At 41.1% G+C, this 117,669-nt stretch overlaps 1 protein-coding gene across 2 annotated transcripts; it reads right to left on the bottom strand.

The window, feature by feature from the left end:
- Positions 1-45,646: 45,646 nt before the first annotated feature.
- On the bottom strand, positions 45,647-106,730 carry Tgfbr1 (transforming growth factor beta receptor 1). 2 transcript variants are annotated; one of them, XM_051187768.1, is made up of 9 exons: positions 106,463-106,730; positions 75,499-75,744; positions 72,372-72,614; positions 62,727-62,957; positions 57,606-57,773; positions 57,056-57,212; positions 54,754-54,878; positions 53,594-53,724; positions 45,647-49,858 (listed from the first exon to the last, which is right to left on the bottom strand). In XM_051187768.1, the coding sequence occupies exons 1-9, from the start codon at positions 106,692-106,694 to the stop codon at positions 49,733-49,735; spliced, it is 1,659 nt and encodes a 552-aa protein (XP_051043725.1). In that variant the 5' UTR covers positions 106,695-106,730; the 3' UTR covers positions 45,647-49,732. The 2 variants fall into 2 exon arrangements, with proteins under 2 accessions (XP_051043725.1, XP_051043726.1); XM_051187769.1 differs by having other exon boundaries at positions 72,372-72,602.
- Positions 106,731-117,669: the final 10,939 nt, after the last annotated feature.

Here is a 117,669-nt window from a genome sequence, read left to right as displayed (position 1 = left end):
CAGAGGCAGTCCTTTGTCCCTCCTGGACAAATATTCATTCCCCCTTCCCCTTATCCCCTTCTGTTTCTGCCTTTTGTCTCCTGTCTCCTTTACCACCACATCCTAGTCCAGTCTAATACAGAGCTTCCCTTCTCCTCTTAAAAATTATGCCTGCAAGGTCATTTGTTGTTCCATCCACCCTCTAGTCCCTTCCTCTATACCTAACTTCTCTGGATCTACAGATTGTAATGTTGGTTGTCATCCATTTAATGGCTAATATTCACATATAGGTGAATACATACCATATTTACCTTTCTGCATCTGGGTTACCTCACTCAGTATGATTTTTTTTTTCTAGTTCCACCCATTTGCCTGCAAATTTCATTATGTCATTGTTTTTTTTTTAAACAGGTGAGTGATAATCCATTGTGTAAACATACCACATTTTCTTTATCTGTTCTCCACCTGTGGGACATCTAATTTGTTTCCAGTTTCTGTTATGAGCAGAGCAGCAATGAACATGGTTGAACAAGTGTCCTTATGGTAGAATGAAGCATCCTTTGGATATATGTTCAAGCTAGATCTTGAGGTAGATTGCTTCCCAACTTTCTGAGAAACAGCTGTTGATTTCCATAGTGACTGTACAAGTCTGCATCCCCACCAGCAATGGAGTGGTGTTCCCCTTATTTCACATCCTTGCCAACATGAGCTGTCACTTGTGTTATTGATCTTAGCCATTCTGACAGGTATAAGATGGAATTTCAAAGTAGTTTTGATTTGCATTTTCTGATGGCTAAGGAGGATGAGCATTTCTTTAAGTGTTTCTCAGCCATTTGAGTTTCCTTGGAGAATTCTCTGTTTAGATCTGTACCACATTTTTAAATTGTGTTATTTGGTCTTTTAATATCTAGTTTCTTGAGTTCTTTATATATTTTGCATATTAGACCTCTATCTGATGTGGCACTGATAAACACTTTTCCCATTCTTTAGGCTGCTGTTTTGTCCTATTGACAGTGTGCTTTGCCTTAGAGAAGCTTCTTGGTGTCATGAGGTCCCATTTACTAATTGTAGATCTCAGTGCCTGCACTAACTGTATTCTGTATTCTGTTCAGAAAGTCATCTCCTGTGCCAATGAATTCAGGGCTATTCCCTACTGCCTCTTCTATCAAGTTCAATGTATCTGGTTTTATGATAAGGTCATTGATCAATTTGGACTTATTTTATACAGGGTCATAAGTATGTATAAGTATACATACTTATACATACAGACATCCAGCTTGACCAGCATAAGGACATATCGCTGTGACTGTTTGGACTCATTTCAATGTAGACAGTTGATTTCATTCATGATCTGTAGGAGTTCTCATCAGACACTGAGTCCCAACCTTAGCTCTGTTACTCCCTCTCTATGGAATATTTAAGTGAGGTTTTTATCACAAGAGAATGTATAATATGAATATGCATAGTTCCCATTGCTTTAACACTGAACATAAAATTCTTAAATCACACTCTTTCAAAGCTCAAAATGCTGTAGTGTCTTCCAAGTCAGGTTTTTCTATAAAATATTGGGGAACTACCCCGTGTTTTCAGAGCAAACAATAGAATATGAGAAAATTCTCTCAAGCCTAAAGAGTACTTCCTATGGTCTACAGAGAGTTGTGGGGTCACTGGCTCCACAATCTTCCAGATTAACAAGTCTGATGCCACAGTTAAGTACAAGCAGAACAATAAGGATCACTGACTAATTTTAAAGGTTGTCTTGCAGTTTCTTTTGCATTAAATCTGGCATATGCTGCAGCTATCCAGTTCCTGCTCTATTACTGTAACCAGACATACACCCCTGATTGATGCAGAGGGACAGTTTTGAGCATGTTCTCAATCATTTTGGAAAGACTCAGAAATGGGAAAACCCTTCCAGAAGATGATTGGTCTATCCAGTATAAGATCAGAGGAGAACCATTTAGCGCAGAGTTCTTCATCATAGAGACCCATTCTAAAGGACCAGCATGCCAGATGTGGCCTGTCTTGGCTCACCTCTGGCCATCTGCTGGAAATTGAGATCTGTAGGCTATCCCCTCCGCTTCTTGTAAGCCTTGCTTTGGTCTTGACGTTTTGCCTTGTATGGCATGTCCTGTCTCAAGTGCTCCTTTCCTACTGCTTGAGTTGCAGTTTTTAATGGCAGCACTTTGGAGAAAATGCAATATTAAATTTAGGATTATCTTAAACCACAGAAGAGTTTGAGACTCTTTTCTGCCGACAGAGGACAGATTGCAAATGAAGTATTTTTCTCAGACACTAGGATTGGTGATCTCTTTTACCTTAAATTTTTTTTCTAAAGTAAATCTCCCTTTGTGGTTTGTTGATAACTTTAATAAAGGCCACTTAAAGAGTGGACATTTTTAAGCTCCCTACCCAAGAGAGAGTTAAAAACAGCCCTGGGGAGAAGAGAAACCTGACTGTATATGTCATTTATATTGTGTGCTAAATTACTATGCCATGGGCTATTTTAGTATTTTGGGGAAAATAATAAAATCTGTTCTTTAGCATAATAAAAAATATTGGGAAACTAAGCTGCAAAAAGTGTAGGAAAGAGTCCATTCTATTGAAAATAGAGAAAGTAGCTTAGGAGAGGCTGGGAGATGTCTTGACTTTATTTCTAGTGTATCCATGACTATTTGGCTGTTAAGGGACAGCTGACTCCATTTTCGTTTTAGTTAAATAATGTGAGACTTTGATCATGTCCTCAGCTAGAAGTCAACTTTTTTTGAGTGGTTCTTCCTCAGTAATCTTGTGAATTAGACACTGTAAATTGTTTCTATTGTTCTGAGGCTTGGCTGACCATAAGATATTTCAAAACCTGGACCTTTCCCATGACCATAAAAAAAAAAACTGCAAAATTCCACTTTTAATCACTCGCTCACTTAGTATAAAGAGACTACTCTTCCTTTAATCTGGGCTGTTTCCATTCTCCTACTATAGGAGATTGAAAATATGACCTGAACATTATTAAATTTTTACTTTGCAACATCTCAATGTTAGCTCCTGGTTTTCAAAAACCATAACATGACTCTTGAAACACCAAAAGAAAACAAGCTGGGTGTGGTGGCATATGCCTTTAATCCCAGCACTCAGGAGCCACAAGCCTGTGGATCTCTGTGAGTTTTGAGGCCAGTCTGGTCTACAGAGTGAGTCCCATGACATCCTGACTGAGCTATCTCAAAAAACAAACAACAAAAAGAAAAAGAAAGAAGGAAAAGGAGGAGGAGGAAAAGAAAAAAGAAAACAAATGGCCAATAACATAAGGATAGTAACATGTGTTGAACTCCTATTATATAACATGCCTATGCAGTCAAATGCTCTACCACTGAGCTATACCCCCAGGACTTATCTTGTGTACAGCAACTGGCTCAGCCCTCACATCAGCCCTACGGAATTGGTAAATCAATCTGTTTTAACAGAAGAGGAAGTTGAAGGAGCCTTAAAGATAAGCCAAGAAATCATGGAGCCAAGTTCAAACCCAAGCAATTGACTCCCACATCATTTTGATGTGTGTGTGTGTGTGTGTGTGTGTGTGTGTGTGTGTGTGTGTGTGTGAAGAATGTCACATAAGGGAAAACCAGGCAATCTCTGTCCCTTTCCCCAAGTCAGAAAAACTTGTAATTGCACCAGAATAGAAAGAATTTTCACCACAAGAAGTGTCTCTTCTTAGGCAGTCACAGACCGGCTGCTGCTTTGTGGCACTGGTACTTTTAGAGTGACCTGATTATTATCCATGTGGGTGCTCAGACTCTGTATGTTGGCCAGCGTCCAGGACTCATCTCAGAATACTCATCACCTCATCAATTCATCCTCCTCAAGTGACGGGCATAACAACATCCAAATATTCATTGCACATCTGTGTGGGCAGATTATACATTAGCAATTCAAATTTGGCTGATGCACCGGCCATTCCTGAAAATGCGTCTGTTTGGGTGAGATGCCTTGTTGTCTAGGATGGATAATAAGGCAACTCGTGCTAATCTTGAAGAACAATCAGCCCATCTTGCGAAGGTGACTAGCTGTGTGTGTTCTTGCCCTGGCAGCGTTGGAACAATGGCCCCATAATGCACTCGACTCAGCTGGCAATGAAGTCCCATCCTGATTAGTAGCCATGGCTGATGTCAATCACCACAGGATGCACCATTGTCCTCTGGTCCTCAACACAGTTTATTTACAGGAAAACAAAGGCTTTGGAGGGCTATGGTGGCTTCCCAGAGATTGCAAAATAGATTGAGCTGTCAAGCGCACAAAGTAGATGAAGATTAATGAGTTGTGTGGACAATAAATATGAAGAGATGACTATGAATATGCTAATGGGCATTATCTATATACACTGTAATTGCTACCAAAATTAAAAGGTGGCATGAAGAAGATGGGTCACCGGGTGACAGGGACATAATCTCGGATGCTTGAGACCTCACCCCAGATAAGCCTCTCTACAGGTTTCCCTTACCGATTAAGCCATCCCTAAGCACCATTGTCCACCAGCTGCCTGTCTCTGTGAGCTCTTTCAAATGGAGCCAAGGGTGGGGTGTAGAGGGAAGCCAGGCACAAAGTTAAGTTAGGGAAAGGTGTCATTATAATAAGAAAGGTGCTTATCAAAGGCAAGGAGCTGTCAGGCTAGCTCTCAATCCCCAGGGACTGGGTTGACGAGGCAGGTCCCGTCAGAGCTTTCAGGCCTCTCACCCCAGCCACTAGTGTAATTACGTGTCCAGGAGTGTTATTTAAATCACCTTTGGTGGGAGGCAGTGGGTGATTCCTCAAAGCATTTTAATGTCCTATGTTGAGTTATTTTTTAATAAATGTAATTTAAAGAATGCATTTCAAAGCAACAATTTTGCTACCATGGAGAACTTGGTTTGGGGGCATGTAAATTCTTCACATCTATAGTGTGGCTGAGCCCAGGATTGCAGTATGCCCTCGTGGTTTTCTCTGTTCTTTTAACCACAGCTGCCTTCCCTATCCTCATCCAGGACGCAGATTCTCTGTTAGAAATAAGGTCTCCCCTGCTGACTTCAAATTCGTGGTAATCCTCCTGTCTCAGTTTGCCCAGTACTAGAATTTCAAGCATGCACTGTTACACCTGGCTGACCTTTTATCATTCTTCAACAGGTACCACTCCTTAGAGAAAGGGCTGATCCTAGGCTGATACAAGAGCTGCAAGAGAGGAACCTGGAGCATCATAATGCTAGAGAGTAAAGAAGTGCTCTGAAAAAGCAAGCCCTTATTGGTGGAGAGTGTCAAAGAGTCACCGGGGGGGCAACAAAGACAAAAGCAAGGGTATATGTACCACAAAGAACAAAATAAATATCTGGGAGCCCACATGGATACACAGTAAGTGATGGAATACATATGTAAATAAATTGTGCAGAATAGAATAATCTCCCTTAAGAAGAATTCCAATTAGTTTAGGTAGATAAAAGAAGTAGAAAGTAGTTCTCTGATTTGTTGCTGGCATAGTTACTGCTTTGTAAAACATATAGGAAATGAGGAGAAAAATAATTAGTAATAGAGAAGCAAGAGAAAGTCGCCTCTGCCAGGTGACCAAGGTCAAAGTCAACGATGAGAAGTTATGTCAACAGGATATACCCTTCAGGACATGATATGATGTAGCATGACTTGACATGAGAAAAGCACTCTACCTGAGGGGGCTCCTTCCCCACACAGCAAAACCCCGTGATAAAAACTTCAGATAGATTCCAGCACAACAAAACAATCTCCAACCAGCCAAGATCAAAACCAAGGAAAGTCTAAGAACTGTCACACACACAAGGTGCCTCAGGAGGCACCGTGACCATGTGCAATATTCAATCCCATGACAGATGCTGGCACATGAAAAGGACAGTGGGGAAAATGATAAACACTGAAGCATAGTTGGGCATTAATTAATAATAATGGCCATTAATGTCTCCTCAACAGTGACAGCTGTGGTATAGCAGTGTGTGATGTTAGCAACAAGAAAGCAGTGTGGTGTTCTCAAGAACCCACCATGCTATCTGTCCAATAGGGTTACTATTGTTATGATGAAACAACACATTACCAAAACAACTTGGGTAGGGAAGGGTTTAGTCGGCTTACTAAGATATCACTGCTTATCTTCAAAAGAAGTAACAACAGGAGCTCAAGTAGGGTGGAAATCAAGAGGCAGTGGCTGATGCAGGGGCCATGGAGGAGTGCTACTTACTGGCTGGCTCTCCATGACTTGCTTAGTCCAGAGATTATGTGGTGGTTTGAATAGGAATGGCCCCATAGACTCAAGTGTTTGAATGCTTGGCCCACAGGAATTGCATTCTTAAGAGGCGTGGCCTTGTTGGAGGAAGTGTGGCAATGTGGAGGTGGGCTTTAAGGTCTCTTATATGTTGAACCCATGCCCAGTATAGCAGTTCACTTCCTGCTGTCTGAGGATCAAGATGTAGGACTCTCAGCTCTTCCTCCAGCACCATGTCTGCCTACATGCCACCATGCTACCCACCATGATGATAATGGACTCAACCCCTGAAACTATAAACTAGCCCCAGTTAAATGTGTTGTCATGGTCATGGTGTTTCTTCACAGCAACAGAAACTCTAACAGCACCATCCACCCACAAGGGGTTGGGCCCTCCACATTGATCATTAAGAAAATGTTCTATAGACTTGCCTGTATCCCAGTCTTAGGGAGACGCTTTCTCAAGAGGGGTTTCCTTCTTTCAGATGACTCTAGCCTGCGTCAAGTTGACAAATAATTAGCCAGCACACTATCTTTGTAAGTCTTTATATATAAAAATGGTTTATAAAATTATTGGTTTATTTAGAAAATAGAATCAGCCATCTTTCCTGTTCAGCAGAAGCTAGTAGTTTCCTACTTATTTTAAAGAATAAATTTGCTTCCATGACTCTCTGAAGGTTAGCAGGTTTTAACCAAAATTCCCATTTGTAAGCAGTAGACATCTATTCCTTACTTGTTTGTGCAGAATATTGGATCTTGGATATTCATATACAATGTTGACTTATTGCAGGATATTGGGCCACACTCAATCTATGAGTAAACTTAAACCAGTAATGGTAGCTATGCAGTTAGGACAATGCTTGTGCCCTGGATGCCCCATGACTGGCACTGGTAGCCCTCTGATGTCAGATTCAGATGCAGGCACTAGACTTGTCACCTAAGGGGATGCCTGGGGCTCTTATCACTGCCCAGCATCCCTGCCAGGATTCTTTGGTGGGCTTCTGATCAAGGCAATGAGTCTGCTGGCCACAGCCCAGCTTATCACTCTACTGCACCCAAGAGAGGGAGATGTGAGCAGCTGCCATTCACAGCTTTCATGGTGGAATATGGGAGAAAGCCAGGGCTGAGCTGGCTAGATGTTCCTCCAAGCTGTGAGAAGCCAGGCTTCCCTTCACTTGCAGCTTGTGGACACAGCAAAGACAGGTGGGGAGCAGTGGCAACTTGAATAAGAGGGAAAATGGTACAACTAGAGAAAAACTAGTGTCTTTAAAGAGGAGTGTTTTTTTGTAAATAAGGTTTTTCATTTTTGACAGTAACATCATACTTATACACAATGTACCGTGTTCATTTGCATTACTTTCTCACCCCCTTCCTGCTAACTCCCTTCTTCCCAAGTATTTCTTCTAGCTCAAGTGTCTTCTTCTCTTTCATCTCCCTGAACCTCTCTCTCAGCCCTAGGCAGGCAGTCATGGATACTGTATATATTCATGTCTGCAATGGCTATGTCATATGCGGAAGGCAGTGTCCTACCACACTTCTCTCCATACTTTGGCTCCCACAGTCCTTCCATCTCCAGCCCTTACATGATGTTTGCTCCCTGGGCCTCAAAGGGGTGACACATATGATGCAGGATGTCCTTCTATACGCTGTGACTATGTGTTTCTCTTAATAGTTGATGAATAAAGCTATTTTGGCCAATGGACAGTCAGAATAGAGCTAGGCAGTAAATCTGAACAAAGGGATAGAGAGAAGGAATACAAAGTCAGGGAGATGCCATGTAGCCACTGGGGAAGCAAGATGCAGTGGCATCACCGGTTAAGCTATGACCAAGTGGAAATACACAGGTTAACAGAGGTGGGTTAATATTTAAGACACCTAAGCCATTGGCCAAACAAGTATAAATGTATATTAAGTCTCTGAGTGCTGTCTTATAAGCATCTGTGGGGACCAGACTAGACAGAGAAAAGTCTCCTTCTACATATATACGTCCCACGTGAGGCTGAACAGCCAGCAAACACTTATCCCTAGCACTTTGACCAGTTGTGAGACCCTGCTCTGACTGATGGCCAAAGCAGAGAGGGGCTTCTCTGGCCAAAGCTAAGAGCTGCAGTGATTGAATGGGTATAAACACACATATTGAGAAGGCATTTTAACTACACATCCACTGGGCAAAATATTCATCATGGATTCTCCCATAAGACCTGTGACATCCACAGTCAAACAGTTTTGACAGGTATATAGTGACAGCATATGTTCTTCCCACGATAGGCCTCAGATCCAATCAGGGAGCAATTGGTTACCCCTAGAGGATTCATGTCCCTATTCAAATGGCTGCCCATACCCTGGTGAGCCCAGCTTAGTGATCAAGTGCTTAGGGCAGTTACTATGGAGACCACAGTACTTGTGTTTTCCTTAGCAAGTAGTGCTTCATCTATGGTGTTATAAAAAGAAAGCCATTGATCAGCTCATGGTGGTGAGCTGGGACCACTCCCTGCTTAGATGTCAGAGGTGCTTGCTCCATTCTACTTGACTATCGTGTGGCTTTTTCTGGGGAAACATTAAAAAAAATGTATTCACTCCAGATTGAGAGGGTACTGGCAGAACAAAAACAGGATTCCATCAGAGATGGTTAATATTAATTGTTAATCTGATGGGACCTAGAATCACCTAAATACAGGTCACTGGGCACGTCTGTGAGGGATTTTCTATGTTAGTTTAACTGACATGAGAAGATTCCACTCTATCTGTGAGCTTCTGCTGGTCAGGTCCCCAGACCAAACAAAAAAAGAGGAAAACTCTGACAGTGGAACCAGGATGTATCCCTGGGGCATGAAAGGACTTTGGGAGCATGTTCCCCATGGGGGGATATTCCCTTAGCCTAGAGGCAGGAGGGAAGGCCTAGTCCCTACTCCAATTGATTTGACAGATTTTGATGATCCCTCCTGGAAGGCATCATCCTCCCTGTGGAGTGGAGGGGGGAATGGGATGGGAGGGGGGCTCAGGGGGCATGGGAGGGAGGAAGAGGAAACTTGGATCGATATGTAAAATAAGAAAAATATTATATATATATATATATATACATATATATATATATATATCGAGGGTGGCTAAGTTTTCAAATCATTAAAATCTGAAAGGGTATAGAGATTTTTTTTTAATTTTTGAAAAATTTATTCATTTTCATCTTATGAGTTTTGCCTTTAATGATGGTTATTAGCTGCCATGTGAGTGCTTTGAATCAAACCCAGGTCCTTTTGAAGACAGCCAGTGCTCTTAACTGCTCAGCTATCTTTTTTCTAGCTCCATGTTTAGTGTTTTTTTTTTTTTTTTAATGTCTACTCCAATGTTAAACTGGGGACTAGAGGTCCTGGTTATGTTTTCCTTACTCCGGGTTTTACACATTAAATGCAAATAAGTGTTTTATAAGGTCAGCTCTCTTACATAGCTCTTCGAGCTTAGAACACATGTCTCCCATCAAATTGCACTTATCCATGAGGTCTGTTCCAAGGCAGAGGTTCACAGGGTGAACAGCAGGTAGCTGGACTGGGAAGGCTATGGAAGGTGCATGGATCCAGGCCTTCCACAGGATGAAAGACAGATCAGAGCATCTCAAGACAGGGAGGGAGCAGCTAGCTCTTATCAGGTGCCTGACTCTGGGAAGAAAAGTCAAGATTAAACTGCAATGATAAGCAAAATGTGTTTCCTTAGAGCAGTTACTTGTGGCGCTTCTTTGCAGGTGACTGAAAGTTGTGTCTTTACTTCCTTATGCAGATATTAGCAGGTGGAGAGAATTGATTTTTATCTTTCTTTTAGTTCAGTGGTCCTACTATATCTCTAGCAGATTCGAGAAAGTATGCGGAGGGGAGTAATGGGTGAATGAAAAGAATCAGGAGAATGAGCCACACTCACCAGATTTAATGTGCTTATTCTCCACCCTATTTCTCCACCCTCTTATTGCTCCCCATTGGGTTTTGTTTGTTAGTTTTTGTTTGCTTTTTTTTTTTTTTTTTTTTTTTTTTTTTGAGGCAGGGTCTTATTGTATCATTGTAGGCCAAGCTGACCTTGAACTCGGTCCTCCATCCCCAGCCTCACAAGTGCTGAGATTACAGGCAGGTACCCTCACATCCAGCTCAGGCTGCAATCTTCATCATTCCAGAAGTTCTGAATATTCTGTGATGGGCTCCAGCCCCAGGAAGAAACTGGCCAGTTTGGTTAGATAAGAACTGGAAGACTGACAAGCAGGAGACAGAAAGGATGTTTCCACAGGCTCACTCGTTCCATGAAAAGCATCCTCACAGGCTCAGTAAGGCTCAGAGTGCCAGTGCATCCTCCCCATTCCCAAGGCCACTAGGAGAGTGAGAGGGCCTCCTCCTCGAAAAGAATATCCCATCTCACTCAATCTAGTCACAACGCTTGCCTGACTATAGACCACCAGTGTAAATTCCCACCATCTATCATCTTTATTTCAGTGGGTGACTACAGGTGTGTGCACAGAATTCAAATGGATAATCAGAAAAGATGAGCTTCTAAATACCGCCACCCAGCCCCCCAGATCACTTCTTTAAATTCATATTGTTTCCCATTCCATCATTTGCCATCAGAATTTTCGTCATAGGCAGATTTTTACAGGTCAGCCCTAGACCTGGGATTTATTTGTGTCCATAAACAAAATCCCAATATTAGTCGCCAACTATTTCTGATTCTCAGTTAACGTCCTCAAACATCTTGAGTCCCCGGGGACTCTTTGCCCTGTCATATGAAGATGATGTTTTGAGATTTATATTGCCCAAAGAAGCGAAGAGATCATAAAACCTAATGTATTCCGTGGTTTGGAATGATAATTCCACCAAGAGGTGAGGGATATTTCACTGTGGATCATTACACCATCGAGTACGTTGTTACTACACTTCTTCCCTTTGAATATGCATCTGCCTCTGCTTGCACAACAGCTCCTATACCTCCTTTGGGGCTATAGGTGTGTCATGCATTGGGGGCAGGTGAGGACAAAGCAAGGACAGCTCCCCACCTGGGGTAAGAAGATTGAGGATGGAGGCACAAGGCCAGAGGCTGTCATAAGCAAAATGACTAGCAAGGACAGCACACTGAGAGAGTTTCAGCCTAGAGAAGGAGGCCACAGTAGTGTCCAGCAGGGACATTGGGTGTATCTACAAAGATGCCTGTCCTTGGAGATTTGGAGGTAGTGGCACATGCCAGAGGCTGTCAACTCTCTAGCACCATAGCAAACTACCTGACATAATCAACAGGATTTTGGCTCGCAGCTTGGAGGGTCTAGTCTATCCCGTCATTCCGTTGGGCCTATGACAAGGCAGTACATCACAGCAGGAGCACATGGTGGTACAAAACCATCTCCTCACAGCCAGGAAGCAAAGAGAAAGGTGACCGTGCCCAATGACCTGCAGACCCCTCATCAGAGTTCACCTCCTGAAGGTACCCCCAATCTCCCACAAGCTTTCAACAAACACATGGGCCTTCTAGGTACATTCAAAATCCAAACCTTAGTAACCCAGCTGTAGAGGCTAATGGGGAGGTATGGGGGGAGGGGAAGGGCATGGAATGATGGGCATGGGGGGAGGGGAAGGTGATGGAATGGTGGGCATTGGGGAGGAGGCATGGAATGAGCAAAGGGGGAGGGCATGGTACAGTAAAACTAGAATAGAGAAAGATTTGATTTAGTCAATTTTTTTCCTGAGTGTCCCTGCCCCTGTTCTGTGCTTGAACCCTTCCCATTCTCATGACAGAGGCAGAAAGACATCTGGGAAATCTTACATATAACCAGGGCATCTGTAAGCATGGGAGGAAGAACCTTGAACTCTGCTGCTGGGAGTAGGCTCAGGATGTCCAACAGCATAACACTAGTCATGTCATTACATTGTACTGTGAATGGGGACAGTCTCTGAAAGCAGGACTCCGTTTGCTGTCCCTTCTGTCCCTCACTAGGTTACCGAGGGTCTAGGTCACTTCTCAGTGCCCGGTTCTATCTTTAAAGTGAGGATGATAATATGACCAGGTGTCTCTACATGGCTACGAAGGTGATTACAGCCTATGAGTGCACAGCACTTAGCCAGGAGCCTGGCACAGGCTTTGAAGCCAGTACATGCTGCCCTACGAGCCCTGATGCCTGCCAAGCTTTGTTCACAGGCACAGTGTAGCTGGATCCCTCTATGGGAGAGTGTGGTGGGAACCTGCTTCACTTTAGAAAGGCACCTGGGGCAGGGTGCTAATATCAGACTGCGGGGCTGGAGGGACAACTGCAGCCTGATGTCAGCGCAGCAGCACAGGAGTGAGTGGGCTTCTGTAGGAGAGTCCTGGGCACAGCAGGGAGGGATCACAGGTCCCCGTGGGAGAGAAGGGCATGAGCCACAGACACAAGAGAATTAGTTTCAGTCTCCAGTCTCATTACTGCTTCTTGGCCCCCACAATGAACAATGGAAACCATAGGCAGAACTGTTGATTTATAGGTGTGTGTGTGTGTGTGTGTGTGTGTGTGTGTGTGTGTGTGTCCATGTTGTCTGCTTGCTGGCTTGGTTTGTTTTAGGAAAGAAAGACTAGGCTGGGAATATAGCTCAGTGGCAGAGTACTCACCCAGTGTGGGCAAGGCCCTGGGCTCAGAGACAGAGGTTTGTGTGGGGGGTGGGGGGTGGGGGGGAGGAGAGTGGAGGTGGAGAGCGGATTTTAAACAGGATTCTGTCCATCTATATTTTAATAAAAAAAGGTTTAAATATGTGGCTAGGGAATTATCTCACAGACACAGAGAAAATAAAGACATGAGAGTATGTGTGCATTCTATGTCCTTAGACTACTCCTGCCAGAACATATAATACATCAGGACATGGTCGGACAGAGGTAAGAGATGCACGGTGTTCCTACATCCCTTTCCATCCTCCTCTGTCTAAACTTACACTGAGAAGCCAAGTAGGGGTCAGGAGATATGGCTCAGCCCTTGAGAGTGCTTGCAGCTCTTCAAAGGAGCCAAATTTGCTTCTCTGCACTTACACTGGGTGGTTCACAAGTGGCCTGTAACTAGGCTCCAGGGGATTTGATAGCCCCTTCAGAGAAGCAGAGGTGATCAGTGTAAGGATTCAGGCATTGTCCTGGCCTTCCCCTGTCACCTAGCACAATGCTCTCAAGCAGTATCCTGGTCAGCCCAGGGTTCCATGATTTCATAGTTTGCACAAAGGTGCAAAGGACCCCTTTAAAAGAAAGACTCCTGCCCACTTATGCTGTCATTCCAGCTCCTCTCTCTCCCTACTCCCCACCCCACCCCCCTTCCCCTGGGGCAGACAGGACTTTTCCAGTCTCCCTCTTCTCTTCTGTACTCTCTCTCTCTCTCTCTCTCTCTCTCTCTCTCTCTCTCTCTCTCTCTCTCTGCCTCTGTGTGTGTGTGTGCACACGCACGCGCGCGTGTGTGTCTCTGTCTCTTTACCTCTTTTCTCTTTCTTTCCCCTTCCCTCCTCTTTCTAGTAATTCTTCTCACTTAAGCTCTGTCTGCCTGGCATGCTTGTCCCCTGCCTCAGTGAACCTGACCTGCCATGGAATCGGCCAAGCTCCCCCCATGCGCTTTATCATGACAATCAGAATCCCCTGTCCTGGTTTGTAATGAAGCTTAGGGGCTCCTCTGTCTCACTTTAGCCTCGGGATCACGGGGCAAGCAACATCATTCCACTTCCTATGTGAAGGCCCTAAGGCTGAGAGCAGTTCATCCTAAACTCCTGTCCTCCTGTTCGCCTGTCCTCCTAAACAAACATCTTTGCACCAAACCTGCTATTCCTACATGCCACATTAAAGGCTTGAAAAACTCCGGAGGTAGAAGAAGGTTTTGCTGTCCTCCTTAAGGGTTATCTTCCCAGTTTGCAAGCTCTCTAGCCCTAGGCTTGCTTACAGTCTGGAAACCAGCGATGTGTGTGCAGCTTTCGCCCTCTTGTGGTTGATATGCAAAGTGCTCTATAGCAGAAGAACAAAGGCCCGCTAGCCTCCATCGCTCCTCCCTGGCCCAGGAATGGGGGCTGGGAACCTGGACTTGGCTCTAGCGGCCTGACTGACTAACGAGCCGCACATCTGTTGTGGAGGCAGCTGTTGAGTGTCTGATGGAAGAACAGAGCCTGAAGGAATGGAATGAAAATTTAGTCGATGCCACTTGCTTTGGCAAGCTTTTGGGAAATGACCAGCCAGTAGTAGTACCCCAGCATTCGTGAGGGCAAAGGGTGAGAATTTGTCACCCTGTTGCCCCACCTCACCCTTTCAGCTGTCAATGAAGTCATCAGTGGAGAACTGACTCTTATGCTTCCCCCTCCAGGCAGCTGGCTTGTCCCACCCCTGCTGGAGATTGGGGCCTCTGGTCCACCTCTGCCATGTCGTAATGAGTCTGCAGCTTCCATTTACTTGTTTAAATATCCAAGGAGTTGTCCTTCTCAGCTCTGCGCACCAGCCAGCTCCATGCAGTTCAAGCCATAAGCAAAAGAGTCAAGGGTGTGTCAAATGACAAAGATGGCCACGCCCATTGTATTTCCTGAGCAGCAGCATCATGTCTCCAGGAAAGTCAGGCAGGCTCTTTCGAGAAAAGTGGCTTTGTAAGCACGTGGTCTCCTGGCGCTGTGTGAGCACAGACTCCAGAGCTTGCTTCTCCACCTGACTGTCCAATCTCCGCCTCTCCCAGGAGTACAATGAGTGAAACCAGTTCAGGGTGTCTTCTTCCTGGAGAATCGACCCTGGAAGAGCTCCCAGGTAAAGGGCTCATCCAGACACTAGCACAACAATACAAAACAGCAGTCTTCAGCCTGTGACAGAGCCAGGCTGCCTGAGTGTGACCGGTCACTGCCATCCTTACCAGTGCTGGCCCCTTAGGCACCACACATACTGTCTCTGCACTTCACACCGTCCTACAGAAAAGGGGAAGCAGTGATTTCCCCACCCATCTTGTAGGATGAGGTGAGTGGCACAGCTTGACTCTGACCTTGGAGGAAAACCTGGGGAAGTGCATCTCAAAAGCCAAGCTATAGCATAGGTAAAACATCAAGAGGGCGGGAGATGCTTGAGCCAGAGTCTTACACTGTAGGCTAGATTGACTCGGAACTCATAACAGTCCTCCTGCATTGGTCTCCCTAGTGCTGGAATTACAGGTATGAGTCATCACACCTGGCCAAAAAGTGATTTTCTGCATACATTTTTCCATAAACCTCCCTGGGGTCAACAAGCCATTTATGGAAGGAAAAATGACATGTCCTCGAGCTATTTTTTTTTTTTTTTTTTGGCTTGAGTGTGTATTGAATGAATGAACTAATTAACAAAGAGGATTTCTGCATAGATTTGTGTTACTGAAGCAACAACCCACTACTAAAATGTGAACCGTGTGTGATCTCCATTGTCCAGGCAGAGCCAGTGACAGGCGAGGGAGATACATCCCCTGAGACCCTGGAGACTTCCATGCCAAACCAGGGCCATTTAATATTTCCATTAATGGCTTGAAGGATGGAATGGAGACCCAGCTAATCACATTTCTGCAAACACCAAAGCTGGAAGGGATCTTTGCCACTTCGGAGGCCCAGATTAAAATGGGATCTAAGCTTGACGAATTGCAGAGATGGCCCTAAATCAATAAACAGAGCCGCAATAAAGATAAATGCCAGCTGTGTGAACAGAGCTGGGGAAAAGATCAGGGAGAAAGTGGTGGGGAGAGAGGCCTGGAGGAAGAGCCTGGGTAGAAATTGATAGAGTCATCATGGTATTGGTATGGTGGGGAAGCTAGGCTCTGCCACCCAAAGGACCCCAAACTTTAGAGAGATGGAGAGTGGCTCAGAGAGCTTGGCAAAATGTGAAAGTCAGAACTTTGTCTAAAATGGTGACTCAGCCATTCTGGATTCAGGAAGAGTCTGGTGTAGGTGGTCCCATGGACGACTGTTGTGGAAGATTGGTTTGTGTTGTTGCTCTGAGACCACCAATGGATTCAGACCTTGGATAGGAGGGCAGAATCCACATTCACCTGGCTGGAGTGTACCATAGAGTTTTCTGGCTGACTCAGGAAGACCGAGGGACACACAGAAGAAATAAGGAGCGGCCTAAACAGATTTGAGGGCTTTTTGATTGGGGAAAGTAGAGAAAGGGGCCAGGTGATTGTTTCTCTGTTACCCTGTGGATCTCTTAGGTTTATCCCCTAATAGTTAACTCCTGGGTTTTATATTTGTTTGTTTGTTTTATTTTTTATGTGTTTTTTTTTTTTGTTTGTTTTCTTTTATTTTATTTTCTTTCAAGACGGGGTTTCTTTGTGTAGCTTTGGAGCCTGTCCTGGAACTCGCTTTGTAGGCCAGGCTGGCCTCAAACTCACAGATATCTGCCTGCCTCTACCTCCCAAGTGCTGGGATTAAAGGCGTGTGCCACCACTACCCGACCTGAATTTTTTTTTTCAATAAAACAATAAAAGAAGTCTCAATATCTAGTACCTAATGTGTGGCCTTAGAGCATGGTGTGAAGCTGTTACTACCATAGCTACAAACAATGGCGCTTTCTTTGCATTCCCTAGGCTACCACACTCTGTTGCTCAGAGAGGCAGATTGGTCCCCTCCCATGCTACATCCCAGCTATGCAGGCTTCTTCTACCCTTTCCTGACATTAGCCCTTTAGGCAGCTCACACCCACCTCCCATCCCTTCATGCCAGTGAACAGCCACAATGGCCCCCTGCCAGGCATGCAGTTAACATGGTTTGGGCACCCAGCCCTGCCTGTGCTCCCTGCTGGCACAACTGAACCTCATTATTGCAACTGATTCCCCCCACAGCTGTGTCCATGCTGTCATCATCAGCAGATATGGTGAGACACCTGGTAATTCTTAAAGAGGAAATTAGATTTGAGAGAGAGAGAAAGAGAGGGGGGTCCTTTCTAGGGAGAGAGAGAGAGAGAGAGAGAGAGAGAGAGAGAGAGAGAGGTTTTCTTCAAGTTATTATGGTATAGGAAGTTGGGTCTCTGTATTGTTCCACAACTGATCCTTTGAAAATGGAAAAATTAAATGAAGGGATAACCAGTTTAGCTGGGATTGACATAATGTCAATCATAATTAATATCAATTTGGTAGTTCATATTGTATCCTTAAAAAATGTGGTTTGAAGCTAAACAGAGGTGGCATACACCTTTAATCCCAGCAATCAGGAGGCAGAAACAGGCAACTTTCTGGGAGTTCGAGGCCAGCCCGGTCTACAGAATAAGTTCCAGGACAGGCTCCAAAGCTACAGAGAAACCCTGTCTTGAAAAACAAACAAAACAAAAACAAGTGATTTGATAACTCTGCCAAATATGAAAATTGATAGATCCAAAAAAAAAAAAAAAAAAAAAAAAAAAAAACTATACTGCTCTGGATGACAGAAAAGCATCAGTAAACAAAACAAAAATTTCAGGGGAGATTTAGGAAGACTTATTATTGATAAGACAAGAGCTTTAGAAAGACCTACTAATGAAAACAATAAAAGTTTGACCAATAAGATACAAGCCTTAGAAAAACCTACTAATAATGAAAAACATATTCAGACACAGAGTAATTTAGAGCAGAACCCACTGTCCCACTACATTATGAAATTGAAGAGGAGCAGCCAAAGTTATTAGAAAACCAACCTTAGTTTATTCAGTTACCATACAAGAACATCCACCAGAAGATAGGCATCCCCAAAGCTATGCAGAAGTTGACTGGAATCTGGTAGAGGTTTTAGATTTGAAGAGATTTAAAGAAGCAGTCATTTCACAAAGTACAAATTCCCTCTATGTGAAGCAGACATTAAATTCATGAGCAACTGAACAGAATTATCCCACAGGACTGAAAAGATTTAGTTATAATATTGGAAGCTGGTCCTCAATTACAGTGGAAAAATATGGTGGAGAAAGGCAGCTAGGGTCGTGGAACAATGAAGTAGGGTTAGAGGTACGGAAATTTCCCAAGTCCAGCTTCTCAGTAAAGACCAGTGTGCTGATTTGCAAAGACTGTTTATATTTGACGATCACACTCTGTGGTACAGCAGCTTTGAATTCTTGGGACAGAGTTGAAGAATCAGGAAAGAAATTATACGAGCCCCAAAGAAGCCTTCACTGATTTTTTTTTTTTTAACAAAGATTGACTTCAACTGTAAACAGAATATCAGATCCATAAGTTAAACAAATATTAACTGAACCTTGGCTTTCCAAAATGCTAATTCAGAATACAAAAAAGTAATTAGGCCTTTAAATACAAGATCAGCAGTAATAGATGAATGGATTAGAAATATGGCTGATATTGGATCTTATGTTTATGTTGCTGCTTTGATAGAAGTAATTTCTAGAAATTTTAAGAAAAACAAAAACTCATGCTGGAGAGATAGCTCAGTGGTTAAGAGGGCTGGCTGGCTGCTATCCCAGAGGACCCAGGTTCCATTCCAGTACCCACAAGACCTCTCACTACCATCTAACTCCAGTTCCAGGGGTTCTGACACCTTCTGGTTTCTGCAGGCAAAACACCCACATACATAAAAATGAAAATAGATTTAAAATAAAAAAAAAACTCACCTTGTTTTAATTGTGGTAAACAAGATCATTTGAAAAGGGATTGTAGGCAAGATATTCCTAGAAACAATGTTTTTTTTTTCCCTAGAGATAATCCAAACAGAAGGCCCCAGTCTTCTGGAGTATGAAGGAGGTATGGCAAAGGCATCATTGAACTAATGAATGCAAACCAACAAGGGATAGGCAAGGGATAGGCCATGGGGGTGGGGGTGGGGGAACCACCTTAGGGAACTTCTCACAGGCCCCAATGTCAAATTTGGTTTCATCATTCCCTGTCAGCATTGGGGAAAATCCTACACAGAGCAATTAAAAGACTTAATGCCTGATGAAAAAAAAAAAAAAAAAACTATACTGCTCTGGATGACAGAAAAGCATCAGTAAACAAAACAAAAATTTCAGGGGAGATCATAAAACAAGTATTTTGGAAAACTTCTGATCAAAGACCAAAGCTAAAGACATGAATAAATGGCATTGTAATTAAAGGTTTGCTAGATACAGGTGCAGATAACAATAATTTCACCAAAATCATGGCATTCAGATTGGCCTCTTCACAAGGAAATTTCCAGCTCCTTGGTTTTGGAACTTTGTCTCATGTAAAACAAAGTAAAAGGTGAGACAAATGTATAGGGCCAGAAGTACAGATAGGGTAATTAAAACCATATGTGGCTAACATAGCAATAAATTTATGGGAACATGATTTGTTGCAATGGAAAACACAGATTAACATTCCACCAATCTCAGAAACAAACCATAAAATAATGAATGCTTCTGAGAGAAATATTAAAAGTTGTCATCAAAGACAGTCACATATTGTTCAGGTTGTACAGAAGCAGGACACAACTTAATGGTGATCTTTCAAGGGTACCAACAGCCTTACCTTAACTGGTTAACTGACAAAATTGTAATTTGTGGGTGGAAAAATGGCCTTTGACATTGGAAAAATTACAGGCACTAGTACAGCAACTAGATGTTCAACATATTGAAGAATCAACCAGTCCTTGGAATTCTCCTATATTTGCCATTAAAAGAGAATTTGGAAAATGGAGACTATTAACAGATGTAAGAGCTATAAATAAGGTGATTCACCCAGTGGGTCCTTTGTAAAGGCCTGGAAATCCCTTGCCTTCTCTGTTATCTATCTAAATGATGGTCTATTACAGTGGTTGATTTAAAAGACTTCTTTTTCCCCCTATACCTTTATAAGAAGAGGATAGAGGGGGGAAAAAAAGACTTCACACTTTCTACTTATAATTCTTAGTCTGTTAAATGGTATCAATGAAAAGTTCTTTCACAGGGGATGTTAAACAGCCCCACCTGGTATCAATATTTTACATAACAGTCATTAGAAATAATTTGTAAACAGTTCCCTCAATATATAACTTACCATTATATAGATGATATCTCACTAGCTGATTCAGATGGAAATACCTCAGAAAAATGTTTGAAGAAGAAAATTTTGCATACTGGGGACTACTAATTACTCCTGAAAAAATACAAAGAAGAGATTTTTATTACTTACCTAGGATGTAAGATAGATTTACAAAATTTCAACCAGAGAAAGTACAAATCAGGAAAAATCAATTACAAACTCTTAATGATTTTTTTTAAACTGGTGGGAGATATTAACTGGCTACAACCTACAATTGTACTAACAACTCAAGAACTAAGAAATTTGTTTCAAACCTTACAAGGTGATAAGGACTTAATTAGTCCAAAAAGACTATCAGCTGAGGTTGAGAGACAGTTGGTTTTGGTAGCAGAGAAATTACAGGATGCACAAATGGACGGCTTGGATCCAGAGCTTGATTTTTCTGCTATTTTACCTTCTACACATTCCACCACAGGAATTCTAATGCAGAGGGAATATAATCTCTTAAAATGGATATTATTACCAAGTGAACAGCATAAAAAATGAAATATGTCTGTAAAAAATGTTTCTGAGTTGATTCTTAAAGGAAAATTAAGACTTTATCAATTAGCAGGAACAGACCCAGCAGAAATTGTGGTACCTTTTACTAAGGCTGAATTTTCCTCATTATGGACAGAAAATGAACACTTGGCAAAGACCTTGAAGCAATGTTTTTGGAGAGATTAGCAACAAATATTCCAAAAGCAAGAGGATTCAATTTATGAAAAGAACTAAGTAGAGCCTTCCTCACATTGTATGGGAAATACCAATTTATGGAGCTCCTATATTTTGTACTGATGTAAACAAATCAGGAAATGCAGGTTATAAATCAGGAAATTTAAGCAAAGTGGCTCAAAGACTTTAGGATTCTGTTCAAAAGGCAGAATTATATGCTATTCTCATTGTATTATTAGATTTTCCAGAACCTCTTAATATACTTACTGGCTTTCAATATGCAGAAAGGGTTGTTGAATTTATTCCAGATGATTCAGAACTGACTTTTTTATTTATTTAATTATAAGAAGTAATAAGAAATAGAAATCATTCCTTGTATATATCACATATCAGCTCCCATATGGGCCTACCAGGCTCTCTAGCACGTTAATGATAAAATTGATCAGCTATTGGTAGGAAATTTGCTAAAACCTCAGAATTTCATAAGAAGTACCATGTTAATAACAAAGGTTTGAAGAAAGACTTTTTTTCCTACCACTTGGCAACAAGCCAAGAAAATGTTCTATTTGTTTTTCATATAACCAAATTCCACAACCTGTAGGAAGTCAAAGGATACTTAAAGAAATGAAATTTGACAAATGAATGTGTTTCATTTTGTATAGTTTGGAAAATTAAAGTATTGCACCATATCATAGATATTTATTCAGAATTTCAATGGACATCTGCTTTGAGTTCTGAAAAGGTTGATTCTGTAATTACACGTTTATTAGAAGTTATGGCCATCATGGGAATACCTGTACAAATTAAGACTGATAATGTTCCAGCATATGTCTCTAGTAAAATGAAATGTTTTTTTTTTTTGCATATTACAATATAAAGCATATTACAGGTATATCATATAATCTAACAGGACAAGCAGTTATAGAAAGATCTAATTATACTTTAAAAGACATACTTAATACACAGGAAGGGCTAATAAAGACTCCAAGAAATAAATTGTTCAATGATTTATTAACTTTAAAATTTTTAAATGAAAATGAGAAAGGAACTACATATATGAAGAGACATTGAATAATAGAAAAAAAACTGCTGAATTAAATCAGCCTGTACACTTTAAAGATGTGTTGACCTCAGAATGGAAACCATGATATGTATTACACTGGGGAAGAAGTTTTGCTTTTGTTTCCACAGGAGAAGAAAAGCTATGGATACCACCAAGACTGATAAAGATCAGATTTGAACAAGAGAGACCTTTTTATTAGGAGAGGCAATTGTTCATCAAACCACATGGTCATTCCATCTAAATTAACTTATAAGACTAACAAATGTGTTTCATTTGATCAGACATAACCTGCCAAAAAGGGAAACTCCCTGAAGTTAGGGTTGGAGCACAATTTTGTTTCTTTTCAGGAGAATAAAAGCATCCAACTAAAAGAATTTGAAGACCACTGAACAAATAAGATATCTGAAGAAGAATGACAAATCATCCAGGGAAAATGTTCCAAGAAAAAGAGTAAATTGGCTTAATGGCATAACACATTTCCAATGGGAAAAAATCATTAATTTTCCCAAATGTTTGTTCTCTATGGACATATAAGGCAAATGGTCCTTTTGTGTGAAGCAGGGAATTAGGAATTAAGTTTGTGTATCATGGGTGTATTTAACAGATGTGGTTCTTTAGACTCTCCAAAATCTGCTGATTATTATATTTAAAATGTTTAAGTTTTCTGTAGTGAACCATGACCATTCCAACAGTGACCTTTGAAATCTCTAAAAGGATGATGAGACCGCACAATGACGATTTTACCTGGATTATGGTAATGCCACTAAGCTGACAAACACCACCCAAAGATCAGCTTTGAAACTACAAACTGCTCAGTACAATTCCAAGGTGGTTAGTTCAGATGCTCCAGAATCATAGACTACTGCAGGCAGAACTTCAGATAAGCCTTGCACTTTCTCATCACACCTGAGACTGGACAATAGCTAGCTCTCCTAGGACTTGATCTTTTCTCAATTTTCCAGGGTTCCCTAAAGAAACATTGCTCCTAGACAGCAGGAAGTAGTTTCAAAAACACAACACCCACATTCCCAAAGGGTGGGGTGGGTGGTTTTTGGTCATTTAATGGATGTTTCTCATGGTTACAAGTTGTTATAGGTCATGGCCAAGGAGGAAACTAAGCAAAGGATTTGATTCAGGAATCTCATTCTGAAAAGAAAAAGGGAGGATATAGAAATGTTAGGATAATTGAGTAGATTATTAAATCTACTTTCAAACTTAATACTAGTCTGAAATAGTTTACATTGGTACAGATTTCTGTATATTGATACAAAATGTTATGTAAAGTTCTAGTCCTTGAAAAGTATTAATGACAATAAAGAAAAACAGATTTATAGTTAGTAATCTATAACAATCAAACTTAGAGTCATGTTAGGTATGTATTCAAGGTCAAGCAGAGATATATTTTAAATAGGTGGTCTTCAAACTCTTCAGAGACCTATAGCAAATGGCATTTAAAATGTTTCAATGCCATAAGACTTTTCATGATAATGAGACACATCTGCTCCTGGCAGCACCAATTTACTTCAAACACACACACACACACACAAGGGATGATGGGCATTAAAGAAACTCCATATGGAGTTTGCTTTCGTTCATGGCAAAGTTAGCCAGACTTCCCTTTCCTTGACTGCTGGCAGTATGCTATCCAAACTGAACAAGCAGGACACAAAAGAAGACAACTCCCAAACTTTGCCAAGACAAGGTAGGCCAAGGATGGATGCTCCAACATTGCAGGGGAAACTTTGGTGAGTGTCCAGGCAGCCAGCTGTCTCTGTTGTTTCTATGGTTTTGGAAGTTGCTTGCTCCACACTTCCTGTTTACTCAGGTAATATTATAACCCTCTCGCCTCTCTGATGGGGCTGAAGCGAGAGGTTTTTTTTTTTTCTTATTTTACATATCGATCCCAGTTCCCCCTCCCTCCCTCCCTGCTCCTCCCATCCCCCCTTATAACCCTCCCATCCCATCCCCCCACACACACTCCACAGGGAGGGTGGTACCTTCCAGGAAGGATCAATAAAACCTGTCAAGTTTTTTGGAGAAGGGCCTAGGCCCTCTCTCCTGCCTCTAGGGTAAGGGAGTATCCCTCCATGAGGAATGTGCTCACAAAGTCCTTTCATGCACCAGGGATATGTCCTGTTTCTGCTGTCAGAGGTCCCTTGGACTGCCCAGGCCTTCTGAGACCCATGTTCAGGGGATCTGACTAGGTCCAATGCTGGTTTCCAAGCTATCAGTCTGGGGGCCCATTGGCTCCTCCTTGTTCAAGTCAGCTGTCTCTATGTGTTTCTGTAGCCTGGTCTTGTCCTCCTTCTATACATCTGGATTCCAGTTCAGCTCAGTGTTTAGCTGTGGGTGTCTGCTTCTGTTTCCATCAGCTACTCAATGAGGGCTCTATGATGGTGGATAAGTTAGTCATCAATCTCATTATCAGGGAAGGGCCTTTCCACTGTTTCTCAAATTGTTAGTTGGGGTTACTCTTATAGTTCCCTGGGCATTTCTCTAAAGACAGTTTTCTCTTCAAACCTATAATGGCTCCCTCTTTTATGCTCTCTCTCTCTCTCTCTCTCTCTCTCTCTCTCTCTCTCTCACATCTATTTCTCCCCTGACTCAATCTTCCTATTCCCATGAGCTTTCCTCTCCTCCCCTTCTCTTTCTCCTAGCTCCCTCTCCAATCACTGCTCCCTCCACTCCCAATATGCTCAGGAGATCTTGTTCCTTTCCCCTTGTATGTCTCTCTTAGATTCCTCCTTGTATCCTAGTTTTTCTTGTGGTATAAATTATAGGCTGGTGATCCTTTGCTCTATATCTAAAATCCATATATGAGTAAGTACATACCATGTCCCTCTTTTTGTGACTGGGTTACCTCATTCAGGATGGTTTCTTCTAGTTCCATCCATATGCCTTCAAATTTCAAGATTCCATTGTTTTTTTCCGCAGAGGGGTATTCCATTGTGTAAATGTGTCATTCTTCAGTTGAGGGGCATCTAGGTTGTTTCTAGGTTCTTGCTATTACAAATAATGCTGCTATAAACATAGTTGAACAGATGTCTTTGTTACATGGATGTGGGTCATTTAGATATATGCCTAAGAGTGGGACTGCCGGGTCCTGTGGTTGACTGATTCCCATTTTCCTAAGGAACTGCCATATTGACCTCCAAAATGGCTGTACAAGTTTGCACTCCCACCAGCAGTGGAGGAGTGTTCCCCTTTCTCCACATCCTCTCCAGCATAGGCTGTCATAGATACTGCTCTATTTCTCACACTCTGCTTGAACTGAGCTGTCCTCTAACATTCTCAAGAGCTGAGAGAAACATGTTAACCACATTGTTGGGTCTTAGCTTCAAGTATCTATTAATATGGGCTCATGACCTTGGCCTGGAGGGAAGAAGGCCTTTATTTTATCCATTGTCTTCCTAGAGCTGTGTCAAAGGCTGCTGGCTGCCCCTCATTGCCTGTTCAAACAGAACCCCCATGCTGTTTAGCATGACCACATGTCCTGCTAGAAACCATGTTCCCAAATCTCCTTTGCAGAGGAACTGATTACCCATTTCCCTTTTAAGCATTGATGCTTAAGCTGGTGATAGCCCTCAGCCCAGACTTTACTGTTTCTCTCTCCCCTCAGTTCCACTCCTTCCCTTTATTTGGTTTCTAATGTAGGAAGTTCTCTTGCAGTCTTCTTTACAGGTGGGACTATTAAGTAGAATGTCCCAGTTCTCAGCAGATGTCTAGGCACATCCATCTTTACATGCTATGAACCCAGTGTGCTGAAATGTTTTGTTTTGTCAAAGAGATACTCTATAAAATCTGAGCTAAGATGTTTAAGACAGAGATGTATCTCCAATCAATCTGGATTTCTGACATTTCTTGGATGTTGGTAAATGGGGTCTGGAGCTGTCCCTTGGAAAGGGATGGGTTCTTCATTCTGCAGTTCCTATCACTCCCTGTTCTTCCTCCCTAACCCACAGGCTCACTAACTCAGCCTCTTTTACTCCTAGAGGCCCTGATTTGCATAATGCTGGGGCATTCACAGCAGGGTTTCCACTCAGTCATGGGGCATGTTAGAACCCCAGCCTTCACCTTACTTTCTGCATGGAGTGGGGATTGGCTTCCGGATGATTGAATGAATAATTGATGGATGAATGAATGAACATAAAAACAGATGAATGTGTACTAAACAACTATGGAACAAATTAAATATCTATAATCATGTGCAAATTGTGCCACTCTTATAGGAAGTTCAAGTTGAAGGTGAGGTTGAGGGTCTCCTCAAAGCTGAGGACTCTGACTCCCTGATACCCAGACTATTCTTTCCTCTTCCCTTGATAACAGAACCACTCCCCTAAAAGCAGAGGCAGCTACTTTTCAATAAGCTCACCTGAGGCCTTGGACCTTATCTTCCCATCCTGTGACCAAATAAACCAGCTGGTGCTCAATTCTGCAACTGACCCCACGGCTCAGGGACCAGGCCCTTAAATCTGATTATAGCAAAATTCATTACATTAAGACCTCCCTAGAGGGGCAGGCTCATAAAGGAAAGCTCCAGAGGTCCCAGCTTAGGGGAAGTGGCTCCTGAGCTACACATCTACCGATTGGTAATAATTAACCTGAACTAATTATCAGCAGGCCCCAGGTCGGGATTCCCTCCCACAACTGTCCTCTGGGCTAGGACATTTGCCTCAAGCCAGCACAAAACTCTAGCAACATCCACAGGCTCTAATGTAAAAGAGTGTGAGGAGCCAGGAGCCTGAAGGAGGCCAAGAGGAACCAGTGAGGGCTCCCAGGGGAGGCAGCTGTGCCTGGATGATTCTCTCTCAGCCTGGAACACTCAGGATTTGAAAACTGACAAGGCCACAGGACTCAAAGAAGAAAGGCAGATACATGTTAAATACCATTGAAATGGACCATGAGTCCAGCCAGCCAGGGCTACATAGTGAGACTCTGTCTCCAAAACAAAATCTGACATGAAAAACCGAGAAAAACAATTAAAATTTTCAGTGGAAAAAAAAAAAGTACTGTGCGCACACCATGTCAGAAACACAAACAAGCAGGTTTGTGTTTGCTTAATGTCAGAAATGATTGACTAACAATACATTTACAGGTTACAGCGCTCTCAATGGCAGTGGTTTGCCAGATATTTCCACTTTCCTGGAGAGCCATGGCTAAGCACAGAGTCCTTTATGCTGATTGTAGTTACTAATCTTAACTCTCAGATCACACTTCACAGTGTGTAAGCACACCTGTGTGTGTGTGTGTGTGTGTGTGTGTGTGTGTGTGTGTAGGGTATAGCATGGCAGGAAAGGTTTAAGAGGCCACAGCAGAGGTCAAGAGGCTTCAGCAGCCTGAGCCTGAGAAGCCAACAGAGATACATACAGTCTCTAGTGATGACAAAGGGCCACAGAAGCTCCTGATGGCCATAGTCTGCTGCAACCGAGGGGAGCTGCAAGGGAGAGGGGAGGGGAAATACAGATGAAGGCTGGATGGAGAGATGGACAGATGGATGGACAGTCAGTGCTGGGTGTCTGCTGGTCCTCCACATACTAAACACGCATGTGCACACGCACGCATGCACGCGCACGCGCATACACACACACACACACACACACACACACACACACACACACACACACATACACACTGGGTGACCAGATGGCAGATGCTGCTGCCATCACAGTGCTAGGTGTCCACCTCATAATGTGGTTCAGGTGGGTAGTTACGCCTGTTTCTTGCTCTGGTGTGGCTGAAAAGTTTTGGGCCTGGTTTTCCTGATATGATTTTAATAACCATGGTCCTTACTCCCAATTCATGCCAGTAAACTCATATGGTGGCACCCTTCCTACTCCCAGGAATAAGCCATCTATCGGTCTGTGCTGGCCCTAGACAGATGGTGCCAGCCATGTGTTCAGGTTCAGAGTCATTCTCCGGCCTCAAAATGGTGACAAACACTACTTGTACAGAGGAGCCTCTCAGGGCAAGGCTCAGTCTGAAAAACCAGTGCTGTACACAGCAGGGCACAGCCTGATCTCAATCAAGAAAAACAACTCATCAAATAAGCAACAGCCGATAAACACAACTAGTGCTTTTGGCTTTGTTATCAACCCCTCAGACATGGTGGTGCACACTTTAATCCCAGGACTCAGGAAACATAAGCAGCCTGATCCGCATAGCAAATTTCAGACCAGTCAGGCCTACTCAGTGAAATCCCATCTCACTCATATTTACAAGTGTCAGCCTCACTCTAGCAATTTAAAAAATACAAGAGTGAGACAACTTACTGTCCAGCAGATTATCAGAATGTCTTTTCGTTGTTGCTTTTAGTTTGACATTTATGCTGTTATTTTTTTGGCTTTTTTGTCTCTACAAGTAGTCTGTCAAATAAACACCCAAACTTAAAATTTGCATATTCATTAATTTTGCACTTTTAGCTACTTACCCTCAAGACGGAGGTTCTAGGTACAGGATAATTTTGTCACCTAGAGGAAGACTGGACATTAATGGCCACTGCATTAGAGGAAGGTGTGCTACTGGTATCTAGTGGGTAGAGGTCCCAGATACCACTAAAGAGCATACCATGCACTGGACAGTCCTGGAGAATAAGAGTCACTGCTCTTCCTGCTGAGACAGCCTACCTTCCAGGAAAACCTCCACTAAGCTCACAGGAATATGCGTGCTTCCCTGGGTCACCAGGCAGCATTGTCTGGAAGGAGTATGTTAATCCCACCAGGCAAAAACAAAACCACTACCACAATTTTTTAGCCACATTTGAAGTCAGCTTTATTAAATACTGGCCAGGAATATGGACGTTGGCCCGGTCCACACCAGGAATTCCCAGAGTTTGGCAGTGAATCACATTAGTCGGGAGCTTACAAAGACAAAACATGCACGGCTGTGTACTTCCTTTCTTCATCCAATCAGGGGCAAGCATGTATCATGGTGTATTTCCTGCCTGCATACCTCCCACCCATGTGTGATCAAGCACATCCTGTGCTGTTGGGGCAACCAAGCTTGTTTACAGAAGTGAAAACCTATGATTTGTTATCTTATATGAACCACAGTCCCCAGCATTCCAGGAAGTTATCTGTGCTTGGGCAATTGGGGCTTACAGCTTAGAGGAATTTTTGTTTTATAGCACAGTAACCTAAGCTTAAAACACACCTTAACATCACAAGTACTCACCAGTCAGGGCTACAGTGTGCATCTGTTCACCCCAGAGCCACTAATACTCCTATGAGCATTGGATATCAATGACTTGAGTATAGTTGTGTAAAAATAACTGATTGCAGAATCTTATACCTTATTCACCATCTTTCTTTGAGTCCATGCACTGTATGTGGTTAGAAGAAACTCCAAAAGCTTCCAACACCACACCTTTTGGTAATTAGATAACTTGGCTTTTGTATTTCTGGGGTTTGTTACTTGACTTCCATCTGCTTGGCTGATGGAGCATTAGGGTTTGACCTTGAGAGGTCCAGTGGGTCACTTCTCAGAAATATGGGGCAAGGGTGCCTGCACACGTGTGTGGCAGCCATCAGCTGCAGCTGCTCTGCCTTTTGGTTTACCCCAATTCCTGAGAAGACATCTCACAGCAGAATGTCATATTCCCCCTTTAATTCTGCCTGGACCGCATCCAAAGTCAACCATGTCCATGGAAATAAGGTGGCCACCTCCCCGAGGGTGGTCTAGGAAGCAGCAGAGTTCTTTTGCACCACAGAGACAAATGCCACTCCTTCAACCACAAACAAACCTAGGCTTCTTGTGTCCACTGGCTTGGGAGTAATGAAAGATAAACCCATATTCATAGCGCACAGCATCAGAAAACAGCAAGCCCTCACTGAAGAACATCGTTTCATTTCCAAGGCTCACAGAAGAGCCAGCACATGAAAAAATTAATTTTCAGAGGAAAGCTTTAGGTTGGCTCAGCGTTTCAAAGACTTGCAGTCCATCGAGGAGGGATGGCATGGCAAAGCCCGTGGCTGTGGCAGCAGGTGGCAGGAAGCAGACAGGGAAGCGATGAGAGCAGCTGGAACAGGCCACTCAGCTGCTGCCTCTAGAAGACTTCAAAAGAGGATCCAAAGCATGGGGTCAGGAATTAAAACGTGGGCTGCGGTTGGGGGCCAGGGGCAGTTCAGATTCAAACCATGACATGGGGACACACCGGATGTTAGTTAATCATTTCACGAACTGCACACGTGATTGCTAATCTTGGATCTCAAACAGTCCCAAAGGCCCATGAGATAGACTTGGTCCTCAGCCAGCTATGGTAGCACAGGCAGTCCCAGCACTGTGAGACCAAGGCATGTTTATCATGAATCCAAAGCCAGCTGGGCTCAAGACACAGAAAGGGAGGAGAGGGGAAGGAAGCTCCCCAGAGGGCTCAGCAGGTAAAGGTGCTTGATGCCAAGCTTGGCAACCTAAGGTTATTCCCAGGAACACACAAGGCAGGAGGAAGGAACTGACTCCTGCAAGCTGTCCTCTGACTGTCCCATATGTGTCCATATTTACACACTTAAATAAATTTTTAGTGACTTGGCCCCAGCTTGGTATTATTGTAAAGTGGAGAGGTAAGGTCTAGTGAGGGAGTGGGCTGACTGGGGACATGCTCAGGAAAGGGCTCTTTGCCTCCTCCCCAATCTGTTTCCCAGCCACTATGAGGAGAGGAACATTGCCCCCCCCACACACACACACCATGGTGTTTTGACTAGGCACAGATTAAATGACGGTGGGCAGAAATCACTCAAACTGTGAGGAGCTTAGTCCCTGGCTACCTCGGGTAGTTTGTCATCGTGTGAAAAAGTCAGCTAGCAAAGTGGCTAAGAAGTTGGGCTCTGGATGAGATAAACTCAGCCTCTGCCCCTCCACTCTGCTCATCTGCAAAATGGGAAGCCTGAGGTCACCCACCCTGCTGAAGGATTTGCAGAGTAATGCACAGGCTATTTATCCCAGTGCGGTTAGTGCAGGACATGTGAGTGCTCAGGAGGCAGTACTATCATGATTATTCATAGCAGGTGTTGTCAGGTCCCAGGTGTAGCAGTAGGAAGAGAACAAAGCAAAGTTATAAGAACTAACCACCAGTGTGCATGAAAGCTTGGGCCATGAACACAGCTAGAGCAAGCAAGAACACGTTTCCAGAAGCTACCAAAATCTGGGGGACAATTTATCTGAGCTTAGCTGGTCCCCAGGGGCCCCAAAGACCCCTGTCTACAAGGAGCTATTCCTTAAAGCGGAGGACCCCTCCCCCACCCCACTCACTCTCCCATCAGCAGGTGCAGCAGCTAGCAGGAGATAATGAAATGTTTACCACAAAGATTAGCTTGTCAAGGGGAAGCCCAGGCAGATGGCTATTGATCCCATGCCTGGCTGTCATCCCTGTCCCTTACATCTGAGGTAAGGTGTAGGAGAGGGCTGTCTCTGACCCCGAATGCAGGTGGGGGCTCAGGCCCCAGATACACAGTACATAGAAGACTTTGGAAATGTAGGACTTTTGAGTCTGTAACCTGCTCATCAGAGTGGCCTCCACATCTGCTTCCTCCTGGAGGCATGAACAAGACACAGGAAGTGTGAAACTTGAGTTCATATCCTGCTTTAATCACACCATCTATTGCTTAAGGATGAGGATTCATGCGGAGAGATGCTTCCTAAGGTGATGTCATCATTGCACAAACGTTACAGATTGCACATCCACAAATCAAGATAACCAAGTGTCACTGGGCCCTATAGTCTAAGGGAACACTGTCCGTGTGGTCTGTCATTGACGGAAATGCCATTCTGTGGTCCTTGACTATTTGTGAGTTGGATCCTGTAACACTCAGTTTTCTTACAGATTTTATGAGGACTTAAATTAGAAAACAGATTAGTGGTGGCCCATGTCTTTAATCCCAGCACTCAAAAGGCAGAGGCAGGCAGATCTCTGAGTTTGAGGCCAGACTAGTCTATAACTGGAGTTCTAGTAAAGCCAAGGCTACAACTTTGTCTCAAAAAACCAAAAACCAAACAAACAAATAAACAAAAAAAAAAAAGGAAAAAAAAAAAAAAAAAAAAACAGACGCCAAAGTTCTGAGAACCAACATTGCTGGCTGAATATTCTCTTTATTTTATTTTTTTATTTTTAAAATTATGCATATGTAGTGTCCATGTGGGAATATTGAAATGCCCAGAAGAGGCTGCCAGAGCCCCTGGAGCTAGAGTTACAGAAGATTGCAAGTCACCCAAGGTGGGCTCTGAGAATCTAATTCGGAGTCTCTGCAAGAGCAGCATGCTCTCTTCAATGAGAAAATCGAGATGGAGATTAGAACCCTCATATTATGCAGTAATTTCTCCATTGCATCATGCTGGCTGCTGATATCAGGAGCTTGAAGAACTGGGCTAAACTGTGGCTGGTATGTGAAGGTCTGGGGCCTGTCCTTGTCCTAGTGGGCATGCTATGCCTCCCCCCACCCAGTGGTGAGTGTTCATAAAATGTAGGTGTTTCAGGATGACTGACTGGATGGAAATCAGCCTGGAACTACTCACAATTGGTCAGAGTTTGTGCATGAAGTTTGAAGTTAGCTGATTGATTGGACTGAGAGATGATAGACATGAGAGATGGAGGCAGAGTTGAGTCTCCTTCATTCACATCCCAGATACTCTTAATAAGATAATTCGCCCGGAGGGGAGGTGTTCCCCAGGGAAGGGAAAGAGCTGTGGAAGCAGGGGGGATGCTCATAAGGCTCCACAGGAGAGGTGCACCCAGGTGGCCGGATAGGCAGCCAACACCAGGGATTGGGTCCAGACTCACTGCAGACTGGGGCCTTAACAGTCGGGGTCCTCCAGACGGTGACTGACTTCACAGAGTAGGAGAGACTCCTAAGGGGACTGTGATGAGAGGAGCTCAGCACGGTGGTGGGGGGGCGGGGCTGTGGTAGGCAGAGGGAGATGTAGAATGATTCCGGAAGCTGAGGGGAGAGGTGGAAGGGGGAAAAAGGGAGGGAGTGGCTAGTTTCGGGAAATACCTATGCACTATTATTTAAAACCCCAAAGTAAACCTTAGAATGACTGTCTTTGGATTCTGTGACAAGGATTCTATTTTGAGCTTGAGCAGGGCTGCATCTGAAAGATGGTTCAGGCAAAAGGTCAGCAAATGGGGTTTGTGGATGTGTGAGGTAGGCTCCGGTGAACAGGCCCAGGAGCTCAATGCCTGCTTGGAGAAGCTCAGCGCAAAGGGAGGAAGAGGGCAGTAGGCGCCGTGGGGCCGCAGGGAAAGCGGCATGTTTCGTCTTTGGGAAGCTTGTTTTGTTTTGATTAAGCAGAGTTCTTATATTGTTCAGGCTGGCCTCAAACTTCTGAACTCAAGAAAGCCTCCCAGATGAGCCCTGCAAATAACTGAGGACAGGTGCTCTGCCACACCTGGCTACCTGGATTGACCAGGATGAGTCACACCAGAATTGCTGGAAACAAAGAGGGAGCAGGACCCCCAGGAGGCTTGGTCCATAGGGGGGAACTCTGGCTTCTCTGTCACTGGCCTTGCAGGGGAGGAGCGCAGAGAGCAGCCCAGTGTTAGGGCACACAGGGCTCCTGTGTTAGGGCACACAGGGCTGGAATCTGAAGAAGGGAAAATTAAGTCCCGATGCTGTGCAACAAACTGCAGTAAATGTTCCAGAGAAGTGACTAGAAGCAGCCTGGGGAAACATTGTCTTTTTAAAAATTCAAATTCAGGGCAGGCACAGGCTGTGGACCAGAGAGAGTCCTTCTGTGCCTAAGGGTACAAATATGCAAAGAAAAGAAAGTGATTCAAAGGATGCCAGTATGAAGTGGGCAGAGACTGGGGCTGATATAAGGGTAAAGGATGAAGGTGCTAACCAGCCCACTTGCACAAGTTAGGGGGGTGCAGGGCAGGAGTCAGACTAAAGACCTTCTAGAACGTTTTCTTTAGTGAAAGGGCATCCCCATTTCTTCTTGTCCTCTCTAAAAAGGCCTTCTGTACTTTACTTCTGATGACACAAAAGCTGGCAAACCTAACTGGTTTGTCAGAGATGAGAGGGGATGCAGCCTGTCAAGCAAAGATGGATTTGTGACCCTTGACTCTGGGCCTTTCTTGTCCTTTTCCTTGGCTTTGGTGCCCCCTCCTAGGCAATAAGATTGTCTTGGGGCAATGCCCTTCAAAGGAAAGTTTTATTAATGAGTGGTGGTGGTTGTTGTTTTCATCATGGGAGTTGCTAGCATGGAGGTCGGAGAGGAGGGTGGGACGCAGAGCCCAGCGAGCTCGAAAGCTCAAAGTTAACTGCAAGCCCTCTAAGCAAGATCCAAACAGAAACATTTCCCTCTTAATTAATGGCTGCCTTTGAGGTTATTAAGTTAGACTGGGTAGGTGTGTGGCCTTTCTTTCTACTGCCCTTCCAATTAACAGGCACTTTGCTTGGTAAATGTTAATTTAGAGTAATTGGGTGTGCAGATGAGGGGCGGGAGTGAACACTGCCTGTACTGCAGGTTAATTGCTGGTAAGTGTCGTTCCTGCAGCCTTGGGCCTGGATGATTAATGGCCTCAGAGTACTGGAGAAACCCCTGAGGCCAGCAGAGGCTGCCTAGTTTTAACCCTTTGGTTACCAGAACGACAAAAATAACAGAGACATTTACTGGGGGATGAGGTCACTTCCTGCCATATAGCTCCAAAGTTGGGCATTGCCAGAGATAAGCTCTGCCCTAACCACATTACTCTGTAGATAGAAGGACTAAGCAACTGAATCAGAGATTACCCTATTATCTGGAGAAATAAAATCAGTTTCTATCCTTCCCTCCAGTACCTGACCCTGAGTCTCTGCTGTCACTCAACAACCCTTCCAATTTCATCAGCCTGGGACAGTCAGGGTGATGCTCATATGATGGTTTAGAGAGTGATGTAAGAGTTTTGCAGATGGCATTGAAGTTAACAGCCCTGGTAAGGGACAGTGTCCCTGATAAGCAAAGTGATTCTGGAACAACTGTTGGAAGACTTCAAGGCCAGAGCTGAGACTGCCCTGGAGATTTCCTTATGGGGAAAGATTTCCCTGTGGACATTGTAAGACTCAGGCATTGTGATGGCCTGCCCCTGACACCTGGCAGAATGCACTCAGGCAGTACCCTGGTCATCTCAGGGTTCCATGACTACTAGTCTGCAGGCAGGTATAAAGGACCCCTTTAACAAAAGACCACTGCCCACTTATGCTCTCTTTCCTGCTATTCCCTTGGAGTGGACAGGACTTTTCCTGTCTCCCTCTTCTCTTATGTCCTCTATCTCTGTGTCTCTTTACCTCTTTTCTCTTTCCTCCCCTTCTCCCTTCCCTTTCTAATAAACCTTCTCACTAAGCTGTGTCTGCCTGGCATTTTTGTCCCTGCCTCGTTCAACCTCGCCCACCATGGAATCCTCCAAGCTTTCCCACAAGCTTTATTCCAGGGACCCAGCCTTCTTCCGAGATTTCAAATTTTGGGCTCTCCTAGCCAGCCCCATAATTACATAAACTAATTCCTTACAGCAGATCTCTTAGTATATACCTCCTACAGGTTCTGGTGTTTAAAACCTGTCCATTAGCCTGGATGATGTCTAGTACACAATCCCAAAGTCACTCAGGCCTGGAGGCACCCCCCATTAGGCTCAGTTCTCCTGACAGCTGGCCTCACTAATGTAATCTAGGCCCACTAGTAAGACAGTTTCTCTATCTCCTTCAGCCACCAAGCCCCGTTCCTGGTTTATGCATTCTGCCTTCACTCAGGCAGTTTCTCCCTTGGAGACTCCCTCTCCGGGAGAGGTCACAGAGTGATGCGTCTCTCTCTCTCTCTCAAAGACATAAATGACTGTGACAAGCAGGGACTATAGTTATCCTTGTTTTATTGTAAAAGAGAAAAATGGATCTTTTGTCAATTCAAACCCTCCAGGTAGTGGTAGGAAATGCTAGAAGCAGAGTACTAGACACCGGTGTATAAGAGGAGGAAACTATACAAATGTGTTCATATTGACATAAAGGAGGAGTGAGGACACACAGCTAGTGGGTGTAGTTGGCAGTGGGGATGGGGTACAGAGAGGGTGAGAGCAAGACAGCTCAGCCAAAGACGTTTGGATTTTTGTATGACTGGTACACTGTCTATTCAAAAAATAAAAATGATTTTCTTCAAGAAGGTCCTAAGTGCCCCTGTGGTGGACTGTGGAGAGAAATGGTTCACACACACTCACACACTCACACACTCACACTCACAAGTGGATAGCAAAGAAAGAGAAACAGACGGGTGAGGTGATGGGGACACAGGACAGAACAGACAGACTGATAGACAGAAGCATTGCCAGCCTGAAGCAGGAGGCTGGCTGGAGTAAAGGATATTGGCTTTGAGTGAGATAAGACTGGAGAAAATAAGGGAAATGCAAGCTTAACCACACAAGAACCAGCCTGTACATCGGTCCTCATCTCTTGGGCTACCCAGTCCTTCTCTATAAAAACCTCAGTGGACTTCTGGCTTCTCTGTCCTTTTTGAAAGGGTCACTGTTCACAAGAGATACTGTCCAGTGTCCAAGGCTCAGGATCCCATGTGGGAATGTGGTCTTCAGGGAGGAAAAAGAGGCAAGGGCTTGGCATTGGTGAGACACCCACTTTTAAGACCCCATGGGCAATGCCCAAGCTGAGCCCATGGCTGGTTCCACCTCGAGTACCACCTGCCATCACCCAGAGATTCAAGATGGGAAGGGTGAGTTTACTGGAATTCACTGCAAGGGGAGAGTACCTCTTTTCTCAGGGAGGTAAGGCTGATGAACAGGCCCAGAAAGTGGTTGACTAACACAGGGCCCAGCAGGAAGGGGTGGGCGCTTTATCGGGAGTGGTATACACTTGGAGGCAGAATTCATTTTGCCAGCAAAACACAAGAAGCTGAGGGTTGTGACCAGCCAAACCCCATCCAGAGTTCAACCAATCACCGATGTGGAAATAGAGAAGTCGTGGGAAGTTTGTGTATTAGTTACTTTTTTGTGTGTTGTGACAAAATACCAGATAAGTATCAATTTTTCTAAAGGGTTTAAGGCCCGCAAGATGGCTCAGTAGGCAAAGCACGAGTCTGCAGGCCTAATGACCGGAGTCTGATGCCCAGAGCTCATGGAAAGGTAGGAGAGAACTGAGTCCACACAGCCGTCTTCTGACCTCCACACATGTGCTGTGGCACATGCCACGCCCCTCCACACACTAAAAGATAAAAACATTTTTAGAAAGGATTACATGGGATTGCAGTTCGAGCAGATATAGCTCCTCATGGTGAGAAAAGCCTGGCAGCAGGAGTCAGGCAACAGGTCACATTCCACCTGTGGTTTGGAAGCAGAGTGTGGGTGGTAAGCGGGGCCAGGCTGCAGAATCTCAAAGCCCACTAAGCGTGACCCCCTTCTCAAGTGAGACTCAGCCACCTGAAGGTTCCATAACCTTCCCAAACAGCACCCCAAGCTGGGGCAGGGTTCAAACATAGGCACTCATGTGGGACATTTCAATTTCAAACCAGAAAAGTGTGTACATGTGTGTTTACATGTTTGCATGCCTTCATTAATGGCACTTATTACTATTCACATTAACCATCTCTGGGAGCATCTAGCAATGTTGTTAGCTTCCAGGGAAGAGACATTACTCCAAGACTAATCCTAAACCACATAGTCTTCTCCTAAGAAAGGACCCCAGTGTATACAACGGTAAGCAAGTGCCAGGGAGCCAGTTCTCGCCCATGCTGTTGCTCATTATCCTCAGTGTTATACTCCTATGCCTGGACAAGCAAGGTGTGGAGGCCCATAGAAGTGGCTCCATTCCATCTTGACATAAGGCCAGAGAGTTAGAGCCTGTTATTGCTCCTTCAAGGTTGAGCCACAGGATATTTGGCCTAAGATGTAGCTATTGTATGTTTTACCTAGGGATACTTGGTTTAGGGTATGGCTACTTGATGTTTGGGTTTTAAGGAGGTAATTACTTTTGTTTGTTCATTGATTGGGGTATAAAAGAACTTGGGACAATAAACTTGGGACTGATCCCAGCATCACTGGATGCTCTACCAATTCTATTTCTTGTCTCTTGCCTATTTCTTTCCTCAATCCAGACTCCTCCTTTCAAGCATGAACCGGATAAGTCTGCTGGACAGGACAAGGTCTATGCCATTCCACACAGACAAGCAGGGAGGATAAAGAAAATGAAAGGCTCAAACATGTGGCTTCTGCTCACCCACACCCCACACTGAAACACCATAGCAAAGCTTTCCTTAATGGAGCAGCTGTGAGGCCAGTTCAGAGGAAAAGGTGGTATTGCTTTAAGAGGGCAAGGAGCAACCTTAACCCGGGATAGGATGAAAAAGGTGTTCCATCTTGTAAAATATAATTTCTATACCTTTAAAAAAATAAAAACTTCAAAACGGGGCCAAGCTGGCCTCTAATTTTTATGTGGCACTGGGAAGGCAAGTACTCTACCAACAGCTTTACCCCAATCTTCTATGTACTCTACCTGCTGGGCTCTATGCCAGTCTCCTTTGTATAATTTTAGAATTACATGTGATGGTTTGAATGAGGAATGGCCCTCATAAGTTCATGGATCTAAATATTTGGTCCCAAGATGGTGGAAATGTTTGAGAAGGATTAGGAGGTATGTCACTGGGGACTGGCTTTAAGGTTTCAAAAGCCCACACCGTTCCCAGCTAACTCTTTCTTTCTGCCTTGTGCTTGTGGATCAAGATGTAAACTCTCAGCTAGTGCTCCAGCATCATGTGTGCCATGCACCCTGACATGATGGTTATGGGCTCTAACCCTCTGGAACTGTGGGCCCCAAATTAAATTCTTTCTTCTATACGTTGTCTTGGTCATGGTGCTTATCACAGCAATAAAATAACTAAGGCATTTCTTGAATTTAAAAAAAAAAATCCCAAACAATGCTCAACTTGCAACTGACACACAAATCTGACTCCACTACACCATGGGGCCACTAGTGTAAAATAAAATGAATTATTAGAGCAGTGAAATCTCTTTGGTGCTAGAGAATAAGACAGGAAGCAGCATACCAGAGTCTGAGAACACACTGGAAACTAAAGAGCCAAGGAGGACTACCAGAGGTGAGCCCTGAGCATAAGGACAGAGGACCTTTCTTCTCAACAGAGCCCCAGACAAATGCTGAATTCAGACCCAAAATAGGGGAAGCAAGGCAAACTGTAGGAATTGTAGAGTCAAGACCTGCTTTTTCAGACAGACAATTAGACAACCTCCCTGCACGTATCTGCAACAAGCAGTGGGTGGCTTTATGGAAAATAACAGGCTTATGCAGGAAAGGGTATTAACTATGGATGTTGGAACTCAAGAGAAGCAGAGCAAGGCTTGAGGTGTATGGCACTAGGTAGGAACGATGGGGTTAGAAACTACTCTACCCAAGGAGAAAACACAGCAGGAACTCTTCAGTCTATTGCTCAAGCCCTTGCCTACACTAGCAAGCAGTAGAAGCCTATTTGTGACATGGGCCCACCACTATGGAACTGGAAGCCAGTCCTGTCCTTAGGGGGACAGACCACACCAGCCATCCATAAGGATGCCTTCATTCATGAAAGTGCATGCACAGCCATGAGTTGCTGCACACTGAAAAAGGAACAAGGAGAAAGAAGAGAGATCAGCAAAGAGCAGGATGCAAAACGTTAAGTTCCAAATAATTAGTCTCTTTGGAGAGACTTGAGAGAATAGGCAACCGCTGAAGGCACAGCTAGTTGCCATCAGAACAAGAAGTAGTTTCTAGAAAGTGTAAATTATAGTCATTTTTTTTTCTTTTCAGATGTAGCAAACACAATGGATAAGAAAATGATACTGGAAATGGCTGAAAAGCAGGCCAGGTATCAGGAAGTCTGAGAACAGAGGTAATGGGGAAGATATAAAAAGCTATGAAGAGATGAGCCCGGCAGTGGTGACCCATGCCCTTTATCCCAGCACTCAGGAGGCAGAGGCAGGCAGATCTCTGAGTTCGAGGCCAGCCCAGTCTACAAAGCTACACAGAGAAATCCTGTCTCGAAAATAAAAAAAAAAAAATTAAAAATTAAAAAAAAAAAAACCCTAAGACATAAGGCACTTGTAATATCAACTTCAGGCACCCAAGCAAAAGAGTCTTCCAGGCTTCTAGAAAGAAAAAAATAATAGGCCATCCACAAAGGAATCCACCAGACTTCCCATCAGAAATTATTTAAAACCATGCCCCTGAAGATCCATTGGAAAGTGATCTGGGGTCTAATCTCTAACCCAGATTCGGCCAGCCATCAATGTAGAACATTTGTTCCATGTGCAATCAGACTCAGAAATTGAAGAACAAGAGGAAAATCTTAGCTGAGAATGCAATTTCACAATGTAAGCTCAGGGGCAGGGGGCATGGCTCAGGGGGGTAAGAAAAGCTCAGGGTTTCATCCCAGCTAGAAAGCAAAGAGATTAAGGCAAACCAATGAAAAAGAGGGATGACTGAGGCAGAATGAGTAAAATGTACACACAAACAATTAAACTTTTGAGTCCTGGCAGAGGAGAGGCAGGCCTTGGATAGGTGAAGTTTCCCTTCTTCTGTAGGTCAGATCACATGCTATGGAGATGAACATGCAGGCACAACCACCCGTGGTGAATGCTATTTCTCTTGGGCTTAAGTATTCAGGAGTTTGATTCTGAAATGACCTAACCATGGTTCTGGAGCAGAATGGACAGGCTATAACCCTAAGAGTGAGAATCAATGTCTTACATACTGGCGTGGAACACATGCTGTACAGAAGCAACTGGAAAGAGCAAAGAAAGAGGGATAGTGTGAGCCTGCGTGTGCAACTGAGGATGCACTTGTGAATGCTACATATCTCTAGTTTTACGTGTATAGATTTTGTGCATGGCAACATACTTGGGAATCTTGCATTTTTCTTCTTATACGTAGATGAAATTTTTAGAAGCATGCACAATGTTTATAACCTAGAACTAAAGTATTAAAGATCTACTTAATTTGCAGTCAGCCTTGGAGATGTACTGCTCTTGAAATAAGTCAAACTGAGTAAAAATGAACTCATCTGAAGCCTGAGCTATTCTAATCAACAAAATAAACAAAAAGTCAGAATGGAAGAGCAGCACTGCCCCCTTGTGGAGATGTTCTAGAGAGCTTGCAAATGAGGTTGTTAAGGTCGAGGTTTTTCGAAACATCCTTTGAGTCTTATAAACAGTTGAAAACTGGGCTATCTACCACCATAAGCATGCAGAGTGATCGATGTAAGCAATGAAGGTCTTGAGAGAAGCTTGGGAAGGCACGGGACAATGTTTAGGGAAGATTTTGGGGTTTTTTTGTTTTGTTTTGGAACTAGGGTCTCACTATGTAGCCCTGGTTGGCCTGAACATCTCTAAGCAGACCAGACTGACCTCAAACCAGCAAATATATGCCTGACTCTGCTTCCCTAGTGATGAGATGAAAACTGTTCTATATCCTGGCCAGCAATGGTATTTGTTCACTGTATTCAATAGTTCAATGGAACATAATGTTAAATCTAACTTGGCTTTGCCAGAGTAGAGGCCGATGTGGACCTAGAGGGAGATACACAGGCAGAATTGTAAGATTTTTTTTTTTTTAATCTAGAAATGTTTTTGAATAAGTCTTACTTCGAATAAATAATGCTTAATGAAAACAGTGAATTCACCCAGATGACTAAAAGTGCGCCTTTCTATCCAGTATGTCCGTATGTCACAGCAAAGATTTTGCATGTTAGAGGTGCATTCTGCAGGACCTCTACATATACACACATATCAATTTTACAAGTATTTCTGGTGCCTACTCTGCTAGGTCAGTGGAATGACTCAAACACAGCCACAAATACAGAGTCCAGAGGAATTAAAGTACTTATCCTGGAAAGGCTCCCTAAAGCCCATGGCAACTCACAGGCTCATAATGCCCATTTGGGGTCTGTTCTCAGCCCAACCCTGGGGGAGGTGAGAGGGTTGAGGAACTAGATTAGACATGATCCAAACTTGTTTAGGGAATGTTCACATGTTGTTGCTGCAACAATAGTGGTTTAGAGGGATGCCTGGAACCCTGGAATAGCAGAAACAAAGTGGATTGTGGAGTCATTCCAAGGAGATGCTTTAGAAGCAGTATTGTACTACTGAAAGAGCATCCCAAACATGCCAAGCTCCCTGAGACCCAAGGACAGCAAAGTTAGCATGCAAGTCATCACACTATTTTGTTAATCCTTACATGTTTGGTAAATGTGAAAAACAGCCACTTCTTTCAGGAGGGTGGGAGTTAAAATGGAGAGAAGTGCAGCATGGGCCCATGGAGGATAGATGATCTATTATAGGCAGGATGGGAAGAAGTGCTGAAAGAATGTCCTTGGAGCTGAGCCTTGGGGTGACTAAGGTGAGTAGGGCAGAGGGCAGGGACAAGGTGGCTCCAGCATCAAAATGAGCAGAAACAGAGTGGCAAGGAGCAACATAGATGAGGGTCATTCAATATGGTGGCCACACAGAGTACTGAGTAAGAACAATGGCAGTCAGTGAGCTTTGTTTCCAACACATTTATCAAAGAGCATGTTAAACATCATAAAATTTATCCACTTCATGTGCACAGTGAATGAGGTTGATTATATTTACATTAGTGTGAACCCACCCACCAAAATAGTTTTAGAAATCCTTGTCCCAAAGTTCCCTCGTGCCTATTGATCGTCCCTTTGTTCTGCTTTTCCCCCTTATGATTATTGAGAAGGAATCTGGGCTATCATCCTATGAAAGTAAAGTGTTGCCAACTTAAGTCTCTACAGCATTGGGGTCTCTAACCCTAACCTTCCTAAAGTTGCAACCTTTTAATACAGTTCCTCATGTTGTTGTGACCAACCATAAAATGATTTTCATTGTTACTTAACTAATTTTGCCATTGTTATGTTTCTTGATGTTCATATGTTTCCTGATGGTTTTAGGAGATCCCCAAAGACGTGTGACCCACAGGTTGAGAACCATTGCTCTAGAATCACCTGGAAGATGTGTCTCTGGGCATGCCTGTGAGGAATTACCTCATCTTAATTTAGGTGAGAAGATTTTCTCACTGTAGGCAGTACCATTCCTGGCTGGAACCCTGGGCTGTGTAAGTGGAGAGAAACTAACAGTGCCATGCCTTCACCAATTTCCTCTTCCTGTGATGTGAATAGTAGCTGCTTTAAGTGCTTCCTGCCTTCATGTTATCATGATGGACTGCACCTTGAACTGTGGCCAAAATCAACCCTTGCTCCATTAGGTTGAATTTATTGTGGTATTTTATCACTGCAATAAGACACTAAGATCCACCCCAAAATGTTACTGGGATATGCTAATTATTTTAATGAAATTAACTTAATGGAGAATGTGTACTAAAAGGAAGCTTTCCTCTGTTTGCCCTTGTCTGCTTAAAGCCCAAAACCACAAAGGAAGATGATTATCCCTATCCCTTTCCTGAGCTTTCATGAACCAAACTCATATTGAAGGGAGACTGAAATCTGTCAACACCAGTTAGACGCTGTTCCACCCCCACTAAATCCTATTTCAGTAGAAGTGAATAAACCATCTCTTCTGTTCCTTTGAGGTGACAACTGTTTCTTTCATCAGTGAGTGCGATAACACAGATAACATTTCACCTGTTCTGAATAATGCTGTTGTAGACAGTCATATGAAAGTTGTTGTGTGGGTGTGTTTTCATTTGCTAGATTTGGCAAGTGAAAATACAGGATGACCAGTTACATTTCAGTGTCAGATAAACAACACAGACAGTATACTCTGTTCAATGCTTAGGATATTTTTACAATAAATACTTTTTGTTTAATATTCAGTTTTCACTGGAAATATTCTATCTTATCAACAAGTCTATTGCACATAAATACATGGAAATGGAATGGCTGAGTCATGAAACAGGGTTGTTTAGCTTTCTAAGAAATCCAATTTGTTTTTGAAACAGTGAAGGACTTTGCCAAGGAAAGTGTTAACAGTTACTTAGTATATATTGTCTTTTCTCCTCCTCCCTCCCCCCCCCCACACACACACATTAAAGACAGGGTCTTGCTATGTAACCCAGACAGGCCTTAAACTTTGAATCCTCCTGCCTCAGTCTCCCATGTGCTGGGATTACAAGCATGTCACCACACCTGTCATCAGTAGCATCTATGAAGCTTTAATAGGCATTCATGTGTTTTCTTAGGAAAATGCCTAGCAAACTTTCACCTATTTTTAAATTGGATTGTCTTGATTTTTATGAGGTTTTCATGTATTTACACCAGTGAGATGGCTCAAAGGGTGTTTGCCACCAACCTAACCAACTCTTCCTCTCTCTCTCTCTCTCTCTCTCTCTCTCTCTCTCTCTCTCTCTCTCTCTCTCTCTCTCTCGCTTCCCTCCCCTCTCTCCTGCTTTCAGTTGGCCACCAGCTACTCCCCCTTTCTCTCCTCCACATGGGCACTGAGTCTCATGTTTGTGTTTCATAGGTGATAGCTGCAACAAAAGAACAACACTGTGCAAACGTGGTATGCCCTCCTAACTGTGGATTAAGATGTATTAACTCTCAGCTCCTTCTCCAGCACCATTGAGTCTGCCTGCATGCCACAGTGTCACACCATGATGATAACAGACTAAACTTCTGAAAATGTAAGCCACCCCAATTAAATGTTTTTCTTTGTAAGAGCTGCCATGGTCATGGTGTCTCTTCAAAGCAATAGAAACCCCAAGCAAGACAAATATTATGTATTTTCCCCATAAATTTCACCTTTCAACTATTTACATCTGAATCTAAAGAGTGCTCCTGGGGGCATTTTAGCTGATATTCTTCTAACAGTTCTACCACTGATGGCTTTGAGATTTTGTTTTGAGATAGGTTGTGCTATATAGCCCAAGCTCCCTTGAGGCATGTAGGCCCAGGCTATCCCCAAACTTGAAATTATTGGCCTTCTAGCTCCTGCATGTTGAAATTATAGGCAGGCACCACCATAACCAGCTCATTTAATGAAATTATTGGTTAAATCGTGCCTGCCATTTTGCAAATGCCTCTAAAGATGTAGGATGGAGAGAGAATAATGCTGGGCCCTCTCTCCGGTAAGCCAAGACCACGTGGAAATACTTAGATTAATAGAAATGGGTTAATGTTTAAGGCAGAGTTAGCCAATAAGAAATGCTAGTAACAGGCCAACAGCATTATATCTAATACAGTGTCTCTGTGTGTTATTTGGGGCTGGCACGGCTGTGGCACCAGGCTGGTGGGAAAACCTATTCATAACATTGTTCCATTTCCTAATCTTCCATGTGCTGCTATCATGCCCTGATCTATGCTGCAGACCCAAATAGGATAGTGTTGTATGTAGTTACTGCTTTATACAACTTAATGAAAAAAAAAAAAAAAAAAAAAAAGAAACATATTTGTTGTGGTAGCCAATATCCCCCCCACAGTTGCCATTTGATTATTAAATCCAGCACAAATGCTGGTGCTCAAAATGAATGAAATGAAGATTACTAACCAGGAAGAGCATCCTAGTTTGCCTGAGGAGGCCCAAGAGCAAAGCAGAAAAAACAAAAACAAACAAACAAAAAACAGATGCAATATAACAGAGCAGAGGTGATCGAGGCAGAGAAGGAAATGGGTGAAGAAGGATCTGCAGTTATGGCTGGCTGGAGGGGACCACCAGCCATGGAGAATGGGTAGCTTCTAGACAATCAGTTCTACAAACTCATGAAATAGTTCTACACCTTGCCTGACTGAGCTTGGGAGCTTATTCCATTTTGTCTTCCAGGAAAGAATGCAGCCACTGGTGGGAAAAAGTAGTTTATTTGCATTGCTTCCATTTTCTACTGTAGTGTTAGGACGTAACTTAAGCATCTCCCTAGTTTCTATTTACAGTTCATCTGGAATATTACTACACATACCATGTACAATTTTAAAAACTTATGGGGAAATGCAGTTTATGGTTTTCTCTCTTCACAGGCTTCTTAAAATCGTTCAACTTAAATGAAAAATTCTATGGACATCTGTACATATCTGAAAGCGCAGAGATCACACCAACAGTCAAAAGGTTTTTGCACAAATACAATAAAATACAGAAAACAAAGTATAGATGATGTTATCTGGGGTACAAATATAAACAATACAGTACCATCTGAGTAACTTAGCAACATAATACTCACACTTTATAGAAATAAAACTGCAAACCTGGAGGATGCTGACAAATATTAAACATTATATACACAATGAGGTAAATGTACCTTGGTCTCTTGAGAGGTAATTTAAGTTTAAAGCAAATGACATTTTGAAGCATCTCCTTGACATATAAAGAAATATCAAATACTCCATTTCATTGGCACAATGTGAAAAAGGGATTATCAAAACACAGTTCATGATATTCAACTCACAAATCTCATTGAAAAATAAAATTCAAATTCACCTTAAGTTTCAAGAAAAAGGTTGAATGTTACTGACCACATTGTTAAAATGTTTACAAGTGAGAGTGCATAACAGGATTGAAAATAATGTACTGACAGCCCTCAGCTTTCCTATAGAGAGCCCACAGAAATTTCAACATCCAACACATGAAGTTGCACTGCCATCTGAGCTATTCTTCAGAATCTCAACACATTGACATGTTCGGCAGAACTGTAACAGAACAGCATCTGAAATCTCCACATGTGGAGCCAGAATGCTCCCATGACCAAGGAACAAGGAATGATTACAATCATTCTTTCAGTGCACGGAGTCTCCTGCTATGTCTACTGGGCAGATTTTGGTGTGCATGTTGTTAGTGCTTTGTTACTGGTTTTATGTTTCTGACAATGGGGAAATTGTCAAATGTGTATGGACTGCAAAGTCGTCAAGTGACCACTTAAATCTGCAGTGAGAACCAAAGTCTGGAATTCTTGATGGCCACGGCACCACACCAGGCCTCAAGGCACTTCTTGAGTACTACTGTAGTAGAATGATTACAGGCTCAATCCTCAGGTGGCCACTGTTTCTGAGGCAACTCCTGCTGCCACCTAGCTGTCACCCTACTCTCTACCCAGAGCTAACATCAAAGCAGACCTACCAGCAAGGGTATCCCAGGCCCCATATTTGCAGACCATGCCCTGTGATATCCAATGACTCAAGGAAGTGGAAAAATGTCACACAGCCTCCACCAACCACTTCATTTTAGGTCTCAAAAGCAGCTCTTCAGTCCAAGGCTGAAGGCTGGGTGGAGGACAAAAGTCTCTGGGCCAGGGGTCAGCAGAAGGGCAGACTAGGAGAACTATAGTTGAAAATATAAGGGGCCCAAGTTATCTATGCCTCAGTAATACATACTTACCTCATGCTCTCTCATTGACAAGATGATGTGTCATTTGTCAGAAGATGTTTTATCCAAACTACATCTTGGAAAGGGGAAGGGGTATTTTTGATAGGCAATATAAACAATAAACTATATTACAAAATAACATAAAAGTATTTTTCTAATCAGATGTATCTGTAGTCATAGCCATAGTAACCCTGACCTTTCTCAGCTTTTAAGTTATTTTCATATTCATATTGGCCACTTGGGGATTATCAAAGTATCCCTGAACCAAAAAAAAAAAAAAAAAAATCAGCTATAAACATGTAAACTCAATTGAGAACAAAATTCCAACTTTACAAAAGTTCCCTGATTCATCAATAGCACATTTTATCCACTTAGGCAAGAACAACATGATTCTTCAGCCTCTGATGTGATGAGAAGAGTCTTCAGAAAAACCCATTTCCTTGTATGAAAGTGAGAAACTGTATTACAACTTTTACTCAGACAACTTTTGGTATGTTCTTAAAATTATATAAAAATAGTTTTAGTGATAAAATGCATTGGTCCCCTGGATTTCCATAAAGCAGATCTCAAAAGGTTAGAAATGGAAAGAACAAAAACCAAACAAAGGCCCCAGAAGTACCTGATCATAACACTAGAGCTTATTACGCAGGAGACACAAGTGTAACAACAAATCCTCATGGTTACTTACATGAGAATTACAGAAAAAACTCAAATCTGTATTCAAAAATACTAAACTCTAAGCACTTTTCCCCATGATGTTTTTAAATGCATGAAACTGACACTAATGCCTATGTAATATGTCATTCATCCTACAGTTACTTTGGTTTAAGACCAAAAAGTCTTCAAATTCATTCTAGGTTTGAGATAAGACATTAACAGAAAGCAGCTGCTTCAGCATCAACAGTCACAATCTCTCCTTGACTAAACACTAAAGGTTATTTTGACCTTTTTATCTCAGAATTGGTATCGCTATGTTCAACATCCTGCCTCAAGCAAAGATAACATTTTCCCCTCAGAATATGATCACAGTGATAAAAAGGACTTTGAAAGCCATATGAACCTGGCAAAGACTTGACAGCATTGAAGTAAAATCAGGCTTAACTAGCTAACTCCAGCACCGGTGAGAAGACCCAACAGGCGACTTTCATTTATTTCATATGGCCAAGATTATACAAAAAGAGAGCTGCTACTCAGAATGGCTGTTGGCTGCCACTTCTCTCAGCATCAAGGGTGCACTGTATTTAGTGCCACGGTGTCACCATGCAGTTGCAACAGCTACACATAAAAGACTAAATTAAAAGCTGCTTTCCTCAAAGTGTAGTGACCTCAGAACTCCACTAACTCTACCCTTCCCAAGATAGAATCCACAAATACTTCACCTTCATAACATGAAAGCCCAGTACACCTGTTGCATATTCAAATTAACTATCTCCGCCTTCCTAGAAAAGGCCTCTTATTTAACTAACCACATTTGAATCTTAAATGCAATTCATTTAAAAAAAAAAACAGTCTTTGATCAGATAAAGAAAAAGAATGGCTTACAGAAAAGCACACAACTTTGCAGAAGGCAGTAGACAAACCTCTCTTTTCAGAAAAATGAGTCTGTCTGCCACAATGGTTAAAACCATAAAGCACTGTACACATCTGGAGTGCCACTTCATTTTAAAATAAACTCAGAAAACACATCTCAACTGCAAAGCTCCCAAGCTCCATGTGGGGATGTTCCCACATGACCAGTAACTGCTTATTGATGCTACAGCACTGCCTCAGTGGTTCAAGCACATTTGGGTAGGAGAAAGGCATAAAGACTGAATGACATCTACCACAAAACTTAAAAAAACAAAAGCAAACCCAGAAAAGATTTAGGTTACTCAGAAAAATAAATTTTTTGAATGAAAATGATACAGGACTTAACACAGACTTTAAGCAGTTCTATTCATTCCCATTTAGAAGGACGCAAAAGTGGCACTTACTGGTGTAGCACAACCCCACTTGGAAGGCATGTTGTGTGAAGGAGCAGGAGCCATACATAAATACAACTGCATCAACTGTGCTCCTCACGCCTACATGAGGTCATTTTTTTAGACTATAGAGTTTTAGGTGTTAGGTTAAGATCCTGAAAAACTATAAAAACAGTACATTCAAAGTGAATCAAGGAAACTAGTGGTTCAGAGTCCTCTGAGAATGTACTAACCAGGAGTTAAAATCACAAGTGCTTCTTCATCTAAGCTGACAGATGCTCCAGCCCCTTCACCTCACGGATGGCCATCAGCACAGTAGCTCCCTAAGGGCCAGCAGTCATCTTCTAAAACCAAGCTTTGTTAATAAAAACAAAAGGAGACTACACAACATTCTCTAACAGTCCTGGGAAGAAGTATCCATAGTGCACAGAAAGGATCCCCGTGGCTGCCTCTGGGCCTAGAGGAACCCTGGGAAGCTTTCAATTGACCATATTCCACTGCAGCACGAGGAAGCAGCGCCCTCTGCTCGTTCTCAGTGAGGTAGAACAACCAGCCTCCCAAACACACCCAGGAGCAGATATGAAGAGAGCAGAGTTCCCTCGAAGCTTCAGTTACATTTTGATGCCTTCCTGCTGGCTGAGCTGTGACAATGTTTTTTTAATTCGCAATGCTGTCAGCCTAGCTGCTCCATTGGCATACCAACATTCTCTCATAATTTTAGCCATCACTCTCAAGGCCTACAAGAAAATAGGAGAAAAATAATTAATGCATGTATACCACCATTTGCCATTAACCTAGGAAGAATATCCCTCTGTGACTTTTAAAAATATGAATAAGGTTCCTAGTCTAGCTTTGTTTGTCGTAGCAAATGAGGACTTTAGGTTCCATCAAGATCCAAATGCCAGCTGCTGGAAAGGCAGGGGAGCTTTCTCAGATCTCAAAAGGCTGAATCCTTAATCAGCACTGAGCCAAAGAAAGGACCCACAATGACACCTTAGACATTGGGTGAGACCTTAACTACATTTTCAGGTACTTTTGAGGAAGCTGAGGGTAGAAAGTAGGAAGAAGAGCTCAAAGTACTGGAACCCCAGCACTTGTCCACTCTAACATTTCACAGCTAGGAACCCAGCCACCTCTCAATTCTAGCAGAAGGCTTGAGGGTTTTCATCTGAGACTCCTGGTTCCAGAGCAGAAGGGAAGGCATCTGACACTGGAAGCATACTGGGTCCTCATACTTAAGCTTTCTCCCACAACAGGGCAGTGATAGTTGTACACACTCTTCTGAAAGTATCTCCTCTGGAGATTTGGGCAGTCCAAGAGAACAGGCCTAAACAGATTACCAACAGTGACTTTCTAAGAAAACAACCCAGAGAGATCACCTAAAGAGGACATAGGTAAGCTCCAGTCATAGGGCACAGGGGCTCTACCAACCAGCACCTAGACCCTCATTAAAAGTGAAAAGGGTCTGATCATACATTTGAGAAAAGTAACATGAAATGGAGAAACTGAAACCAAAAGAAGATGTAGACAGAGAACACCATATGGAAGTTCTCCTGTTAGTGGGCAGGGCAGAGCTCCTTGGAACAGTGTTTGCACAGGATGTGCAAGGCCCTATGCTCAGGCCCCAGTACCACCACCAACAAACACTGATATACATCACTGGTTCGTGTGTTTTGTTTGTGTCTATTCTCTCTGTGTAGTCTTTGTACTTAGTTACTTCCAGTCCCTGTATTTTATACTACAGCACTACTCAAATGTCTAGTGATGGAGAACTAATACACTTCTGTGAGTAGTGTATAGGAGGAACATTCAGAGAACAAGTAAGTACTTCTAGAAATTAGAAATGTGAGAGAGAGGTAAAGTTGGGGGTTATGGGGAGGAGGAAAAGGGGAGGGAGAATGAGAATACACATGGAGAAATAGAATTAGAATATGAAGTTGATAACTCTTCCAATAAGTGAAGAAGAAAACAAACAAAAAACGGGAGGGGAGATAGTCTTGTATTCAGGTAACTAGAGGTGAAGAAATGGGAGGCTACCTAAGACTTCTTCAGAAGTATTTCTGAGAAAACACAAACTTCTAGATTTAAAGGACCATGTAGCAATACATACATATACATTCCTTAAACACATATTTAACAAAATGTTTCTGTGGGTGTTAGATACAGCAATGAACAAATTTATGAAATCCCTGTCCTCAAAAGCCTGCACTCCAGCGATAAGCCAATTAATAAATTGGTGCAAAATACAGACTTCCAGGGTGGTAAATGCCAAAAAGGAAAACAATTTAGAGAAGATGAACTATGCCAGGGAGGAAAGCACTATTCTCAGTAGGAAGGGAAATGTCTAATTTAAATAGTAAACAAAGAAACAGGAAGACAGAGGCCCAGATAGGACAGAAAAAGTGAAAGGAATTCCAGGACAAAAGTCGTACAGTGACCCCGGACCAACCAGTTCAGACTGGAAACAGGGTCTATGTACACACCCATGCATGTGCTGGACACTCAACCAGGGCTTCACACACATTGGGTAGTCACTCTGGCACGAAGCTGAATGCTGAATTTTGTGTATTTTTAAGTTTCATTCTGACAGGTCTCAATCACTACATTACTGAGGCTGGCCTTACACTAAAGCTCTGTAGCCCAGGCAGGACTTGAGCTTGTGACCTTCCTGCAGGCCTCCTAAGCAGCTAGGATTAGAGGCCTATGCCAGCAAGCATAGCCAGTTCCATAATCTTATGCGTTTCAACTAAGACTTTTATAATTTCTTTTTATTTTATATACATTTATGTTTTCCCTACAAATATGTGTGTATGTGGGAATCAGATTCCCTGGAAGAGGAATTACAGATGCTGCCATGTGGGTGCTGGGAACTGAACCCAAGTCCTCTGTAAGAGCCACCAGTGAGGACTCTTAACCGATGAGCCATCATCTCTCCAGACTCTCGACTAAGACTTTTAAACCCTAGAAAAGTACAAACTTGAAATAGCAATAAGTACACAGAAAACTAGTAACCAAATTGAGAAAATAACATGGCAAAGATGGCATTAGTCAGCATACTGTAACAGTAATTGTGCACTGTATATGTTCTTAATGTTAACCAATTTCTTCCTGCTTAAAAGCCATCTGTTTAAACTGCTTCAGTTATTAAACATGTGTGAGTACTTCAATCTGTGTTCTCAAGTAACCAGAGACAATTTTACCCTGAGCACAACCTCATCTGTCAAGTTCTATCACATGAAGACTCTGAACACACTCAGCTTTCTCCTCTCTGGGTCTACACATTACATTTTGCTTGATATGTTATATCAAAAAAAAAAAAAAAAACAAAAAAAACTTTTTTATTCTAAAAAAAAATTCTTAAGGAAAAGAAAAATGTCCTTTCTCTTTAGCTTTGCTTTCCCCATGTAATCTGTTATTAACATTTGGGTAGTCTACCTGGACTGTTTTTCTAGGAATGCTTATGTTTGTTACTTTTCCAACAATAAACAGTAGAGCTTTGCAGAAATTACCAAAGTACAAGAGGCACTTTCCTAAAATCACAAAATACCACTATGGTATAATTCCTCGGGCCCCATGATGAGCTCTAACATCGTTGTTATTTTAAGATAGGCTAGTCTCATGAAGCCCGGGTTGGCCAGAAACTGGCTGAAGTTAAGCTCAAACTCCTGTTCTTCCTGCTTTTAACTCTGGAATACTGGACTAACACCTATGTACCACCACCCTGCCTTAAAGTGGTATTGGGGAGCAATACCTGGATCTCTGGGTATGCCAATCTTGCACTCTACCAACTCAGCCACCCCAGACAGAGCACACTGATGTCATGGAGAACTACTGAGGTGTCCAACTCTTTTTTCTTTTTCTGAAAGACCACCTAAACTACAAAACTTCAAGTCTGGAAGGCACATCCTGATGCACTAGCATCCTAGTAACAGCTGTCAATGAAAGCTATATCCAGACTGTTGGAAAGCACCCCTTCTCTCCCTCCACCCCTTCTCTCCCTCCTGAAGAGTAGTCCTACAGAGTCCTAGGAATACAGGTCACACACCTGAAGTTCTGCAAGACGGTACCCAAGCTCCTCACCTTACAAAGGATGCTAAGCCCCAGAGAACTGATGCAGCCTGCCCACATCTGAGTCTGAGAGGAGCCAAGCTAGCACTAACAGTCCTCTGCATTCTTGCCCAGTGTCTGTCAAAGAGCTCGGGCTACGCTGGCTAAAGGGAGGCATTCATTTCAACAGAAGGCACCTGACTTCATATGGCAGATCTAACAATGTTCAGATGTGTCACTGACCACTGCAAATGTTTCATGGCCCTTTTAATACTCTCAAGAAAGCAAATTATTCTATTTTTACTTACTAGTTTATGAAAAAGAAAAAGAATTCAAGGCTTTTTTCTTACAGAAGAGTGACACATTTCTGCCTCCTAAGTATAAACAGTTTAGCGAACAGCCTAGTATCAAAAGGAAACACTCACTTCACAGCTCTGCCATCTGTTTGGAATATTTGGCCTTAACTTTTGTTCACACACCACTTTTCTCATTTCTTCAACTGATGGATCAGAAGGTACAAGATCATAATAAGGCAGCTGATAGTCTTCATGAATTCCTGTATTGGTTTAAAAAAAAAAATCCACATTAATCAGCTCCTGCAACATCACTGGAAGGATTACTTGAGAGGTTCATTACTATGGCCCATCTCTACATTGGGTAAGTGAAGTGAGATTCAGTTTTATGTATCTCACCCACATCTGCATCAATAACCCACCTATGTGAGTCATCACTGAGCTTGCACTTTTTGTGAAGGATAGTGTTGTTAACTTGACAAAATCTAGAATCACCTGGAAGACAGACACTGTGACTTCCTCCATGGTAGCTGTAACTTGGAACCACAGGCCCTTCCTCTCTTAGACTGCCTTTGCCGGAAAATTGTATCACAGCAATAGAAAAGAAACCAAGGCCACTTTGAATCTAGTATGCTGTGATAACCAGGCTGACGCTATGAATATAACTCTACCAGGCAGAAGATGATACATGGACATATTCTTATAAGGAGATGTGAATTCCACAAGTCCTTTCCTCTGTTTGTGGCTGTTAATCAGATGTCCTTTGCTATAACACCAATCATACTCTATCCCTCACTGTCTCAAACCTTCAAGTTCTTAGTCTCACGCAGATTCCTAAGTCTAAGAGACAATGTCTGAGCAAACACTGACAACTTGTCAGTCTAATATAAAAGCAAAAGTTGAACCAAAATCTAAAAAGTACACAATGTTAATGAATTGTCATCATATGTATATAGATCCTCAACATTCAAGCTGGAAAAAACAACTAGTGTTTTTATTTTTTAAATGTTGTAGCTGAGTCCATACTAAAAACAATTTCTCAGGTGGCCGCCTTTCAAATAACTAAATCCAAGGTAACAAGGGGCTAGGTTATGACACTGAGACTAAACAGCAAAACAGTAACAGAACATGACTCTGGATAAGGCTGTGTGTTGGTGGGGTTTCTCTTTTGTTCCTGTGGCATTCTCAGTGGTCATCTGTCAGACTGTTGACTGTAAAATTTTAGTCAAGAGAAAAGAAAACTCTTGACTAACTTCTCATGACAGACTATTGGGGAAAGGAGAGCAATTTACCACCAATGGAACATCGCCGAGCAATTTCCCAGAACACTAAGCCCATTGCATAGATGTCAGCACGTTTGAAGGACTCAAAGTGTTTCATGTTTATGGAATCATCTAGGACTTCAGGGGCCATGTACCTAAAAAAGAAGCCAGCATTTCAGTCCACTACAAAGCACATTAGTTACTATCTCATACACTGTCTTTTACTTCTGGTAACACAGACACACAGGGTCTCACTATGAAGACTGAGCTGGCCTGAAAAGTTACTATCTATACTAGGCTGCTATAAAAACCACCTGCCTTTGCTTCCCAAGGGTCTGAATATCAAACCAAGCAAATTTCTTCTCTTTTTATTGTGGTTCTGTTGTTTTTAAAAATGATTTACACTTCCTATTAAAAAAAAATAATCCCCAAGTATAAAGTACAAGGTGAGAAAAAAAATCACCCCCTTACCCCAAGTGTTAACATGGGTCAGTCCTTTCAGACCTCCTTATACATGCACAAAAAACTCACATAACTGAAATTATATCAGACTCAAACAAATATTAAGTATCTAAACTGGTTTGCAAATTAATGATGTTGACTAAATCTCATGAAATGCTGAAATGGCAGTTCCATGTCACCTGCCTTCTGATGATGGTTATGAAAGACACACACTGAACAGCTGTGGTTATTACAAAATCCCTAATGTACACCACCCTCATCTACTATTTAGGAATCACATATTTTAATCTGGAAGCCCTCTCACCAAAACAGCAAAAAAACAAACCAGGAAAGAAGGAACAAATGAAATGATACAAGGAATGTCAGTCATGCTGATGCTACATTACTAAATACTGAGTTCTGAAGTTTCCTTTCTTTTCCTTTTGTTTTTGTTTTTATTTGTTTATTTTGGTTTTTTGTTTGTTTGTTTGTTTGTTTGTTTTTGGAGACATGGTTTCTCTTTGTATCCCTGGCTGCCCTGTTTCTCTGTAAACCAGGCTGGCTTCAAACTCAAAAGTCTGCCTCCCAAGTACAGGAAATCAAGTGAACCACCACTACTGCCCAGCTCTGAAGTTTCTAAAATCCTGCTACAGCTACAAGTCCTTCAACCACTACTAAGGCTCCCTCAGCCAGTCAGTCTCCATGGAACCCAGAAACTGTAATTATATTTAGATTGACTAAAGCTTTCTGGCTTTTTCCATGTTCAAGGAATTAGCTGTGAAGAAAGGTTGTGAGTGATTTTTAAATACAGTAAGGCTTTGAGTTCATCTTGGCTTGCCAGGCACATGAAGTGGATCACATTATTTAACTAACAAGGTGGTTTTCTCATCTGAATTAATAATAACAACACCTATATATGGAGGATCTTTTGAGAATGCATGAATGCAACAAACGTTTATGAAAGTGTATTAGGCATTTCAACAAATACCTGGAACACAAAACTGCTCTTAAGCTTCTTACAATCCAATCAATGGAATATACAGACCCAGACACATAAATGGACGGTTAGAACATAATGTGAGAACAGTTAAAAGTAAATGCCTCAAATGATCATTTATCATTGTCCTATATCAGGAACTAGAAAAGGCTTCCTTGAGACAGGAGTGACATTAAGGAATGTATGTTTTAAGGGCAGCAAACACAAACATTCTAAAGAAGAAAGACAACAGAAAATATGAAAACATGCTTGCTACAGTACAGAAACTATGGCAAGCTATAGACTACTATTATTATTTGTGGTGGGTTGAAAGGAAATGATCCCCACAGGGAATGGCACTATTAGGAGGTGTGATTTTACTGGAGTAGATGTGGTCTTGTTGGAGAAGTATGTTACTGTGGAGGAAGGCTTTAAGTTCTCATATATGCTTAAGCTGTAGCCAGTGAGACAGACCATTTATTGTCTGAATGTCAAGATGTAAATCTCTCAGCTCCTTTTCTAGCATCATTTCTGCCTGTACACCACCTTGTCTCACCATGAAAATAATGGACTGAACCTCTGAACTGTAATCGAGCCATCACAATTAAATATTTTCCTTTGTAAGAGTTTCTGTGGTCATGGTGTCTCTTTACATCAATAGAAACCCTAACATTTTGTTCTTACAATTAACCTAATTAAGTTAATGAATACTTTCTAGAAGGGTTGCTCTATCAATAGGCTCATTTTCAATTCTGTTAACTAGGTTTCAAAGTAGCAAAGACTCTAAAAGCTTGTCAACAGTCTAATAAAGTGTGAGTTTCAAGTGTGAGTTTTAGAAGAGATACACGTATGAAAATATGAAAGAAAAGAAGTTGACATAAGGCATTATTAATCACCATTGATTCCTAAGTGTACCTTTTAGTGCCTACTCTATGGTTTGGAGCAATATCAATTGTATCTGTGGCAGAATCATGTCTCACAGCCAGTCCCAAGTCTGCAATACAACAGGTTCCATTCTTCTTCACCAAGATATTCTTTGATTTCAAATCTCTGTGAGCAATGGCTGGCTTTCCTATTGGAAACCAAGAGTTAGACATGACTGCTTAACAAGTGGTACCAATCACAATTTACTTTTAGATCTCAAAGCTTTAGCCTATTCCAATGTGAAGACACTTCAGCTACATCACCTATACAACTAGGCTACTACTAACCTCAGTCAATCACTGTGCCAAAAGGGATGAAGTTCAGTTTAAACATTCAGACAATATAAATCTAAGAATTAAAAAACTAAGGTGAAAAAGTTGTTTGTTGATTTCTAAGTAAATTTCCAGATTTCTGAGATTTTCATTGGAAAAACATTCAAATTTTTAAAAGCTACACATTTCCAGTTAGGTTTCAAGTTTTGAATACATATTACATTCACAGTAACTTAAGCTTAAATAACAGGAACTATAGAAAGTGTTACCTTGGGTACCAACAATCTCCATGTGAAGATGGGCAAGACCACTTGCTGTGGACAGAGCAAGTTTGATCATTCCTTCCACTGTAACAGTGTATCTATTCAAGTAATCAAAAAGGGACCCATGCTCATGGTAATCCGACACCAGCCACAGCTGAGTCCATGTGCCATTGTCTGCAAATCAGAACACGCATTTCAGTTGGGCTGCAGAGCACTTACAGCTTACTCAGGCTGTTACCACTTTTCACTATCAATCTTGACCACACAACTGCAATATGAAGTCACCTTAAGTTTGCATAAATTTCTTCCACATTCTTAAAATCAACTGTATACACTTTTATGTGCATTTACTCCAGACCCTCAGACCTGTATTCTTGAGATACAGCAAGGATAAAAGGACTGCATATTTCAACACTGTTGGTTCTTCATTGTGCAAAGCAGCAGAGTTGGGGCTTCTCGAGCCTAGAAAGGTACCTGGGTCAGATTAGTTAGTGTTCAGTGGTTGTTTATGGAGGGGAAAGAAGGGCAGCAGGGAATGGAGATGAGAAACATCCAGAGAGCCCAGCACAGTCAACGTGGATGGAATAGCATGTGACAAAACTGAGATGAGCTTTGGTGAGAATTGACAAGCTTTAGCGACAGACTGTAGAGTTCTCAAAGATGTCAGACAAGTTGATTATAATTTCAATGTTGCTACCTCAGATAAAAGAAAATAGTAGTACCTCTGATGCTGAGACAGTAACTGAAGTGTCAGAGGAGAAGGCTAAAAAGACTAAGCTTCATTACACACAAGGTGAGTTGGAACTTAAACAACTTGGAATGTGGGTGCTAAGAGTTCCTTGGTAAGCTGACACATGCATCTGAAATGTGTTTTCTCGAAGGAGTGCCAGTTAAATGCTATTTAACTTAGAAGTAGATGGAAAAACAAGAGACAACACAATTCAGTAAAAGATAAACCCTTAAGTCATATACAGGCTAGTTTTATGTCAACCTGACATAAGCTAGAGTCATTTGGAAAGAAGGAATTTCAACTGAGAAAATGTCTCCACTAAGTTGGCCTGTAGATGACCCTGATGCAGTGCCACCTCTAGACTTTCCTGGGTGCTAAAAGAAAGCAGGCTGAGCCATCCATGAGAATCAAGCCAGAAAAAAAAAAAAAAAAAAAAAAAGCATTCCTTCATGGCCTCTGCTTCAGTTCCTGCCTCTAGTTTCTGCTCTGACTTTCTTTCATGTGGACACTGATTGTGATATGTAAGCTGAAATGAACTCATGAACTCATGTCCCCAATTTGGTTTTGGTCATGGTGTTTTACCACAGCAATAAAAAACCTAACAAAACAAGTCATACTGACCCAGGCAGGAATCTAAGATCTGTACGCTATTGATTACATGGCCTCAGACAAGTTTCTCAATGGTTTTATGCTTCTTTTATATGACAAAAACAACTTTAAAGACTCTTAAGAAATCAAAGAAAATACAGAACTAGATTTCTTTTTGAAGTAGATACTAAAATGTTTGGCACATGAGAACTTAAAATATGCTGATGCCTACTAGCTATAAACAAAAGAAAACATAAAATAAGATCTATAGAGGGGTGGGGGAAGATGAGATCAAGAAAGAAGACAGAACTACAGAATATGGAGGAGAATCCCTTATTTATTTTATGTTTGGGTGTTTTGCTGCATGAAAGGCTGTTTTACCACTTGTGTGCCTGGAGGTCATGGAGGCCAGAAAAGGGCATTGGATCCCCTGGAACTGGAGTTACAGGCAGTTGTGAGCCACCATGAAGGTACTAGGAGTTGAACCTGGGCTCTGAGTTCTTTTTAGCCACATGCAAAGTATTTCTTGGTATTTCCAAAAGAACTTAAGAGATTACTGGTTAGTTTTTTTCCTTTCTTTTTTCCTTTTTAAACTGTTCTTCCTGCATTTCCTCAAGTCTTTTTCTTGGTATGGGTATATCACTAGCTCATGTGCTTGTCTGTTAACTGTAACTGTGCTCTGGAAGTTCAAAAACCACAACAGATGGAGAGCATGTCAGGAATGGGAGACTTCTTGAGATATCCAACCAAGGATGGGGCTGCAAAGATGACTCAGCAGTTACGAACACATACTGCTCTTGAGATCATAGTTCAGTTCCCAGCACCCTATTGAGCTCACAACTGCCTGTAACTCCAACACCAGGAGAACCTATGCATCTGGCCTCCTTGACCACCTGTACTCAAGCATACCCACACACACACACACATATACACTCACAAATAAGTCTTTATTTTATTTTATTTAAGGCTTGCCTAGGCAAAATTAACCAAATCAAGAGAATTAAAAAGAGAACTGGGGTAGGGAGTCTAGGTTCTGCCCATAACACCTAATAAAGCAAGCCAGTAGGCTCAGTTAGTTCCCATTGTGACCACCAGATGACAGCATCCACTTGACTGCTGCTTAAACAAATGACTCTTCAGGACACAACAGGTTCAGCAATTTGCACTTATGTGTTGCAACCTGGAACATGTCTGATGTAAACCTAAAGGGGTTTAAGCTTCCAGAGTAAACAAGAGTCACCACCACAGTAGAATCTGATATCACAAATTTAGTAAGTTCTTTAAGGGAACAATCATTGTAGAATCAGAGCCTTCTTATGGAGCAGTCAGAGCAGTCAGAAAAATGAGATTTTAGAAAACAAACAAATACTAAAAAAATAAGAGTAGGCTGGTATTGACACTAATCTTATCACTGTGGGTGGAGTAAGATCATGAGTTCAAAGCTTGCTGCAGCAACAAAAAAAAAAAAAAAAAAAAAAAAAAAAAAAAACACACACACACACACACACCAAAAACTATAAAAATACAGTAAGAAAAATGTCTGGGTAGTTGTGTGAGGGAACGAAACAGTCATAACAGAAAAAAAAATGAGAGCCAAGGGCAGTCAGACTGTGATTACTACTTTAGTTTACTTGTTTTTCAATTAAATACTGAGTTGTTGGAAGCCACAGTAATCACAGCTTATTATCCATTACTACTCCTACCACACTCGAACACCATAAGCCTCCTGGTGTGACAGCTAGTGTGTATTTTAGGAAACCAATGGAAATCAGTCATACTGGGTCTCTGTAGTGTGTAATCTTAACTGTTAACTTGATTGTAATTTAGGGTGCTTCAGAGATGAACCCTAAGTGTGTCTGTGAGGGTGTTATCAGAGAGGTTTGAATGAGGTGAGGAGACCCACCCTCAATATGGACAGCACTAATCCATGGCTGCATTAATAGGAGAAAGGGGGCAGGCCACCACCCTCTACTTCCTGACTGCAGATGCAATGGAACCATCTCCCTCATGCTGTTGCCACCATGCCTTCCCTTCCTTCACAAACCAAAAAAAATCCTTCCTAAAGTTGTTTTTGTCAGGTATTTTTCCCAAATAATAACATAAGTTAACCAATACAGCCTCCAAATTTAATGCATAGTAAAATTAACTAAAAAATTACAAACGCACACACACAAACACAAATTGTAAAACCCTCCTCATAACACCACCTGACATTAGAAAAAACGAAGGTCTCACCAAGATATAAGTGATAATCATTGTTGTGGGTTTTGGTGCTGTTTGTTAATAGGAAAGCAGGAAATACATTAGATTTGGGGATAGGATGGCAAAAGTTGGGTCACAATATAAGTCCCCAACAGATGTTGGAGGAGGAATTGTGGTAAAGCCATGAAGTAGAAGCAGAGTCTAAGGTCACTGCTGGCAGTCATTCCTCATTCCAACTCTTGAGTGTGTGCCCTGCTCCCATCTCACATTGTGCTACATTGTCTGTAGTGTCCATGAGGCTCCAGTAGCAAGGCAAGGCTTCCTTATAGGACTGAGGAATTATTTAACCCGTCAGAATATACTGACAAATTATTTTTACTCTCCTCAAAAATAAGGCCATTGTGGATGGAGATACAGCACATTTGTAAAACACTTGTATAGTATGTACAAGGAAGGCCCTGGTCTTGAAGGGTGCTGGTCTGTACTGATATGACCTTCTAATCCAGCACTGTGTGTATGTGTGTGGGGGGGAGGGGGATGGGGATAGGGGGAGCTAGTCTACATTGAGATGGCCTACTAACCCAGTACTGTGTATGTGTATAGGGGGTGATGGTGCTAGTCTACATTGAGATGACCTACTAACCCAGCACTCTGTGAGTGTCTGGTGTGGTGTGTGCTGGTCTATACAAAGATGTCCTACTAATCCCAGTATGGGCAGGCAGGGGTGGGAGATGGAGACAGAGGGAAGAATTGATCTGTATTGAGATGTCCTACCAATCATAGCACCAGATGTGTGTGAGGGGACTGGTCTATACTATATTGGTCTGACTTCAAATCCTGAACAACCAGTTTATAGTTTTTCCTTCTATCTTATGATTACACTCAACTAATGGCCAGATTTAAAATAACAAAAGCATACAGCATTTGTTATAGGTATTTTTCTATTTTATAAATCAATAAAAGATTTAGAAATATACTGTCATAGGCCTCAGTGGATAAATATATTTGCTGACAGTCTAATCCTGATGACTTAAGTCCAATCCCTAGAGCCACATGGTAGAAGGAACTCTCTAACAAGTTGTCCACTGACTTCCACATATGCACAGTGACACACAAAATAAATATTTAAAATATACTGTCATAAAAAAATCTCAAGAATGTCTTATTTCTAAGATTGTTTTTGACCTAATCAATCTTACCTTTATAAAAAAAAAAAAAATGCCTGTTTCTCACCAAATCCAATTGGTAGTGTTTAGTAGTTATCTCTGTAAAAACAAAGCTCTTCTAGACTTTGTTATACTCTACTAAAAGTAAAAAAAAAGGAGGGGCTGGGAAGATGGCTCAACTAGTGACATGCCTGTCATGCATGACTGAGAAACTAAGTTCAGATTTCCAGCATCTATGTAAAATCCAGATGTGGTGGCACACATCTGTAATCCCAGTGCTGAGCAGGTGGATGGATCTCAGACTTCTAGCAAATCAGTCTAGACAAACAGGTTCAGTGAGACTCTATCTCAAAAATTAGGTGGAGAGTGATTATAGAAATATCCAACGTCATACACACACACACACACACACACACAAACAAGAAAGAAAACATCAGTGACCTTTGTTGTCTGCTGCTATAAATCCGAGGATGTTTTCATGGCGTAACATCACTGTCTGATAAATCTCTGCCTCTCGGAACCATGAACGTTCTTCCCTAGATGAGAATATCTTCACAGCAACTTCTTCTCCCCGCCACTTGCCTCGCCAAACTTCTCCAAACCGACCTTTGCCAATGCTTTCTTGTAACACAATGGTCCTGGCAATTGTTCTCTGAACAAGCAGGGGTAAACCTAAATATAAAAATAAGTACAATATAAATCATCAACAGTCCACATCTCACACATAACAGCAGGGAATGCAGACCCAGAGTTGTATTTTTTAATTAGCTGACCTTGTAGAAGAGAACTGACTTCCCAGAGTCAACTTCTGACCTCCACATGCACACAATCCCACACATGTATGAATACACACACACAGACACAGAGTTAAAAAAAAAAAATAATAACAGTTAAGTAAAAATTAAAAGAACTTTCTTTACAAAAGCATCTTGAAGAGTTCATTTCAGGGAGCTGGAGAAAATGGCTTAATGATTAAGAACACTTGCTATTCTCTCAGAGGATTCAAGTTCAGTTCTCAACAGCCATATGTCAAGGAAGGTGTTTTCAACATTCATCACCACCTCTAACTTCAGCTCCAGGGACTCTGATGGCCTTTAGCCTCTAAGAGCACTTTACATACACATGGCATTCATGTACACATACACAAATGTGCGCACACAAATAATAAAATATGAGCTACTCTGAGAAAAAGATTAGGGCCACAAGAGTTCATTCCAAGAGATGAATCTGGAAGGCAAGAAATAAGCCAAAAGCAAGCCAAGCCATGCCTATACACTTAGCACTTGGTAGGCTAAGACAGGAAGACTGCGGACCTGAGCAACAGAGACAACCTATCTAAAAGAAGAAGGGAGGAAGAAAGGGATTAAAACAAGCATAAATAGGAAGTCTGACAGATTTAAGACACAGACACAGTAATGATTAATTTAGGCTAACTGGACAAGGGGAATTTGTGTCTTCCCTTTCTAGATACACAATAAAAAATAAATTTATATTGGATTTAACCCCTACGGATACTTGAGCTTTTTTTTTTTTTTTTTTTTTTTAAATGTAATAATTTCCTTACAGAAATAAACAAGCCAGGCTGGCAAGATAGCTCAGTGGGTAAAGCCTAAGGACATGAGTTCTAGCCTGGTTTTCACATGGTGGAAAGAGAAAATTAACTTCTGACCTCTACATGTACATCGTGTTGTGTACACACAAAGAAACACACATACAATAAATAAATGTAATATTTAAGAAAAAAAGTAAGCCTAATACAGATCTCTACATTCTGTTTTAACCTTCCACACCTTTGAAACTGCTGGAGAGGAGACTTCAACATGAAGCTTCACATGCAGTCAATGGAAATAAGGACTTAACAATCATGTGTTAAAGGGATTGTTCCAGCCTGCACAAGCCCTAAGGACTCAGGTCTAAGAGAGTAAAATATACTTTACAATCTAATTGCAGCATAAATATAAGCACATATATGTCCTGTGACTAAAATTAATGCAGGAAGAAGTAGGTTATTTTCAAATTTAGAGGCATTGAAACTTAGGTCCTCAGTCTTGCAATTCTCAAAATTAAAAGTACCTTGTCAAGATAGAACTAAGACCTTCCCTCCAATATACTCACAGTACTAATTAATACAGATGAGCATCTAAATCAAGGTACGTTTAGTTTTACCTTTTCCTCCATGAGTGAAAGACTTTTCTGGGAATTATGAATATAGGTAGAACACAATCATAGGTATGAGTTCTACACACAAAGTGGCATTAAAGCTTTAATATGGACACAGGGAAAAAGACTGCCTTTCTTGAGTTCAGAAAGGATTCTGAACACTGTAAACTATGATGGACAAAGAAATCCTAAAGTAAGCTTTTATTTTTTTCCTTGTACAGTGCAGTACATTGAAGCCCTGTGTGAGTGTTCTTTATAGCATGTTTTCAACTAAGGCCAATACCTGACATCTGGACACAATTCGATTTACAACATCCTTACACACACACTCTCTCTATCTCTCTCTCTCGTCTCATTTGAACTTCACAGCAATCCAATAATGACCTGCACTCCTCATTGCTTTTTCTTTAAAGATGGAATAACTCAAGCATGAGAAACATCAGCAGCACAGATATAGAACTAGCAAATGATGGAAATTAAGTTTTTGCATGGAGAGGTCTGAAAGGAGGGAGAAGCTCTCAGACAACAGAACTACTCCTGGTGACCCTAGATGTACATGGGAAGTAGAAAGAGTAATCCCACCCTCCAATTCATACAGCTACATTTCAGAGGCAAATAAACAGACCTCTGTTAGAAATCAACTATCATCTACACGACAATGTACTGAATCCTTTCAGTGGACTTTTTGTCTACTTCTCTTTCCCAAAGTGTGTCATATCTCCAATACTCCAGCTGCTCTAACCTAGTCCAATCTCTCATTGTCTCACTCTCATATGGGAGTCCTTATGGCTGCCTTGGGAGGCCTGGCTTTGTGTGCAAGCTTTCATGTGTTCTAGCAGTCAGAAAAAGAACACACACTACTGAGTATTCACTGCCACATTTTAACCAAAGGATTCAGGTAGAATCAGCTTCCACAAATACTTAAATGAGTGAGCAGGTATGCATACGTACCAGTATTAATTTCCTTAAAATAAAGGCAACTATGTTCCAGGCATTAATGTGGTTTTTGTGCTTCAGAGCTATAACATTGCTCAGTTACAACTCTTGCTTTGAAGTTCTTTTACTATCATTTATTCTAAAATCAGTCATATTTTTATTTCCAAATCTTCAATATGGCCATAAATTTAGCACTTATTTGAAACTGATCAATAGTTTTCAAAGGACAGTACGCCACATTCAAAACCTCAGTAAACCACTTTTAAGTATTTTTACCAAAAGCATCTGCTCAATATTTCTATAAGGAAATGGAAGCCCCAAGAGGACGTATGGACAGACCAAAGTCATAGAGCTTGCGTCAGAATCTAGACCTGTTGATTGCTAGCTACACATACATCAAATTCCAAAATTGTAAAGCAGACACACTTCTCTTAGTCTTCTTCCAAACCACAGAGAAGGAAAAAAAAAAAAAATCCCTATTGTTTAAAAGCAAAATACTATTATGCAAAAATCTATCTTAGGATGATTCTGGCAACTAACTAGTCTATTTCTGTGTCCACAAAAATCAACAAACAAAACTAAGAAAAGCAAACATCATAGCATGTTCACCAATAGAATTACTATTTTTGTTTAAGCTTAATTTTAACTATAAAAAGTTAATGAAAATTCAATAGTTTAATTTTTTATTTGACATATTGATCCCCGTTCCCTCTCCCTCCCACGCCACCTCCCCTACTCCCCTTTCATCCCATTCCTGCCCCCCCCACACATGAGGGTGATGCCTTCTAGGAGGGATCAACAAAATCTTGTCAAGTAGGGACAAGGCCCTCCCTCCTGCCTCTAGGCTAAGAGAGTATCCCTCCATGGGGAATGAGCTCCCAAAGTCCTTTTGTGCACCAGGAATACATCCTGGTTCCACTGTCAGAGGTCCCTTAGGTTGCCCAGGTCTTCTGAGACCCAGTTTACGGGGTCTGAGTCAGTCCAATGCTGGTTTCCCAGCTATCAGTCTGGAGGCCCATTAGCTCCTCCTTGTTCAGGTCAGCTGTCTCTGTGTTTCTGTAGCCTGGTCTTGTCCTCCCTCTCTGCATCTGCATTCCCGTTCAGCTCAGTGTTAGCTGTGGGTGTCTGTTTCTGTTTCTATCAGCTACTATATGAGGGCTCTATGATGGTAGATAAGTTAGTCATCAATCTCAATATCAGGGAAGGGCATTTATGGTAGTCTTTCTACTGTTGCTCAGATTGTTAATTGGGGTCATTCTTGTAGGTCTCTGGACATTTCTCTATAGTCAGTTTTCTCTTCAAACCTAGAATGGCTCCCTCTATTATGGCATCTCTCTCTCTCTCTCTCTCTCTCTCTCTCTCTCTCTCTCTCTCTCTCATCTATTCCCCCCTTAACTCAATCTTCCTAGTCTCACCTGCTCTCCTCTCCTCCTCTTCTCTTTCTCCTAATTCCCTCTCCACTACTGCCCCCTTCCACTCCCAATATGATCAGGAGATCTTGTTCTTTTCCCCCTCTGTGAGGGACCTTGCATAAATCTCTTAGTTTCCTCCTTGTATCATAATTTCTCTGGCAATGTGACTTATAGGCTGGTGGTCCTTTGCTCTATGTCTAAAATCCATATATGAGTGAGTACATACCATGTTCCTCTTTTTGTGACTGGGTTACCTCACTCAGGATGGCTTCTTCAAGTTTCATCCATTTGCCTTCAAATTTCAAGATTCCACTGTTCTTTTCTGCAGAGTAGTATTGCATTGTGTAAATAGGTCACATCTTCTTTATCCATTCTTCAGTTGAGGGGCATCTAGGTTGCTTCCAGGTTCTTGCTATTACAAATAACGCTGCTACGAACATAGTTGAACAGATGTCTTTGTTGCATGGATGTGGATCATTTGGGAATATGCCTAAGAGTAGGATTCCCGGGTCCTGTAGTAGACTGATTCCCATTTTCCTGAGGAAATCCAAAATGGCTGTACAAGTTTGCACTCCCACCAGCAGTGGAGGAGTGTTCCCCTTTCTCCACATCCTCTCCAGCATAAGTTGTCATTGGTGTTTCTAATTATAGCAATTCTGGCAGGAGTAAGATGGCATTTCAGAGTTGTTTTGATTTGTATTTCCCTGATGGCTAAGGATGTTGAGGACTTACTTAAATGTCTTTCAGCCATTTTGGATTCCTCTATTGAGAATTCTCTATTCAGTTCTGTACCCCACTTTTTAATAGGGTTGGTGACTAGTTTCTTGAGTTCTTTGTATATTTTGGAGATCAGCCCTCCATCAGATATGGGATTGGTAAAGATCGTTTCCCAGTCTGTGGGCTGCCCTTTGGTCTTGTCGACTGTGTCCTTTACCTTACAGAAGCTTCTCAGTTTGAGGAGGTCCCAGTTATTTGTCAAACTCAGTGTTTTTGTTACTAGTGTTATGTTCAGGAAGCGGTCTCCTGTACCAATCTGTACAAGGGTACCTCCCATTTCTTTTCTTAGAGGTTCAATATGGCTGGATTTATGTTGAGGTCTTTGATCAATTTGGACTTGAGTTTTGTGCATGGCGACAGATATGGGTCAATCTGCAGTCTTACACACCATCATCCAGTTGTGCCAGCACTATTTGTTGAAGGTGCTTTCTTCCTTCCATTGTATACTTTTAGTTTTGTCAAAAATCAGGTGTTCATAGGTGTGTGCGTTAATAACAGAATTTTCAATTCAATTTCATTGGTCTACTTGTCTATTTTTGTGCCAATACCAAGCTGTTTTCAGGACTATAGCTCTGTAGTAGAGCTTGAAGTCAGGAATGGTGATGCCTCCTGAAGTTCCTTTATTGTACAGGGTTGTTTTGGCTATCCTGGGTTTTTTGTTCTTCCATATAAAGTTGATTATTATCCTTTCAAGGTCAGTGAAGAATTGTGCTGGGATTTTGATGAGGACGGCATTTAATCTGTAGATTGCTTTTGGCATAATTGCCATTTTTACTATGTTTATCCTACCTATCCAAGAGCATGGGAGATCTTTCTATTTTCTGGTATCTTCTTTAATTTTTCTGCTTCTATTGTATGAAACACTTTGAGGAGTATTGGTATTATTAGCTCTTCTTTGAATTTCTGGTAGAATTCTACACTGAAGCCATCTGCCCTGGGCTTTTTTTTTTTTTTTTTTTTTTTTTTTTTGGTTGGGAGGCTTTTGATGACTGCTTCTATTTCATTAGGGGTTATAGGTCTATTAAGTTGCTTATTTGTTCTTGATTTAATTTTGGTGATAGCTACCCAGAAATTTGTACATTTCCTTTGAATTTTCAAATTTCGTGGAGTACAGGCTTTCAAAGTATGACCTGAAAATTGTTTGGATTTCCTCACTGTTGTTATGTTAACCTTTTCATTTCTGATTTTGTTGATTAGCATGTTCTCTCTCTGCTTTTTGGTTAGTATGAAAAAATATTTTCTATTGTTTATTTTCTCAAAAAACCAACTCTTTGTTGCATTGATTTTTTGTATTGTTTTCCTGGTTTTTATTTTATTGATTTCAGCCCTCAAATTGATTCTTTCCTGGCATATACTCCTCCAGAGTGAGTTTCCTTCTTTTTGTTATAAGGTTTTCAGTTGTGCTGTTAATTTTCTAATGTGACTATCTTCCATTTTCTTCATATGGGCACTTAGTGCAATGAACTTTCCTTGTAGCACTGCTTTCAAAGTGTCCCATAAGTTCAGGTATGTTGTGTCTTCATTCTCGTTGAAGTCTAGGAAATTAATTTCTTTCTTTATTTCTTCCTTGATCCAGGAATGGTGCAATTGGGTATTGTTCAGTTTCCATGAGTTTGTAAGGTTTCTGCATTTTGTGTTATGGAATTCAAATTTTAAAGCATGGTGGTCTGATAAGATATAGGGGACTATGAGTTTTGTTTTTTGTTTTGTTGTTTTTTGTTTGTTTGTTTGTTTATCTGTTGAGGTTTGTCATGTTGCCTAGTATGTGGTTCATTTTAGAGAAGGTTCCAGTGGAGCTGAGAAGAACGTATAGTCTTTTGTGTTCGGATGAATGTTGCATAGATGTCTGTTAAACCCAACATAACTTCTGTTAGTTCTTTTATTTCTTTGTTAAGTTTCTGTCTGGTGGTCCTGTCTAGTAGTGAGAGTGAGGTGTTGGTCCCAATATGAGTGTGTGAAGTTTTATGTGAGCTTTGAGTTTTACCAGTGTTTCTTTTACCAATGTGGGCGCCTTTGTATTAGGGGCATAGATGTTCAGAATTGAGACTCTGTGCTGATGGATTTCTCCTGTGATGAATAAAAAACGACCATCTTCATCTCATTTGATTGATTTTGGTTTGAAGTCTAACTTGTTAAGATATTAGGATAGCTACACGTGCTTGCTTCTTGGGTCCATTTGATTGGAAGATCTTTTCCCAACCCTTTACCCTGAGGTAATGTCTGTCTTTGAAGCTTAGATGTGTTTCTTGTAAGCAGCAGAAGGATGGATTCTGTCTTCTTATCCATTCTGTTAGCCTGCGTCTTTTTATAGGCAAGTTAAGACCATTAATGTTGAGGGAAAGTAAGTACCACTAACTGTTAATTCTTGTTTGTTTTAGTGGTGGTAGTATTGTTGGTGGTGGTAGTATTGGGAGTATATTTGCCCTGCTATTTCTTTTGGGTTCTGGTGAAGTGGGATTATCTATTGCCCATGTCTTTGTGAGCGTAGTTAACTTCCTTGGGTTGGAGTTTTCCTTCCAGAACCTTCTGTAGAGATGGATTTGTGGATATGTATTGTGAAAATCTGGTTTTGTCATTGACTATCTTGTTTTCTCTGTCTATAGTGATTGAGAGTTTTGCTGGATATAGTAGCCTGAGCTGGCATCCATGGACTCTTAGTACTTATAGAACCTTCTGGCCTTCAGAGTTTCCATGGAGAAGTCAGGTGTAATTTTGATGGGTCTACCTTTATATGTTATCTGGCCTTTTTCCTTCACTGCTCTTAATATTCTTTCTTTATTCTATATGTTAGGCGTTTTATTATGTGGTGAAGGGTCTGTTTTCTTTGGTCGAGTCTATTTGGTGTTCGGTATGCTTCTTGTACTTTCATAAGCATTCTTCAGATTGGGAAAAGTTTTCTTCACCTTCGAGCTGGGCTTCTTCACCTTCTTCTATGCCTATTATTCTTAGGTTTGGCCTCTTCACAGTGTACCACATTTCCTGGATGTTTTGTGTTAAGGATTTGTTGGATTTAAGATTTTCTTTGGTCGATAAATCTATTTCCTCTAGTTTATCTTCAGCACCTGAGATACTTTCTTTGATCTCTTGTATTCTGTTGGTTATGCTCGCATCTGTAGTTCCTGATAATTTGCCCAGTTTTTCTATTTCCAGCATTCCCTCAGTTTGTGTTTTCTTTATTGTCTATATTTCAGTTTTCAAGTTTTTAATTGCTTGAATTGTTTCTTTCATCTGTATTGTTTTTTTCTTGGCATTCCTTACTTTCTTTAAAAGATCTGTTCATTTCTTGCATTTTTTGCATGCTCTTTTCCTCTATTTCTTCCAATTTTTTGCTTGTTTTTTTCTTCCATTTCTTTAATGGATTTTCTCATATCGTCTTTGAGGGGCTGTATCTTTTTTATGAAGTTATTTTTTTAAGTCATTCTCTTTTGCTTCGTCTGCTGTGGTGTGTTCTGGTCTAGTTGGTGTACAGTCCCTAGATTCTGGCGGTGCCATGCTTGTCTTTCTATTGTTGGGTGTTTTCTTGTATTGCCATCTTCCCATCGCTTCTTCCAGTCGGTGCAGGTGGAAGTCTCTCTCTCTCCCCTACTCTCCTGGTGGGCATAGGTGAGTCAAGAGTTTGATGTCTGTAACTCTGAATGGTCCAAGCTCTCCAGGTCTCTCCTCCGGCAGAGGGCCTGGGATGGGGTCCAAAGATCAGGTGGGTGTGGCCTCAGGGTGGTCCCTCCTGGATAGACAGGTCCAGTGTGCTCAGAGCAGACCCAGAAAATTCCACAGAGGTGGAGGGGTTGTTAGACCGGCACTCTGGCCCAATTAGCTCAATCAGTAGGACACAGGGTGGAGGGGGAGGGCAGGCTCTGGATGGGGTGGTATATGGAGCAGAGAGTACTGGGACTGTACTATCCAGAGCCAGGTTATAGAGGGTATCAAGATTCGTGGCTAACCCAGGGAGTTCCCAGGGAAGGGTGTGGGGGGTGATTCGACCAGAACTGGTCCCAGACTCACCTCCAGCAGAAGCCCAGCGATGGGGTTCACAGATCAGGCAGGAGGGGCCTCAGGGTGGCCCCGCGTGGATAGGCGGGTCCAGTGTAGCAATAGTTTAATTGTAATAATAGACAATAAACTGGAATGACCCACTGACTCAATTGATGAAAATAACCTGAGTTTGTTCCTCAGGATCCATGTGGTAGAAGATGTCTAACCTCTACAAGCTGTCCTCAACCTCCACATATGCACTATGGATGGCAGGCAGACAGGCGCAGGCGCACACGCACACACACACACACACACACGCACGCACACACACACACACACACACTTTTATGGTGTCATAGCTGGGTGGTGGTGTCAGATTGTTTTTAATCCCAGCACTTGAGACATAGGGGCAGGCAAATTTGAGTTCAAAGGCAGCCTGGTTTGCACAGAGAGTTCCAAGACCAACCAAAGCTATACAGAAAAACTCTGTCTCAACCACCCCCCACCACAAAAACCCCCAAAATGGTGTCCTCCTTTCTACTTCCCAAGCTTACAAAAAAAAAAAAAAAAAGCCAAGCATCATTCCATAGGAGAGAATGGTTTGAAGTCTATAAGACTGTGGAAGTGACTTATAAAGCAATTTATCTACACTAAAACTACGCAGTCAGATAGACACCAAGCTCAACAACCTTCATTAGACTGCAATTTGGAATAGCTTTCACACTATCCCAAATTTTTAACAAATTAAGTCAAATATCTCAACTAGCTAATTACATAAATTAGCAAAAAGTGATTTATTAAGATTTCTTAAGGTAAACAATGACATTACCTGATCCAGATCCTGATGTTGTCATATCATAAATTAAATCTTTTAAGGTGGTGCCCTCTGAAATAAAAGGGCGATCTAGTGATGGATCCTCTTCATTTGGCACACGATGGTGAATGACAGTGCGGTTATGGCAGATATAGACCATCAGCATAAGTGCAATGCAGACGAAGCAGACTGGACCAGCAATGACAGCTGCCAGCTCCACAGGACCGAGGCCAGGGGACTGCTTTTCTGAAAAAGGTCCTCAAATGAAATAAACATGAACAAGAAGAAGAAGAAGAAAAAGAAAAAAAAACTGTAGGTGGCACCCACATTTTCCAAACCCTCCATATTTCCTCACATGTTCACTGCTATCACTTAGTCACAGAAGACTCAAGCCAGAACAAGCTCCCCATTCTGTCTTCTTTCCATTTTGTCTTCTCTCCCTGGCCTCCCTTTTTGGACCTCCAGCTCTGTCAGTACCCTCTGATTCTTCCTGCACAACCCCAACCCATCTTGTAATTCATCACTGAGTTGATCAGCTAACCAGCATTCTAGACCTCCCTCCCCATTTGTTACCTCAGACAAACTAGTAAGGGAACCAATAATTTAAAACAACTTCCAACAAATCATTTTTCATAAATCACTTTGGTCTTATTTTCTTATGACAAGTCTACAGCAGGTTTATAGTAGATGAAAAATATATACATATAGTTAATAAAGATTTTACAATTTCCTCATGATCCTGCAAAGGTGCATGTGTGTGTGTGTGTGTGTGTGTGTGTGTGTGTGTGTGTGTGTGTGTATCCACCAACTGTTAAAAGCCAAAACACTTCCTTGTTTATTTTTTAAATTCTAGTTATTTATTTATTTTTTGTTTTAAATCCCCCACCCCTTTTTTTGTGAGACAGGTTTTACCATGTAGTTCGTCCAGGCTGGTCTCAAACTTGGGATTCTCCAACACTGGGATTAGAAACCTTTGTTTATTTTAAGTAATTTGTGCATATACATTCTTTCTAAACTATTTTTGCCAACTGTATTTTTAAATACAAATTATTTTCTTATACTCTTAATAAATTAATATTTGCTCATTTAAAAACACATTAATATACACATATCTACATGTAAACAATTTAAAAAACGGAGGCTATGAATTTATAAGAGAAATCAAGGAAAACATGAAATGGTTTAGAGAAAAGGGAATATTATAATCTCAAATATAGTATTTTAAAATCTACTAATTGTAATTATTTTGGCATTTACCAAGCTTTACTTTATGCACTGCTCCCCACCATATTTTTTTTCCTTTTTGACATCTTCATTTAATTCCTGGTATAGAATTCTATTTCTAGCAATTTCTTTCAGGAAGAGTACTTAAGTTCTTATATACTGCATATTTAATTAGTTATAGGAAGACACCTGCTACATATGAATAAGAAAAGTCTTAGATTACTTTAAGAATTTTGTTGACAACCAATATGTAATATTTTACTGCCCCCTGATACTTGAATAAAATGGAAAATCTGAACATTTTCCTCCTTTCTAGGTAACTAGTGTTAAAATGCACTGATGCTTTTTCCCCATACTTAAAAATTACACTGGGCCAGCAAGGTGGCTTGTGAGGAAAATGTCTGTTACTGAGTCTGATAACCTCAGTTCAAACCCCAGGAACCACAAAGAAGAGAACCAACTCCTACAAGGTGTCCTTTGACATGTGCGTGCATACACAGGCACACACACAACACACACACCCCACACAACTCTGACCTCATTCAACTTCTGGATGCCCATTCTCTAAACAAGCACTGGATTACAAGGGACTCTCAAACAAAAACTGACAACAATAGCAACAGAGGACTTCCCTTTTTTTTTTTTTATAACAAAGTAGAGGTATTCCTGTAGCTGTAGGGTTTATTATGTCTAAAATTCAAGATGCAAATTCAATGTTTGATCACACACACACACACACACACACACACACACACACGTACTTGAGCAGGAGAGGGAGGATGAGAAGGAAAGTGGGGGAGAGGGAGGGAGGGGGAGAGGGAGAGGGAGAGGGAGAGGGAAAGGGAGAGGGGAGAGAGAGCAAGAGAGCATTAGAGAGAGTTAGAGAGTTAGAGAGAGAGAGAGAGAGAGAGAGAGAGAGAGCACACGAACTCACACAGGTGTTACTATGTAGCCCTGGATGCTCTCGAGTTCTGGGATTAAAGGTGTGTGCCACCATGCTTTACTTTCCTTTCCTACCCTCCTTTCTTTCTTTTGATATTCATTCTTCCATTAATTCTGCTAGCATTAATATAGGTTTTCTCCTATGTTATATTCCTTTGACTATTAAAATAAGAATCTAAGACTTGAAGAAGAGTGGCAAATTTCTATTTAATTCAGAATCTTAAACTTAAAATTACTTGTTCTACCAGAACCATTTACTATTAATTCATGTGTATGGGTGTTTTGCCTATATGTATGTATGTTTGTATACCACATGCATGTGCTTGAGGAGGTCAGAAGTGGGCATCAGATCCCCTGAACTGGAGGTTAGACAGTTATGAGACACCATATGGGTGCTGGGAATTGAATATGGAACCTCTGGAAGAGTAACAAGTACTCTTAACTGCTAAGCCATCTTTCTAGCCCTCTCAGGACCTTTAAAAAAAGTATTAAATACATGGTATCATTAGACATCATACAGATCATAAACAAGGTAAACACACACACACACACACACACACACACACACAGGAAACATTTAGACTATTTAGTGCACTTGATTTCTGCCCATTAAAAGGCTACTGACAGGATGCCTTAAGACATGGGCACACCATACAAAAAAAATGAGAAATTCACTCTGCGGACAAGATAAGGGAAACCCTAAGGACATGCTGTCCTATGAGATTCTAGAATTCACTTTGTAGGCATAGCAGATCTCACTGGAAGTCTCCTAGCACTACTTTCTCTAACAATACACATCCAGCAGTCAAGATCCTGGCTACTCATAATTCTACAACTGTGGACAGGTCACTTTCTGCCTCTACCTTTAACAAAATGAGCTTGATGACTTCTTAAACATTTGCAGTTTGTAAGCAGTCTAAAAGCTTTTCTTTTACCATCTTGGAGGAAGGAAGGAAGGGGTGCTAATACAACTTACCTGTAGTTGGGAGTTCTATTTTATTGCAGTGGTCCTGATTGCAGCAATATGTTGTCGTAACAGCCCCCGTTTTTAAAGATGGTGCACAAACAAATGGCCTATCTCGAGGAATTAGGTCGATTTCAGCTATACACATACTGTTGTGTATAACTTTATCTGTGGTCTCTGTGACTGAGACAAAACAGAGACCATCTGTCTCACAGGTAAAATTATCTTTCGTACAGAGGTGGCAAAAACACTGTAATGCTGGAGAAAGAGAACAAAATTTTATTAGGAAAAAGTATCCCAAGGTTCACTCTAAAAGTTCATCATTTACACTATTAATATATTTTTGATATATTAGAACACAATTTATGTACTGCTCAAATATCAACTTTTATTACTCTTAGAATGTCCAAGAATCACGTCTATAGAAACCAAGATAATTCAGTAAAATTTCAACCTAGGCTCTCCCCACCCCCAAATCTCCTTCCTAGAAAAGAATTACACAAAATTTCATCTAGGTAAGGCAAGCATTTGCCCTCCCACTTCAAACAAAGTAGTTAAACTTGTTCATAGCCCTAAATTAGATACACACATATACATACCTCCCACCCCCACAAGTGACTGAAGAGTAATGGTCAAAGTACTGCCACAAACTCAATACAGCCTAGGAATGCCATTTCAGTAGATTCGTAGCAATGAAGTAACAGAAACAGATTCATGCTGAGCCACAAGTTTTCTACTCATTCTTGTATAAATCCTAAGACACATCTTCCTACTATTACTGGGCAGACTATTCCAGCAACAGTTTATATATTCCAGCCACATGGGCAAAACTAGTTAGCTACATGCCCACTATACCTATTATATTTTTGTGGCTCAACTCTAGGAATGACCCATCTTTGTGGAAGATGCTATCACCAACATCTTCCCATGTACACACCCATATCATCTAATGAAGTTAAGCGCTTCCCCAAAGTACACACAGCATACCAGAATGCTATTATTATTTCCCCTTCTAAGAATATGTAAGTACTTTGAGGCTGGAGACCCATACCCATTCTGAAAATCCACCATAGAGCCCTATGCCTGACAACAGCACTCTTGCTGAATGAACAACACAATAGGTGATCCAAGAACTCACTGACAAGGGAAAAGTCCAGTTAGGAGGAATGGCCAACAATGATGAGAAAGGGAGTAGATAGGCAGACAGCAGACCAGAAGAAAGCTATCTTCCTAATTGGCTAGTGTGCCATGCAGGGAAGTTTACTTGGCAGGCCTGAGTTCAACAACCCAGCATATTCCCAAAAATAACTTGTCTTCAGAACTGTCCTTGAATGGATGTGAATGCTGAGCCTCTGGGATATGCTGTCTGATAAGAATGTTTCTGTATGTGTGAGGTTTTGGGTCACACAGTACCCATTTGACCAGATAGTTTGCACAAACAATGCAATTCACAGAAAAGACCTATTTTTATTTGTTGGGATAGAGGCAGAAAGTCCTTAGCTCAGCTGTTATACAGACCATACAGACTGTGATAGTTGAGAACTACCTAGGAGATTTGTAAAGCATACCCCTTGAGGGCATTTCCAGGGAGGATTTGGAATAGAGGTGGGGAAGCCTGCCCTGAATATGGGTGTTTTACTGCCCTAGATAGAGTAAAATGAGAAAACAGAGAAGGGGGAAGGGAAAGAGAAGAAGAGGGAGGCGGAGGGAGGGGAGTGGAGAAAGAGGGGGAGAGGGAAAAGGGGGATAGGGAGACCCATTTAAGATGTCCTGCCATATCCTCCCCAACTTGATGGCTAAAATATCTAAAACTCTAGGCAAATGAAGACTTTCATTAAGGACTGAGGATAGTAATCATCAATTTGCTTCTCTCAGCTACTTTGTCACAGCAATGTAATGTCTATCTAATATAATGGCTGGAGACTGATCTTCAGTAAAAGCCCTAGACCCCAACCAAGGCTCAATTGAGCTTCCCTAGTTGACAGTACTTTCTACACTCTGTCACATACCATTACTAAGAGAATGAAGTGTCCTGCTCTACTAGGAAAAGATGTGTTGTTTGGGGACCTTGAACTAATATGATAGATAAATTCTTAACTCAGGAGCATCAGGTTTTTCTTGAGCAGCTGTTTTAAAGGTTGCTGCTGCAATCAGCATGCTTGCCTATTAATAGACTAAAAAAAGTTTTGTTTTGATCATTATAAAAAAAAATATTTTCAGAGCCAATGAGACAGCTCAGTGGGTAAAGGATCTTGCCACACAACCTGCTGACTTGAACTCAATCCCCAAAACCCATATAAAAGATGAAAAGAAAGCAACAATTCCAAAAAGTTGTCTTCTGACCTCTACACCATGTTCACTTCCTCATACACATTAAAACAAATTTTTGAAAGAATATTTTCCTTCTTCTTAGAGTTCAGCCATGTAACTTAACTCTACCCAAATATGAAGGGAATTCAAGAAAAGTAATACAGTTAAAAAGAGATAATCATTATGTTGACTTTGGCAAAGAGTTTTAAGTTCTCTGCCTCTTATCCTTCAAGATCCTATTCAAAGATCCTTTCCACATGTGGTCTCAAGTTCACCCCTTCAGATAACTGGGGTTTGTTTGATTTGTTCTCGCACACCTTGAAGATGAACATCATCTGTCTATAACTTTTTGATAGTGTCTTTCATTACTCTACGAAGGGCTGTATTTAGCTGTTTTGTTTTGTTTTATTCTGGACCCCTAGGTAGTTTCAGAAAAATATATTTGCTAAATGGTTTCCCATACAAGAGGTAACAAAGAAGAGAAAAGCAGTCTGAGTTAGACACATTTTCATTCCAAAGATAATATACCAACAATGATAAACATTCTGGGTCCTGAGTAACTGCCATCTCCATAACCATTACAGAGCTTTCACTACTATTACTACAGCTGGGTGAAAAGCTCATTCAGGTCAAATGTCTTGTGGCACACTTTACATACAGACAGCTTCACAGTATGTATAAAGTAAAAACATACAACTTCAAGTTTTAAACAAAGGAGCACAGAGCAGTGTAGACCTGGCAGTGTCAATATAGTTAGGACCACAGGGGTCCTGAATCCATGCAAGCCTTAAACAAATCCCTTCTTTTAGGAAATCTTACATTCACTAGCAGTATATATGGCTATAATATTCAACGACAGCTCTCTGTTCTCACTTCCAGCAACAATAATACTATAATGCTAACCCTATCTTCCAGTAAACAAAACATCTCATTAGAACTGATATTTGAGGAATGTTTGCTAGCAAGTGTTTTGGTTAGGCATGAGATCTCATTATCCTGAATTTACCAACAAGCCCTGAGGTCATTAATACTATCTTGAACACTACTGATGAGAACAGCCAATTGCAGAATTTATTATCACAGCAGTTAGAAAAGCAAAACATATAAAAATAAAATTTGACCTAAGGCTACTATACTACAATGAAATAGAAACATAAACTGTCATGCCAAATAGTTGTATTGATTTGCATTTTGCTATTTGTTGTGGTCTTTGTATTTAATTTACAGATTAAATTTATAATTGTAAATAAGGCCAAAACATTAAGCTTTATGCTTTCTAATTTCATGTCTACAATCTAAAGAACATTATGAAAATACATTTTACATTTTTCCTTTCAAAGAGGTCAGTGTATAATAAAAATTTGAAAAAGCCAATGCTGAAAGTCTTCTCTTACTACTCTTTCAAGAAGAAAGGTCACTAAACAATATAAACATCATATAATACAATGCTTAGCCAAGCAAGAATTTCTCTCTTGAGGGAATTTAAAAATTCCATTTTTCCAGTCTAGACAAGATGACTGAATATAGGATTGCTATTATATGACACAGTAAAATAGTTGATGAAAAATTAAGACAGAAACTTAACAGGTTATCATAAACATCTTAATTCTCATTTCTTACAAGTTCAAGTCTGTAAGTATACATGTAGAATTCTAATGCTTAGGAAGCAGAAGCAAGAGAATTCCAAATTCCAAAACAGCCTGTGATGCACAGCAAGACTCTTTGGGATGCAGTCAGTGGCAAGGCAGTTGCCAAGCAAATGAAAGGCCTTGGGTTCAATACCCAGCATCTTACCTCCCGCTAAAATTAAGACTGACTTTATTATTAAATAGATCCATCTCCTGGTTTTTATCCCCCCTTTTCATTGTATTTTTCCTTCATGTGTATGTAAGAGTGCCTGTGTGAGTATATGCCATGTGAGAATGGGTAATCGAGTGTTACTGTTTGTTGTGCACACCTGATATGTGCACAACTTAGGACCTCTGGGGGAACAGTATGTGTTCTTAACCACTGAGCCATCTCTCCAATCTCCACCTCCTTCCTCTTTTATTAAAATAGGTCCTTAGGCTGGCAAGACAGCTCAGCAGATAAAAGTGCTTCCCATGCAAGTCTGACACCCTGACTATGATTCCAAAGACTCAAGGTGGAAGGATAGGACCAACTCCCAAAGGCTGTCCTTTCCCCTCTACTCATGCACAGTGATGCACATGCACTCATACCCATATACACCCCTGCATACACACAAATAATTTTTAAGTCAAAGTAGGAGCTGGCAAAAAGAATCACTGACTAATGCCACTTCCCACTAAGTCTGGGAACCTGAGTTTGATCCCCAGTTGTCCTCTGATTTACACACATTTGCAGTAGTACATTTTTCCTCTTACACATATCACACTCCAAAGAAAAATGTAGTTAGAATTTTTTTAATTAAACTAGTCTTAAGTTTCAATTTTTAAATATTTTAAGTTAGTATACAAAGTAATAAATTTTATCACTGCATTTTCACACATATGTATCATTTTTATGTTATATTGCAATTCACCCCCCCCCCATGTCCTCTCCTCATCACCTTTACCTTCACAAATAGTTTCTTTTTATGTTACAGTTATTCTATTACCTTCTCACTTAAGGTCCTTCACATCCTCACAGACCCTGTTCTAAATCCATCACACAGACTAAAAATCTTACTCTCACATGAAAGAAAACATCATCTGTTTTTCTATGTTTGGCTTATTTCATTTAACATGATTTTCAGTTCCATCCATTTTGCTACATGGATACAGCTCAACAAAATTCCACTGTATACATGGACTGTTTTAGTGCATTCATTTGCTCATGGACATCTAAGCTGGCCCTTTGTTACATACCTTGGCTGTTGTGGACAGTGCAGATATAAACATGAATAAGTAAATATCTCTGTTGTCCTGGCTAGTTTTGTGTCAGCTGAAAATAAGCTAGAGTCATCAGAGTGGAGGAAGCCTCAACTGAGAAAATACCTCCATAAGATAGCTATAGGCAAACCTGTGCAGCATTTTCTTAATTAATGATTGATGTGGGAAGGCTTTACCTATTGTGGGTGGGACCACCCATGGCCTGGTGGTTCTGGCTTCTATAAGAAAGTAGGCTCAGCAAGCCATGGGGAGCAAGCGGGTAAGCAGCACACCTCTATGGCCTCTGCATCAATTCCTAACTCCAGGTTCCTGCCGTGCTTGAGTTCCTATCCTGACTTCTTTGAACGATAAACAATGATGTGCAAGCATAAACACTTTCCTCCCCCAGTTGCTTTTGGTAGTAATGTTTTATCACAGCAATAGCAACCCTACCTGAGACAAAAATTGGTACAGGAATTGGGTTCTATAGGAATAGAGTTTAAGAATGAATATTTTAAATATATGGAATAGGCTTCCCAATTTGCCAACACTTCCCGTTACTGAAGCTCTCCTAGAAGCTCGGGAGAATACTGAAAGCCCCTGGTGTGAACTATTTTACAAAGTTAAGGCAATAAATGCATTTGATTATCATGATTCACCAGTTGTGAGAGGCAACAGATTTGGTGATTCTGTATACAAAACTTTTGACAATTTGTGGAAAAATAACGAAAATTATGATGCTGGCTGGTTGCTCCTAGGATCTCTGGCTTTAACTGACAAAGGGAAAGAATGAGCTCCATAATAAAATTAACCATCTTCTAGCATCTCAGAATACAGCTAAAGTCAGCAATGGGCTGGGTGACAACTAAATATGCTCCAGATGTGCATAAGCAGTCTAAAGGTTTCTAAATGTGCCCTGGAAGAGAATCTTTGCTCCAGCAGCCACAAAGCTCAAGTTGTGGAAAATCAAACTGAAGCCCTTATTGTAAGACTATCTGAATTAAAGTGAAAATTCAAGTGTCAGATTCAAAGAGTGTCCAGAGTTAAAGTAAGGGTATTTAAAATGGTAAAGAATGGGATCCTGTAACTTGGGATGGAGTTATGTAGGAGGACCCTATCGAAGCTGAAAACTGAACCCTCAGATTCTCCAGGTTTTATCTCACCTGAGGAAGTAGCCTCTCCACCCTCAGCAGATGTACTCCTACACCCACCCCAAGATATTGCCTTTTCCACCTTTGACTGAGAAAATTAATCCTTCATTGTCTGCTAAACCAGCAGTGACTTTCTCTAAAGAATATACCAGAACATCTGTGCTAAGATGCAAAGATCCAGGACTGTATGGTTGGGTCACATGGTAGTTCTATTTCCTTCCTTTCTTTTCTTTTTTTCTTTCTTTCCTTTCTTTCATTCAGGGAACTTACACACTGCCTCCCATAGTGGCTATACTAGTTTGCACTCCCAAAAGAGTGAATGATAAGTGTTTCCATTTTTCCACATTCTAACCACCAATTATTGTCATTTTGGTCTCTTGATGGTAGCTATTCTAACTGGGGTGAAATGGAAACTCAAAGCAGTTTTATGTGCCTTTCCCCAATAGCTAAAAATGTTGAATACTTTTTTCAAGTATTTACCGGCCATTAGTATTTTTTCTTTTGACAACTTTCTCTTCAGTTCAGTAACCCATCTATTAACTAGGAATTGGTTTTTTTGTTATGTTAATTTTTGCAGCTCTTTATGTACTCTCGATATCAGACTCCTGTTTGATATAGTTGGCATCCCCCCACCCAATTCTGTAGGGTCTCTCCACTCTGCTGATTGTCTCTTGCTGTGTAGAAGCTTTTTTTTTTTTTTTTTTAAACTTCGTGTGTTCCCATTTATCAATTCTTAAATTATTTCCTGTGCTACTGGAATCTATTACAGAAAGTTCTTGACTATGCCTATGTGATGGTTAATACTTGACAGGATCTAATGTCTCCTAGGAGACGAGCCTCTGGGCATGCCTGGAAGGGATTATCCAGATTAGGTTAGCCTTGGACAAGCCTGGGAGGAATTATCTATAAATGTCTGTGAAGGACTATCTACACCAGTTGATGAGGTGGGAAGATCCAACCTAGTGGATGGCACCATTCCCTGGGCTAGGGTCCCAAAATATAGCTGAGCACATGCATTCATTACTCTTGGCTTCTTGATTACGCTTGGCTTCAAGCTCCTGAGGTGGCAAGACTTCCCTGACATGATGAACTACACCACAAGCTTGGGGTCAAATTAAACCCTTTCTCCCTTAAGCTGTTTCTGTCAGGATATTTTCCCACAGTAACAGAAATGTATCTAATACAACCTACATCTTGAAGTATTTTACTGGTTTTCCTCTAACAGTTGCAGGTTTTACAATCTCTGCTCCAGTCTGAATTGATATTGTAGGTGACATTTTTTAAAGCTTTTTTTGCCAATGTGTTTCTGACACCTTTGTTTACAAAAGTTACTATTTATATTTATGTATGACTATACAGCTCACTACTGTGGCTCTGCAGGATTTTACATCAGACACTGATACCTCCAGCTTTCTCTTCCTGATTAGGACTGCTTTTGCTATTTGAGGGTCTTTTGTACTTCCATATCTTAAAACAAAAATTAAGAATATTTTAGTGTCATTGGAAGACTACCACTTGAAGGAGACTGCACACCATTATGTCCATCAGTTAGTGTGGGAGGTCTTTCTGATTTTTTAATTCTGGATAAAGTTGTTATGGTACAGGTCTTCTACCTCACTAATTATGTTTATTCCCGTGCATTTTTTTTTTGTTGTTTATTGAACCGATTATGAAGGTCTTTCCAAAATTGTTTCTCAGCATGTTTGTCACAGATATGTAGAAAAGATACTGTTTTGTTTATGTATGTTAATTTTGTGTTCTGTTACTTTGTTAAATGTTTATCAGGTCTGAGTAACCTGTTGGGAATCTTTAGAGTATTTTAAAATAAAAGTCATACAGTATGAAAATAAAGATAGTCTGACCTCTTCTCTTGTTTCCCTTTCCTTTCTCTTGTATTATTGCTCTTGCTAAGACTTCAAGCACTACAATGAATAATATCAGAGACAGTGGACACTCTTGATGGGAGATGTCATTCTGTAAATATGTTTCTCATACTAGTTAATGAATAAAGCACTGTTGGCTAATAGGAAAGTAAGATAGGTGGGACTAGGAGACAAGGAGGATAAGAGGAAGTAGTGAGGAGGAGTCAACATGGAGAGTCTGGAGAGAGCAGGACACCAGCAAGCTCTCCGGTAAGACCACATGGAAATATGTAGATTAACAGAAATGGGTTAATACTTAAGACAGAGCTAGCCGATAAGAAACTAGTACCTGGCCAACAGCATTATATCAAACACAGAGTCTTTGTGTGTTAATTGGGGCTGGCACAGCAGCGGGACAAGACCAGAGGCGGGAGGAAAATCCTTACTCCTTATACACTCATGTCTTGCTCCTGATTTTAGAGGATATGCCTATAGATCTTATGTATTATGTAGTCTTTTTTATATTGTGGTATGCCTCGGCTTAGTTTCTTCAAGGCTTTCATCATGAAGGGGTATTGCATTCTATCAAAGGTTTTTTCTGCATCTACTGAGATGACCATGTAATTCGAGTCTTTACATTTATGTGCTATATTTATTGATTTCTGTATGTTAATCCAACATTGCTTCCCTGGAACAAAGTCAACTTGTTCATGGTATATGATCTTAAACTGGGTCTGTAAGAATTTATCCAATTTTTTCTCATATGTACAGCAGAGAAATCAATCTATAACTTTCTTTAATATCCTTGTCTAGCATAATGCTGGCTTCACAGAATGCATTTGGTAAGGTTCCCTCCCTTTCTGTTTTATGGGACAGTTTGAGTACTGGCATAAACTTTTCTTCAAAGGTTTGGGAGACTTTATTACTACTTTAACTTTATTGCTTATTACATGAATCATTTCTTCTTTTGTTTAGTTTGCTAAAAGTTTGTCAGTCTTATTTTTACTAAAGAACCAACTCTTCAACTGACTCTATACAGTGCTCATTTAGCCTCTACTTCATTAATTTTTCCTTCATATTTATTATTTCTTGTTGTCTATTCCTCTAGACCTGGAGGTACACCATTATTTATCTGAATTTTGCTAATTTCTTAATGTAAGCCTCAAAGCTATGATGTTTTTCCCCCCTCTTATGACTTCCTTAGCTGTACCGCAAAGGTTCTGGTTGGTTGTTTTGTTTTCTCTCATTCTAATTTAATTAAAGGAACTTAATTTTTTTCTACCTGATTTCTTCAGTAACCGGTATACACTTAAAAGTTAACAGTTCCATCTACAATGTTTTTGAAAAATTCTTTCATAAAGAAACATATACATATCTAAAAAGTGATACATTGTGTGTTCTTTCTTCCACCTGAAAGCCCAACTTTTATTCCCTAGTCTGCAATATCAGGCCATTCTATTAAATTCTGTCCCCATTCCATTTACTTATTTTTTTTAATATTCTCAGCACATCTCAATATATAAGATGCCAGGTATAGCAAAAAATAGCAAAGCCTAGAATGGATAAGACATAAAACATATTTAAAACTCAGAATAATCAAAGTGCTTCAACTTGCTGAAGTAGAAAAGACAGGAAGCAAAGCTTCACAGGATATGCAAATCAGAACTTGGAGAATTTATATAATGTGTTATACAAATGATGATGAGAAAGCTATACTAATAGGGTTTTCCTCAGTGGCAGGATTTTATTTTCAGTTGTTAGAATACCAAATACTCTAAGGTAGTCAAATTCAAATAATGGTTCAAAACTAAACACAATCATTTAATTTCACCAACAAAATGACCATAATTCCATTCCCAATCTAGCTCATCTCAATGAGCTCAAGTCAAACACATTTTGAAACTAATTACATAAACATATGTGTGTGTATATATATATACCTATGTGTGTGTATGTGTGTATATATATATATGTATATATATACATATATAATGAAAAACATGTTTAGAGCAACACCATCTATTGATACAATGGAATATCTTTTCTCAAAAGTTGTACTTAAGCACCAGGGTAGTGGCACATGCCTTTAATTCCAGCACCCAGGAGGCAGAGGCAGGTGGATCTCTGTGAGTTCGAGGCCAGCCTGGCCTACAGAGCAAGTTCCAGGACAGGCTCCAAAGCTATGCACAGAAACCCTCTCTCGAAAAACCAAAAAGTTGTACTTAAAATTCTACTGTAGAATCCTATACTGATACAACTATATAAAACTCAAAGATTTATAATTTTATATAGAAATCAATAGTTAGGAGACTCATAATGATTAACAACAATTATTCTACTCAGGTTACACAGACGGATGTGAATTCCCTCTGCATAGTCATCATAAACATGAATGACTTCAGATCCCCAGTACACATGTAAAAGGCTGGTATGGTGGCACATGCCTGCAATCCTAACACTTGGGGCAGGGGACAGAGGATGGGGCGGGGGTGACATGAAAATCCCTGGGACTTGCAGGCCAGTAAGTTAAGCCAAATTGATGTACTTCAAGTTCTTAAAAAAAAAAAAAAAAGTTGTGGAACAATTGAAGAGGATACCTAATAGTGACCTCTGGCATAATGCACACACATACATATAAAGGAAAAACCCAATTGTGTCTCAACTGGACAGTTTCACAGTTAGACCCCTAGACTAAGATTTTAATATTGATTGCTAAACTCAGTGTTTAGTACCTTTCTACTATACTGTCCAATTGGTTTCTATCCCCTAATCTCTCAGATAATGCAAAGCTTTAACTCTGAGACCCATGTTTCCTCAATTTAACATTCTAAAATCTGAACATATTTCACAATCAAAGTCACAAAAATGACAAGGGGGGAGGAAGGAACAGGACACACACCATCATAGTCCAACCTCTAGAAGAGAAAGGTAAGACAGGATATTGCAACTTGGAATTGTTTGGGTTCAAACTGGGCCCTCCAAAATGGCAGTGCCACTGACAATGTCATAAGTGACAGCTCAGACTGGACTCAACTGGGTAAACAGAATTGCTAAGAGAGAAACAAACATCTAAAATCAGGAGTCCTCAGAAACTTGTGAAGTTGGTTTCTGTTTGTCAGGAAGAGTCACTACCCTTATCTTCCCCACAGCTAACTACCTCGGGCAACCAGGCATCTAGTTCCCTATGAACACATGTTCCCTTTAACACATGCCAAAGTCCCCAAGGAAGACCCAAGGTTCTGGCCTGCAAGCCTCCCTGATATTCTTTCAGGCTGTTCTAGCAGCCCCCAAGAGAGACGGCCATGGCAGTTTTGAATTTCCCAAATAAAACGTTCTTTCTAGGCAAAGAGTGGTCCAGTTCATTGATTTCACTGTACCTTGCTTATAGGAATGACCACAGATGGTACTGTTCATTTAATCATCATTTAATTATTTGTACTGGTTACTTTCCTGCAACTAAGTCTTAAAAGTTTGAAGGTTATTAAAACGTATGCATACAGATTTCACTATGGTTTCCCACTAAAAGAAAAGGCCAATACCGGGAATGTAATTACTATCAGTGAGCTTTGCAAATATTCTAGAGCAAGTCAGAATTTCCAAAGTTTCTAATATTGGTGTGATATGAAAGACTATGAGATACCAAACATCTAGCATGTCAAATGAAGTGACTCTAACGAAAAGAGCAGTCCCCTTGGATATCTTTTTTGACTATATAGTGTAAGGGTGATACACACTGACAAACCCTTTCCCTTCTGTCCACTCAGTCCTCTACTCCAAATCCTCGGAGTCATCTTCATTCCCCTCACCATCCCCAGAATCATGCCATGTCTCTCTCTCTCCAGAAACCTTTCATCTTCCTCCCTCCCACCTCTTCTACTTCTGTGTACAGCCTACCAGATAGATTCTCTCCATTCAATATGCTGCTTATCAGTAAAGACAAAACAAGAGGACTGACCTACTTCTCTCTCCAGGTTATTCCAGGCCTTGAGTTTGTACTTTGTTTGAGATAGGGTCTCACACCATGAAGCCTTGGCTGGCCCAGAAGTGACAGAGATCCACCTGCTTCTGGGCCCCAAGGGATGGGGTTAAAACATGCACCATCATACCCAACTTTTGTTTAATTTGCTTTTCAAGGTTCTCAATCTTCAAAAATCAACCCCCTTGAGGTTACCCTGAAGCAAAAATGACAAAGTAAGCTTGCTAAGGTCATATAATATAAATATCTCTGGCCTACAAAACATTTTACTTCCAAATGTAGGGCTTTAGAATAAAAATCTGAATTTCCCAAGAAAATCCCATTTACTCCTACCACTTTCAAATAGCTTAAACATTATTGATAATTAAGTCACATCTCATTACAGAATTCTCAACAATTTGTTTTTCCAAAAAGACTTTCGCCTTCCTCAAGGCTCCATGAAATCAGCTAACTTAGCTAAATTAGCTAACATAGTATTAACTGGTAACAGAAAAATGGGCTATCCAATGACAAGGAGACTCAACAGAAGAGAGTCTCTACAAAGGCTCTCCTTTAAGTAAAAAAAAATAAGATAAATTACACAATTAACAGATAAAGAGCTACATAACAGGTTTGGGGAATTTGACAACAGTTCTCAAAGAATGAACAGTATTATTAAGTGACTATATATTAATAAGTGGTACTAAGCTGGGCAGTGGCACACACCTTTAATACTAGCACTGGAGAGGCAGAAGCAGGAGAATCTGATTTCAAAGCCAGCCTGATCTATACAGGAAGTTCTAGGACAGCCAGGGCTAGACAGAAAAACTGTCTTGAAAAAAAAAAAAAAGACAACTCTCTTTCTCTCTTTCTCTCCTTCTCTCTCTCTCTCTCTCTCTCCCTCTCTCTCTCTCTCTCTCTCTCTCTCTCTCTCTCTCTCTCTCATACACACACAATAAGAAGAAGAATTAAAGGAATAAATAACATCAGCTTCCAAAGAAAGATCTGGGTGCCTAGAAGATGAGTGGGAGATTTTACATACATTTTGAAAAATGTGTGAACTTCCAAAAAGGTGAGTGTATTTTACCTGCATGATGATGCTTTAAAAAAGTAACTGAAGAAAAACAAAGATGACTGCAGTTTCCAGCACCTACTGCAGAGTTCCAAGGAGTCTGATAGACCCATGGAGCCTCCAAAGGGAGACATGACATGTGGAAAAGGAGTCTGCAGAGCCTGTAGTAGCTCTAGATCAACTAAACTGTAAAAAGAGAGTAAATCTTATGGACAGATGCTTTTAAACATGGACCCTAACCCCCACCCCAAAAAGTTAACGGCCTAGACAGAAAGCCATCAAAGAGAACTCTTAAAAATAGTGATAAAGATGTTGAAGTATAGCTCTCCACAAGGGATGGCTTCTGGTAGGGATGCAGGTGGGAAAGAAGTCAGTTTTCTTTAATAGGCTGGCCACTGGAAATTTGACTATGCTCCCTTGAGTATATGGGCAACAGAAATTGGACTTGGGTTTTTTTGTTGTTGTTTTGTTTTGTTTTTTATCCCCTCTTCTTTTATTCCAGGGGAAAATCACAAGGGTGGTAGAGGGAGCAGACCTGGAGGGCTGGCAAGTGAGTGTGATCAGGGTGCATAATGTGAACATCCCAAATACGCAATAAAAATATAACGTAATAAAAATGGGCTTCTCTATGTTCCATCCTTTTTCTCTAAACTCCCTTCACAATTTATGTTGACATATTTGTCCTAGGGAGCAGTTATTTGATGCCAATTTCAAAATTTTATTCATTCTGGAAAATACTTTGCATATACACACAAATCCTTTAAAAAAAAATTACCTTTTAATCCATTCATTTCATTCCTTAGAATTTAGTATAAGGGAATGAGAACAAATATGTTAGCACATAAATGGCCATTATGTCTGAAAAACCTGAGTGAAAGACAATGCAATGAGATCCTCAACTATGACATAATGAGACACAGAAGACTGATTTTACCAGCATGTTTAAGGACAAGAAATGATCATGTTATTAACTGCATAAAGAGCAGAAATAGGGCTGGAGAGGTGGCTCAGAGGTTAAGAGTACTTTGTTGCTCTTCCAGAAGTCCTGAGTTCGATTCTCAGCAACCACATGGTGACTTATAACCATCTATAATTGGTTCTGGTGCTCTCTTCTGGTCTGTAGGCATACATGCATTCATACATAACAAATAAATATTTAAAAAAAAAAAAGAAAGAAAGAAAAAAGAAAAATAGAAAAAAACAAAAAAGACCCCATCAGAAAACCCAAAATGAAAAAAAAAAAAAAAAAACCAACAACAATAACAAAGAGCAGAAAAGCTCCATGTGGCATAATTAGAGTCTGCCAAGTTCTTCTTGGTTTTATTCTGTACTCCTGAGTCTGGAATGCTTAAAGCGGGCTAGTATACTCAGCATCGCACTAGAGCCTAAAACAAAACAGGACACTTCTGTTTCTGACAGTGAGCAATGAAACAACTACATTTCTTATTCTCTCCTAAAAGGCTTTTACACTTTTTCTTGGCAGATTTCATTTGATTAGTTGGTATTATAAGAACATAATTGTTGGGCACATAGAATTCAGAAACAGAAAGACTTATACTGAATCCTAACTGTAACAGCCAGTCCTAAAGTCTATCTGAAAAAGCCATTAATTTATTTGAACTTAAATTTCTTGACTTATGCTCTGCCATAGTACTAATTACAGAAGATTTGAGAGTTAAATATAGATTTTGGGGTTAAATAGCAGCCCATTGCCCAAATGGGCTCACTTAATAATCCAAATCTGTTATTCGTTTATTCAACAAATACTTCTTTAGAGCATCTACATCATGCTGTTACCCATTTTAAAGTGGCACAAATAATCAGAGCTAATCTTTAGACAGCTCTAGGAAGTAATACAGACACAAAGCACAACATAAACCATAGACACAAAAACTATTGCCTCTCCATTCATGGGATTTTCAGCAGTATCTAAACCAGGATGGCAAAAGAACTTTACTATAGAAGCACAGAAGATAGCTACTGGAAATTCAGTTTCAGTACAACCCAAATTCACAGTGCTGCAATAAGTCCTACATTTACCTTTATATGCAACACTCCTGACTAGCAAGTACATACCACAAATAGCCATGAAATATTCAGGCTAATTATTTTACAGACGAAGAAACAGGAAAGTTCTACGTACTACATCAACAAATTTATATTTATTTTGAAAAAGAGAAATAATGAGAAAACCAATAGTGTTCTCACTGAAATAGCATAACATGAAGGGCTCCATATTTTCTCTGGAAAGCAAGAGTTGTCATTGAGAAAACTATTCCTTGGTTGTACATATTTGTAGTAGATTGTCCTGAACTAAGAGCCTGAGGTACAAGATACAACTGAGGAAAAGGACAGAAGTAGTAACCACCTTCTAGAGCTGCCTTTGACTTAAGGTACAGGAAGTAACACCCAGACCAGTAAACAACTAAAGATCTATGGGACCCACTGCTGATGAAATGATCTAGTAGTGTCATGTGGTTAGTGGACAATGGCATGTGTAACCTCACAGTGAGAAAGAACACTCTTCAGAGGATGTGGAAGGTAAGACTCTTACCTTCTAGTTCATGATATGGAGAATAAAACACAACATTGGTGAATGCCATGCAAAATGCAGAGAGTATAGAAAAGGAAAAAGCGTTCTGGGGAAAAAAAAAAAAAAGATTCCCATAATAAACTTGAGTAAAGCTAATGAAAGGAAAACCATCTGGAGGAGATGCCACAGGATAAAGTGAAACTGGCAGTTTAGACAACATAAACAAACAAAAACCAATACATTCATTACAAAAAACTATTATCAAACTGCATAATAAAAGGAACTTGGAGGAGCTGAGCATATACCTCAGTGGGTAGAGCCTAGCATACAAGAAGCTCAGGGTTCAGTCCCCAGCATTACAAACAGAAGCATGGCAACTCACTGTACATCTCAAGAAAACTTTTAAGAGCATGGTAGGGGTGGCATTTGGATACAGAAAGATAAATCACACTGATTTAAAATGTACCAACCTTAGAAAGAGCTAAAGTTAAAACATATTAACATACCATTCTTCTTTTTGTTATTTTTCTATTCACATGATCTCCTTCTTAAACTTTAATAACTATTTTAATAATGTTTACAAGAATAATTTAGGAATTTATTGATAAAATCTATTTTCCTGCACTTCCATTTTCTTTGTAACTACTGAAATGTTCAATTTCCAACTTGATCTTCAAACTTTCTTGCCTTCCAATTTCCCTTTAAGCATTACTTTAGTAGAACTACCAACTAGTTTTGATATGTTGGAGGAATATTTATTTCTAGATGTGTAACTAGATTTCCCTTAACCAAAGGATTATTGAGAAAATAAAAAATTTCTCAGCAAATATATTTATTTTGCTTTCATTTATTTTTAGTTACTGTTAATTTCTAATTTAGTGTTCTTTATGGACCTCTACATGGTAAACTTCCTAGAAAATCCAGAAGTATTCTGAAAGAATGCTATTTATGATTATAAAATTGGAATTCATTAAATCTTTATTCTATAATTTGAATCCTGCTTTTCTTAATTTACAGCTGTTTTATTAATGTCTTCTTATATTTTTAACAGTTTTAGTTATATATATGTTTTGCTAGCTACATAAAGATTAATAATGCATCCTGAGAAATGGTATCTCTTATCAAAATAAAACATCTTTTACCTTAATGTTCTGCAGCTTGACTGTTATTTTGTCTGGTATTATTTTATTTTTGTTACCTTTTCTTGTTATCAGATTTGCCCTTTTTAAAAATTACATTATTTTTATATTTTGGGGGCGGAGTTAAATATTTCCTAGGGAGACAGGCGGATTTAGTTTTCTGTGTGCATTAGTACACTCTAAGAAAATTTTCAAAAGGAAAATAATTTAATATCTCAGATTTAATAAACATCCATAGACTTAATACTTGCTCTGTAATTACTTTTAAAAGCTTCCTATGTACAGAGTTTATGGTGTTAAATAATTCCCTAAGACTTTCAATAAAAGAAAAAGGTAGCACTCCCAACATTCAATTCTTCTTATTCTCTGCTCTACCAAAATAAATTCATTTTACCCTCGATTCTCTCTATATTTTAGATTTAATTCCCACTTATTTGCAAAATGAAAAACTTATTGAACATAGAAAAACTAAAAGTAGGCACTATTAGAAAGCTTGAAAACTTGGTAAATAACACACAGTCATTACACAAGTTTGTGTGTTCTTCTCTAATCTGAAAAGTTACCTCCATCAGCAAAGAAAATTGTGACAAGCAGCTATAGTCCCTCCTACAAGAACATAACTGAATTCAACCACACAATCTGATTTCTTAAATCAACAAAAGAAGTCTTTGGTAATAACTCTGCAGTATGTCTATACTATTTTAGCCACTGACTCATGGACTCCCTTAGAGTGCAAACAACCACCTCACAGTAAATGACCTTCTTTTGGGCAACACACTTGCCCCTTAAGACTAAACTTTGTATGTAGGAAAGTCTGGGATGAGAGTAAGTTTTCAGACCCAAAACCTAGATATCAAGAAACTTGGCAGTAGAAATGTGGTAGGTTCCTACTGCTACTAACAAGTGGTTATTGAAAAAAGCCTGTAGTAGTGGAAAAATAAAAACATAAAAACCTGATATAGTCAGAGGACTGAGGGCCTTGGTATCACTTGGAAAAATGAAGATACAGCACAGAAGATTCTTCTTACAGAATTATGACAGTTATATACAAGTCAATAATTACTAACCTCTAGCTACAGTTTAGAAGGACCATAGATGAATACACCCACCTGTTCTGTGAGACTTGTTTTCCCAGTTCCAGGGACTCCAAACTAAATTAGAGGAGAGCATCTACTTCAGGAGGCTGCTTAGGGAGACGATTTCCTCAGGACACACTCTTTGCAACACACCCTTAATTCTGAGCTTGTATTTCTGCTCGATTCCTGCTCCCTCCCTACCTCTTTCTCTTTACATTTCCCATCATAAGATGAGGGAAAACTGAATTTGACTCAATTCTAACACTCAAAAGGCAGAGTCAGGTGGATCTCTGTGAGTTCAAGGCCGGCTAAGTCTACATAATGAGTTCCAGACTGACCGGGGCTATACTGTAAGACCCTGCCTCAAAAATAGATGGTAGACTGATTGATTGATAGACAGACAGGCAGGCAATAAATGAGCTCTAACTACAAAATTGGCCTTTTTAGTTTAACAAAAAGGTAACATGGAAGACACAATGTTCATCAGCATGAGTGTGAGAACAAATAGACTCACTTTTACATGCATAAGGACAAGAAATAAGACAACAAAAGTAAAATACACTAAGAAAAGCAAAATAACAGAAGATGAAAAAAATTAGTTCATTATTGTGAGATATTTAAAAGATTATACTCTGAAACTCCTGAAACTACCAATAAAGTTAATCAGAGGGCAAGGCTAGATACTAGTCATAAAGTTTTTGGAGTACTGAGGACATATAGAGGGTATATGTAGGGTAGGGCTTAGAAAGATTCTCAGTCCTTTTGGATTGAGGAAGGAGAAAGAGAGGAGGAGGTCAATGGTCACTTCTCTGCTGCTTCTCTGCTTCTCTGGTCAATCAGGTTCTTACCCCAATATCTGGCTGAGTTTTATTGATAAAGAATAATTAGATAAATGCTTCAGTTCATAAGAAAGCAATCCATAAGCCAGATCCAGTAGCTTATAGGTTATAGCTACTTGAGAGGTTTAGACAGGAGGACCACAAGTTCAAAGCCAAGCTGAGCAGCTAGAAGAGTAGGATTCTGTCTCTCCAAAACAAAACAAAAGGGTTTTGGGGTTTGGTTTTTTGGCAAGGGGGGAGGGAGACTAAGAGTAGATATATCTCATCTGGGGATAGATGAAGCTCAATGGTAGAAGATTTGCCTATCATGAGTTAGCCCCTGTGTTCAATTCACAATACAGAGAGAAGAAAGAAATCCATCATGCTATGCTTTGTCTTTAGTCATTTGTCAGTATCAGAACCTGTTTTGCAAAGCTGTGTGGGACTTGCAATCAGAATATCTTTCCTCAATGAAAAACACAAGCAAATTGGCCCCTAGTTTATATTTTCTCGAAATAGAAAATTAGATTAAGAAAAAAAAACTAAAACTACTTTAACTTGTTTATTTTGGTAAAAATAATTATGTATAATTACTGTTGAAGGAAATCTACAACAGACCATCTTGATGTTTTATTTAAATCTGTTGCACACTGAATAACAAAATTAAAATGTCAGTTTCTCAATTGGAGAATACTCAAATCAACAGCCATGTGCTAAACAAAGAGACTCAATTAGAACACATTACAGTTCAATTTAGAAATGAATAAATCAAGCAAAAATATATATGCACGCACATACAAATGAGAAGCCACAGTTGCTTCTCTTTTGTCTCTACATTCTGAATAGGTCTGGCTACATCCTCCATGTTCAATGCTCTCAATATGTCCACTAGTCCTAGCATCTAGTACAAAGGCTTTTCATTTTTGCTTTTGTCACAGGATCCATTTGAATTTAAATGCAATTTAAGGATCTTATATTGTAGAAATGTAACAGGATCACTGAACAAAGTGTCCTAGAACTATAAATACACTATTATGTAACCAGTGAAGTTCACACCTAAGAAAACTAGATGGAATGATTATCCCGAAGCAAGTAATCAAAAATAAGGTGAACTTTAGGTTTGTCCTGTTAGGGAAATCAAGGAAAACCTGGAAAGCATCTAAAGTAGTCAACAACTGCAAAACAAATAAGTAGTTTCTGGAAAGGATCTAAAGTAGTCAACTACAACAAATAAATAAATATAATTTAAAAAGAAAGCTATCCTTATAAGCCATGAAGAGTAACAAACACAAATCATGCATTTTCCCAGGGTGCTCACATAAAAACACACTGTGCTTAAAAAAAAAAAAAAAAAACAGGAAGATTCTAGAATGCCTCAAAATAAAGAATGCTCCTCCAGCTGATGATGTGGGTATCTTAAGGTTACTATAAGCCTGGTAAAATAGGGGAACATACTCTGGGTACATGTGATCTCCCCTAAAGTAATCAAAGCAAAGACACTCTGAACATCTGGCCTACACAGACCTGTTGGAAGAAAACCATGTCTGGTTATGTTCATCTCTGGAGACCATTCCTTGATGATGTCTGCCAGATGGATACAGGCCAGTTTAAGAACATTAGGAAAATGTCTTTAAAATTCAGCTCAAATAGTTTCATGTTGTTCTCTATCCATTATCTTCTAGCTTCTAGCAAAATTTAATTCAAATGTTCCAGCTTTGCTTCAGCTGTTCCACTGGTATTAGGGACTTATATATGTCCATACTTGGGTTAGAACCTTAAATGAGGAAAGATGGTGGCAGTAGGTTCTAAACTAATCCTTAGGAAAGTGTTGAAGAGTGAGTCTTAGAGCAAGAAAACAGAAACACCAGTTTAGCAATAACTTTGTATCTTGGAGATTCTTTGAGCACTGTAATCTTGTTGCTTGGGAGTGGGAGAGTGGGGGCTAGTACGAGTTCTTAGTAATATGCAATGAGATCTTGGCTTCCTTATTTGCATTGCCACAAGAAAATTAAGAGCTAACTAAGTGTTGTGCTAAAATGCAACACCTTCCTCAGTTACAGTGTCTTATGTTTGTTTCCTCCTTTTAGCCACTAACTAGTCCTTATGTTTCCCAGTCATTACTTCTGGTCTCATCTTATTTCAAGCTAAATTCCTTTTTGGACAATAGCCAGGGTACAAGACAATCAATAAGTAAAATATCTCAGTACAATAAGGAAGTTACAAGAAGACAGTGCTCAAAAGAGATTTTATCGTGTGTGTGTGTGTGTGTGTGTGTGTGTGTGTGTGTGTGTGTGTGTGTGTGTAGTACAGGTGCCTGCAGAGGCCAGAAGAGTGAGTAAGATCCTCTAGAGTTACCGGTGGTTATGAGCCACCTGATGTGGGTGCTAAGAACCAAGCTCTGGCCCTCTAGAAATGTAACAAGCATTCTGATGCTGAGCCATCTCTCCAGCCTCATGAAGATAATACTCATCTTAAAACTATGAATCCTAGCAAAGCTTAGCTTGTATATTAGCTAAAAGCAGTAAGCAAGAAAGTTTGGGTTACACCAAAATATACACAATTATCTAGGAGAAATAGCTTATACATAATCCACTCCAATCTTTCACATAATGCAAGAAATTTCTTTTGCAGCTTTTCAGCCTCTGTCTGCATATCTGCAATAACAGGTGTTTTATGGCAGCTATAATTAAGTTCTTCCTTGAGCTGAAATTTGCTTCAGTTTGTCAAACAATTCTTCTTTCAAAGGTAGTCCTTCATAGTTAAATATACAGTAATTCCCATTTGTTGAATATTTGCAATGTCAGGCTCATGCAAGGTACGTTACAGACACTACTGTGTACTATCTTCACAATGGCCATCAAGTGAACACTTAACCTTTATAAAATGTTCCCCAATGAAACACACCCATTAGAAGATAATTACAGACAAGTATGCCAGGTTTTATTTATCGTTTTATTTATCTACTCTTAGAAACAAAGATACTACTAACTTTCTAAGAACCTGCCTTCAAAACTGGAAGGCAAACAAACTTCAGTTAGAGCAATTGAAATAGGAAATGAGACAGTCTAGAGATTCAGTACTGGTGTTTGATTCATGGAGTAGAAGAGTGGGGGGGGGAGGTGGGCACAGGGGACACAGGACCATTTAATAGGATAACAAGACAGGGACCAGAGAACTCCAAAAAAAAAAAAAAAAAAGATTCCTGTAATATCAGCAATCATGACCTAAGACCAATGTTGTAAATCTAAAGTTCAAACTCCGCCTGTATTCTATCTCAGACTGGATATTTTTATTTAGTTCAGTATAACCAGAAGATCTGAAATTCTGAACACCTATCTTCTGTGTTAGGCAAGTAGGAAAATATACAAAGTAAGGTCCTGAAACATAGAAGTGAGGAACACTCCAATGAACTGAGCAGGATCTAGACTCAAGCTAGGACTTCAGGATTAGAACACCCCTCTTAAGATGGCTTTTCAGGCTACCAGATGTCAAAGAAAAGAGTGCAGGATAAAAGGAAGATAGTGGCAAGGCATTTCACTAAACAACTAAATTCTAACTCAACCTTCTCAAGTCAGAAATCATTTCTCTTTAATCTTTTTCCTTCCAGATTTCTTACAAAAGACATCTCCCAGGGCACCTGGAGTCCTTCTTGATTTCAACACTCTGCTTTTTACTGCTAAGAACTAGTGCCACTTAATTATTTACCATGTACTTTATATGCATTTGAGGTACACCAACCAACAAAAATATACCTGCTTTCTTGCAGTTTGCCCTCTAGTGGAAAAGAGAAAGAAACATAGAAAATATATATGGTGTTTGCTAAAGTAAATAAAACACGTAGGAAGGAAGTGTTACAGAAAAGTATAAGTACAAGAGTGTAACAATTTATAAAACAGGTAAGAACAAGCTTCAATGAGAAAAAGGGACATTTGAGTAACTCCCAAGAAGTAAAAGAGGAGGCATTCAGGTAACAGGGAACAGAATAATTCTGATTAGATTAAAGTGCCACGGAGGCCCTCTTCCATTCTATTTTCAGTATCATCAAACCAGTTTCAACATCTCTCCAGGCAGCTTCCCTGCCCATTTCCTCTGTGGTACAGTTAAACATTATTTTTCCACAGTAAATCTACTAGCCCAATTTTCACAATTCTCTTATCCATTCATCCCCAATATAACAAACTTTTACTCCTTCACTTAAAATTCTTAAAACTTTATCATGGTCTTTTCCTACAGAGCCATTCTGATCAGGGAATCAGGGTTGCTTCTCTTTCCATCATCTATACCCTACCAGTCTGCAAGGCAGTGTTAACAGTTCCACCACCTCTGCAAAGTACTTTCTGAGGCTGCTATATTTGAGTCTGTGTCACTGTTTCTCAGCAAAGTAATTTTTAAATGAAAGCCTGTCATCTAGGTTTTCTATATTTCCTATCTTATTAACCATTACTAAATATTTGCTAAGAAAAAATTTATTTTCAAACTGGAACTTTGCCAGTGTAAATAAAGCACTTTTATTACCTCTGATAAACTTCTAAACAAAATGACTAAGAGTATGGTGGGGGGTGCTCAATTGGTAAAGTGCTTGCTGTCCAAGAAGCAGTACAAGGTAAATTAAGCCCTACATAGAGCACAGCTGTAAACATCTATAATCCCAGCACTTGGTGGAGCCCTCCCTAAATTTTCCCTAACCAGCCAGTCTAGCAGAAAAAGCAAACTCCAGGTTCTGTCAGAGGTCTAAAGCAATACAGGAAGACACCTGACATCTATGTATGAATGCAGAGGCATGCACTTGCACGCACATATACACACTATCTAAAATAACTGAAAAGAAGTATATTTTTAATGTGCAGAGACACAAAAAGCATCCATTTTAATGATGGCTGATAGCTGTTTTGTTTTCTGTTTTACTTTTCTCTAATCCAAGATTTCAGTTGTTTTCACTTTTATACTTATCTTCAAGAGCAGGAGTTTGGTATGCACTATACAATCAATACAATAAAGTGATCAACTATGATTGGGCTCATGAGTGATACTCAAATTACCTAAAAATACAACTTTAAGGAAAGATTACACAGAGTCCATTGCAGTTGCAGAACCAAACTGCAATTAAGACAAGCACAAGCAGCAAGGCATGGTGGTACATGCCTATAATCCTAGCACATAAGTAGCTAAGGCAGGAAGATGGCCTCAAGCCCCAGATAAAGCCTGGGACTATACAGTGGCCAGCATGAACTCTGTATCAAGACCAAGTTTCAAAACTATTTTTAAAAAGGAAGAGGGTGTTAAAGAGATGACTCAGTAGTTATGATAGCTCATTACAAAATTGTGATGACAAGAGTTCATATCCTAGCACAAATGTAGCAAGCTGGGCTTCCTACAAACACTTGTAACCCCAGCTCTGAGGGACAGAGAGATGGGAGGATTACTGGCTTCTAGCCTAGTTGAGAAAATATGAGACCCAGTTTCAGGGAGAGATTCTGCCTCAAAGGAATAGGCAAAGAATAATAAATAAGGACACAGGCACTTGTATACATGGGCACACAAATATGCCCACACTGTTATAAATAAATAATTATATTTTTAAAATAGAAAATAAAAAGTCTGACTCATATACTCATGGAAAGAAGGACTTCCTGCTGAAGTAACTAACAATATGACTTTGGTTTTCTTATCTGTTAAATGGAAACTAGAAGCTTCTCACTTATACATCTTCATAGAAAGAAAGTAAGTCCCAACGTAAGCACACTCCTGTCAACTCTATCTTCTCAGACAAAAGGGGTTAATGGCAACTCACCATCATTTGTGTCTTAGTATTTGGACTATTGTTAGACTATAGCTGTCCTAACTGAAATACAGTTTTACTACTATAAAAGCCTTTATTATTGAAAAGTCAAACACAAAACCTTAGTATCTTTGGTTAAAGAATGCTAAAAAGGATCTGTATCATCAAAATTTTCTGAGCACTGGTTGCCTAGACCTGGAACAAATGGAGCTATTTTGTGGCTCCAGGGATTTAGCTTAGGACAAAGGCTTGTCCAGCATGCTCAAGGTCCCAAGTTAGATTTGTAGCACCAAGTCTTTTTTTAATTAATCAGTGCTGTAAACAAGAAACTGCTCCTTGTATGTGCTACTAACTAGCACCCAGGGCTTGCTACTAGGTTAAATGAGACAATATAAGCAAATGTCTGTATTATACTATTCTAATGAATGTTGATACAGCCTTTCTATAAAGCTAGGGGTTGTTATTAAAACTAGCAATTATTTTTCCAAGTCTTGCTTTCAAGTTGCCAAATAGAGGAGAAGCTTTACAAAAGCTTATCCGATCAGTAAAACTGGTCCCATATAATCAGCTTACTCAACTGGTGTTTAAAGAAAAAACAAAAACGGATGTAAGGAAAAACAAAAACCTGGTAAGTCAACCAATTACAAGTTCACAATGAAGTAGTCACTAGGAAGGTCTACAATGCCTAGACTGAAGGTCAACTACACAGTTAAAAATGGATCTACTTCACCAAAACAAATTTTAATTTTTGTGGAATGTGCTTGGATGTGCTCTTACAAAAACTCAGTTTAGGAGGGTATTCAGTGCTAGGGATGCAGCTCAATTGGTCAAGTACTTGCTTAGCATGTTAAAAACAGAAACAATTCTGGGTTCAATCTTTAATACTGCCCCCCAAAGTAAATAAATAAATCTGCTCCATACAGGCTTGTTATCCACTCAGGGAAATGGAGCAGTATTATCAGAAGTTCAAGGGCATCAGTCTCAGGTGCCTAGCATAGCAAGTTTGAGGCTAGCATGCGTACATAAGACCTTTCCTCAAAAAAAAAAAAAAGGGGGGGGGAGGGGTTTCAATGTTGTCCTAAATACTATACTTAGGCTGGGTTAAACTGACTATAAATTTGAGACTACTCCAAAATTTCCTAGAGCAAGTTTTATGAGGGAAAGCAAAAACATCCCTGAGAAACAAGCCAGCATCTACCCTTAATTCCAGAAGCAGGAAGTAAGAACATGTCCCAATCACATAATATTAAACCACAGTCCATCTGTTCAGAATAGATTTCATTATATAAGCAAGAACAAGAAAGTGCAGCACAGGGCTCACAGTTTACTGCAATTTGCTTCCCTGACACTTACACCTAATCCAACTACACCTTACTTAACCAAGACAAATGCAAAACTACTGTTAGCCCACTTCTCTCAACAATAAGTACTATACCAAGTCACTTAATGAGCAATAAAAAAAAAAAGTGACTTTTCCCTGGAAAACTTTTACCTATAAACATCCTCCTTCCCTCCCGAAAAACTCATTTTTCTTAAATTCTGTTATTCAAGACCAACTTCACTTTAGGAAATCACTAATCCAGTTCCCTCCTCATCTTCAAGTCCTTTACACAGGAGAGGACACTAGATTTAGAATTAGGAAATCAAAGTTCCTTTCTTTCTCAGCTGGGTAGTATGGAGCCCTGAGTAATTCAATTAGTCTCAGGGGTCTCCGTGGTAAACCGAAGTGATGATATACCTATGATCTTCAGCAGGTGAACATCCCAATAGAGTATTCTCCTTTACCCCACTCATTTACATTACCATTCTGTCTCATTTCTAGCCATGTATTACAGAGTTTTTAGAACTGGGGGAAAGATAATACAAGTTAATACATCCAAACACATAGTATAGCCTAAGGAACCTAAGTCTAAAGAATCACTTGGCCCGGTGGTGGTAGTGCATGTTTTTAATCCCAGCACTTTGGAGGCAGAGGCAAGCAGATCTGTGACTTTGAGGCCAGCTTGGGCTACAGAGCTAGTTCCAGAACAGCCTAGAGCTGTTACACAGAGAGAAACCCTGTCTCAACAAACAAACAATCATTTGGCTTGAGTCTTGTCTTGCAGTAATTGGGACCATAAAGAACTTTTAAAATCATCAAATCCTCCTCTGTGCCTAATCTGAATTCTAGAGATCCTTCAAAAACATTTTTTAGTCAGAAAGTATCCAGGAAGGCCCTCCAGTCACTTCAGCTTATACTACTACTTTCCTGCCAAATACTAATATGTCTCTCCACAAAAAGTAATATTAAAAACACTTAACAATGTACACTACAAGGACACTAGCCAATCAGAAAAGGTATTTAACCAAATGAAAACATAAGCAGTCTAATGAGCAGTGGTTACACACAAGCCCTACTCACTGCTAAGAAACCAGAAACTTCAAAATTCAAAAAACACATACTTTTCTTATCTGATTTCTACAATTTCATGAATTATACAAGAAAGTATCACAAAGTAAAGAGCTGTTTTGCTTATCATAGCATGCAATGTTCTCCAATTATATATGTAATTTTAAATTAATATAGCATAATCTGCACTTATATAAATAGCATTACCCAGTCAAACAGAATTTAATCAACACATATTTATGCAGAACACAATATAAGCCACAGTGTTAGGTTCTAAAGACATAATGAAAAGGCAGAATCCATACCCTGGATAACTAATACATACTTATATAGTTAACAATGCAGGATGGTAGCAATGAATTAACACGAACTTTAATGCTATACAGTTTTAAAAAATGGGAGTTCAAATAGAGCTAAATGAAGCCTACACAGAATGACAATCTAAGAATTTCTGTCCTCAAGTTCTCATAAAAGGGACAAAATAAGCATGCAGGGTAAAGGCTTAAGAGTCAAGAACTAGTGGAAAAGCAGCTATCGCTGGAGTTTGAACTTTTGAGATGTTATCTCTACCTGGATGGCCCTATCATAAACCTAAGTACTGCTCTGGATCCTACACGGGAAATCTTCATACTTCAATGGACATCCCAGGATAGTTTGGCATCAGTTCATAAAAAAATCCTCCATGAGATAAACACTACAAAAAAGGTAGATTTAGGGGTAACTGGCAGGACTCAGCTGTTACAAGCAGTTTTCCCACTGGCCTAGTCCCACAGCCGCACCAGCCCCAAATAACACAGAGACGCTGTATTAGATATAAAGCTGTTGGCCTGTTACTAGTGTTTCTTATTGGCTAGCTCTGTCTTAAATATTAGCCCATTTCTACTAATCTAAGTATTTCCACGTGGTTTTATCTTACCGGAGAGAGGGTCCGGAGTTGTTCTCTCTCAGCCCTACATCTTGAATCTCCTCCTACCTCTCCCTGACTCCTCTTTGTCTCCTAGTCCCGCCTATCTTGCTTTCCTATTGGCCAACAGTGCTTTATTTATTAACCAATAGGAGAAACATATTTACAGAATGACATCTCCTATCACTCAGCTGTTAGGGATGTTTTCCAAGGAAATCATGAAATAGCAGGCAACAAAACGGCATTATGACATGTGATGCAGCTATAAACAGTAATACTGTGTACCAGGGACAAGAAACCAATTTCCCTGTATTGGAGAAAACAGAAGCTAGCAGTGAAATATAAATGATACTCAGACCAGACAGTAAGGAGCAACTTCCAGTTTTAAGAGAAGCTAAATTATAAAGAAAACATACCGAGCTTTTTCTGAATGTATAAAAGAATACTTTGAAACATCAACCTAACTTACCTAGGCCACAGCTTCCTCTTTTTAGGGGGGATGGAGCTTTGAGATAAGATCTCTATAATTTGTAGCTCTAGCTGTCCTAGAACTCACTATGTAAACCAGGCTGACCTCAAACTCAGAGATCTCTGTCTCTGCCTCTCAAGTGCCGAAATTAAAGGTGTGGGCACTATGCCAGATCCGCCATAACTTCTTAAACTGAGTCATAACTCCATATAGAGGTGCTAAGGGAGGTTCACAACAACTCTGGCGATAGTAAAGGGCTTCTGAAATATATAACACCCAAAAACTAAGTCAAAATCAAATGAGTAATGAATCTGAGTTATTTCTGGTGGTGCATGTTTATGTAGCATGATGCAACTTCCCTACAGCCTTAGTTCTGAACACACATGTTGCCAATGTACACAATGCCAAAAAAGTCTAGACTATTATTTTGAGGCTTTTAAAAATATTTTTGCTTATGTGCACTGGTGTTTTGACTGCATGTGTATTTGTATGAGTGTGTCAGGTACCCTGGAATGGGAGTTACAGTTGGTTGTTAGCTGCCAAGTGGGTGCTGGGAACTGAACCCAGGTCCTCTGGAAAAATTGTTGGTGCTCTTAACCACTGAGCCATCTCTCCAGCCCCTATTTTATGAGTTTTAATGTTTTTATTGTACATATAAAATTTTCTACTTTTTCAGAAACACGATGATTAACTACAGAAAAGACTTTCATGTGTATCAAAGGGGTGTATCCTTGATTGTATTGTGTTAGAATGTTTCATTTTAAAAACTGTTAAATTAATTTCAACTTGTGATTAAGACAGACTTTCCAACAATTTCTGAATGGCCCTAAACATATGCAATTGTGTGAAGTGCACTGGATGATTTAATTCTCTATGTAAAAATAAACTCAGCCACCTCATTACTATGAGAATTTGCTTTAATCTTTAATAAACAATAAAAATGTATGCACCAATGAATTATTTTAGAATGATTCTATTTATGATTTACTATCAGTATGTTTAAGTTATATACCTGCTTTCTATATCTATATATTCAAGATTACATACAATTTCTTGAGAAAAAGAATGTGGCAAATGGGAAAAGTGTATGGAGTGTTAGTCTAGGTTTTGAGTAATAAAAGCATCTAGGCCAGTTTTGTATTACACAATTACCTAACTAGGAGATAAACTCCTCCAGGGCATGGACAGCAATCTTCGAAGCATCTAAATCAATATTGCTTAATACTTGAATGTATTCTGCTTTGTCGTAGGTAGAAAAGCACTGTATCTTCTATTGAAGACCCATGTGAACAGAATGTTCAAGTAAATTAAGGAAGGCACCTAAGTTGTAAGAACTAAATATGAACTCTTCTTAACATGAGCTACACTACTTTGGTGTATAGCAGGTGCAGGGATTTTGAACTCTGAAAGGCCTAAGTGCAAATCTTCTGCGCTTAGGAAGAACTTAATCTCTTACACCTTAGTTTTCATGCCAATATACAGGACAAATAATGGTAAGCCCTGATGGTTCATTCAGTTATAGGTGTCAGATACCGTACGATGGTATACCTTTTGTACAAGCATTAAAATGGATTCCTAATAAGTAGTAATTATCAAGTTTAATAACAGCCGACTTCTAGAGTCTAGAGAGATTTTTTGTTTGGCTTTTGCTTTTTAAAAGAATTTGTTATCCAATTTCAGCAACAGAAATGTATCTTCGTTGCATTTTCATGGCTAATGCTGAGCCTCGGTATTTTGTTTTCTCCTATTTTAATTCGGTTACTGACAAAGAGTAAAGTTTCTCACTCTTCCCTCCACGGGGTGACAACCACCAGTATCACACCGGCTTTAATATTTTGGAAAACCACACAACACCCGCCCCCCCAAACCCAGCTTCAGAGGTCTGATCTAAAACTACCTTCACTTAAGGAAGCGTTATATCCAAAACATCGATCCCTCAGAGAAAATGAAGCATTCGGCCAATTCTACAGGACCAATCCCATTAAAACATTCCCAAACCTGAAAAGTGAACAAACGTTCAAGTTTCTACTACTAAGACAACCCGTAGCCTTCTGATTACTGAACTCTTAACTCTTCCTAGATACACGAAAGGAGAACATTCCGCGCATCTTCGCGCCTGCTTCTCACACAAAGCCCCCAGTGGAAGAAGAGTCGCCCTCGGCGGGTGCCGGCACTCAAGTCAGCACCGCTCACCGGGAGTCCCGGCCCTCAGCGCCCCTTACGACCCCCCGGAGAGTCCTCCACGCTCCGAGCCCCGGAGCGCCTCCACTCCCGTGCCCGCCCACGCCCCCAGCAGCCCGAGGCCCGGGCGCACTTGGGAAGGGACACCGGAGCCACCGTCCCGGCCAGCCTCGCGCCCCTAAAAGACAGCCCCGACCTCCGCAGGCCAGCCCGCCGCTGCCCCCAGGGAGCCTAAGAGGGCTGGCCTCCCGGCGCCGGGCCACCCGCGCCCGACACCGACACCGCCCCCGCCCCGCCTCTCCTCCCCGCCCCGGCTCGCGTGGCGCCTGCCGGGTCAGGAAAGCCCGGCCGGCCGGGCGCCGCCACCTGCGCCCCCGGCCCCGCGCCATGTTTGAGAAAGAGCAGAAGCCAGCCAGAGGCCGGGCCCGGCCCGCGCGCCCCGCGGCCGCCCGCCCGCCCGCCGCTCACCCTTCGTCCCCGGTAGCAGCGTCGCCGCCGCCGCCACCAACATGATGAGAAGCAGCCGGCGACGCGGAGCAGCGGCCGCCGCCTCCATGGTCCCGCCGCCACCGTTTGTGGCCCGGCCCGGCCCCGGCCGCAGCTTCTCCTCAACAAGCCTCGCCTCGCCTCGCCCCACCTCCCCGCCGCCGCCGCGGCCTCGCTCCGGCCCTTTGTAACTGCTCGAGGGACGCGCGCCCATTGGCTGCCCGGCTCCCGCCGACCCCGCCTCCCCCGCCGCCCGAGAGCGCCCTGGAGGGACCCAGCCGAGAGCCCCGCCCGCGGGGCCTCTGGGTGGCCAATGAGCGGCCGCGGGCTCTGGCTCCAACCACGCCCCCGCACTGCTGGGCCTCTGACCACGCCCCCGCACAGCTGGGCGCCCCTACTCTAGCCGCAAACCGGCGACTCGCGCTCTACGGGCGGGTGGGGGCAGGGCCCGTCCAGCGCGCGAGACGGAGCCCGCAGTCCCCGCTAAGCGCTGGGTGTGCCTGTGCGAGTCGCTTAGGGAAAGACTGTGACCGCTGCACGCTCTTTTCTTCTACCCCCAACCCCACCCTGACTTCCCCTGCACAGCCCTACACAGCAAAGCCCAACTCTCGCCACTCAGCCCTTGAGCACTGTCCGCGGTTCAACTTCCCTAGACTCACGCCTCAACTTCCAGCCTCCCCGAAAGAAAGATAACCCGATTTCTTCCTGCTCTCCACGTCCGCCCCAGACCTTGTCGCCCCCTCCTCAAATTCCTGTCAAAAGTCGGATCCCAGATTCTGACACCCAAGGCGGAGCTCAGACACACCCCCGATTGGCCTTCTACCTCTCAGCAGCGAAACACACCCAGACCGGGGATCCCAGCCGCCCTCCTTCCCTCCCACCCTTCCTGACCCCGCGTGGAAGCCGGGAGTCCCACAGATTTCAAAGGAGGGGGTATTGCCCTACGGAGCATCCCGCCCCGGGGCGAAGCGGGAGCAGTCAAAGGCACTTTGAGCTGTCTCCGACACGCCTGTGTAATAATTTCGAGGTGTCACTAAAAACCCAAATAAACTCAGCTCCGCTTTCATTCTGAATTCCTAATTTACTGTGAGACGCTCCACCCACCTTCCCTCTGGGACGCCAAAATGAGCTCCAGATTTGTAATTCTTCCTGTCAGACTAGTCCTTTCTTCAGACACAAACACAGCCACGGAGGCGGCCGCATGGCACCGACAGCATTTTTCTGCAGAACCTTTTAAGGAGAAAATTTTATTTTCTGTGTGATTTGAACTCGTAATTAAATAAAGCTCGGTAGTAGGAATCAGCCGACCTCTGGCAACGATTGGTAAATTGCTTTAGAGCCACTCTCCAAGAGGTTGATCCTGCTATGAAGGGAATCCGTGGGGCTTCTTCTAGATGGGGTCTGAGAGTCCTCCTTGGCTGCAGCTGGGACACGCTTGAGCAAGTCCTCAACCTGCCAGAGCCAGAACAGGCTGTCTCTCGGGGCCTGCGCTCCGGGGCTCCAGAACCCATCAGCCCCCAGCTCGTTCCGCTCAAGTGTAGCGAGGCAGCAGAGACTGGCCAGCTTCAAATGCAATTGGCTCTGGGAGACTTAGAGGGCTATGACACACTCGAAATCTCCCGTGCCGTGCTTGCCCTCACCTCACTCCCACCACAAAGACCTAAGCAAGTACTCTACAAATATAAGCTACATTCCGTGTGTGTGTGTGTGTGTGTGTGTGTGTGTGTGTGTGTGTGTGTGTGTGTGTGTGTGCAACTGGAGTCACATCCCTTGCAACTGGAGTTACAGGCGGTTACCAGCTGCCTGACAAAGATGCTAGGAACGAACCCCATCCTCTGCAAGAGCAGCAAAGCTCTTAACCACTCACCTATCGCTCCAGCCCCCAACCTTCTTGGTTTTTAAAGACAGGATCTCACTATGTAAACCAGGCTAGACTGGAACTTGGAATCTTCCTGCCTCAGCCACTCCCCACCCCCACCCTTACAGATAAATGCCAAGATGCCCCTCCTCCTACTTTACTTTTTCTGGTCTAATGTGTGTCTTGCATAAGATCTCAAAAGATTTTTATTTAATGCATGAATAATTAATCTCTCGGGATTTTTCTCTGGTTATCTTTACTAGTGGATAGCAAATAATAAAAGCACCTATCCCACTTACAAATGGACTGAATCATAAGGCCAGGGTGTCTTAATGACATAATATGTCTGGAACAGTGTCTGGGACATAGTAAATATTTAGTTAATGCCATTTCCTTTGCCCATCCCCTCTGCATGATGTTAACCTTGAGTCTAATTCAAACCTTTGCCTCATGAAGCCTGTAGTGACCAACTTGAGGATTTCTTCTGTGACACACTTCCAGGTCCTGGACATTTTCCATGGAACTAAGTGTGTTCACTAGGAAACTGAGGAACGGGAAGGAGAACAGACTATTTTTAAATTGTATCGTCCGGATATTAGGAGGAAATTTCCATGAGCTACAGATCTGAAAATAAGCTGTGTTAGAATGGAAGAATATACTGTCAGTTTAAAATTGGAACTCTCTAATTGCAGTTTTCTGATGCGGATGCTGGGTCTGGGCCCTGGAAAGCCTGTTTAAGTTCCTCTGGAGGCAGTCCAAGAATCTGCATTGCCAATAAACTTCTCAGGAGGTTCTGCTGCACAGGACACCTGGCCTTCTGAAGACATTGACTTACTTAAATACAATAAAATGAACGGACCCATGTTCGTTTTGAGAAAGGCAAGGCCATGGCAAGAAACCTCCATCCTTGGAGACTCACACACCCTAGTTACCTTAGACATTTCTGGATATGGATCTATGAGCTGCCTGATTTCTACTCACTCCCTAAATCCAGCAACCATTCCATCTCCCCATGCCCCACACACAGCCACACCTGTGCACACCCCGCACCTCCCCCCAACTACCTTCCCTAAAGTGAGATAGTAACCTATACACCTTCTTGTTGTGAGGCCTAAATGAGTGGTTGCACATAGGGAATCAATCACAGATGTTCATTCCCAGCTTAGTCTTCACGGGTTCTCAAAAGGCCAATAGGATGTTCACTCTAATGTCTTGATTTAAAAAGCAAAGAAAAGAAGGGGGGAGGTGGCAGGGAGAGAAAGAGAATCATCACTCCACAGGTCAGCTGTGGAGCTCGGCCTGGAAGTTACTCCAGTGCCTGACCCTCCACACAGCAAAACCTCTCGGTCTTTACACTGAGTGCATTGGCTGTTTTCCCCTTTGGATGCCTCTCTTAAGTAAGATGCTTTCTCTGAAATGAAGACCAAAGGGTGCTAGTTGCCTCGTCCATGCCTGTTCCTAGATTTCATCCATGCCTGTACCTAGATTTGCTTGGTAACTGAATCATAACTTCTTAAGGAAAAGCAATTCATGGGGGTCGGGGTGATCTGAACTTGTTCAGTTCCACAGCTACATGAGCACGAAGCAGAGTCCATTTCCTTCCCAGTTGAGTTTGTTTCCCTTTATTTGTGGTGACTAACCTTGTTTGTCAACCCAGCTAGATTTGGAATCTACTAAAAAACACAAGCCTCTCGCCACTCCTGTGAGGGACTTTCTCAGTCAGATTATCTGGCTTTTTCTTCTGTTTGCTTGGTTTGACTGCTTTCACTAGGAAGTTGATGGACCCCATTGCTGCCAATCTTAGGAAAAGCTTCTTTAGACATCCAATACAGACTGAAGACCAGCAGCTTTCCAGGAGTCCTCCAGACTTTTTCAACACCAGACTGGGGACTGCTGAGATGCCCAGCCTAGTGAACTGAGCAACTCCTGAATTCTCAGCCTCTCCAGTGTGAGATAGCCAGTGTTGAGCTACACACATGCTGTAGGATATTCCAATAAGCCCACACAGATATAATCTATTCATTCTGTTCTTTTAGAGAACCCTGACTAAAACACCATTTAAACAAGAGACAAACACACCACATTCTCACTCTTCCTGGAATATAATTGCAGTGGAGACACAGCAGCTTTTTATAAGCATAATGGTGATGGCTTAAACTAGGCCTAAAGGAAGGAAAATGGGTCCCCACTAAGTTCAGCGATCAACTACGCCAGCTCTAAAGCACTTACTTATTTTCTGCTACATGAGGAAAAATAAGCCTTCATTTTAAACCTTAGAACACTTCATTTCTGCTCATATGCCTATTTTGATAGAGTATTTTCTACCTTGTTTTCTAGCCCCCAGAATATTATTGATTTATGCTCTTGTCAGAGGCTGCTAACTCTCAGTGTTCCTGAGTAACAAAGCACCTCACAATTTAGTGGCTAAGAATCATAGGCACATGTTATAGCCCATGAGACCGTGGGTAGTCACGGTGGCTTCTCTGGTCTAGGCCAGTGGAAGCAGTCTCAACTAAGCTCTGGCATGAGCATGCTGTCAGGACCAGTCAGCTCCTCTAGGTGGTTTTTCATCATCTACAGGCTAGCCTGGGCTTGCTATCAGGACAGTGCAGAGATCCAGGATAATGAGAGAATGTGTGTAAGACTGCTCGACTCTTGATTTAGAATTAGCGCATGATTAGGCTCACTTCTGCCCTACCCTGCTGGTTTGTGTAGGAACTGAGCAGAGACCAAAATCGAAGCATAGAAATTATGATACACATGCACAAGCATGTGTACACACAAACACACACACACTCATATCAGACTATTGAGTTCATTTATATACATACATGTGTTTAGGACTGGCCTCTTGGAATAATCTATCAGGGAGCGTGTCCCTGGAGAAAACCTGACTCTCCTTCTCTCAGTAGACATGCAGCTCTTGATCTAAGGGCCTTATAAATTTCTTTCATTCATATTGGAATTCTAGCTGGCATTATTATGTGGGTTTTGTTTAAGCAATCGTATTGTAGAGATATCATGGGTGCAGCTGCCCTGTCATTGTGGCCTTGACTCATATGACTCATGAAAGAGGAAGTCAATTAGAAAATGTATAAAGAAGAAATGTATAAAGAAGGTCAGGAGAAGGGGCTGACGAGGTGACAGGGGTTAAGAGTGTGTGTTGTGTTGTTCTTACAGAGAAACCCAATTTGGGCCCCAGAATCCACACCCAGCCTCACACAACCACCTGTGTACATCTAGCTCCTGCCTGCATGACACCTGCACTCACGTGTTCACACTCATACACAGGCACATACATCAGTTTACATTTGGCTCATTCTCAATGCTGTAGAACATGGCTCTCCAAGCAAAACAGCTCCAGAACATCTGTGCCTGCTTACAGGAGACTGTAGCTGATGGTCCATTGGCTGTGCACATTTCTTTTTTTCTTTTTTGTTTTTGTTTTGTTTTGTTTTTCAAGACAGGGTTTCTCTGTGGCTTTGGAAGCTGTCCTGAACTAGCTCTTATAGACCAGCCTGGCCTCAAACTCACAAAGATCTGCCTGCCTCTGCCTCCCAAGTGCTGGGATTAAAGATGTGTGCCACTACCACCCCGGGATGCACATTTCTTTAGAGAAGGAGTGATTGGGGAGGGCCACTGGATTCTTACCTGAGATCCCAACCACTCCTCCCAGCATGCATTCAATTCTGCTGTAATTGGACATAGTATAGATTAGGGAGATTAACTGGAGGGAACTCCATCTGTATTGTTATGAAGAATCTATCATTCCTTCTGAGGGAAGACTTTACAGTGAGGCTGCTTTGGGGTCTCCCACACTCCTATAATCCCTCACTTGTTCTTTGTAAGTAAATCTGATGAAATCATTGTTTTCCCAGAGTGCACTTTGGTGGGATTGTACTTTGGTTTATCATTGGGACCTTATGAGGAAGAGTATGCATTGTCTATGTCTCTCCAAGGAAGGAATTGTCATAATATTTGTACATTCCATGGAACTTAATAAATGTACAAGTCCATGTATCCCACCGTGTAGGATACAGAATATTTTCACTGTCAAAGCCCCAATCACAAAGAATTCCTTATACATGGTATTCTTATTGTCTGTAATTTAAGACATTACATTTAAATCCTTAAGTTGTCTTAATGCATATGTAAAAAGTGAGGAATAATAAATGTTTTTTCTATATCTGATATGATATATTGAATGCACTTTTCCACCATTGATCTACAGATATGCCTTTCTCAAAAAAAAAATATATATATATAGGGCTACAGAGATGTCTCGGTAGGCATGTACTTTTGACATAAGCGCAAAGACCAAAGTTCAAATATCCAGTACCTATACAAGTACTGTGTAGGCTGCCAAGCCCACCCTTAATCCCAGTTATTTGTGTTTCTTAATAACATGGTTCTTGATTTCTGTACTTTATGGTAGCTCTTAAAATCAGGTAGAATAAGTTTTCCAACTTTGTTTTGCTTATTCTAAAATATTTACTGTGATAAATAAGTTTTAGTGAAAGTTTGTCAACACGTTTAAAAATATTTACCTTTTATTATTTTTTTAATTATTTGTCAGTCTTTGTACACATAAATGCAGATGCCCACAGCGGCTCTGGACTGGAGCTAGAGTTAGAGGTAGTTGTGAGCCACCTAGCATGGTTGCCAAAAATTGAACTTGGGTCCTCTAGAGGTGAAGTACTTTCCCTTAACCACTAAGCCATCTCTCCAGCTCTTTTGATAAAGGCCATCTAAGAGTTTTATTGGAATTGCAATTTATTGGTAAATCAATCTGGAAAGGACTGTTATCTTTATATTGAATCTAATCCTCCAAGAACATGGTATATCTCAGTTCTTTAATTATTCTCAACAATGTTTTGAGTTTCTATTAGCAAGAGACTTTTATAACAATGTGTCAAATTTATTCTTACATAAGTGTTTAACCTAGAGGTTAATTAGAAAGCGAGATATATCTTTAATTCCCTTTCCTAACAGTTTCCATAATGCTTTAATTTCAATTATTGCATATGTCAATTTTATTTAAGTTCTATGTGGGCTTTTTCAAATGTATTTGTTTTTCCATTAAAACTCTTAGGTATGTTTTTCAATTTGATCATTTCTACTGTATGTTGTTTTCACTGTCAGTTTAGTTTTAGACCAAAAAAAAAAAAAAAAAAAAAAAACAACAACAAAAAAAAACTCATTTTTCTCAGGTTCTTTGAGATCAAATACAAAGATTCAACTCTATATCCAGGGTTCACATTTATTTTTGTCATCTGAACAATTACCAGGCTACAATAACTATAAATTATGATGTTGACTTACTTTTTATTCACTTATTGTTTGAACTATGCAGATAGTATTAATCTAGGCATTAAAATACATGAGAGGAAGATTTACACCTTTAATTCCAGCACTCAGGAGATAGAGACAGGTGGATCTTTATGACTTCCAGTCTAGCTTGATCTACATAGTGCATTCTAGGCCAGCCAGGTGAGACCCTGTCTCAGAAGGAAGGAAGGAAGAAAAGAGGGAGGGAGGGAGAGAAAGAGGGGAGAAAGAAAGGAAGGAAGGAGAAAATTTAAAGAGAGATATCTCCACAGGGAAAGATTCCTACCAAAAAGCATGATGGCCTGAGTTTAATCCCTAGGACCTGTATGGTAGAAGGAAAGAATTGAGTCGGTTGTCCTCTGACCTCTGACCTCCACACCTGCTCAAGGAATGCCTCCCATGTTGTATCCTGTCACTTCCTCAGCAATGTAGCTTAGCACATTCAAGGACACTGCTCAAGCAGCCCCCACTCCCACAAGGCACAGTCTCTACCCTTAGTGCATCTGGTCACAGAGATGAGAAACATTCTGTGTGTTTTTCACTGCTTTGAACTCCAAGCTATCCAGAACAAAAGCTTCACAGAACATCAGTCAAGGGCTCTGGAGCATCATAGTATCATAGCATCATAGCCTTGATTTGCGTGGTTCTGTTGAATTGGAACTTCAGTTCCGGGCAGCAGTCACTGGAGGGGGGAGATATTCCATTCCATGACATGTACACACACATACATACACACACACACACACACACACACAGAGAGAGAGAGAGAGAGAGAGAGAGAGAGAGAGAGAGAGAGAGAGAGAGAGAGAGACTAAAGTATTTTGATAACTCAAACACTACACCAATCTGTAGCTTCAAATTCTCAGCCAGTCTATTACCTTGTGGTTTTTTATCCAGAAACTAAGTTCTGGGAACTCCAGGAATTGGTAGGGTTAGTAGTTATTTCTGGTCCATCCTTTCACTGGGGGTGTAGGCCCTTTCTTTGGGTTTCAGCTCTGGGAGGGAAGGGTATCCAGGGCCTGGAACTTTGTCTCCTGTGCCCTGTGAGAGCAGACAACAAAGCTCGAGGGAACATGGTCCAGCACATGACCTCAAAGCATCAGCCAGCTGTACCCTCCAGTCCTCTTGAACTCCTTCCTTCCCTTAGGAGTTTAACCTCAAAGTCTCTTATTCTTTGCCAACTTATAAATGCATTTGGGATGATATATTTCCTATGAATTTTCAGTGATTTTTGTTTGTGGTTTGGGGTAGGCTTTTTTCTTTGTTTCTTCCTCTTCTTCTTTTTCTTCTTCTTCTTCTCCTTCTCCTTTTTCTCCTTCTTCTCTTCCTCCTCCTTCTTCCCTTTTCAAGGGTGGGTTAATCTACTAACTACCAGGAACAAAAATCTCTTCCATACAACCTCCCCCATCACACAGACAAATTAAAAATCACTAGCAGTTTCTCTGTTATAGCAGAATACTGTTGGAATTGCTCTAGGGATCCAAGAGGATTGAAACAAAAGCTATTTTGCCAATAGAGTACCAGAGAAATTCTGCTTCTGGCATTGTCTCTCTACTTCTCTAACATTAGAAATATGCTCACAGGCTGTCTACCCCCACACCGCCTTTCAAGCTGGCTGCCCAAATGCTTGGGTTACTTTAGGAAAATGTTTTGTTTTATTTTGTTTTGTGTTTTTGTATTGTTTTGTTTTCACTTAGGCCTTTCTTATGAATATCTCATTTTAAAATACATTGTTGTTAAATAATGTGACCAACAAATGATTTTTATTTAGGGAAGTAATTTCTTTTAATATTTATGATTTATTTCAGAAATGTTCTATGACTACCCCAAAACAAAAGCGAACTTTGTTTTTCATGCATGTAAATTGTGTGTGTGTGTGTGTGTGTGTGTGTGTGTGTGTGTGTGTGTGTGTTTAATACTGGTAGCTAATCCTTGCTTGTTTTTTACTGTTTGGCTTGCCAAAAATAGAAGTGCATTAAGCTGACCCTACCCCCTGTTGCTTTCCCTGTGTCCCTTGGAAAATGTCCTCTGGTATTCACCATCATCCTTTGGGAACTGAAGTGGGATATGGACCTCTCTGACCCTCTGAGCCTGGGTTCAGGGCTGGCAGGTTGCAGCTTCTCCATGCCTCCAAAAGCTGGGATCACAGCAGTGGTCTGCTGCTCTGCTTTTGGAAGCTCCTGGCATCAGGCCTGTCCTCAGACTGCTGAACATTCATTCACCTGTCTCAGCCTCTCTCTGCACACTTGGGCTCATGGGCAAGCTCCTGCCTTAAGTCTGTACCTAAGCTATCCTTTTCATCTTCTGTAATATCAGTTCCTCCCAGTCTGGCCCAGCCTCCTTCTGACCACTCTCTTTTCCAAGGCAGGAATCACAGGCCTACTCTCAGCCTATATGCTGGATGCTTGCTTTGTGCAAACTCACCTCCATAATGTACAGGTCATTCAGCATCTCAAAAAGACTGCTGCTCTCTGTCCATCTTGAATCCTTGTTAGAATCTCTGAACTGACTGCCAGTTTGACATCTGTCACTCTTGCTTTATTTATTGCCTGCTGGATTGCATAACTTGTTTCCTTTTTATACCAGTCTTATCTTTCTGCCCCATCCAAGTTGTATTGTTCCTTACAGAGTCAGACTTTTCTCCTGGTCAATCAGGAAGGTACTCATGTGGTCAAAACAAATTGAAGGTTTTCAATAGAGACTGCCACTATTCTTTCCTCTGGCTCAAATTCCCCTTTAATCACATGTTCTGGAAAGCACAAAGACAAAGAACAGACTAGAGGGCAGTTAGGTGCATTCCCCTGTGACCTCTTCTTGGAAACCTGCACAAACGCACACACTCAAGCATGCAGGCAAGCAGTTCATATGCACATTCACAACTCTACATTCACACAGTAGTTTTCCAGTTTTGCTGACAGAATTCAACAGAGACCCAGCAGATTTGCAGAAACATGTTCAACTTGATGACTTGAGCAATTAAAAAAATAAAGAAGGGTAAATAGCTACCAGAATTCAGTACAAGTACTTGAACGCACAATCTCACATAAACCCTAAAAGCAGACAGAGCCATTTTCTGTCTTCAAGTACTTATGGGACATGTACAGAAGGAATCATAAATTGACAAACCCCAAGAAAGTCTCCAAAGCACAGATGAATCCTCTGCCCCGGTGAGCTTCAAGTTGGGTATGGATAACAAGTATTTAAAAGAGAACAGCATAGCTTAGACATGCGCGCACACGCACGCGCACACACACGCTCTCTCTCTCTCTCTCTCTCTCTCTCACACACACACACACACACACATTATTGCAGTAACTAAAGCATTTGGAGAAATCAGCTTGAAAAAGAAGAAAGTGAGAGCAATCATCTCAATTTTAGACAAGTCAGAATCAGAATTTCTTTGTATTGTAGTTACAAATACTTTTTATACTAACCCCTCCTATATCTGTTACAGCTAATGCTGCGTTCTGGCAAAGAAACCCACAGTGACTTTGAAGCTGGTCTGTGTGATGGGGGAGGGGAGGGAGAGCTGGTAGGCAAGGTGATAAACAGTGAGCATTGCAGGGGGCCAGATGCACGCAACAGTTCAAAACTGAAACTAGTCAGAGGTGATCAGTTTCCTCCTTTTCATAGCTAAGTCGGGCAAGCCCCAGGCTTGCAAGCCTAATAGGAAAGAGTTCGCATCCATCTAGGAGGTGTCTGGACACAAGGAGCCTTGAAGAATGCTCTGGGTTGGAAAGAGGTCAGCTGCATCCGGGTGGAAATGGGAACCCCCATGGAGCAGCCAGACACTTAATCTTGATTATCAACTTCAGGGATTGGAATCAACTAAGCAACTTCCCTCAGGGCAGACCTGCAGACCTGTTAGGGCTTTTCTAGAAAGGCTCCCCTGAGGGATGAAGTCCCTCCCTCAGAGTCAGCAGCACCTTCTGACTGGTTTCCAGATGAAGGAAAAGCACCCTCAGACTGTCCATCCATTCTTCCATCCACCCTCACTCCTTGC

This window comes from Phodopus roborovskii, unplaced genomic scaffold (genome assembly GCF_943737965.1).
Source record: "Phodopus roborovskii unplaced genomic scaffold, PHOROB, whole genome shotgun sequence".
In the NCBI taxonomy this organism is placed as follows: Eukaryota; Metazoa; Chordata; class Mammalia; order Rodentia; family Cricetidae; genus Phodopus; species Phodopus roborovskii.
The sequence above is the reverse complement of the archived record's forward strand: the minus strand, read 5'-3'. Positions and strand labels throughout refer to the sequence as shown.

What these genes read in the sequence shown, in the direction of transcription:
- Tgfbr1 (XM_051187768.1), bottom strand. Translation starts at nt 106,694, where the DNA reads ATGGGCGCGCGTCCCTCGAGCAGTTACAAAGGGCCGGAGCGAGGCCGC. An exon ending in TATAGCAGCAGACAACAAAG is followed by an intron (nt 57,774 to 62,726) that starts GTCACTGATGTT and finishes TCTGATTTGCAG; the next exon opens with ACAATGGCACATGGACTCAG. An exon ending in GGAGATTGTTGGTACCCAAG is followed by an intron (nt 57,213 to 57,605) that starts GTAACACTTTCT and finishes GGTTTCCAATAG; the next exon opens with GAAAGCCAGCCATTGCTCAC.